Raw genomic sequence first — 144,179 nt, 5'->3', positions numbered from 1 at the left:
AGCTCACACTATATTCTATATACTATATACATTGACCAAGAAACTGGTTATCCGGATTGAGTCTTTATATTTTATATTTAATAATAATAAAAAAAAAAATGTCAAACTATGTTCACAAAGACCAAAGAAACATTTAGCTAAAATAATATTGTTTGTTTAGTGTTTCCAGAGAAAAGTCTTGAGGTAATGCTATACCATAATCTTACTAGTATTCATAGTCTATGTTTCAGTTGCATCAGTTCTTTCTAATGTTAAAAGAAATTTCACAAGAACTTGTTACGAAAGTCATGTACAGTCTACAAATTCTGGGTTGTGTCATAGTTGCATAAAATACAGTTAATTTAAACCAACTGTTGGGTTTGTCCATATTTTCTCCAACTGTGGGTTGAACGAACAAGCCTTTTACAGTGTACGACAACAAAGAACGTTCTCATGTGTTAAATTCACAACATTTTATACCTGTGGCCTCAAAGACATCAAAAATAAGTAACGTGACATTATTTAAAGCTTGTTAGAGATTCTGATCAATTCTGATATGAAAAAAATCATGCAGTATCAACCTTCTAAAGTTTGGAAACAGAATATAGAGGGTAAAGATGAAAAAGAGAGCTGCTCTTACCTTCACATGCTTACAGACTTCATTAGAAATGATGGAGTTTGAAGCATCACTGTGGTTTTCAGCTTTTGAACCGTTGTGGTTTACACATTTTGTCAATGGTGCTCAAATGGTCTACAGTAAATGATCCTGAACCAGCTGAGACCTGCAAACCATCTTAGACACGCAACCCATCTTTCTTTCTCCTGGTGGGTAATGTTAAAAAACATATTAATATGTTTAACTCTAAAATACTTCTTTGTTATTCTACACAGTAAAATGTAGGTCATTGGAGGGGGGTAGACATGGAGACCACTTCCTCTCTTCCTCTCTAAAGCTTTTCAGCAAACCTTCTCTTCCTCTGTCAGTCACTTTAAATATTTCATGTGTTTTATCTCTAAACTACTATCTCTTATTTGTATTTACACTAGAGAGAGAGAGAGATGACTTGATAAAGTTGACTTCCTGTTGACATGTTTTTGTGTGACGCTCGTGAGAAAGAGCAAATTAGCCTCTTAAAACTGATCTATTACTTTGCCTCAGCAGATGACTTGCATGTATCAACATCCTTATATCTGAGATCTCAACTTCACTGGGTTTGGCGTGAGATGTCGAAAGTATGTCAAGGTAGTTAATAAAGAGTTAAGAACTTAAAATAATTCCTCATTCTTTAAACGATGCCTACAAACATTTTCGTGGATGTTATTAATATGACCTGTGCTAGCTGTATGTTTAAACATGTTGACATCATATCAAACATGATATCAATGTGCTTCCATCTGCTAGGTTTGTGTGACAACATATTAACGTTTTTTAACATTCAGGCTAAAACTTGATATGCTGTGTCAAATCATTTTAGCTTCATGATAAAGTGTGTTAGCATGCTAAACGTCTTACTTATTTTAAACTTTCTAGGCCAGACATAGTCAGGCCAACAACGTTTGTCCTTCAATTTTAAGTATTATTTGTCTGTCTCATGTTGGCACACTTTATCAGATCAAACACTAAATATAGATCCTGGATCAAGTCATGTAGCATTAGGCTACTTAAACACATACCGTCAAACTTATGTTAGACAGGTCAACCTTGTTGCTTAACATAGAATCCAAAACATAATGCACAAAAGCAAAAAAAAGATCAGACTTCAGGTGTTGATACTTTCAATACTGATGATTTTATTGAGAGGATTAAACCCTTGATTCTATAAAAAAGTATTATCTAGCACAAAAAAATTTAAATATTAAAAAAGTGTCTAAAAAGCATTTCTTGAAGCACCAAAATAGTAAATAACAAATGTGAACAAGAACAGAAATAAAAAGTGTCAAACATTACAGACATTATCTTAAATTATAATCTGCAGTTATCATACACAGAGCAAATGTGACACTATAACCTCTTTTGAAAAGCTTCCAGTAAACTAAACTAAGCCAAAAACAAAACCATCAAGTTTTTTTTTCCTGGGTCCATAGATCCAGATCATTTGCATTTGACTGTACTGTAAATCACAGACTGATCCTCCATTGTTTGGACATCAGATCTGTCAAATAAAATACATGAGACATATGAGATAAACAAACACAACACTACAATTCAAGCAACAATGGAGTTGATAATACATTTGTAAGGATGCATAGATGCTTGTTAAACTCTTTCTGTTTTATTATTTTCTGAATGTGAAAGATCATTCACCTCTCAGACGCATCGAGCTGTTGAATTGCAGAATTCTCATAGACGTCTTCAGTCTCTTCTGATGTCTTCATGTCTTTGAATCTTAGATGCCGGACAGTTGCGTACTGGATCTCTTCAGGATCTCTTGATTCAGACCCTGAGACTCTCGCTGTTACAGTGGAATGTATAATATCCTACAATGAGAGAAAACAAAATACTGAACTACAACTTTACATAATTATTTATTACACGGCTCATTGGAATGCTTGATTCTGATTGGCCAGTCACGAAATTATAGATAACAACCTCACAAAACTCATAACTGACAGTTACATGGATGCACCAAATGAAATATAAATATGTCTTTTAATAACATATATAACATTATATTTACAAACGACTAAGCCAAATTGCCTGTTTGTGACATTTGAACGTCGTTTCTTACCTAAAAACCAAAAGTGAACGGCCTTTCCTCACGGTAGGTCAGCAATCGGTAAAAACATTTCGTATGTCATATCCAGTTTTATCTCCTGTGCCAAGTAACTATTTATGTGACATAGGCTGACCACATTAAGAGGCCACTCTGTGCAGTTTCATCACACAGCACAATGCCACAGATGTCGTAAGTTTTGAGGGAGCGTGCAATTGGCATGCTGACTTCAGGAATGTCCACCAAAGCTGTTGCCCTTGAATTGAATGTTCATTTATCTCCCATAAACCGTCTCCAAAGGCTTTTCAGAGAATTTGGAAGTACATCCAACCAGCCTCACAACCGTAGACCAAGTGTAACCACGCCAGCCCAGGACCTCCACATCCAGCATCTACACCTCCAAGATCGTCTGAAACCATCCACCGGAACAGCTGCTGCAAGAATCGGTTTGCATAACCAAAGAATTTCTGCACAAACTATCAGAAACCGTCTCAGGGAAGCTCATCTGCATGCTCATCGTCCTCGTCGGGGTCTCGACCTGACTGCCGTCGTTGTTGTCACTGACTTGAGTGGGCAAATACTCACATTGGATGGCGTCTGGCACTTTGGAGAGGTGTTCTCTTCATGGCTGAATCTAGGATTTCACTGTACTGGGCTGATGGCAGACAGCGTGTATGGCATCGTGTGGGTGAGCGCTTGCTGATTTCAACGTGGTGGATCGAGTGGCCCATGGTTGCGGTGGGACCCCCGGACCCCTCCAATACAGTAAAACTGCACATTTTAGAGTGGTCTCTTATCTAGTCAAGCCTAAGGCACACCTGTGCAATAATCATGATGTCTAATCAGCATCTTGATACGCCACACCTGTGAGGTGGATAGATTATCTCGGCAAAAGAGAAGTGCTCACTAAAACAGATGTACACAGATTTGTGAAGAATATTTGAGAGAAATAGGCCTTTTGTGTAAATAGAAAAAGTCTAAGATCTTTGAGCTCAGCTCATGAAAAAAGGGGGCAAAAACAAAAATGATGCGTTTATAATTTTTCTCAGTGTATAAAAAACGAATTAATCATAATTTTCCAACTTCAGAACAAAAATAGAATAAAGAGCCTAAAAATCAGTTTGACTAGTGATATGTAAACATCAAATATATTGTTCACCTGCTTTTGTCTGATGTCATCAGGCCTGTGTTTGCACTTCCTGTAACTAAACAAAATGAAATAAACGTTGAATTAAATTCAGCCTGGTATAAGCAATATTGATACATGTAGATTTAAGTATATCTGCATACAAAACATATTTTAAACATATTAACATGTATATGTTCACATTTTGTAAAATCATTATTTCTGCTGCTGTTGAGAGAAACGAATACCGAAGCGAACCTCAGTAATCTGTTTGTTTCAGCAAAGCTCAATAGATCCAGTTTGTTCTGTTGTGATAGTTTTGTGAATAAACTCACCACACAAACACAACGATGAGAATGAAGATTAAACCTCCACAACCAGTCGCAACGCCAGCAACCACATACAGAACTCTGTCATTTCCTCCTACAACATGAAAAATGGTCAAATGTTATAAAGTTAAAGTAATGCTGATGTATATTTAACCATATATTTATTACACCACATAATTCCCTCTACCAAAAAACTGAACACGCAGCTCTAAAGCTGAATACATAAGTTGTGTCTAGAATGCTCCGTGATAATCACTGTAAATGCGGCACATTTCCCCATAATAAAAGATTTCAAAGGGGAAAATGGTTACAGATGACTTACAAATCGAAAAACATTGATTCACCGATTCTCACCTTTAACAGTGAGTGAAACATCATCTGATCTCTGAGATCCAACTTCATTCTGAGCCACACAGTAAAACCATCCACTGAGACTTGAATTAAAGTTACTGATGCTGAACGTCTGACCAGATCCAACAGATGATGTTTGATTCTCTTTAAACCAGCTGTAGATGTGAACAGGTGGATTTGATTCACTGCTGCAGGTCAGATTCACTGAATCACCCTCCACTATTACACCAGAAGAACTGATGGAGATCACAGGTTTATCTGGAGGATCTATTGAGAGATTATATTCAGTATATCAGTGATAAATCGTCTTAAGTGAATAATGAAAGAATTGAGAGTGAACTTACAGATGACATTGAGACGTTGAGGAGGTGATGTGAGATTGTGTCCCTGTACAGCACAGCTATAGTCACCTGCATTCTCTCTTCTAACTGACGGCAGGATGAGTTTCTTGTTTGTGTCATTTAATGTCTGTGTGTTTCTAAACCAGATGAATGTTGATGTGTCAGTCAGACTGCATCTGCTTTTACATGTCAGATTCACTGAATGTCCCTCGTTCACTCTCTCACCTTCAGACTCCACCTGAAGATCTGAACACAACACAACACTGATCCTCCTCATGTCATTCAACACATCACATTATTATCATCAAACACTCATTCACTCTCACCTGTGACATCAAGAGTCACTCCAGGTGCACCAGTCCATTTATCTTTATCAGTGATGAATCTGAAATAGTACTCGTGTGAATCTGTGTGTCTCACATCAGTCAGTCTGACGCTGCAGTCGTGCTGTTTATCTCCCAGATACTGAATCCTCTCACTGTATTCAGAGTCCTTAAACAAATTTGGAGGATCAGAACTGTCAGTGTTGGTCCAGAACACTTCTGTGATCTTATATCCAGTAGGGTATTTGTAAGTGCAGTTTATTGTCACTGTTGAGTCCTTTAGTGCACAGATGTGTGAAGAGCTGTAAGTCACACTCCAACTATCAGCACTATAAACTCCTGAAAGAGACAAAAGCAGCAGTTTCTGTGAATACAACACCAGTTCTGATAAAAGTGTGAAGATATTTTTCTCACAGTTGTGGTTGAAGAAAAGCAGAACTGAACAACTGTTGCGCGACAGACAGAAAACACAAACTCAATGATGACTACTGAACAAATACTAAAGAGATGATAAAGATGTGTTGATCACACGACTGAAGTGATGATGTGGCATCAGTTACTCACCTTGAATCATGAGAAGAAGAATCAGTGGAAGAGGAGGAGCCATTCTGACTGACATCACCATAGCAAAGACACAACCAGTCAACACTCACTCACTGTCACATTAAAAAAGATGATTTGAAAACTTTAAATACGTTCATTATTATATAAAACATTATAAAGCAAACAGCTGTTCTGATCTGGGTTCCAAATCATCAAATCCAAGATACATAAAGTGACACATTTTATCCATAAGTAGTTCATTGGTAATACAGGAACATTTCATGGTCAAGTTTTCAAAAGTATTCAACATACAGTGTTAGTCAGTGTTTGTGTTCTTGTAGTTCAATTGGTAGAGTACCACACAAGCAACACAAAGATCATGTGTTCAATCACAGGTAAAGCACGGGTAGCTCCAGTCAGTTTGATTACATTTAAAATTAACTGACAAAATAATCGTCATTTTCACCTGTTTGATCTAAAATTACACTGTAAACATCAATAAAATCTTTGACTTGGCAAATAATCATGGTATAAGCGGGATAATCCACGGCTAGCAATCCATTCAAGGATTTTAATGCATGACATGAGGCGAAGAACCACCCGCGAGAAGCAGAGAAACAAACCTGAGTGATTATTATCTTGTATTTCATTTTGATGATAAATTGACTGATTCAAGAAAAATTTGACAGCTAAGTGTTTATAGGAATATACAACACAAAAGAGTGCAGTTAGAGCAAAGTGCAAGAAAGAGCTTTAGGAAAAAGCTCTTTGCACTTCATGGACTTTTAAAAAGCTTCATGTACTTTTGCTGTAAAGTACATGAAGATGATCTTACAAGACAAGAAATGTTCAAAAACCAAAGAACAATATAAACTGTCTTTAACACAATGCAGTACACAACTGCACAAATGACATTTACATTCAGGCATTTAGCAGATGCTTTTATCCAAAGCGATTTACAGAGAAGAAAAAGGAAACAATGCAGTTACAGTAAGCGATTTGTCAATAGGAGGCAATTAAAAAAAAAATAGGGCATCCTCTGCACCTTTGGCCCGATTTTGAATTCCATATTTTCCGCTAAAATACAGAACAGTGTGTACACGTGCTACAGTTTACTGGATACAGAATAGTGAAATTTATAGTTGTCAGAAAAATGTTGAATTGTTTCATGAATTGTGTGTTTGCAATCGATAAAACTGTAATTAGATTTGACCTAATGTGGCACCAAGACTACAGTGAAATATTTTGTTTTTAAACATTTGAATGCTGTAGACAGGTTCTTCGAAAGATTACAGATAATATATTCAGATTAGACATCGGATTACACATAATATATTTTGCCTAAGAATTTAAAAATACTTAAAAATGTTGCTCTTACCTATTTCACAACCGCTCAATGCCAGTGCAAACTCTATATGAGTAAAACATGAAAATGAATGTCCACAAGATCTGCCTCTCATCACGTGATTAACACATATTTCCAACCAAAGTATTATTTCTGCTTTTTTAAAGAAAGTTATGATGTTTTCACAGGCAACAATTGTCTCTGTGGCCATCTGAAGAAGAAAACTGTTGTTTCTGATAGTCAATCAGTGTCTTGAAAAACCGCAGCACTCTTGATCTCCCACCATCACAGACGATAGTGGAGGTTAACGTGATGGCCGAATGTTTACAACAAAATACAAGAGCTGCTTTGGCAAGATCCAACACACTTCCTCAAAGAAGTTCACATCATCGAACGCAAAAGCACATGCACATAGAACGTAAGATGCAGAAGAGGTTGTGCAAGACTTCAATGATCTTTGCAATTAAAGTTAACCATCATGTTTTACCAATAAGCATCTCTGCTGACATAATATGAAAGACAATCTTCGGTGTCAAATAGGATCAGAATATGTCTGATTATAAGCATTCTTCAAAATATCTTTCTCCATATTCATTAGAACAAAGACATTTATACAGATTAGGAATGACTCGAAGGTGAGTCAATGATGACAGAATTGTCATTTTTGGGTGAAGGATCCCTTTAATCTGGAAAAACAATGAGCAATTAACAAGGCTTGACAACAAACGTGCAACAGTTAATTTCCAGTTAAAACAGTTAGGCCTAGAATTAATAATCGTCCCATACTCAATAAATCAACATAAGCTTTTCCATTCTTGCTAAAGTTTCGTTAAACGAATAAAGTAAGAACTAGTTTTACAGCTTTAGAATCTTATATTGTGGCTATAATGCATTCAAGACAATTAACCAATTCACGATCAACTCACTTCGGCTACATTAATCTTCTGATAAAAAAACACAATTGTTTTTAATGTTAAACAAAAAAAAAAGATTTACATTTGATACTCACTCCCCTGCAAGCATAATCCTGAGCTGGCACTTTACAGGCCCACTTAGTGCTAGCCTAAGGACCCGTGCAGAATTTGCTCACTGGCTAAACTTGACCCCTTAGTATTGACCCCACACCATACCAGCATATGGTGCGTTTAGCGCCACCAGCAGAAAGGGAATGCAGAGGCTGTACAGTATGGCTAATATTATTAAATATGACTTTAATTTTTACTATAAACTTTTGTAAAGATTTTGATCAACAAAAGACCAACAAGGTTTTTCTGAGGTCCAAAACTCCAGATCCCTTGTATTGGACGATACTATAAATCACAGACTGATCCTCCACCATCAGATCTGTAAAATAGACACATGACAACAAAAAGCAACACTGAACCTGAATTTTTTTTTGTACTTTATTAGAAATGGTTTAATTCTAATTGTTGTAATATTTTATGAATGTGTGAATATTATTGTCACGAACTGCTTTGAGGCTTGACAGGTTGAGGATCTAAATGCAGCTTTGTTCAAAGGAGAACAGGCACAAACAGGCAATGAGTTCAGGGCAGGCAGCAAACAATCAGAAACGGGGTCACAGGCACACATACAGAAATCTGACATTTCCTCCTTCAACAAGAAAATATATTTAGTGTGCAATAGTGTCACCATAAATTAAGCCAGACCAGTCCGTCTGCGTTTAATAAATGAACATGATGCTGAAAGAAACTGTTTTCAATTGATTAAAATGACACGATGGATCAAGAGAGATGAGGTGACCATTCTGAGTCGATAAAACTCTCTGAATAAAGCCGTATGGTTCGCTGTCTTTTTACAAGTATTTTTGTTTGTACTTGCAGTGAAATAGAAAAACATGCCATTGTCAATCACAGTTGATCCAAGATGGTAGAATTGACGTCCACTGTATGACAGCTATGTTGTTGCTATTCTTTCGTGACACAATAAAACTAACTATTTTGAACTTATAAAAGGTAAGTGGAATTGTTAGTGTGATGAAATATGGGCAACACTTTACGTTAAGGTACCCTTGATGAAGCATTTATAAACACGTTCATTAATGATTAATAAGTCATTTACAAATGCATTATAAAGCGGTTATGACTGCATGAACAAAAAAAGGGGGTTCTAACGGGATTCCTGCCAAATAGTGAGCAGCTATTAGAAAAACAAAATAACACCCTACAATGTCCAGTCCTACGGCCTGCAAACAACATCAAGATAATGAATCTGCTTTCGAATCAAATAAATAACGGCCCGGTGATCACGTCCAAGTCACACCGCAGAACACGTAGAGGCACAATATAAAACAGGAATCTTTATAAATCGAGCGCAAAAATCTTCGATATCAAACCACAACAATGAAAAGGGTGGCTTGCCCACTTCAGGTGGGTGGAGAGTTCCTGCCTCAAGCGGAGGAGTTCAAGTATCTGGTGGTCTTGTTCACGAGTGAGGGAAGGATGGAACGGGAGATTGACAGACGGATCGGTGCAGCTTCTGCAGTAATGCGGTCGATGTAGCGGCCTGTCGTTGTGAAGAAGGAGCTGAGCCGCAAGGCGAAGCTCTCTGTCAATCTACGTTTCCACTCTCACCTACGGTCATGAGCTGTGGGTCATAACCGAAAGGTCAAGATCCCGGATACAGACGGCCGAAATGAGCTTTCTCCGCAGGGTGGCTGGGCGATCCCTTAGAGATAGGGCGTGAGGCTCGGTCACTCGTGAGATCCAACTGCATTCTGAGCCACACAGTAAAACCATCCACTGAGACTTGAATTAAAGTTACTGATGCTGAACGTCTGTCCAGATCCAACAGATGATGTTTGATTCTCTTTAAACCAGCTGTAGATGTGAACAGGTGGATTTGATTCACTGCTGCAGGTCAGATTCACTGAATCACCCTCCACTATTACACCAGAAGAACTGATGGAGATCACAGGTTTATCTGGAGGATCTATTGAGGGATCATATTCAGTATATCAGTGTGAATTTACAGATGATATTGAGACGTCGAGGAGGTGATGTGAGTTTGTGTCACTTTACACTGATCCTCCTCATGTCATTCAACACATCACATTATTATCATCAAACACTCATTCACTCTCACCTGTGACATCAAGAGTCACTCCAGGTTTACCAGTCCATTTATCTTTATCAGTGATGAATCTGAAATAGTACTTGCGTGAATCTGTGTGTCTCACATCAGTCAGTCTGACGCTGCAGTCGTGCTGTTTATCTCCCAGATACTGAATCCTTTCACTGTATTCAGAGTCATTAAACAGATTTGGAGGATCAGAACTGTCAGTGTTGGTCCAGAACACTTCTGTGATCTGATGTCCAGTAGGGTATTTATAAGTGCAGTTTATTGTCACTGTTGAGTCCTTTAGTGCACAGATGTGTGAAGAGCTGTAAGTCACACCCCAACCATCATCAGCACTATAAACTCCTGAAACACACAAATCACAATAGATACAATAAATACAGTTTCTGCAAATAAAAAGTACAACACTACAGTAAATTCAATTTTTGACTGAAAACAAAATGAAAGTTTTGTTCATAATAATGAATATGAAACATCAGTGAGTCAGAGGGGGAGGAGCCAATATGTTAATATATTAAAAAATAAGCAAATTTTCACTAAAACTCTTGTTTGTTTTCGTGTTTCCAGAGAAAAGTCTCAAGTAAATGCAAGTATTCATAATCTATGTTTCAGTTGCATCAGTTCCTTTAATGTTAAAAGAAATTGCACAAGAACTTGTTACGACATGATGTACAGTCTACAAAATGATGGGTTGTGTCATAGTTGCATAGTTAATTTAAACCAACTGTTGGGTTTGTCCATATTTTCTCCAACTATGGGTTGAATGACCCAGCATTTTCAGTGTATGACAACCTCTCATGTGTGAAATTCACAATGTTTTGTACTTGTGGCCTCAGAGACATCCAAAACAAGTAATGTGACATTATTTAAAGTCATTTAAAGCTTGTAACAGATTCTGATCAGTTCTGATATGATACAAAGTCATCCAGTGTTAACATTTGAAAGTTTGGAAACAGAACATGCAGGATAAAGATGAAAAAGAGAGCTGCTCTTACCTTCACATGCTTACAGACTTCATTAGAAATGATGGAGTTTGAAGCATCACTGTGGTTTTCAGCTTTTGAACCGTTGTGGTTTACACATTGTGTCAATGGTGCTCAAATGGTCTACAGTAAATGATCCTGAACCAGCTGAGACCTGCAAACCATCTTAGACACGCAACCCATCTTTCTTTCTCCTGGTAGGGTAATATTAAAAAATAGGCTATATGAATACGTTTGACTTTATTATTGTATGTACATTGAAAAATTTGAAGGAAGGTAGACACATAGGGTAGAACACTTCCTCTCTTCATCTCTAAAGTTTTTCACCAAACTTCCTCTTCCTCTGTCAGTCACTCTAAATGTGTCATGTGTCTTATCTCTATACTACCTCTTACTTATATTTACACTAGAGAGAGAGAGATGACTTGATAAACTTGATCTCTTGTTGACATGTTGTTGTGTGACGCCCTTGAGAAATTAGCCTTTAAAAACGGATCTATTACTTTGCCTCTACAGATGACTTGCACGTATCTACCTCCTGATATCTGAGGTTTCAACCTCACTGGGTTTGGCGTAAGAAAATTATGCCGATTGTGTGACATCACAGCCAGAATCTCATTATTGTCATTTCAGCCACCAGAGGGCTCAGAGGACATTAAATGCAGTTTTTACTTACATTTATTCACTTTTTATTATGTTGTAAAATCCTATTCTAAAATCCTATTTAAGCGTATTTAGAAACCACAATTTCTACACCAAACTATGTCAAATATTCAATAAAGATTTATAGATCGGGTCTCATGCTATGTCATGCATTCTGACTTTTTTACAATGTTAAACGTAATGGCTTCTCACGCTTAACGCGGTCAACTTGTTAAAAAATTTGTTGGAAGAATGACGTAGTATTTCAGAACTTGACAAACTCCCCCAGCGCTCCAACTTGTTTGGGAAGTTTTTATAATTCTGGATCATCAAAGGGATCCGATTCCTTTCATCGGCGATTCTCATGAGGCAACCGTTGAAAGAAACCCGCATACTATCAAGTTTATCTGTGCTGCGTCATTACTCTTGCGATAGTGAAGTTTAGATGTGTCTGTTTGTTCACGCCATTTCAGTGATGGATGTATAACGCTGAATTTGAAGATCGTTTAAAACAAATAGATGGCGTGGTCCCATGCTAAGAGATGCGGGATATGAACTGCTCGCGGTAAGTCAAAGTAAGTCAAACGTCTGTTTGTTGGCAATGGGCATGTTCGTGCAAAATGTACAAAAGATGATAATGACAAAATGTGTTAGCATGCTATTCTTACATGTTAGACGGTAAACGAAAGCATTTCAAACTGTTTAAAACTTTCCAGGCCAGACATAGTTAGGTGGTTTGTGAATTGTTTTATGTCATATTGCTACACTTTATCAAGCTGACCGCTGAGATCACACACTAAATACAACAGCTGCTCAATAAGATCCTGGCTGTATTCATGTATGCTCTGCTCTTGGCCTAAAAGACCACCACTGGTTGGGCACCCCATATCTTCACTCACTAATACAGACTTGTGTATCCGCCTGATCCAAACACCCTGTTAATGACCGATGTCTTGTAGTGCCATCCCAAAAAGGGAAAACATTATACTCAGGTACTTTCTCTGGATCGGACCTTCTCTAGATTGGCTCCACCTTTGTGGAATGATCTACCCGCTGCTACAAGATCAGCAGATTCTGCAGCCATCTTTAAGAATCGTCTGAAAACACATCTCTTCCATCAGCACCTGACCGATTAGTTCTGACTTCTGTTTCTTTTCAAACACTTTTATATCCTTAAAAAAAAACTTAGCTCTGTATACTGTTGTAGGCTATATGAGACCAGTTTTAGTGCGCTTATGCTTTTTGTTTTCCTTATGTTGTTCCAATTGCTTCTACTGTTTACCGCATTTTATTTCCGTATTATTGTTAATTTATTTTGATTTAAGTGGTTTAAATGTTCGCCAGTTCACGCCTCCTTCCTTCCTTTTATTGAACTGTGTTACAGTAGCATTACAGTTCCGTCAAACTTATATGTTTAATAGGTCGACCTTGTTGCTTCACACAGGACAAAATTGAGTTTTCTCAAAGGGGCCATGATCACAACATGCTGACACATCTAAATCATAATTCATAAAAGCAATGATAACATCAGACTTCAAGTGTTGATACTTTCAATACTGATGATTTTATTGAGAGGATTAAAACCTTAATTCTATAAAAAAGCATTATAAAGCACTTAAAAAATCTAAAATTTAAAAAGTATCAAAAATGCGTTTCTAAAAGCACCAAAATAGTAAATAACAAATTTGAACAAGAACGGAATAAAAAGTGTCAAACATTACAGACATTATCATAAGTTATATGCAGAAGTTATCGTATACTGTGCAAATGTGACACTATAACCTCTTTTGAAAAGCTTCCAGTAAACTAAACTAAGCCAAAAACAAAACCATCAAGTTTTTTTTTCCTGGGTCCATAGATCCAGATCATTTGCATTTGACTGTACTGTAAATCACAGACTGATCCTCCATTGTTTGAGCATCAGATCTGTCAAATAAAATACATGAGACATATGAGATAAACAAACACAACACTACAACTCAAGCAACAATGGAGTTGATAATACATTTGTAAGGATGCATAGATGCTTGTTAAACTCTTTCTGTTTTATTATTTTCTGAATGTGTGAAAGATTAATCACCTCTCAGACGCATCGAGCTGTTGAACTGCAGAATTCTCATAGACGTCTTCAGTCTCTTCTGATGTCTTCATGTCTTTGAATCTTAGATGCCGGACAGTTGCGTACTGGATCTCTTCAGGATCTCTGGATTCAGACCCTGAGACTCTCGCTGTTACAGTGGAATATATAATATCCTACAATGAGAGAAAGCAAAATACTGAATTACAACTTGTTATAATTATGTATTACACGGCTCATTGGAATGCTTGATTCTGATTGGCCAGTCACGATTTTTGCAGGTTAATTATTCCCAGATAACAACCTCACAAAACTCATAACACAAGCTAACTCGGATGCAGCAAATCATTTTAACAAAATATTCTTGACAAATTAAATATATTCAATAGTCTATTATAAACATATATGACATTATCTTTACAAAATATTAAATCAAATTGCCTGTTTGTGACGTTTGAACGTCGTTTCTTACCTAAAAACCAAAAGTACTGGATTTTCCTCACGGAAGGAAATATTTCATATTTCATGTCCATTTGTTTCCCCTGTATCAGGTAGCCGTGTAAACAGTTAGATAATGAACAAGCAGCCGGCTATTATTGCGAAATAATAGCGAAATAATATTAGTTCTGCGATACCGGCTGCCTGTAGATTATCCCTTACTTAATGTATGCACTCAAAAAATATATTTCTTGATGCGGTTCACTATACTTGAACAAATTACTTTCATTTAACACAATTGTAAAGGTTTCCAGCTCAAACTTGCACTAAAAAAATAAGCTCTTTGGTTTAACATGATTCAATCATGCACAGTAAACTCAACATGAATTTAACATGTAGAAAGAACATGAATGAAACATGTAAGCTCAAAATGAAATTAACATGTTAAGTGAACATGACTGAATCAAGTAAACTTAATAAGATACTCTGCTGCACAATTCCTAAAACAGACATCACAAAAACTTTTTAAAATGCCAACACAACAGAATACTAAACTGTAATACCCTGTTAGTAAGCAACCATTTAATCAATGTTCAAAAATGTTAATGGCTTGAATAACCTTTGCACCAGCAATTCATGTAGAAAAAATGTAGTTTCATCAAGTCATTATTGTGATCAGTATTTGATTTAGTAGGGACCTTGATGAAGTCAGCTCCTCAATTTCTCTTTCAATGCTTGTGAATGTTTTTCATGTAATCATATGTAAAGCATAAAGAAAGTGATCTATCACAACAGGACCGGTATAGTTGTTTGGTTTATTTTGTGGATTATATACGGTGGCCGCTAGGTGTCATAAGAAAACACATGTAAACCCAAAAAAACACAAGCAAATTCAGAAAGCATCTCCATTAGTTTGGCGACACATGCCCCGCAAATACTCGCAACACAAACAAACACAGAATCGCGTTGCAAGCTGCACAGACAACCACGGAAGTGTTTCCGGGGGACGGCAAAAACTGATGTTCCTGATTGGGACGCGCTTCATTTTGACTGTTCAAATTCATAAGTGGGGTTTTCAGCAACATTGAAGGTAATTTCTTTATAACTTTATTTTAACTTTCTTAACTTACGTCCGCAGGATATTATTAGCCTGTCGATTTGAACAGTTTAACAAAAACTATGAGATGTAGTAGCTGCTCGACTTACTTAAACAAGTGTCACTATAAAAAAAATTGAAGGTTTAAAAAAATGATTAAAAACTTGTCAACTCATTCTAGTCGACATAGTCAATGTGGCTGACAACTCCACTAACGAATTTGAAAAGTCAAAATGAAGCGCATCCCAATCAGGTACATCAGTTTTTGGGGTCCCCCGGGAACACTTCCGTTGTCGTCCGTGCAGCTTGCAACACGTTTCTGTTTTTGTTTGTGTTGCGAGTATTTGCATCACGTTTCTGTGTTTGTTTGTGTTGCGAGAATGTGCAGCACGTTTCTGTGTCTGTTTGTCTTGCGAGTATTTGCATCACGTTTCTGTTTTTGTTTGTGTTGCGAGTATTTGCAGCACGTTTCTGTGTTTGTTTGTGTTTCGAGTATTTGCATCACGTTTCTGTTTTTGTTTGTGTTGCGAGAATTTGCAGCACGTTTCTGTTTTTGTTTGTGTTGCGAGTATTTGCAGCACGTTTCTGGGTTTGTTTGTGTTGCGATAATTTGCAGCACGTTTCTGGGTTTGTTTGTGTTGCGAGTATTTGCATCACGTTTCTGTGTTTGTTTGTGTTTCGAGTATTTGCAGCACGTTTCTGGGTTTGTTTTTGTCGCGAGAATTTGCAGCCCTTTTCTATGTTAATTTGTGTTGCGACTATTTGCAGCGCGTTTCTGTGTTTGTTTGTCTTTCGAGTATTTGCATCACGTTTCTGTTTGTATTTGTGTTGCGAGTATTTGCAGAATGTTTCTGTGTTTGTTTGTGTTGCGAGAATTTGCAGCACGTTTCTGTGTTTGTTTGTGTTTCGAGACTTTGCAGCACGTTTCTGGGTTTGTTTGTGTTGCGAGAATTTTGCAGCACGTTTCTGGGTTTGTTTGTGTTTCGAGTCTTTGCAGCACGTTTCTGGGTTTGTTTTTGTTGCGAGAATTTTCAGCACGTTTCTGGGTTTGTTTTTGTTGCGAGTATTTGCAGCACGTTTCTGTGTTTGTTTGTGTTGTGAGTATTTGCAGCACGTTTCTGTGTTTGTTTGTGTTGCGAGTATTTGCAGCCCTTTTCTATGTTTGTTTGTGTTGCGACTATTTGCAGCGCGTTTCTGTGTTTGTTTGTCTTTCGAGTATTTGCATCACGTTTCTGTTTGTGTTTGTGTTGCGAGTATTTGCAGAATGTTTCTGTGTTTGTTTGTGTTGCGAGAATTTGCAGCACGTTTCTGTGTTTGTTTGTGTTTCGAGTCTTTGCAGCACGTTTCTGGGTTTGTTTTTGTTGCGAGAATTTTCAGCACGTTTCTGGGTTTGTTTTTGTTGCGAGTATTTGCAGCACGTTTCTGTGTTTGTTTGTGTTGTGAGTATTTGCAGCACGTTTCTGTGTTTGTTTGTGTTGCGAGTATTTGCAGCCCTTTTCTATGTTTGTTTGTGTTGCGAGAATTTGCAGCACGTTTCTGTGTTTGTTTGTGTTTCGAGACTTTGCAGCACGTTTCTGGGTTTGTTTGTGTTGCGAGAATTTTGCAGCACGTTTCTGGGTTTGTTTGTGTTGCGAGTATTTGCAGCCCTTTTCTATGTTTGTTTGTGTTGCGACTATTTGCAGCGCGTTTCTGTGTTTGTTTGTCTTTCGAGTATTTGCATCACGTTTCTGTTTGTGTTTGTGTTGCGAGTATTTGCAGAATGTTTCTGTGTTTGTTTGTGTTGCGAGAATTTGCAGCACGTTTCTGTGTTTGTTTGTGTTTCGAGTCTTTGCAGCACGTTTCTGGGTTTGTTTTTGTTGCGAGAATTTTCAGCACGTTTCTGGGTTTGTTTTTGTTGCGAGTATTTGCAGCACGTTTCTGTGTTTGTTTGTGTTGTGAGTATTTGCAGCACGTTTCTGTGTTTGTTTGTGTTGCGAGTATTTGCAGCCCTTTTCTATGTTTGTTTGTGTTGCGAGTATTTGCAGCCCTTTTCTATGTTTGTTTGTGTTGCGACTATTTGCAGCGCGTTTCTGTGTTTGTTTGTGTTTCGAGTATTTGCATCACGTTTCTGTTTGTGTTTGTGTTGCGAGTATTTGCAGCACGTTTCTGTGTTTGTTTGTGTTTGGAGTCTTTGCAGCACGTTTCTGGGTTTGTTTGTGTTGCGAGAATTTGCAGCACGTTTCTGGGTTTGTTTGTGTTGCGAGTATTTGCAGCGCGTTTCTGTGTTTGTTTGTCTTTCGAGTATTTGCATCACGTTTCTGTTTGTGTTTGTGTTGCGAGTATTTGCAGAATGTTTCTGTGTTTGTTTGTGTTGCGAGAATTTGCAGCATGTTTCGGTGTTTGTTTGTGTTTCAAGTCTTTGCAGCACGTTTCGGTGTTTGTTTGTGTTTCGAGTCTTTGCAGCACGTTTCTGGGTTTGTTTTTGTTGCGAGTATATGCAGCACGTTTCTGTGTTTGTTTGTGTTGCGAGTATTTGCAGTCCTTTTCTATGTTTGTTTGTGTTGCGAGTATTTGCAGTCCTTTTCTATGTTTGTTTTTGTTGCGAGTCTTTGCAGCACGTTTCTGTGTTTGTTTGTGTTGCGAGAATTTGCAGCACGTTTCTGTGTTTGTTTGTGTTTCGAGTCTTTGCAGCACGTTTCTGGGTTTGTTTGTGTTGCGAGTATTTGCAGCCCTTTTCTATGTTTGTGTATGTATTGCGACTATTTGCAGCGCGTTTCTGTGTTTGTTTGTGTTTCGAGTATTTGCATCACGTTTCTGTTTGTTTGTGTTGCGAGTATTTGCAGAATGTTTCTGTGTTTGTTTGTGTTGCGAGAATTTGCAGCACGTTTCTGTGTTTGTTTGTGTTTCGAGTCTTTGCAGCACGTTTCTGGGTTTGTTTTTGTTGCGAGAATTTTCAGCACGTTTCTGGGTTTGTTTTTGTTGCGAGTATTTGCAGCACGTTTCTGTGTTTGTTTGTGTTGTGAGTATTTGCAGAATGTTTCTGTTTGTGTTTGTGTTGCGAGTATTTGCAGAATGTTTCTGTGTTTGTTTGTGTTGCGAGAATTTGCAGCATGTTTCGGTGTTTGTTTGTGTTTCGAGTCTTTGCAGCACGTTTCGGTGTTTGTTTGTGTTTCGAGTCTTTGCAGCACGTTTCTGGGTTTGTTTTTGTTGCGAGTATATGCAGCACGTTTCTGTGTTTGTTTGTGTTGCGAGTATTTGCAGTCCTTTTCTATGTTTGTTTGTGTTGCGAGTATTTGCAGTCCTTTTCTATGTTTGTTTTTGTTGCGAGTCTTTGCAGCACGTTTCTGTGTTTGTTTGTGTTGCGAGAATTTGCAGCACGTTTCTGTGTTTGTTTGTGTTTCGAGTCTTTGCAGCACGTTTCTGGGTTTGTTTGTGTTGCGAGTATTTGCAGCCCTTTTCTATGTTTGTGTATGTATTGCGACTATTTGCAGCGCGTTTCTGTGTTTGTTTGTGTTTCGAGTATTTGCATCACGTTTCTGTTTGTTTGTGTTGCGAGTATTTGCAGAATGTTTCTGTGTTTGTTTGTGTTGCGAGAATTTGCAGCACGTTTCTGTGTTTGTTTGTGTTTCGAGTCTTTGCAGCACGTTTCTGGGTTTGTTTGTGTTGCGAGTATTTGCAGCCCTTTTCTATGTTTGTTTGCTTTTCTATTCTTCTTGTCTAACTGATTCAGAAATGTAACAGTGTTGTGAAGATCATTTATTCTGTTAATTGTTAATAACGCTGCTTTTATCTCTTCAAACTGTATCAAAACTCTGCATTCAAATATCTATAACAGAACATACTCAAAATTACTTTAAAGGACAGCATAGTGATTAAATGACTCTTACTTTCTGACCGTGGGGGTTCTAAATTCTCTTCGCTACAGCAAATGTGTATTATTTCACATCGACAGCTGAAGTAAACTTAATTATAAAACTAAAGAGTCAAGAGCCCAACTGAAGCAAACACTGTTCACAATAATGGTGATGTGTTCTTCTTCATGTTCATTTCATGTTGAGGTTACTTGATTCATTCATGTTCTTGCTACATGTTCATTTCATGTTTAGAAAACATCACTCAAACATGTGGAATAGAGATGCGCGGATAAGCTAAAATGTCACTTGCATCCGCTGCTTCAAATAAATTTTCCACCCGCCTGCATGTATAATTTTCTCTGATATAGATATTCGCACCCGACCTGGACCCGGTCGTCACTTTAATTACTCAGTAAATTTTCTAGTACTGTCTTTGTTCTTAAATGCTTAAATCTAATATTTCGATTAAGCACATATATGATGTACCATATTAGAGGTACCAGTCTTATGGCTTTAATATACATACAGTGCCTCACAGTCGTTGCATATTACATACCCAGATCACATATTTCACTAAAACGCTCCCACACGGTACTTTTCTTTCCTACCTTTTGTTTTGTTTTTAATTCTCCCTTTTTAAATTTCTCTCGGATCTGTTTTGCCTCCATTTCTGCTTTAAGAAATAGACCGTCCTCTACCGCTGCCACGCGCGCATTTCTTTTAAATTACTGCAAATTAGCGCCTGATGAAAATGCATTTAAAACTTATTGATATTTTTGAGAAATGTTGTTAATATTGTATATAATATCATCCACCCGCTACCCACCCGCAATTAATCAGAATGTCTTTTTTTATTACCCGACCCACGGATCATCCGCAGCACCTGCTGATTTAACCGCCATGCACGAATTGCTAAAATGGAATCACTGAACATGATTGAATCATGTTAAACCAAAGTGCCATTTTTTTGAGTGTGCATGAGATATACTGTGTGTCCTGTACAAGGTGCAGCTCAAGGGAGACTTTTTTTAACTTAAAGATTGTACAAATGACACAGATATAAACTATATAGAAAAAACAAATAAATTATAATTTCCCAACTTCAAAAGAAAATAGAATAAAGGGCCTATAAATCAGTTTGACTAGTGATATGTAAACATCAAAACAAAATAAAATTGAAGTGGCAACAGATAAGCTGCTTCTGCTGCTATGGTCATTTTTTAATATATTGTTCACCTGCTTTTGTCTGATGTCATCAGGCCTGTGTTTGCGCTTCCTGTAACTAAACAGATTTATTAAAGTTGAATTAAATTCAGTCTGGTATAAAGCATATTGATACATGTAGATTTAAGTATATCTGCATACAAAACTTATTTTAAACATATTAACATGTATATGTTCACATTTTGTAAAATCATTATTTCTGCTGCTGTTGAGAGAAACGAATACCGAAGCGAACCTCAGTAATCTGTTTGTTTTCAGCAAAGCTCAATAGATCCAGTTTGTTCTGTTGTGATAGTTTTGTGAATAAACTCACCACACAAACACAACGATGAGAATGAAGATTAAACCTCCACATCCAGTCGCAACGCCAGCAACCACATTTCCTTCTACAACATGAAAAATGGTCAGATGTTATGAAGTTAAAGTGATGCTGATGTATATTTAAGCATATATTTATTACACCACATAATTCCCTCTACCAAAAAACTGAACATGCAGCTCTTAAGCCAAATATATAAATTGTGTCTAGAATGCTCTGTGATAATCACTGTAAATGCGGCACATTTCCCCATAATAAAAGATTTCAAGGGGGAAAATGGTTACAGATGACTTACAAATCGAAAAACATTGATTCACCGATTCTCACCTTTAACAGTGAGTGAAACAGCATCTGATCTCTGACATCCAACTTCATTCTGAGCCACACAATAAAACCATCCACTGAGACTTGAATTAAAGTTACTGATGCTGAACGTCTGTCCAGATCCAACAGATGATGTTTGATTCTCTTTAAACCAGCTGTAGTTGTGAACAGGTGGATTTGATTCACTGCTGCAGGTCAGATTCACTGAATCACCCTCCACTATTACACAAGAAGAACTGATGGAGATCACAGGTTTATCTGGAGGATCTATTGAGAGATTATATTCAGTATATCAGTGATAAATCATCTTAAGTGAATAATGAAATAATTGAGAGTGAACTTACAGATGACATTGAGACGTCGAGGAGGTGATGTGAGATTGTGTCCCTGTACAGCACATCTATAGTCTCCTGCATTCTCTCTTCTAACTGACGGCAGGATGAGTTTCTTGTTTGTGTCATTTAATGTCTGTGTGTTTCTAAACCAGATGAATGTTGATGTGTCAGTCAGACTGCATCTGCTTTTACATGTCAGATTCACTGAATGTCCCTCGTTCACTCTCTCACCTTCAGACTCCACCTGAAGATCTGAACACAACACAACACTGATCCTCCTCATGTCATTCAACACATCACATTATTATCATCAAACACTCATTCACTCTCACCTGTGACATTAAGAGTCACTCCAGGTTTACCGATCCATTTATTTTTATCAGTGATGAATCTGAAATAGTACTTGTGTGAATCTGTGTGTCTCACATCAGTCAGTCTGACGCTGCAGTCGTGCTGTTTATCTCCCAGATACTGAATCCTCTCACTGTATTTAGAGTCATTAAACAGATTTGGAGGATCAGGACTGTCAATGTTGGTCCAGAACACTTCTGTGATGATATGGTCAGTAGGGTATTTATAAGTGCAGTTTATTGTCACTGTTGAGTCCTTTAGTGCACAGATGTGTGAAGAGCTGTAAGTCACACCCCAATCATCAGCACTATAAACTCCTGAAAGAGACAAAAGCAGCAGTTTCTGAGAATACTACACAGTTCTGATAAAAGTGTGAAGATATTTTTCTAACAGTTGTGGTTTGAGAGTGTTGAAGAAAAGTAAAACTGAACAACTGTTGCACGACAGACAGAAAACACAAACTCAATGATGACTACTGAACAAATACTAAAGAGATGATAAAGATGTGTTGATCACACGACTGAAGTGATGATGTGACATCAGTTACTCACCTTGAATCATGAGCAGAAGAATCAGAGGAAGAGGAGGAGCCATTCTGACTGACATCACCATAGCAGCAACACAACCAGTCAACACTCAGTCACTGTTACATTAAAAATGATGATTTGACAAACTTTATATAGGATCATTTGTATATAAAACATTATGATGCAAACAGCTGTTCTGATCTGGGTTACAAAACATCAAATCCATGATACATCACGTCAGGCACTATATTCATGAGTAGTTCACACATAACACAAGAACATTTTATGGTCAAGTTTTCAAAAGTATTCAACATACAGTGTTATTCAGTGTTTGTGTTCTTGTAGTTCAATTGATAAAGGATTGTGCTAGCGACACAAAGATTATGTGTTCAATCCCAGGTAAAGCACATACTGATAAAAATCAATTATGGACTGAATGCGCTATTCATAAAACTAAGAGTCTGCCAATTCTCTAAATGTATATAAACAGTTGTCACATGCGACATTGATAATTATGTTGTATTTGGTTTTGATCATAAAATGACTGAATGTAACTGATGGCTGTCGCACTGACTGTTCACTTTTTTATCTTTACAGATACTGTTTAAAAACCAGAGGTCTGACAGACTTTAGTTACATGTGACATAATGCAGGACCAAGAATATAGTAAAATATTTTATATCTAAACATTTGAGTGCTGTAACTATTTAAAGACAGGTTCTTCAAAAGATTACAGATAATATATCTAGATTAAGACATCGGATGACAAAAAATATATTTGGCATATACAATTGAAAATACTTGAAAATGTTGCTCTTACCTATTTCACAAGCGCTCAATGCCAGTGCAAACTCTATATGAGTAAAATAAGAAAATGTCCACAAGTTCAGCCTCACATCACGTGATTAACACATATTTCCAACCGAAGTGTTATTTCTGCTTTTTTCAAGAAAGTTATGATGTTTGCACAGGCAACAATTGTCTCTGTGGCCATCTGAGACAGAAAACTGCTGTTTCTTGCCAGCACCACGCGATCCTGTAGATTCATCCTCTTCTACAATATTAGGAAAATTTGACCTTTCCTATCAGAGCATCCTATGCAAGTCCTTTTCCAGGCTCTTGTTATGTCCAGACTGGACTATTGCAATGCAGTACTGGCTGGACTTCCAACTTGCACAACGAAACCTCTACAGGTAATCCAGAATGCAGTTATCTTCAATGAACCGAAGAGAGCACACGTCACTCCACTCTTCAGTGAGTTACATTGACTCCCTTTAGACGCTCGCATCAAATTCAAGACTCTGCTCTTGGCCTACAAGACCACCACTGGCTGGACACCCACTTATCTTCACCAGCAAATGCAGATTTATGTATCCGCCAGATCCCTACGCTCTGCAAACTAATGATGCATTGTAGTGCCATCCCAAAAAGGTAAAAAAATCACTCTCACATACCTCACATGGATCGGTTCCACATCTTTAAGAATAGGCTGATAACACATCTCTTACGTCAACACATCTCTTCCGTCAACACCTGATCGATCAGTTCTGATGTACTCTTTCTATCAAAAACAATCCTTGGCTCTGTATACTGGGGTGGGCTATATGAGACCAGTTCTATTGCACTGTTGTCCTCATGTTGTTCCAATTACTTCAATTGTTTACCTAATTTGTATATTGTGTTTTGGAATAAAGCGTCTGCTAAATGACAAGTGTAAGTGTAATTTACTTTAGCAATAATGTTTTTCCAACAAGCATCTCTGCTGACATAATATGAAAATCTTTTTTCTTTACAACTCTCAGTGTCAATAGGGGGCAAAATCTGTCTGGGTATAAGCATTTTTCTAAATATTGTTTTCTGTATTCATCTGAATAAAGAAATGTATACAGATTTGGAACAACTCGAAGGTGAGTAAAAAATGAGATGATACTATTTGGGTGAAGTATCCCTTTAAATGGAAAAACAATGAGTAAATATAGCTGCAGGCAGCAATTACAGGGTCAAGCCCAACCACGGCCCAAACCTTGAACCTTTAGCCAAAAAAGCGTGAACGGCAAATTTTGCGGAGTTTGTTTGATTATGCATTAAATTCTGCGATCACAAAATCCTGCAGGGTCAGATTAATGTGAATTGAATACCATTATATTGATTGGCGTAGGATGGCGGTGCGTGAACATCGCGAGGCTCAGCGTCTCTCCAGTTTTAGCAATTATATAGTGTTTTTCTTGCTCATCTCGGGCCTGTTCGTTCAGAACAGTTGTGCATTCACATCGTACACCCGGCATGAGCTTTTGGATATCGGTTTGCGCATTCCCGGAAGTTATATCAGCAACATTCAACTCGTTCCTGAGATCGCCCAAACACCCGATGCTACGCACCCCACACGGCCGGGCGGAAGTGCTCGCCGGCGGCGTCGAGATTGTAAACAAAGGCGGGTGAAGTGTGGAGGGCTAAGAGCTAGGCTAAAGCTAACACCACACTGGCTCTCTTTACCCAGCATTTTCCTTGCTAATGTACGATCATTAGTGAACAAAATGGATGAGATTCGACTTCGCATCATCAACAACAAAAGACTTTTGAACTGCAATGTCATAATCTTCACGGAAACATGGCTACACAGCGGTTTATCGGACAACGCTATTGAGTTAGCGGGCTACAACACACACCGCGCGGATAGAATGGCAGAGGAATCCGGTAAGACAAGAGGAGGTGGATTGTGCATTTATGTCAATAAAGCTTGGTGCACGAACTCTGTTATTGTCGGGAGACACTGCTCGGCTAACCTTGAGTTTCTCATGGTTAAATGTAGACCGTTTTATCTGCCACGGGAATTCACTTCCACCATTATGATGGTAGCTTATATTCCACCAGATGCTGATGCCAAGCTTGCTATGAAAGAACTTCATGCAGCCATCAGTAAACAACAGACTGCTCACCCGGAGGCTGCATTTATTGTTGCGGGAGATTTTAATCACTCCACCAGCATGTTTCCTGCCACACAAGAGGAAACAAAACTTTGGATCATGTCTATACAAACACGGCTGACGCTTACACCGCGACCCCCCTCCCCCACCTGGGTCAATCTGATCACCTTTCTTTGTTCCTCACCCCCAAGTATTCACCTCTCATTAATCGTGTGAAGCCATCAGTGAAGACCATCAAGGTGTGGCCTGCGGGGGCAGACTTAACACTCCAGGAAAGGTTTCTACACACAGACTGGAGTATGTTTTCTTCTCAGGCCACCAGTGGCTCTCACACGGACATAGACACCTACACCTCCTCTGTATTGGACTACATCAATACCACCATTGATAGTGTCACAGATCAAAAGCAGATCACCATATACCCGAATCAGAAGCCATGGATGAACAAGGAAGTGCGCCTCCTGTTGAAAGCACGCAACACCGCCTTCAGATCAGGTGATGCACAGGCCTATAGTACTTCCAGGGCAAATCTGAAGAGCGGCATCAAAAAGGCCAAGCACTGCTACAAGTTGAAGCTAGAGGAGCATTTTACCAATTCTGACGCTCGACGCATGTGGCAGGGCATCCAGGCCATTAGTGACTATAAACCCAACCACTCCATCCCCATAGCCACAGATGCTGCCTTTCTGAACGAGCTTAATGACTTTTATGCACGCTTTGAGAGAGACAATAAGGAACCCGCCACCAGGCTCACACCTTCTATTGACCACCCAATCATCACACTAAGCTCCACAGATGTTTACACTGCACTAAGCCTCCATTGTGCCCATTCCAAAAAATTCCAGCCTGACATGCCTGAATGACTACCGCCCTGTAGCACTCACACCCATTGTTATGAAGTGCTTTGAGCGGCTGGTCCTGTCACAAGACTCTTTACCATCCACACTGGACGCATACCAATTTGCCTACCATAGCAACAGGAGCACAGATTATGCGGTGTCCATGGCGCTGCACTCGGTGCTCACACATCTGGATAATAAGGACACTTATGCACGCATGCTGTTTGTAGACTTCAGCTCTGCATTCAATACCGTCATCCCTTCCAAGCTAATCATCAAACTTGGAAACCTAGGCATTAACAATTCAACCTGCAACTGGATTATGGACTTCCTGACGAACAGGCCTCAGATTGTTAGGTTAGGCCACATCTGCTCCACCACCATCACCCTCAACACTGGTGTACCACAGGGATGCGTACTGAGCCCCTTTCTCTACTCCCTTTTCACACTCGACTGCAGGCCTGTGAATGGAACTAACTCCTTCATCAAGTTCGCAGACGATACAACAGTGATTGGTCTCATCAGCAACAACGATGAGACTGCTTACAGGGAGGAGGTACAGCACCTGGCCACATGGTGCTCAAACAACAACCTGCTCCTTAACACCTCCAAGACAAAGGATATCATTGTGGACTTCAGGAAGGCGAAAGGAGGCACACTCGACCCCATCCACATTAACGGGATGGCTGTTGAATGTGTTTCCAGTTTTAAGTTCCTTGGGACCCATATTTCGGAGGACCTGTCCTGGACCACCAACACCTCATGCCTGGTCAAGAAGGCTCACCAGCGTCTCTTCTTTCTGAGGACACTGAAGAAGAACCAACTGTCTTCAACTATCCTGGAGAACTTCTATCGCTGCACGATAGAGAGCATCCTGACCAACTGTGCCACAGTCTGGTACGGTTCTGTTGCTGAGCGCAAGGCACTGCAGCAGGTGGTGAAAACAGCCCAGCGCATCACAGGGACTACACTCTCTTCCATTGAGGACATCCAAAAGAAACGCTGTCTGCGTCAAGCTCGCAGCATTCTCAAGGACTCCTCTCACCCCGCTCACAGACTGTTTACTCTCCTGCCTTCCGGTAGGCGCTTCAGGTGCCTCCGGACAAGAACCAGCAGACTAGGAAACAGCTTTTTTACCAGAGCTGTTTCATTATTGAACTCTGCTCCCCACTGATTCCACTACCCCTCATAACTTTAACTGTAATGCTGCTATTACATTGTTTACATTGCACTACATGGCTAACATGCATGACTTAACTGTACACACCAGTACTTCATGTTATCTGCTCTACCGGACTGTTTACACACACATAGCATCATTTGCACTCTATACTGCTCACTTGCACACCAGGAATATTACACTGAATGCTCATTTGCACTAATGGACTACTCTCATAACTGCATTACCTCACCTACTGCACTGTAACTTTCATAACTGCATTAGCTCATCTACTGCACTGTAACTTCAATAACTGCACTAACTCATCTACTGCACTGTAACTTCAATAACTGCACTAACTCATGTATTGCACTATAACTTCAATAACTGCATTAACTCATGTACTGCACCGTACTTGTAATAACCGCATTAACTCATCTACAGCACTGTAACTTTATTGCTAATGTCTGTAACTAATGCACACTCAAGTCACTTGCACTATTGTATAGTCTATATTGTTATCTGTTCATAACCACCTGTACATTGATGCTCACAGTATATAGCCTTCTGTTTATATTGTTCATAGTACATACCGCTGTCATATTATCATAGTACATGGCCATTGTATAGTATTTTCCTAATATTGTATTCTGTATTTATTCACACTGTATATCCTGCACTTGCTAATTGCACTTCTGGGTAGACCTAAACTACATTTCGTTACACTGTACTTGTATATGTGTAATGACAATAAAGTTGAATCTAATTTAATCTAATTTCTTCATATGTTATAAGCATTTTAATAAATTTCAATATATTTATTGGCCTATTACTTTACAAGTCATCTCAGAACTTGACCTTGATGAAACTTGCCTTGCAAGTTTCGTAGTGATACATTATTGCGTTCTTAAAAAAAATATTTTATTGCAAAATTCAAAATGGGCGCCGTCCACAATGGACGACTGAGGAAAATTGGGTATAGTTTGACTCCCCATACCTAAAGGAATCAACTCTTATGGAGTGAAGTTTGAGGAGGTTTTTTCGAAAAAAAATTAAATGGTGGGGGATTTTGACAGAAATCGACGTCATACATAGTGCATTCTGATCACAAAAGTGACATACGAATCATACGGTTCAATAGTTATAGGCAAAACATATGTGGAAGTTTGTACTGTTGGTGACGCATTGGAGTTTGGGTTAGAGGCTCCAAATTTGCCATGGAAACATTTCAGAGTCAGACTCAGAGCCTTGAGGGACCTCTCATAAGCTCTAAAGTAGTGAACTTGGAGGGTCCCCTGATTTTTCATTAAAACTAGACAACTAAAAGCACAAAGTTATTTGTTTTGGCAAATTATCATTATCACCATAAAGGTAAAATGTAATTTTTAATCTGAAAAATCCATGCATGATCAAGCGCTCCACACAGTGTGCAATGAAGACATGTACACAGATTTCTCTGCAAGACACTGGCTACGTGCGGATCCTCTCATATTGAAAGTGTTTATCAAAAAAAATTCAGTTAGCCTTGGATAATTTTGATATTCAAGTCTTTCTTTATGTATGATGTTATCTTACATTGTCAAAGCAGATCTTACATGCAACTGAGCCACTTAAGGGACATAAAGGTGGTGGAAAATAGGAAATGGAGTGAAAATATTTTAAATATTTTGCTCTCCCCAACATTGCGTTCATTTGCAAAACTTTTGCGTTTCCCAAAGAATATTTTTTATTCCCTCAGAAAACGCATTCATCAGAGTAGGTCTGTGCACGATTAACCGAAATATATATATCACATGATTTATGCACAGCTTGTGAGTGAAGTACGGTACAATAATGCTGCACCCGAAAGCCAGAGGACACTCTCGTGCAGAAACTCCAAATACGCACTGCAGAAGAAGACCATAACACACGTAGTTCTAGGAAATGCCTAAGGACCTGTGTATATCACTGTTCCTCAAGCCGCCTCAGGTGTTTTCATGATAATAAATTATATTTATAACGATCATGTTTGACGTGTGTTTCTTTTTTAAATGCATGTTATAGACAACTCAAACTTGCGCAGCATTTCCTACTGATCCCAGTACCGTGCTTCACGGACAAGCTACGAAAAAAATATTATCGATGCCTTGCATAATCGCAGCCAGCTTGATTTCAGCATGATTTACTGGCAATCTCGATGAATCGTGCACAGTCCTACATCAGAGATTATTTGCACTCCCTTCTGCAAATATGAGCTTTGACTTTGACGAGAAGGCAACCCTTCTGCTTTTGTCCAAAGTAATCACATTTGCTTTTCTTTTTCTGCATTGGTTCATATGGATTATTTTCGTATAGGCTGCTTGATCTACATTATCAGGAGATGAATAACGTTTAAAACGCTCATACTCTTCTGCATGAGGTGAAACATCCTCTCCCTCACTGGCTCCAATGATAACATTTCCAAAAAAGGGAACAGCGCCGCATTACAATAATATAAAGAACAAGAATCAAAGGACAAGAAAATTAAAATAAAAGGACAGGAAACTCTCAATTAGTAAGAAAAATGTTATCATACATTTTGAAAAACTTGTTATTCTTATTTCTATAAAAACATTTTTAAAAAAGATTTTACAATGAGTGAAATCTCAGCAAGAAATACACCAATCCTGGGCAAAATCTTAAATAAAAAATCTAGGCTACAATGAAAATATAACAATTAACAGTAAGATCGATTGCATGGTCGCTGTAAAAAACAAAGAAATATGTATTTTAATCCCTCCCTCATGTGGATCTCTTTTAATGGATTATCAACATGTTAAGGACTTGTATGCGTGTGATGTGGTCAAATAACAACAATGATCCAAACTATCATGTGATTGATGCTTGTACTGGCAGCTCTGTCGTATTTGTTTTTTGAGGACTGTTAGGGGACCCCCAAGAGCCTTGATACAATTCAAACACTGGACTGTCCTCTATATGTGTGCCAAATTGCACAACTTTCCCATGTAAGTTTCTATAGGCTGCCAAGACTTCCATGGCAGAAGAAGCAGAATAATAAGAAGACTAAAGGAAGCAATATGTGCGTACTCCACTTTGTGTCTTAACCCCTAATAAACAAGGTTTCACTACGAACGTGCAACAGTTTATTGTGCTGGTTAGGCCTAGGATTAATAATCATCCCATAGTCCATAAATCAACATAAACTTGCCATTCGTGCTGCGGTTTCGGTAAACAAATATTAATATTAGGTTAGAATCGTATATTGTTGCTATAATGCATATTTTGCAACTGGCGATCAACTCACTTCGACTAAATCAACTTTCCACATAAAATTTCCACGATTGTTTTTAATTTTAAACAAAAGTAAAATGATTCACATTTGAGAATCACACTCTTAATGTCAGCCATAATCCAGAAAGGTTTTCTTTATGGTATACATTTAATTATGAAAACACATGGAAACACAACATTTTTGAATATTTTATTGAACTGTATTTAAAAATGTGACACATAAAAGACAATATTGTTTCCCATATGGAACAAAGATAAGAAATATGTGCCTTATTTTTTTTTCCAGAATTTGTCAGCTCCAATGACTGCAGTTTTTTGTATTGTTTTTGGAACTTAAGTTACTTCATTATTGATCCCCCTAGTAAACTTATTCTCCTCATTCAAAGTAGCCTAAATGGTATTATATATTTCTATGTAATGTAATAAATACTGTTAATATTTTAAAAGTTGATTATCCAAAATGTAATGTTCAGTTGACTTCTGTTGAAACATATCACGTCATTAAAGCCCAAGTTGAACTTTGTACAAAGGAAATAATTTAAGAAAAAACAAATGATGTGTGTTGGCGTCTAAGCTCCGCCCCCCAGCATAAATTTTAGTTCAGAGGTTCTTTCTATTTCAGACTCATCTTACACATCATCAGTCACCTGTGGACAGGTAAGACTTCATTTTGTATAAACATCATGACTCTTGGTTAAATATTTGATATTTTTTGGGTTACGTAATAATAATATTTTACCAACAAAGACACAGGTTTTCAGAAGAGAGACATATTGTCCTTTTATTTACAGGAATGATAGGATTATTTTTAACATCAAATTAACTTAATTCAGTACTGTTTTTATTGGCAGGTTTAAACATTTTTCATAAGATTATTTTAAAAGAGACATTCGCTATTTCTTGTTCCAGTGGTTGACTGTTTGCCAGTTAGAGATTAGCTGAGTTTTAAGACAACTTCTTTGTGTATTCTTCAAATTTTCAAACGCCATCAAAGCGTTGATTCAAATGTTTAACATCTTCTGTGTTGCAATTCAAAGTCTTGAAATCATTCAATGTTTATGGGATGATGACGTACAGTTATTACCAAGCATTCTACTAGTTTACTTCCTTACAAATCAGTGACGTTATCCTTCAGAGAAGATGATGATAAATCACAAATGGACTTTACCCTGGGCGGTCTATGATAAGAGTTCACAGCTTCTGTAGAAATAAATAAATCAATAGTGTGTTTATGTATTAATTTGCCTCCGTGCGTCATTGTGATGGCACGTGACACTCATTTATGACTGAAAATGAGGATGGCCATAAAACTGATAAAGGCTGCTGGTCCAGTTACATAAACTTACATAACAGCATCTTAACATCTCGTCTCACTCACTAGCAGTCAGTTAAGTCTAATCAGTCTTAATTTTTATATTTTAATTACATCAATCAACTTTTTATGTGACTGATTTAGAGAAGGTGTGACCGGTCTTAAAGAAAAAAAATGAGATGACTAACTTCTTGTACTTGTCTAATGCAAGCGGCCCCTGGTCTTTATCTGTTTCAGACAGTTTTGATAAACAAAAGATGGCAAACATTAAACTGAAGACACAGATCTTTTATTATATAAGAATAAAGATGATTTTAAATGATGGAATACAAAATGAGTCAGTGTGACATTTTTTGAGCAAATCAAACTGGCATTTGTAACTTTTGTCTCGCTGTCGCCATCTGTGTTTAAAACATGAAACTGCATCTTATTTAGCTTTATAAGAATTAAAAAGTTTCTTGTGTCATATTGGTCAGCTCAAATTGTAAATCATTATTACAAGATTACTGTTGTGAATTGGGGGAAGGAGACAGTTTTGAGCACTGTTTTTGGGTTGTTGGATCAAAACTGATTTTTCACTAATGAAAAATTGCAGCTTCAAGTTTCGTGAGAATATTTTAAACGATTATGTTTTCTATTTAAATCAACATCCATTTTAATGATTTTAACATGTATAAACAAAAAGTTTTTTTTTTTCAGGAATCGACCAAAATGGGTTGCAATGGGTTTCTTAAAGTCATGATGTTTGTCTTCAATGGCCTCATCTTTGTAAGGAAGAAGGCTTCTGCTTTTAGACACACATCTGCAATTGACATATTAAAAGAAATATTATTAACAGTTTTATAATATAACTTTCTTATATATATATTATCATATATTATTATCTTCTCTGTCTCCTTGCAGTTGGCAGGTGCCGCGATACTTGCGTTGGGAATCTGGGTGAAGGTGGATAAGATCTCTCTTCTGGGTTTTTTGGATCACATTGATGATGCTCCACCTGAGCTCGCACAGCTGACCAATGTGGGATACCTGCTGATCGCAGTGGGTGTGTTCCTCGCTCTCGTGGGTTTCCTTGGATGCTGTGGGGCGATGCAGGAGAACAGGTGTATGCTTCTCTCTGTGAGTGCTGCCCGTCATTGAACATATTTAGATTTCAGTCTCATAGAGAAATGGAAACACAAGACTGTATTTGTTTGTTTTCAGTTCTTCATCATTGTTCTCATCATCTTCATCGTGGAGGTGGCAGCGGCTGTGGTGCTCTTTATCTTTGAGCCTTTGGTACAATTGTTTGTCATCACTTGATATGGATTCAGTCATCATTTAATAGAGAACCTTCACTAAGCGACAACCACACACATCTTGTTACATGTTCGATATATTGTTCCAGGCTGCGAAATTACTGGAGGACGTTGGACAGAAAGTTTCTAGAAGCCTCAGGGATAAATATGGAGAGGAAGAGAGTTTCACCGCTGTCTGGAATAACACTATGAATGAGGTACAACACCACCGGCTTTTGATTCATAGTCTACATGTGAAGGATTGCTGATAACCGTCGTGTTTGTGTGTGTCTCTAGCTGAACTGCTGTGGATATTACAACTACTCTGACTTCACCGCATCTCAGTTTGTTAATAAAACCTCTTTATATCCTGAGACATGTTGCTTGACAAATGTGACAACCTGTGATGAGAATTCAGTCCAGAACTTGGTAAGAGGTTATTTCTCATCCTCAGTTTCCTCAGAGACTTTTATTTTCTGGAGACCAGATAATACATTAATCATATTACCAATACAGATAAAGTTCACCCCAAAACAAACATTTTCATCATGTATTCTCCCTAATGTGGTTATAAACCTGTACATGAGTCTTTCTTCAGTGGAACACAAAAGAAGTATTCTTTCTTTGAGAGCCGCTTTGGATAAAATGATTAAATGTGAATACTAATAAATATATATATACATTTACATACCTATCATTTCATAGAGTATTGTGTGATGTTTGCTGTCTGCTGTTCTTGTAGCCCAGGCTGGGCTGTTTCCAGGCGTTTGTCAATCTGATTGAGGAAAATGCAGTTTTGCTGGCGGGTGTCGCTATAGGCATCGCTGCTTTAGAGGTAAATATTCTCATTTTCAGTTTGAGAAATTGTGTGATGTACATCAGATATTATAAATGGTCAGGATGTAATGTAACCAGCATGTAAATGTTAAATATAACTATTGTGTTGTATTGTAAATAAGAGTTTTATTTCCTGACAGATTGCAGCCATGACCGTCTCCATGATTCTCTACAGGAATGTAGGAAAATGAGCAAAACAAGTTAAGCAGATATCTGTATCAAAATCTCAGCACCTCTTTAATGATATTAATATTAAATCTACTAGACAAATGGAAACAGTGGGTTATAATGAAAAAAGAGACACGGGTGAGGAAGTCTACATAATAAAAGTCACCCAAACTAAACAAATCTTGTGTGGAACATTGCAACATCAACAGAACAGAAGAGCAACGTGTCTTTAATAATAAACATTCCAAATGCTTATTATTACTCTCAATGAATGTTATAAACTGTCTCTTTAAAAAACTGTGATACATAAAGTTTTCTTAAACTCTTTTAATTGTGTGTTTCTTTCTATCAATGATAAAAATGTATATGACATCAGTAACCAATCAGTCTTTTGATTCTATGTACAAATCATGGCCGTGAAATGTGGTTAACATTATTTTTAATAGTTCAAAATTGTATAACTTACATTTTTTTTGTATGTATATCGTGGTCATCTGAATCTTACCTATAGAGTTGTATTGTTCACTTCGTATCTTCGAAGAGGATTTAGTTTGACCACATTTATAAAAGACACCAATGGCCTGTATCATGAAGCGAGGTGAACAAACACTGATTTGCAGAGTAAGTTTTGAGTTTATGAAACCAGACATACACAACCTGGTCTTGCTAAGGGTCAGCTAGCAATTCACTTTTTAGTTAAAGATGAACAGATCATTATGAAAAATGTCATGTATAAAAGTCACCCAAACTAAACAACCAAAAGGTTAATCTTTAAATTTTATTAAGTTTTCTTGAATACATTTTTTGTATCTGTATTGTGGTCCTCTAATGCAATATAACACATGTACATTCAAAGATTCAAAGACATATCTGTATGTCTACATGACTGAACATGACACTTCTGAACCCAGAAGAGAAACGCTGGTTTTTGGACCGAGTGTTATTCCAGTTCCCAGGATCTTTGCCTCGAATCCATCTGCACCAACAGATACCCCCGTATCCACTCCGAGCCCCACCTTCACACCAAGCGGACCGGCGTTGGCGGATGCGCTTGCAAGCTCAGCTCGAGCCATCGCTCCGACTCCAACTACATTTGCTTCAGCACCGGCTGAGGCGTTTGGACCTTTAGCTTCTGCATCAAATACACTGAATTCAGCACGAGCTCGACCCACTCCTGCTTCACAATGAGCTCCAGCTTTGGGGAGTCTCTTTCCTGGCTCATCCTCGAAAGCTACTGCATGTGTTCCACATCGAGCATATGTTTCTTCTGTGTATGCGTCTCCTGGTCTGTCAAATGTGTCGATGACGCCAATGACATTCAGAGCGTTAATATTAGCTGATGCTAGTTGCATCCTTGGTCCATCTGCAGATCACAGCAAGTACTTAATTTAAACTTAATGTCATCGCTGTTAAACCATCCATTACTCTTAGGGCTGGTTTAAACCTATAGTCCTAGACTAGATTAAATGTTCGAGGTGTCTTAATCGAAAACAACTTGCACTGACATATCTCAAAATATATCAGGGTCAATGTTTTGCCTCAAGATGTCACCAGTTATGGGTTTTTTTTGTATGTTTTTTAAAACGATTTAAATATCCTAATTTAACCAGAGCCTAGTCCAGGTTAAATATAATCCCTGTCCGGTAAACTGGCCCTTAGTTTATATATCTATAGCTTATCAATCACTTTCTATACATCCTTTTTATCTAAATTGAAGCCTGTACATCATTTAAGACTTTGGGCCCTATTTTAACGATCTGAAACGCAAGTGTCAAAGCGCAAGTAACTTTGTGGGCGGGTCTCGGCGCTGTTGCTATTTTCCCGGCGGGATAAATGGCTCTTGCGCCCGGCGCAAATCTAAAATGGGTTGGTCTGAAGTGGCTTCATTATTCATAGGTGTGGTTTGGGCGTAACGTGAAATAAACCAATCAGAGCGTCATCCAACATTCCCTTTAAAAGCAGGTGCGCAAGTTCCATTATGGATTGCTATTATTATGGCGTATTTACCAGGCGCAAAAATATGAGCACGCTCAATTTAACTGGTCAGTTGAAGACTAAGGTTTTTAATGTACTTACATTATGGTAAAGGTGATTTCACAGTCTTTTTTTTTCAGTCTTTCAGTTTTTTCAGTTTTTCAGTCGATTTTTTTTCCTGGTTCTTGACGGACAAACCAATTTGTCAGATGTCCTTATATATATATATGTCTTATTGCCACTATTGGGCAAACAGGTCTGATCCTTAATTACTACAATTAGCCTGAATAATTTGTAAGCTAGATTTATGCCTATTTTTTCACATCTTCGTGGCACACCACAATGAATTCCGTCATCTCATGTGTTAATATTTTTTTAGTTTAACAATTTATGATTTGCAAAAATAACTGTTGTATCTGTGCAGATTACATGAGCAAAGTGTATGCGCGTTGTGCACGCTATACATTATGGTCGAGCATGCGCCCTTAAAATAGCATAATGAACAACGCGCAACGCGCCACTGACTTTAGACTAGGTTTTTTCTGGTCAGTGGCGCAATTGTTTAATGGAACAGCAAAATAGCACCAGGGATTGTTTGCGCCGGAACACGCATCCTTTTTTGCGCTGAACCGCCCAGGGAGCGCAAGTTCATTCACTAGTTTAGCGACGTGCTTCTGTGGAGGGAAAAGCACGCTTTGCGCGGGTGCAAAATAGGAATGAAACATGCGTCGGTGTACAAAGTCAATTGCGCTGGGTGCAAGATAGGACCCTTTGTGTTTTCAGATCAACTTCTCTTGACTAAATTTCTCTAAAGATCTCACTGCCACACATGAAAGACATTTCATGTCAGTTGTTATTCCACTTTGTTCCCCATACTGAGCGATAAATTATTATTAGTCAAACTAATACAGGCACTTAAATGTAGCACTTTAACAAATGTAAAAGGATTAATATAAATTATTTAAAGGATTAAATAATTATACTCACTTTCTTGCCTCCTTGCAGCCATTTAACCTGGATAGTATATGAAATATCTCTGTGTTGGCAAAATCTGGACTGAAGTCGAGTTACACTCCTACAGTGTCTGTTTTCTTTTAAGAGTGTTTATCAATGAGTATGGGTTTTTGTAACATCAAGACTAAACCGAAACTAGGAATGGGGGGTTTCCCGGGGCATGGTTTTATGGTTTACAAGAAATCCCATCCTTTACTGTAACTATTAATTTGTGTTTATGTCTTAGCTGAATGGGGAAGTTACACAATACGACCATAAAGTGTAATACTGACATGTTTATGTTTTGCCCATACACGTTCAAAAGAGATTTAGTTTCGCTTGAGCTCTCTCGTCTTTATTCTAGCAGAATAGTTTCCTTTCATTTCTGCCGCGTCTACAACATCAACCAACAGCACTGCAGGGTTTTAAACGAAGCTTATTGAATTAAGGAAGCGATGGTGGTCCGCGTATCATCTGATCATTTGATTATTCCAATACAACAAACGGGAAAAGAAAAAAACTGTCGATATTTCGTTTTTCCGTTTTTCTGTATGCACAACTTTTTTTAAAAACGATGGTTTTCTTCTTATTTCATCTTAAAACGGGAAATCCAATAAATGCATAAACCAAAACTGTTTTTTCAGTTTGGGGTAATTTCGCACGGACTTCTGGTCGTGCACGCTTTGCGCATGCGCGTTATGTTAGCGCGGCATCACGCTCTTCACGAATGAGATCGACCAGTTATAATTAACATGTCTTTAGCTGTACATGGTTCATATTCATGAAGTGTTTATAAATAATGTGACATATCACGAGATGTCGGAAAAAGAGGCCATATGCTCTCTGGGGAACACTGCAACATTATATGGGCCTGTAGAGGCTCTGGCATGTTACCTAAAAACAGTAGCCTAATGCAAGCAAAATCTGCATAAATTATTCACTAGATAGGCATATGACTGCAATCATTTGTCAGTTCATAGGTTAATTTAGCTAAAGTTGATGTAATGTAATGCAAATGACTACACAAAAACCTCACAGTTTCAACACAAACTGAACAATTTTGTGAATTACTCTATAGCAGAACTGTAGTTTTTGCTGGAGGAACCTAATGAATTCGGTTGAATGACGTTACGGGGGGAGAGAGGGGCTGTTCGCGTCACATTACTTCTAAATTACAACCGTAATGTATGGATTTACGCCTTTGGTGCTAGAAAGCTGTGACTAACTGTTCACTTAAATGTAACATATTAAAATCAATAATACTGACAAACTTCGACTGTATAAGCTCTGGAATGTATTGTATGTGAACGTCAGGCATTGTCCAATATTATATTTTTGAGATATATTTCACCGTCATGTCCAGTGTGACTCTTTTAACTGGAGTGAAAAGTACAAACGAAGCAAATGTAAATGCATCCATTTCGAGTTACGCAAGATCGCATTGCACTTGTCCCTGTTACTTCACCCTAACCCACATACTAACCCTAACCTAACTCATATAAACTACATATGATTGTTAAACTTGCTAAAAAACAGAGTTGCGTGCTGACGTCAGACTGGAAACACCAAGGATTTAATGAGAGCCGATCCCGGTAAACGTCTGTGCATTGCGCAAATCGTGTGCGCGCAGAAGTCCGTGCGAAATTACCCCAAAATGAAAAAACAGTATTTCGGGTCGTTATTTCGTTTTGGTTTATGTATTTATTGGATTTCCCGTTTCAAGATGAAATAAGAAGAAAAACATAGTTTTCCCCAAAAGTTGTGCATACAGAAAAACGAAAAAACGAAATATCGACAGTTTTTTTCTTTTCCCGTTTGTTGTATTGAATGGAATAATCAAATGATCAGATGATACACGGACCGATGGTCTAATACCCGCAGTAGTGGAGACTGGGGACGGTTGCAAAACCTTTTGTGTTTCCTTCAGTTTCTCTGAGACTGTTTTTAGTAGAAAGCCAAGATTTTCATATTCAGCTACCCACCTACACTGTAATATATATGATAATATACGCAAAATTGATACTGTAACAGACAAAGTCAAGTGTTGCGACTGACCACATAAAAGGAGACATTTGCAACACTCCACAGAGTCAGTTGCAACATTCATTAAAGGTCCGTGTGAACGCATAGTTTCTGCCAATCTCATAGTAATCTTAAGTACCTAGAGCAGTATTGATACTTCGTATCTTCTAAGAGTATTTAGTTTGATCACATTTATAAAAGACAGCATTCAGCCGGGGTGTTTCATGGTTTTGGAAACTAGAGACCCCCATTGGACTTTATTCTGATTTTGATTTCTCCTTTGCGCATTATCATTTGCACCTGTGCCGTTTCTTTTGTGTGTATTTAAACCCTCAGTTTTCCTTTGCTCATCGCTCTGTATTTGAACGTTAAAACCCAGCCTTAACAGAGCGTTAAGGCTGTGTCACACCAGTTGGACTCTCGGCTTAGTTAAGCTTATCTTGTGTGGGACATATGTGTGAGGCTTTCGACGTAATTCACTTTTCTGTTGAAGATCAACAGATCATTATGAAAAAAATTCATGAATTGAAACTCATTTGAAGGAATAAACACGGCTGCACTTAAGGTTTAAGAAGGCAGAATATCAATACATAATAAATTGAATTTAAATTATTTTACCCCCAAAATACCCCACTCCCTGTGTCATTTTCAGTCTAGATTAGATGTTTTAATTTTTTTTTTACCGAACGTTTCCCCTATTATCTAGTATTGAGGGTGCTGATAGATTCTCATACACAGAAGAGTTCACAATGGGAGTTGAGCGTGTGTCTTCAGGACGGACTGTCTGTGTGAAAAACATAAAGAGTGACATTATCTAATCTAGATAGATCGACTGACTCAATGTGGATTGTTTTACTGTGAGAGTGTTGTACAGGTCAGATGATCTGGTGTTGGGATCGAAGGCTGTATATGTGTCATTACTGACACCATCATTCTATAAAGAAAAGAGAGAAGTTACTCTAGAGACAGATTTGCTTTTCCACCATACAAGAGTTCTGAAAGTTCATTGTTCAATGAAAGAGCTGCTTCACAAGACTCCATCTGGATCCTCTGGACTATCTCACCTCACATTCGTGAGCAATAGATCTCGTTCTACTCTTCTGCAGAGGTGGACAATCCTGGTGCCATAAAGTAAAAGTTCTGCCATATTTTTGTTTCACCCATGAACTCAGCAGCTGATTTCACCAGCGGAGGAACCAAAACATTTCTTTCAAGTCACAAGCAAGTCTCAAGTCCTCAAAGAGTTAAAGTTAATGAGATGATTAAGTGAGTAATTAAATGATGATTGAGCATTAGTGATGAACACCTGCTGTTATTGAGATGTTGATGTTTTATTGGTTATATGATGTCACCATCATGGAGATCAGTGTTTGCTTTAGTTGGACTCTTGACCCTTGACTTTATTGTTAGATTTTGCACTGTATCAATTCATGCACTTTTGTAGAGCAGAGAGATCAGTTCTGTGAAGTGTTTAACTCTTCACTGTTTATTATGATGAGTTGATCCAACATTGAAAAGTTCACAGGCAAGATATTTCTTTTTGATCATGTTTATGTATAACATAATGAATCCTGTACACTCAGTGTTTAAAAACATTCACGTTTATCTAACATTATCAGTGAGTAACTTTTAAAGCAGCTAAACAAATGCTAACTTAAAATCTTCAAGTCATAGATCAAGAACCAACATATGAAGCTCAACAATGGTGACGCTCCACAAAATATTTTAAGCTGCAATGCTTGAAAAACTCCCATCATGCAATGCAGTATGACTAATTATTGTCACCACTGTTGAGGTTCATATGATAAATGTTCATGTGTAAAAGGAGGTTTTTATATCCAAATGCAGATCATAAATTTAGAGAGATTTAATCCAGAAACACAAACTATTCAATATTTGATTTAGCATTGAACAAATGTTTGCTATAAAAAAATATTGTAATTATTTAAGCAATTATCTTTGTAGGAATAAGACATTTATATAGCTCTCAATTGTATATTCCTGTACACCTAAAGTGCTTAATAATCATATGTGGGGAGTCTATGAGACCTCCAGTGCGCTCAAGACATACCAGCTATAGGTGTAGAGGAGAGACAGAAACAGATCCACTTCCTGAAAGGCTCAAGAGCACAACTAAAGCAAACACTGATCACAATTATGGTGGAAATGTTTTTTTTTTCAGCTGATGTCATCCAAGGCTGTGACTGAAGTCAGTTGTAGTTCTTGTGTTTCTCTTTTCTTTAGTGATGTTGATTGTTAACAGCAGGTGTTCATCACTCAATCATCATTTAATTACTCACTTAATCATCTCATTAACTTTAACTCTTTGAGGACTTGAGATTTGTTTTGAGACTTGCTTGTGACTTGAAAGAAATGTTTTGGTTCCTCCGCTGGTGAAATCAGCTGCTGAGTTCATGTATGAAACAAAAATATGGCAGGACTTTTACTTTATGGCCCAGGATTGTCCACCTCTGCTCTTCTGCATCCTTTTACTGTTAAATCAAGGAAAATATACATAGTTATTTTTTATGAATACAAACATTGTCACTTTCCTCAGTTAAAGACCTGACGCACATTATAAATAGGATGATGATGATGAACAATCCTCCACACGCAGCTGGGATTCCAACCGGAAGACGCAGGTAAGAATTATGATGCACTGAAAGGGAAAATATCAAGATTTACCACACTGAGAAAAAGCTCCAATGTTCTTCACTCTTTTATAATAAACTTACACAAAACATTTAAAGTCATAGAATCAGTCCATTTTCAGCCTTGCACTGTGATCCGATCTGATGTTTGAGATGATGTAGATGTCTCCAGATCCTACAAATGTTTCTTCTTTAAACCAGCTGATATTTGCAGGTGGATTTGATTCACTGCTGCTGGTCAGATTCACTGAATCACCCTCCACTATTACACCAGAAGAACTGATGGAGATCACAGGTTTATCTAGAGGACATAAAGAAAAAAAAGGTTATAGGTCCAACACACAAAGTCTGCCGTTCTCAAAGGACACTTATTTTTCTAGATTTGAAGTCACTGAACGTCCCTCCATCACTCGCTCACCTTCAGACTCCACCTGAAGATCTGAACACAACACAACACTGATCCTCCTCATTTCATTCAACCCCTACTTGCTCCCTGAGTGCCGCAGTGACAACTGCCCACTGCTCCGGGTGTGTTCACTACTCACTGGATAAGGTCACATTTTTGGCATATGGGTCAACATATCTGACAAAGAGGTCACTTTACACTTATTCAAAATATACATATACATACACAAAATATTACATATATTCAAAATAAGGTAAATCTTATGTTACTCATTTCTTTAGATGGCTGTAAAAAGCATGAAATCGGCGCGTTTATTTAATCTAACCCAACTAAAAAGTGTGCAGTCACATTACGATTTAATTGCTGAAAACTGCTGTTAAAGTCCCAGTGAAATTAATTTACTTTTAAAATTTTAAGTGCCCTCATAATCTCACATCAAAATCTGAAAATGCACTGATGATGTAACGCAGATGATTTGGGCGGAGCATCCATTAACTCCTCCAACTCTCAGTCTGCTGCCAGTTTCATTTTAAAATACAACATATGTTTTGTTACATCAATTCAATTTGGAGTGGATCAATATTCACACCCACTGTTTTTTCTCATTCGAAATTCTGTTCCACTCAGAAATACATCAGAATACGGAAGTAAAGACTATCGCAACTTCCAGTTCACCAGAGCTGCGTTTGAATTCTCTCACTCATTCACTATCCCCAATGCTAAATAGTGCACTAAATGGGGAAGAGGAGAATGAAAATAAGTGAATGATTTCAGACACTGACGTGATGTATCCTGTGCCTGTCAGTACTCTTGTGGACATCCGTCATAACGCTTACATTAAAATTGTGGTGTTATGGTTTGCTTTGTAAAATTGTAAAGTAATTTTTACATTATTTGTCATGTTTATTGTATACGTATCATGGATGGTGAACACACGATATGAGCACTGTTGGAGAAAGGGGGCGAATTCAGACAAACCTACACTGTAAAAAAAAAAACGTTAATAAAGGCAAATCTCTGGCAGCAAAGTTTCCAGACGGATTCCGTCAAATTACAGAAAAAAACTGTTTCTCAAAATTACATGCAAAAACCGTAAAAATACAGAGAATATTTTAGTCACAATTCATTAAATTACAGTATACTGCTGTTAATAATTGTTCTTTAACTGTATAAAAACGTAATTAGTATGTGAAAATACATTAAAAACAAGTACATTTCAGGTTAATCTCTGTAAATGTATGGCTTTTATTAGTTACTTTATTAAGTTGCTCTGTATTTATACAGTAATGTTCTTTTAAAATACAGTTTATCTTTGTAAAATAACTAAGAAAAAATGTATAAAAACGTATTTAGTATGTGAAAACACATTAAAAACAACTACATTTCAGGTTAATCTCTGTAAATGTATGGCTTTTATTTACTTTTAAAATAGTTTACCTTTTCAAAATAACTAAGAAAAATTTATAAAATCCCAATAAGTACATAAAATCAACAACAAAATGTAATGGGTACCTCCAATAAAACAGAAGTCATTTTAGTGAATTGCAAACAATGTTTAATGTTAATTGGACAGTAATACAAGCAGAGCATGGACAAATAGCTACATGAAGAGGCAATATAATAATCTATACATTTGTCAAATAAAGTGTTTTACTGGAAAAATAAAAACAAGGACATTTAAAGGAATTAACAATATTTTGAACTCTGCATGGGTCTAAATAATGTGTTTTCATTATCCGTATTATTAGAAACTAAGTTCCTAGCTCCCTACTTTGTATGGTAACACAGGGAAGCCCCACACCTGCACTAGCTGTTAAACGATGATGAACGCTTTTCATGCTATAATCATAATCACAACGAGCGAGAGAGAGAAAAATCAATAGTTGTGTGCTATTTAATGGTAACATTTTTTAAGACATATCTGCTAAATTTATTTTACACATTTACTGACACTGGTATGATTTAACTGTGAGCACCACATTACAAAGCTACTTTTACCATGGTTCTCAAAGATGTGCATACCCATAAAGTAGGAAAGGGCTTCCTGCATTACCAGACAGATGGAGCAAGGAGTATGTTTTTAAAGCAATTACAGAAACATTTTCTTGTTCCAGAGTTCAAAATAACTTTTAAAGGGTTAGCTAAAGTGAACAGGTGCATTTATCCATCATAAAAAACAATCACATGGCTCTGGGGGGTTAAAGGATTAGTTCATCTCAAAATGAAAAAAAAAATCCTGATAATTTACTCACCCCATGCTATCCAAGATGTTCATGTCTTTCTTTCTTAAGTGAAAATTTCAGGATTTTTCTCCACACAATGGACTTCAACTGCAACCAAAATGTTAAAAGTCCACATCAATGCGGTTTAAAAGGACTTTAAAGTGCTTCAAATGTCTCTCCTCGATCCCAGCTGAGGAATAGGGCCTTATCTAGCGAAACAATCTGGTTATAAAAAATAAAATAAAAACATTTATATACTTTTTAACCACAATTGTTAGTCATGTGCTGGTCTGCAACGCGCCGGGCATGACATCATCACGTTGGAAACGTCACAAAACATTTTTTTAATAATAAAATGAAAAAACAAAAGATGTCTTACGATTTTGAAGTTGAAAATGAGATGGAATTTTTCACCCTTCCTCGCCTTGTCTGAGTACACAGACAAATAACTTCGATAGATGACATGACAATTCCAACGTGACGACGTAATGCACAGACCAGCACATGACTAACAATTGTGGTTAAAAAGTATATAAATGTTTTTTTTATAACCAGATTGTTTCGCTAGATAAGGCCCTATTCCTCAGCTGGGATCCAGGAGAGACATTTGAAGCACTTTAAAGTCCTTTTAAACCGCATTGATTTGGACTTCATCATTTTGGTTGCAATTGAAGTCCATTGTGTGGAGAAAAATCCTGAAATGTTTTCCTAAATCTTAATTTTCACTGAAGAAAGAAAGACATGACCATCTTGGATAGCATGGGGTGAGTAAATTATCAGGTAATTTTCATTTTGAGATGAACTAATCCTTTAATAAAGGCCTTCTGAAGCGAAGAGATGCGTTTGTGTAAGAAAAATATCCATACTTATAACTTTATAATCTAAATTACCTAGCTTCTGCCAGACGACCGTATGCATTCATATGGTGTCAGAAGAATCGTCCATTTTAGACAACACAAATTTAAAAGTAAAAACAGTCTCCTATTTCCACACCTGGGTTGCCATGGTCATCTGATGTAGATCCACAAGCACAGGTTTTTCTAATCTGAAATCACAAAAGAAAGAAATATTTTAAAATACTATTTAAATTTAGGGTTAGGACTACCCCTAACCATGAATAACTATTGCATAGTGCACCTTCAAAGTGCAATGGATTAGTTTAAGCATTCTTTTAAATTTCCAAACTCTTTATGGAGGTAACATTGAAACGGATTTGTGATCTCGTTTTCAAATGGAATATAAAAATAAAACATTAGTGAATTGATTGGATGATTTTTTTTCTTAAATAATTGTTTTCTGTACTCTTGTCATAGGAAATAATGTAATAATCTGACCTTGAGTAATTCAGTTTGCCCAGTAGAAAATTACTAAAACAGTCCCCTCTTGGGACCTGGGATGCTGTGGTCATCTGCTTTACATCTCCATCAAGCACAGGCTTTTCCACATAACCTGAAATGAAAATTAAATAAATATTTTAAAATATTCTTTACATTTAGGGTCAGTATGCATATCTTTCACATCTACTGCAGTCAGATTCACAGTGTTCACTCAAAAAAAACACTTCACATTGCTGGGCACTTGTAGCCTAATAACCTTTTGAGGGTGTTAAGAGGCTAAAAGCACGTTTACAACAGGCCTCGTTTTAGTCAACTGGGTGCAAATTTTTAAAGGAGGATAACACTGTGTAGGCAACGATTGTTCTTCAATGCACTCCAATAGTCTATAATACATTAGAAGTAACGTTATATTACAATATTGTATATACTAGATTACATTCAAGTATTAATTCAAATTCAAATGATGTAAAATACTAATGAAACAAACAATTACAATGCCATTAGTAGCATCCAAATGAAACATTCACTACACATTTAGCACCACACCACGTGCAGGCCTCACCAAGTCTCGCACATCGCGAATTATTCAAATGTATTCTTAAAACACTATGTAGCCCACAATACATTAAATAACAGCCAAACCGATATTTTCTTTCATAAAACATAACTAATCAAACAACATACCTGTAAACAGATCATCAGTGGATCAACGGGGCAATGGCTTCTCTCACTCTCTCGTGTAGACACTGAGCCATGAGTAAGCACATTATGAATTTCATAACAATCTTATTACAATTAAACACACTTCATCACAACCAACGCGATCAAAGGCTGCGATCACTTAAATCACACTTATTGAGCAAAAAATGTGCATTTAGACGATACACAGCATCAGGGCTCTCAAGTGTCACGCATTGAGCGTGACAGTCACTCATTTCGGTCTTTTGTCACGCACTCCCGCCACACATTGTATTTCTCACGCAGAAAAACTATTTATTATACATTTAATATGCCGCAGCGCCCAAAAGTGATCTGGTCGCGCCGCTCTCACTATGGAAACCGGCAGGAACCAAGCGCGTCTCACCTGGAGCTTTTAATCGAGCCTGCCACTTATCAGCCAATCAAAAAAAGAAATAGGCTACACAATAGCCAATCAGAAAATAGCACTATTGTATCTGGGTAAGATTTAACGCAACAACCAATGAAAAAAAAGCATCCTGGAATTGTTCACCATCTTCCTCGTTCACCCACAGAGGAAACCACTGGAGCTCCGAGCATCACTTTGAGCACAAAGTAAGTAATCATCTCCTGTTACAACAAATTCACAACTTGTTTGACACAAACAATGACAACTTGACTGCTGTTAGAGAATGTTTCCCAGATAATTAGCATCAGTTTTTCATGAGTGTCTGTTGGTAAGGCAACAAACACTTACAACAAACAACACCAGTCATAATCTCTCTCTCTCTCACTCTCTCACAAACACTCACACTCAAACACACACACACAAATCTTATAAATGGAAATTGAATAAACACTTTGTATTTGATTAAATTGTCAGTGTCATGTGTCAGATATTTTCTTCTGGGGGGGTGTCACTCTTGCCTGTCTTCAAAACTTGAGAGCCCTGCAGCATACCAGAGAAACGTCCACGAGAGAAGGAACGTGCAGCTGCAATCGCAGGAGAAACCCCAGAGAACGTTCCACCGATGACGCTCCCACCTTAAACGAAGACCCGGAGAAAAGTTCCTCTAATTTAACGTTATATTCTCTTACTTGTGAACAATAATATGAACAAAATTGTGTGAGCTTCATTAAACCATTTTAATTATAACTGTTGTAACCGTTTGTCCTTTTTCAAACTTCTAAAACATGTGGCCAATCAGACACATTCGCCGTTGTGGGCGGGAATTGGCGGCAAATTTGAATTTGTGTCGCACACACAAACAAGAAGACGCATCTGAATAAAGTGTGCTGTTGAATAAAAGTGTGAATGTTAAATAGTTTTATGGATTTGAAATGAGTGAATTCAGTGGAAATATTTTGATCTTCGTCAAAATACAGAAATCTGAATAGGCAACAAAAGTTACAATCACACACATTTATGCACATACATATGTAGTAGCAATATGTTATAGCAATATGTCTTTCCTGCCAGGGCATGGTAAAACCCTAAATAAACCTAAATAACTTTTTAATTTGTAATGATAATTTATAAAAATAATAAATAGTTCCAAGCAGTGCAACAGCCATTGAATTTTGCTATAATGTGCTTTAATCACTGGTCGAATATAAAAAGAAATCGCACCCCAGAGAAAGTAATTCCTGGGAGGGAACATTGTGAAGGGGGAGAAATTTAAAACACTTTAAATTGACTGATTTATGTCATTTTACTTTCATTTCTGTCATGAACAGGAAAATAATATCTAAAACATTTACAGTAATTTTATGTAAAAATAGTATGAATTGCTTTTAAAAAACATAAAACATTTACAGTAATTTTATGTAAAAATACATTTTTTAATCTGTAAAAATAGTATGAATTGCCTTTAAAAAACATAATTTTGATGTAATTGCTAATTACAATGAAATACTGTCATTTTAATGGTAAAACGTTAAATTACAGCAAATATCTGTAAAACAACAGCACTTTACTTTTTAATGAAAAAAAGGTGAAATTCTGTGAAAAAATACAGAATATTACCTGTAAAATAACGCTTTTTTTACAGTGTAGGGATGAAAACTGATGATGAAAATACTAATCAGACAACATACAGTACCATCAAAAATAACAAAAGCAAGCTTTGTGTGTTGTATTTCAAGTCTCAAATCCCATGTATTCTTATTGAATATGAAGTTTCTTATATCAGCCCTTAAGAACATTAACCAAAGTAAAAAGAATAAAAAATATCAACACTTTTACCACGAAAAAATAACAAGGGAGGTGACACTGGTTCTTATGTCTCTTGCAACCAACTGCAACATGATGTTTTGATCACGCACGATACACAATAAGGTTTAAGAGCTGCATTTTCGAGGAAAAAAAGTCTACATTTCACTTTCCTATTTAGTGTCACGAATTATGGGCAGAAGGATCAGATGATCTTCCGCTAACATAAAACATCAACGCCTCTGACAAACAGCCAACAAATAGAAATAAAAAAAAGTATTAAGACTCAAATACTTAAAATAAAGATGATGATTGCTATAAATGTACCTTTAGATAACTCTCCATCTGAAGGCAAAATTATATGCCTGTCAAACTTTTGAGAAGAACCTCTTGACTAAGAACATATGCTCACTTTAACCACAGATAGGAAAGTTCTGACCTCCCTTAAAGAAACACTTCATCCAAAAATGAAAATCCTCATAATTTAATCAATGTTATCTCATTTTAGATTTCTGTCATTTTTAAAAGTGGGGTGAGTTAAAGGCAGAAAGTTTAATACACTGGCAAACAGTGTGCGCAATTGCGACCCAGGAAAACTATCACGAGGAATGGGGACCCCCGTATAGCATCGCATGAGCCTCGTCAAGCGTCAGTAGCTTAGGGGGCAGGCTTAAGATAACACTGATAGTGTAAATGCTGCCTTTCATGATCTCCTTTGGTTTCATATCTCCCGGTTGCACCGAAGGTCAGTGCATCGCACTTTTCTGACACAAAGCGATGTTGTTACGTAACCTTGCGTGTTATTTTTTACACAAATTGATGCAGGTTGCTCGTGAATTGTTTTAAAATGTTTTTTCATTAAATAATTGAAGTGAGAGCTGCCATGACTTCTAGAAAAGGTTTTGTCAGGTATTTCCACATCATTTCAAGATTAAATTTGACATTTGTATTACACTCAGTCATCTTTCCACACAGAAACTGACCACAACATTTAAACAATTAATATAACTGTACTATGTACTAAAATGTACTATTAATGTTTATTCAATAACAAAAAATCGAATTACAAACGTAAAACTTGAAATAAAGACTTCAATAATACCATGTATTTAAATTCGTCTTTATTTTAATTATTATGATATCTGTCAGGTTTTGTAAGGCAGAACCCAGGCGCAGGTTGACGAAGGGTTGACAAAAAAATACTTTTATTAAATAAAATAAAAACCCACGATGGGGAAAACACGAATAACTAAAGAAGAAATCTTCCCACAAGGGGAACAAAACAAACAATGTTCAAGAATCTAAATAATAAGTCTGAAACGCAACTAGGGAATGGTAAACAGGTACAATGTGAACAGGAACAGAGTAATACAAAAGGTGACATGATTCAGGTAGGCGAGAAAAGCATAATGAACGGGAAACTAACGGGAAGATTACACAGGGGAGGTGAGGTGAATGAAACACTAATGGGACGTTAATGGAGAAACAACGGGGAGGGGCCAAAAGAATTCATGACAAGTCAAAACAGAACAATGCCATGCTCCTCTCCACATTAAACATGTGGGTCGATCATGATCCTGCCACAAGACTTGAAAATCATGACAAGAAGAGACAGGACCGTGACATATATCTCTTTACAACAGTAACTAAGTAAACTGCGTTAAAACAATGTAAAATTGAGAAGAACATATGAAAATACACATTTACATAAAATTTTGAAATAATAAAAAGGAAGTTGCCTAAAACATTTTTTCACAATATGCATCTGCCAGTGGAGTAACAGGTTCAGTAAACCGTAAATGTGTGCAAACAGCCATGTGAACAGCAAATAATTGACAAACTTTACTCAGCAAAGCTACAATGTAAATTTTACAAAAACATAAGATTATTTGAAATATCTATACTGAAGCTCCTCCCCTAAACCTAGACAAGCAATCTGAGTTCACTGGAATGCATAACTATTTTCTGAGCGGACTAAATCATACGATTATAAAAAGAAGCAATACTGAAGCCCCTAACCCCACTCCTAAACTGCAACTGGCATGACACAGAAACATGCTAACACATAAAAATAACATTGTACCAATTCAAACGAATTAGCCACCTGGTAAAAGATTGTGTTGAACCGTCTCTGGTCTGAAGGCAAATCGTACTACAGGTATGAATGAGATTATACAAATAAAGCCACCTTGTATTAGTTACGTATTGAGAATTGGTCGTTACTGGTGAATTATTTCTATAATTTTCACTAATCCAAAGTGACGTCTGAACAACCTTTATTTCACACTGCTGTAGATCACTGAGGTGTCCTCTACATTTGACCTAAAATCAAATAGAAACACAACATTACACATTTAACTGTTTGAAGAGAAGAGTCATTTGTTCTTCAACAACAAGACAACTTGACATGATTATCTTTTGATCTTTTTTACTTCTACAGAAGAAATACAATCTCATTGGCTGAACTAATGAAATATTAATATTTTCACTTCAAAGTAAGTTATTTCTTTAGGTCAATTCTTATCACCTCACAGAAGCATCAGGTTTGTAATTTGTAATGTTGCCGTAGTGGTTTTCATTCTCTTCTGATCTTCTCATCTGTGCGTTGCTATGATGGTGGACCGTAGCGTATTGGAGCTCCTCTGGATCTCTGGATTCAGGAGCTTCTCCTGCAGTTGTCTGTTCTCCTCTGACTCTCTGAGGTTTAACACATTCATACTGTACATCATCACAACCGGCCGATTCCGAAGCAAGATCAACATGTTTCACGGCAGAGTACAGGTCATCCTGGAATGAAAAAAATTATTTAGACAAACTACGTCACTCTTAACAAGAGCTTTGTCCGCGGATTTGATTCTGCTATTTTCTGAACAACTGATTGTAGCCAGTTGTATCGTCATTTTCATAAGGCAAAGGGTCTATCGATTGTGCTATCACTTTACATTCAGTACATTAACAGCTAGCTTTAAGTTAGTATGGGAAGTATTCACCAAGAACAGTTAGTGTTCCTCTAGCTCAGTGGTTAGAGTATGGCGCTAGCAACGCCAAGGCCATGGTCTCTAAGACATCTGCTGTCAGATGTCACATTGACTTCTCAAAGATGTCTGTAAGATGCTTATGATTTAGAATGGTTGTAAAACTGCCTATTCTAAGGGTACGTTTATATTTGGTATTAACATGCAATCTAGGTGATCCGAACAAGCAGATCGGCTTTTCAAAAGCTTTTCATTCTCATCTATTTCCAGGAGCAAGAGAAGACTTTCCTCTGTATTTGTCATCTGCTCCTTAGTCATCTGATCGGATAATATTCCGCTCAGTAGCGCGTTTACACTTGTCTTTCCAATGTGTATGTGGACAACATCCAGATACAGGTCGCATGTTAATGCCAAAAAGAAACGCACCCTAAAGGGCTAGAATGATGTAAGTATTCTTCAACAAAGCCAAGATGTTTTAACATGCTCTAATATGATGTTAACCTGTCGCATGTTTAAACATGGGTTTTAAGATGAGGCGCATATAAGCACAAGCTGCGCAGAGACACATCTTCTTTGTATTATACAGCGAGAGCTGGTCAGTTATCAATCCAGGCATGTCAGCTGTCCAAGCTTCATAAAGTGAGGCTTGACTTTATTGTTATTTTGATATTATATTCAATACAACACTTGTAAAGTGAGGCATGTCTTCTTTATAAAATGTGAGCTGTGCAGACACGTCTTTATGCAACTTTATGGATGATGGCATCGTCTATCGGCCCAACACTATTTCAACGTAATATGTGATAACATTGTGCTAATATTGCCGTTTTCTACCGTTCTCTATGTATGCAGGAGTTAAGATGCTTCCTGCGAGAACGAGCTACAGTTACACGGCAAAATCAAATCATTCCAAACAATCATTCAAACCTGTTGATTCACTTGATTCAAAGCAGCATCTTCAGTTTTTGCAACTCCTCGTTTCCTCCTGTTAAATAATGAACATGATCTGAGTACTCATTGTATTTAATAAACATACACACATGAGATGAAGTCTGATCTGAAAGTGAATTGAATTGACTTACATCATAAACCAAATGAGTACAATAATGATGGCGATGACCAACAATCCTCCACATGCTAATGTGATTCCAAACAGCAGATTCCTATAAGAACTATGATCCACTGAAAGATGAAGAATATCAAGAGTTAATCTCCACACTGAAGTTACACAGATGAAGCATTAATCAAACTTTCACCTGTTACTGATACAGCATCTGATCTCTGAGATCCGACTTCATTCTGAGCCTCACAGTAAAACCATCCACTGAGTCTTGAATTAAAGTTACTGATGCTGAACGTCTGTCCAGATCCAACAGATGATGTTTGAGTCTCTTTAAACCAGCTGATATTTGCAGGTGGATTTGATTCACTGCTGCAGGTCAGATTCACTGAATCACCCTCCACTATTACACCAGAAGAACTGATGGATGCTGAGACGTTCCTTGGAGGATCTGAAACACATTTTTATTGTCAGTGTTCAACATTCACGTCACTCATTCTGGGGTGTTCAACACTGTTTCATAATGAACTCACATAAAACATTTAAAGTCACTGCTGAATATTTCTGTCCAAGTCCATTTTCAGCTTTGCACTTGTATTGTCCACTGTGATCAGATCTGATTTTTGAGATGATGTAGATGTTTACAGATCCTACAAATGTTTCTTCTTTAAACCAGCTGTAGATGTGAACAGGTGGATTTGATTCACTGCTGCAGGTCAGATTCACTGAATCACCCTCCACTATTACACCAGAAGAACTGATGGATGCTGAGACGTTCTTGGGAGGATCTGAAATTTATTTTTGCCAATGTTAATTATTTGTGGGTTTCAGGCTGGGATGTTCTACGCTGTTTAATAATAAACTCACACAAAACATTTAGTGTCACAGAATCAGAATATTTCTCTCCACATGTATGTCGGGTCTTGCACTTGTATTGTCCACTGTGATCAGATCTGATGTTTGAGATGATGTAGATGTTTCCAGATCCTACAAATGTTTCTTCTTTAAACCAGCTGTAGTTGTGAACAGGTGGATTTGATTCACTGCTGCAGGTCAGATTCACTGAATCACCCTCCACTATTACACCAGAAGAATTTATGGAGATTACAGGATTATCTAGAGGACATAAAGAAAAAAGGTTATAGGCCAACACGCAAAGTCTGCCGTTCTCAAAGGATTTTGGAGTCACTGAAAGATTTGGAGTCACTGAATGTCCCTCCATCACTCTCTCACCTTCAGACTCCACCTGAAGATCTGAACACAACACAACACTGATCCTCCTCATGTCATTCAACACATCACATTATTATCATCAAACACTCATTCACTCTCACCTGTGACATCAAGAGTCACTCCAGGTGCACCGAGCCATTTCCCAGTATCTACGTGAGTGATGAATCTGAAATAGTACTTGTGTGAATCTGTGTGTCTCACATCAGTCAGTCTGACGCTGCAGTCGTGCTGTTTATCTCCCAGATACTGAATCCTCCCACTGTATTTAGAGTCCTTAGAGAGATCTGGAAACACATTATAAGGTGGTTTTTCTATGTTTGTCCAGAGCACTTCTGTGATCTTATATCCAGTAGGGTATGTATAAGTGCAGTGTATTGTCACTGTTGATCCCTTCAGTGCACAGATGTGTGAAGAGCTGTAAGTCACACCCCAACCATTCTGACAACAAACTCCTGAAACACAAATAAATGAAGGAAATGTCAGTTTGTGGACAATGTAAAACACTTTAAACTCACTCTAAAGTTTGGAGGTCTTTTGAGAATGATGAATGACCTTTGAGAAAACTTGCCAAGAGCATCATGTACAGTGAAGATGTTGTGCATTTGGAGATGTTGTGTATGTTTTAATGCAAATCCAAGTGATAAGGTTTTTAGACTATTTAAAATTTGTATTGAGTGATAAAAAATGTATTATTATTGAGAATATTCAGAGCTCAATATGATTAATTGTTAACAGACAGATATCTTGATTTTACAATCTATGTGCTGTATCCAAGGTTACACTTTAACTGTCAGCACCACATCAGTTTTATCATAAGAAACATCAGTAGCATGAATGCAAGTGACCGATACTAAAAAAGATTATGTGTTAATATAGTAAATGTTTCACAATGGCTTTCAGTGCCTGAGGCTTTCTTTCTTCCGCAAAACACAAAAGAGGATATTTTGAAGGATGGGGGTAACCAAAAACCGTTGACCCCATTTACTTGTGTTGTACGGAGACAAAACTAAAGCAAGTCAAGTGTGACCAACGGTTTACTGTTAGCAACATTTTTCAAAATATCTTCTATTGGTGTTCTGCAGGTTTAAAATGACAAGAGGGTTAGTAAATGATGACAGAATGTTTTTGGGTGAACTGTCCCTTTAAGACAACCAAGATGTCTGAGGAACAGACGCTGAAGTGATGATGTAACTCACCAGGAATCATGAGCAGAACGATGAGAGGAAGAAGACGAGCCATTCTAAACAGAAAATATAAAACACACAACAATAAAACACCAAATATACTACAGACTCTACAGTCTTTCAGATTAAACTTTAATCTCTCTTGCAGTCGACTTTACACATTTACACTTTTACACATATTGATGTCAAACATGTGATTAAACTTCATCATCAGCAGTAATCAAACAATATTTTATTCATTAAAAAGTGTGACTCTTACCGAGCTCTGATGAGTCTGATCTCCAGCGCTCAGATGACAGACGATGAGAACACGCTCAACTTTTAGAACAAAATGCAAACGCAAGCTGAACGTCTCTTCCTCTTTCTGCAATTTTGTAATCTGTCCCCATCAGCACATTAACAACGGATGTGCTTAAAATAAGCAAAAATTCTCTGATCACAAAGAATGTTAAAAAAGTGATTAAAAATGTAAAGTTCATTAAATAACAAAAATTCTGTCATTATCTACTCGCCCTCATGCTATGTAGGATTTTCTTCTTTACAACATACATTATATTCAGCACTACATTTCCATTTTGCAGTATGAAAGCTTTAAACGTCCCTAAAAAACTTCCCTTGTTTCTGTTCAAAGCATAATTTAAACACAGAGAAACACACAGAAAGAGAACATCACAGAAAGTTCAATAGCTCATGTGACACCTCGTCTACACAAAGAGTAAAATGAATTTAAGATTAGTAGTGATAAAACCAGCAAACAGGTTTCATGTATTGGATAATCCACGAGGGTGCCTCCGCAAAATTCTTTAAAATCTTTGAATGCACGGGTAGCCGTGGATTATCCCGCTTATACTATGGTTATTTGCCAAGTTAAAGCTTTTATTGATGTAATTTTAGATCAAACATGTGAAAATTACGATTATTTTATCCATTCATTTTAAATGTAATCAAACTGACTGGAGCTACTTGTGAGTTAAAGACTTTTAATGCTCAGCTTCCAGCCAATCAGAATCAAGTATTCAAACAGACCATGACATAAGTGATTTTATAAGTATTAAACTGTGATCAGAATGCACGTTTTAAACTCATGGATTACCTGAATGACATATAAAATGTGCCACACATCAGAAAGTACAGAAATTCTGTATCCACAGCATGATGAACATTCAAGTCAGTTTTAACCCAACAGATCATAAGGACATATGCACATGGCCTATAGGCCCTAGACAGACACGATACACATCTACAGTAAACTTCACAACAGAAAGATCAAGAATCAAATTCTTCTTTTTTTTAAATACACAAAGAATATAATGATTAAATAGGAGAAAGACAAATATAAACACAGAAATCACATTTACATTTACATTTAGTCATTTAGCAGAAAAGCGACTTTGAAGTGGGGTAGGCAATGGAAGCAATTGGGACAGCATAAGTACAACAAAAGCATAAGTGCAATAAAAAAAGAAGACTGTCTCATATAACCTAACACAGTATACAAAACCATGTTTTTTTTTTCTTTTAAGAGTAGAGAAGAAAATAGAGTCAAAACTGATCAGTCAGATGTTAAAGGAAGAGATGTGTTTTCAGACGTTTCTTAAAGATGGTTACAGAATCTGCAGATCTTGTAGCAGCGGGCAGATCATTCCACTTAGGTGGAACCGGTCCGGAGAAGGTGCGCGAGAGAGATTTTTTACCTTTTTGGGATGGCACCACAAGACGCCGTTCATTTGCAGAGTGTAGAGATCTGGCGGGTACATATGTCTGTATTAGCTATAGTGAAGATAAGGGGGTGCAGAACCACTGGTGTTCTTGTAGGCCAGGAGCAGAGTCTTGAATTTGATACGAGCGACTATAGAGAGCCAATGTAGCTTAATGAGTAGAGGAGTGATGTGTGCTCTCTTCGGTTCATTAAAGATAACTTGCTGTGGCATTCTGGATCATCTGTAGAGGTTTGGTTGTGCAAGCTGGAACTCCACCAGATAGCGCATTACAGTAGTCCAGTCTGGACAGGACCAGAGCCTGCACTAGGACTTGCGTAGCATGCTCTGATAGGAAGGGTCTAATTTTCCTAATATTGTAGAGGATGAATCTACAGGACCGGGCGATGCTGGCAACTTGATCTGTGAAGTTGAGCTGATCATCGATCACCACTCCCAGATTTCTTGCCTTTCTGGAAGATGTGATGGTTGATGAGCCCAGTTGAATGGAGAGTCTGTGATGAGTCTTTGTATCGGCCGGGATTACAAGCAGTTCTGTTTTTCAAAGGTTCAGCTGCAGGTGATGGCCATTCATCCAGAGCGAGATGTCGGCTAGGCAAACTGAGATTCGTGCAGAAACAGTCGGATCGTCTGGGCGAAAAGAAAGGTAGAGTTGTGTATCATCCGCATAGCAGTGATAGGAAAAGCCATGTTTCCGTATGACAGAGCCTAGGGATGTCATGTATATAGAGAATAGCAACGGACCCAGCACTGAGAAATGATAAGTTAAAGGAGAGTAAAGGTTAAAAGTGAGTGAGGTTCATAAGGAAATGCTTGGAGTCCGGCGTGGAGGGACGTAAATGCAAAAAACCCACATGTGAATTCAACTGAACACAAACATGAAACCACAAAAGAGGAAACAGTCAATGGAGAACATGCTTCATATACTAGAGCAGAGAAACCTAACATTTCACACTTTACTGTTTGCAAGCAGAATAACATCATTATAAAGGTCATTTAAAATGTTATATTTGCATATGATTGGGTCACTGTTTTAATAGAATTTCAAAAACCTGGAAACAACTTCTCATGGTGTTTTTATTTTGATAAACAATAAATATGAAGAGATTACAGTGTTTGAATCGTCTGGATGAATCGTTTGATTTTATTCTCAACAGCAATAGTCTTTAAGCACATTCACTTCTGATGTGACGTCTAAAACATTGAATTTATGAAGCCAGATCATACAGCATGAATCAGACCGAGTTTGACACTTCACAACATATCAAGCAATAATGAAATGTGAAGTAGAGTATTATCATACAGAGCAAAGAGTGGTACTGGAGACTCACTCAGTGAAGTCTTTAACTCATATAACATTACAGATCAAGTCTACAGAAGTGTACAGACACAATCTCGGAACTGGGCTAGAAGAACTTATTTATTGGAAATAAATATATATTTGTTGGCATTTAAATATCATGCCTTGTGTTACAGTAATGTGCATGAAAGCAACATCGAAGTGTTGTTGTGTGAACCAGTAACAGGACGCAGTCTTCGAGGTTGACATGTCAGAGTCTGTGTATTTTTAATACATTTATTCCCAATACTGAATATCAAACTCAGAGCAACTGCACCATGTTCCTCTAGGGGGCAGTGTAGTGAACACTCTTTGGAAAACTTCCCAAACTTTTTCCTCAGTTGTTACGTTCAATAGTTGTTTTGTCTTACAGACACTTATGTTTATAATAACAGCATTTAAATGTTCTTCAATGAGCAAGTTTTAAGACATCCTCTGAAATTGAGATACAAGAGTGTATTTATAGAAAATGAATTGATGTATTTGTTTGAATGGTAGATCATGTGTTGTGTTATAGTTGCGTGAACTAAACATTGAAATGTTCATCTAAGAACCAGTGACAATACACACCCTTCAAATTTGACATTGAAGACTCTATGTTTTATAAAAAAGACTTAACAGAATTCAATTTAATTGAATTAAACACACTGAGATCTCGGACGTTGTCAGGCTATAATCCAGGTTTCAGTGGCACCAGCACAAGGTATGCAGCCTGTACTCCGGGGCATAAACTGAGCGATGATCCACAAGACCACACCGTTGTCAGCTCTTGCTATGAATCAGGAGTTCTCCTAACCAACAAAGAAGACCCTCACTGACTAGCTCTATTCAATCCCCCACTAACTAGCTACCTCTCCTCTTTACCTCTCTAACTAACTACCACTCTTTTTAAGCACCGTGGGCCTCATCTATCAATCTAACATAGAAACGAGCGCATATCCGGGCGCAGAAATCGTTTTACGAAAGTGTTCAGATTTGATTCATCAAACATTCATATGCCGCCAAACTCTGTACATTCAGGTTGCAGACCCTTCATCCCTAATTTTTTTATTGGATATTTGTGTTTTGTAAATATGAGAATAATATAAAATATTTTATTTTATTACAAGTGTATACCAGTTATTTTTACACTGAAAGTTTTGTTTATAGATTTGTTGTATAACGCATTTAAATTTAACAAAATTTATCTGATTCAGTCTTGAAATACTTTGTTAAAGTTACAATAATGTGTTAATGTAAAAACTAGTGTAGATATACATTTTATAACGCAATTAGAGAATAATGTTCATATATTAATGTTTTCTCCAGTTTTCTTCAGAAAAATGTACTGTGGTGGAGGAGACAGATGTATTTTTCAAAACAGGATAAATGTTTAAAATCTAATGCTGCTAATCTTGAATTTCATGATGCTCAAATAAAGCACACACTGTTCTATGTTTATTTCATTTACTTTTTCTCTTTCAGATCTCTCAGAGGCAGGACCATCCTGCCACACAAAACCACACAACCTCAAGCTGTGACCCAGTGATCGTCCTCGACCCCACCCAACATTAAATTGTTTTTAAATGTTTTACTTTTAATTGTTTGTTTAAATTGTGGTGATACTTTTTAAGAAATAGCCTAAAAACTCATGGAAGTTTTTTTTTAAACTTGTTATTTCAAACAATTAAATGATCATGTATTTATAAGCTACAAATGAAAATATAAAATGAATGTAATGAAAATAAGATATCGAAATCTTTTATTTGGTGCCCCTAAAGTCTTGGTGCCCTCCGTGGGCACTCGCCCAATTGCACATATGGTTAATCTGTCACTGCGTTATTTACTCAAAATCATATCACTTTAGATTTCTTACACAAACAAATAATTCTACTTAAAAATGTCGACTCAAAATTACAAAGCTTCATAAAGTTGCAGCCAAACAATAATTTGTGAAAAATGTGTCAATCCGCCAGAACAAAGACCATGATATCTATAGAAGGTCATTTTCAGGTATTTCCACTTCATTTCAGTGTTTAACTTTCCCAGAAACTGACCACAACCATTAAACGATTTATATAACAGTCATAGTGCTACTGATATTTATTCAATAACAAAAAAATGGTAATAATTGTATTCTACATAGTCTTTATTTTTATTATAATGATATCTCTCTAGGGGGGCACGGTGGCTTAGTGGTTAGCACGTTCGCCTCACACCTCCAGGGTTGGGGGTTCGATTCCCGCTTCCGACTTGTGTGTGTGGAGTTTGTATTTTCTCCCCGTGCCTCGGGGCTCCGGGTACTCCGGTTTCCTCCCCTGGTCCAAAAACATGCATGGTAGGTTGATTGGCATCTCTGGAAAAATTGTCCGTAGGGTGTGAGTGAATGAGTGAGTGTGTGTGTGTGTGTGTGTGTGTGTGTGTGCGTGTGTGTGCGTGTGTGCGTGTGTGTGTGTGCCCTGCGATGGGTTGGCACTCCATCCAGGGTGTATCCTGCCTTGATGCCCGATGACTCCTGAGATAGGCGCAGGCTCCCCGTGACCCGAAGTAGTTCGGATAAGCGGTAGAAAATGGAATGGAATGGATATCTCTCTACAACAGTAACTAGCAAATAAAGCTGCTTTGCAACATTGCAAAATTGAGGAGATACATATATATATCATTAAATAATTTAGAAATAATAAAAAGGATCGTCATTCCTAACAAGTTGCCTAAAACATTTTTCTCACAATAACCATCAGCCAGTTGATTAACAGGTTCAGTAAACTGTAAATGTGTGTTATGTGCCACAAATCATTGACAAACTTTACTCAGCAAAGCTTTACATTATACTTGTTTGAGACTTTTAACCAAACAATAGGTTTGGTTTTGATTAGCAATGTTAGTGCAATAGTTTCTGAGATTCACTTGTGGGCATACCCGAAGGTTCAGATGAGAATACGTGAATCAGTACTAACAGAATATCCATACTGAAGCTCCTCCCCTAAACCTAACCGACCAATCTGAGTTCACTGGAATGCATAGATATTTTCTGAGGTGACTAATTCCTGCAATTATTACAAAAAAGCAAGACTGAAAACCCTCCCCTAACCCCACCCCTAACCCCACCCCTAAACATGGTAATAGATTGTGTTGAACCGTATCTGGTAGGAATGCAAATCGTAGTACAGGTATGAATGAGATTATTCAAATATAGCCACCTTGTATAATAGATACGTATTGAGAATCGGTTGTTTCTGTTGAATTATTTCTATAACTTTCAGCAATCCAAAGTGACGTCTGAACCACCTTTATTTCACACTGCTGTAGATCACTGAGGTGTCCTCTACATTTGACCTAAAATCAAATAGAAACACAACATTACACATTAAACTGTTTGAAGAGAAGAGTCATTTGTTCTTCAACAACAAGACAACTTGACATGATTATCTTTTGATCTTTTTTACTTCTACAGAAGAAATACAATCTGATTGGCTGAACTAATGAAATATTAATATTTTCACTTCAAAGTGAGTTATTTCTTTAGGTCAATTCTTATCACCTCACAGAAGCATCAGGTTTGTAATTTGTAATGTTGCCATAGTGGTTTTCATTCTCTTCTGATCTTCTCATCTGTGCGTTGGTATGATGGTGGACCGTAGCGTATTGGAGCTCCTCTGGATCTCTGGATTCAGGAGCTTCTCCTGCAGTTGTCTGTTCTCCTCTGACTCTCTGAGGTTTAACACATTCATACTGTACATCATCACATGTAATGTAAATGTAAGAACCCTTCCCAGCCAGCAGAAGTTTGTTATAAGAACGTTCCTTAGAGGTTTTCATGTTTTTGAAAACGTTTTAAAAACATTCAAAATGTCTAGTTTTTGTTATGTTTTAAGAATGTTCCCAGCTTACAAAAGTCACCATAATGGTGATCAGTGTTTCTTTTAGTAGGTGTCTTGTCCCTTACCTATCGGGTGGGAGATTCATTGGCAACTTAAGATCATCATATCTACTGTAGTTTGCGCCACAGTATAGATATTAATTGTAAAATGTGCTCTTAACCTTGAAAGAAAATTTTACTGGCCAGGAGTTAAATGTGTTTTATTGTCTAGAAGATTTGTGATAACGGGGTGCAAAAAAGACTTCAACAATATTTTGACAAAGACAGACTTTAAGAATCAGGATATGAATCTCAACAAACTAATTTTGATGAACAGATCTACTGCAATGCATGCTGGGTATCATGAACGAGTTTTGTACTAAAAAATAAGATGTTACTCAGCATGCATTGCGACATGAAGTTTTGTTTAGTTGGTTCTCACCATTGAGATTCATACCCTGACTTTAGATGACTTTGTTTGTCATAGTAATTATGTAGATTAAGTTTATATTTATATCAATATCTCACAAACAGTTGTGGACATCAAATTGCAAACAAAACACACATTCTTTCATTTTCTTTTGAGATTGACAGCACAGTACTCACATTAGATTAGATCCATCAATCTAACCATCAACAAACGATGGTTGTAATGTTCACCAACAAAAACGCCATTGGATCAGATTCTCATTGCATTGCCATAACAATAATACATAACATGCATACAGTTACAACTCGCTAACTAGTCTCGCACATGAGAGGTAAAGGACAAGACACCTACTCAAAGAAACCCTGATCACCATGATGGTGACTTTTGTTAGCTGGGAACATTCTTAAAACATAACAAAAACAGACATAGACATTTTAAATGTTTTTAAAACGTTTACAAAAACATGAAAAACCTCTAAGTAACGTTCTCATAACAAACTTCTGCTACCTGTGATATCGCTAACACCTTAACATGTTTAGCATTATCTCGTATGAGGTTTGTATTCTTTAACATAAGCTGTTTTAGAATGCTTTAATTTGAAGTTAATACACTTCAACAGTATGGTAATATTGTTGCGTTGCGCGTTTTCTACCGTTCTCTATGTATGCAGGAGTTTAGATGCTTCTTGCGAGAACAAGCAACAATTTCACAGCCCAATCAAATCATTCCAAACAATCATTCAAACCTGTTGATTCACTTGATTCAAAGCAGCAACTTCAGTTTTTGCAACTCTTCGTTTCCTCCTGTTAAATAATGATGATGATCTGATTACTCATTGTATTTAATAAACATACACACATGAGATGAATGTTCCGAGTCCGATCTGAAAGTGAAATGAATTGACTTACATTATAAACCAACTGAGTACAATGATGATAGCAATGACCAACAATCCTCCACATGCTGATGCGATTCCAAACAGTAGATGCCTATAAGAACTATGATCCACTGAAAGAGGAAGAATATCAAGAGTTAATCTCCACACTGAAGATACACAGATGAAGCATTAATAAAACTTTCACCTGTTACTGATACAGCATCTGATCTCTGAGATCCAACTTCATTCTGAGCCACACAGTAAAACCATCCACTGAGACTTGAATTAAAGTTACTGATGCTGAACGTCTGTCCAGATCCAACAGATGATGTTTGATTCTCTTTAAACCAGCTGATATTTGCAGGTGGATTTGATTCACTGCTGCAGGTCAGATTCACTGAATCACCCTCCACTATTACACCAGAAGAACTGATGGAGATCACAGGTTTATCTGGAGGATCTATTGAGAGATTATATTCAGTATATCAGTGATAAATCATCTTAAGTGAATAATGAAAGAATTGAGAGTGAACTTACAGATGACATTGAGACGTTGAGGAGGTGATGTGAGATTGTGTCCCTGTACAGTACAGCTATAGTCACCTGCATTCTCTCTTCTAACTGACGGCAGGATGAGTTTCTTGTTTGTGTCATTTAATGTCTGTGTGTTTCTAAACCAGATGAATGTTGATGTGTCAGTCAGACTGCATCTGCTTTTACATGTCAGATTCACTGAATGTCCCTCCATCACTCTCTCACCTTCAGACTCCACCTGAAGATCTGAACACAACACAACACTGATCCTCCTCATGTCATTCAACACATCACATTATTATCATCAAACACTCATTCACTCTCACCTGTGACAGCAAGAGTCACTCCAGGTGCACCGAGCCATTTATCTTTATCAGTGATGAATCTGAAATAGTACTCGTGTGAATCTGTGTGTCTCACATCAGTCAGTCTGACGCTGCAGTTGTGCTGTTTATCTCCCAGATACTGAATCCTCTCACTGTATTTAGAGTCCTTAGACAGATCTGGAAACACATTATAAGGTGGTTTTTCTATGTTGGTCCAGAACACTTCTGTGATCTTATGTCCAGTAGGGTATGTATAAGTGCACTTTATTGTCACTGTTGATCCCTTCAGTGCACAGATGTGTGAAGAGCTGTAAGTCACACCCCAACCATCATCAGCACTATAAACTCCTGAAACACAAATAAATGAAGGAAATGTCAGTTTGTGAACAATGTAAAACACTTTTAACTGACTCAAGTATGGAGGTCTTTAGAGGACTATGAAAGACTTTAAGAAAATTTGCCAAGATCATCATGTACAGTGAAGATGTTGTGCATTTGGAGATGTTTTGTATGTTTTGGTCCACATCCAAGTGTAAACGTGTTTAGACTATTTCACATTTGTATTGAGTGATACAATTTTAATTATTATTGAGAATATTCAGAGCTCAATATGATTAATAGTTAACAGCTAGATATCTTGATTTCAATCTATGTGCTGTATCCAAAGTTACACTTTAACTGTCAGCACCGCATCAGTTTTATCCAGAGGTGGACAATCCTGGGGCCATAAAGTAAAAGTCCTGCCATATTTTTGTTTCACCCATGAACTCAGCAGCTGATTTCACCAGCGGAGGAACCAAAACATTCCTTTCAAGTCACAAGCAAGTCTCAAGTCAAATCTCAAGTCCTCAAAGAGTTAAAGTTAATGAGATGATTAAGTGAGTAATTAAATGATGATTGAGCATTAGTGATGAACACCTGCTGAAATTGAGATGTTGATGTTTTATTGGTTATATGATGTCACCATCATGGAGATCAGTGTTTGCTTTAGTTTAGTTTAGATTTTGCACTGTATCAATTCATGCACTTTTGTAGATCAGAGAGATCATATCTGTGAAGTGTTTATCTCTTCACTGTTTATTATGATGAGTTGATCTAACATTTAAAAGTTCACAGGCAAGATGTTTCTTTTTGATCATGTTTATGTATAACATGATGAATTCTGTACACTCAGTGTTTAAAAACATTCACGTTTATCTAACATTATCAGTGAGAAACTTTTAAAGCAGCGAAACAACTGCTAACTTAAAATCATCAAGTCATACATCAAGAACCAACATATGAAGCTCAACAATGGTGACGCTCAACAAAATACTTCAAGCTGCAATGCTTGAAAAACTCCCATCATGCAATGCAGTATGACTAATTATTGTCACCACTGTTGAGGTTCATATGATAAATGTTTATGTGTAAAAGGAGGTTATTACATCCAAATGCAGATCATAAACCTAGAGAGATTTAAAACAGAAACACAAACTATTCAATATTTGATTTAGCATTGAACAAAGTTTTGCTATGAAAAAATTGTAATTATTTAAGCAATTATCTTTGAAGGAATAAGACATTTATATAGCGCTCAATTGTGTATTCCTGTACACCTAAAGTGCTTAATAATCATATGTGGGGAGTCTATGAGACCTCAAGTGCGCTCAAGACATACCAGCTATAGGTGTAGAGGAGAGACAGAAACAGAGCCACTTCCTAAAAGGCTCAAGAGCACAACTAAAGCAAACACTGATCACAATTATGGTGGAAATGTTTTTTTTTCCAGCTGATGTCATCCAAGGCTGTGACTGAAGTCAGTTGTAGTTCTTGTGTTTCTCTTTTCTTCAGTGATGTTGATTGATAACAGCAGGTGTTCATCACTAATGCTCAATCATCATTTAATTACTCACTTAATCATCTCATTAACTTTAACTCTTTGAGGACTTGAGATTTGACTTGAGACTTGCTTGTGACTTGAAAGAAATGTTTTGGTTCCTCCGCTGGTGAAATCAGCTGCTGAGTTCATGGGTGAAACAAAAATATGGCAGGACTTTTACTTTATGGCCCAGGATTGTCCACCTCTGGTTTTATCATAAGAAACATCAGTAGCATGAATGCAAGTGACCGATACTAAAAAAGATTATGTGTTAATATAGTAAATGTTTCACAATGGCTTTCAGTGCCTGAGGCTTTCTTTCTTCGGCAAAACACAAAAGAGGATATTTTGAGAAATGTGGGTAACCAAAAACCATTGACCCCTTTGACTTGTGTTGTGTGGACACAAAACTAATAGAAAGTCAAGTGTGACCAACAGCTTTCTGTTACAAACATTTTTCAGAATATCATCTTTTGGTGTTCTGCAGGTTTGAAATGACAAGAGGCTGAGTAAATGATGACAGAATGTTTTTGGGTGAACTATCCCTTTAAGACAACCAAGATGTCTGAGGAACAGACGCTGAAGTGATGATGTAACTCACCCGGAATCATGAGCAGAACGATCAGAGGAAGAAGACGAGCCATTCTAAACAGAAAATATAAAACACACAACAATAAAACACCAAATATACTACAGACTCTACAGTCTTTCAGATTAAACTTTAATCTCTCTTGCAGTCGACTTTACACATTTACACTTTTACACATGTTTATGTCAAACGTGTGATTAAACTTCATCATCAGCAGTAATCTAATAATATTTTATTCTTTAAAAAGTGTGACTCTTACCGAGCTCTGATGAGTCTGATCTCCAGCGCTCAGATGACAGACGATGAGAACACGCTAAACTTTTAGAACAAAATGCGCAAGGTGAACGTCTCTTCCTCTTTCTGTAATTTTGTTATCTGTCCCCATCAGCACATCAACAACGGATGTGCTTAAAATAAGCAAAAATGCTCTGATCAAAAAGAACTGTTTAAAAAATGCTATATAGGACTTTCTTCTTTACAAAACACATTATATTCAGCACTACATTTCCATTTTGCAGTATGAAAGCTTTAGACTTCCCTAAAAGAAAACTTCCCTTGTGTCTGTTTAAAGCATAATTTAAACACAGAGAAACACACAGAAAGAGAACATCACAGAAAGTTCAATAGCTCCTGTGACACCTCGGCTGTAAATAGAGTAAAATTAATTTAGGATTTTAGTGAAAAAACAGGTTTCATGTGATCTTATAAGCATTAAACTGTGAGCAGTATGCATGTTTTAAACGCATGGATTACCTCAATGAGATAAAATATGCCATTGCCATGTGCCAGGTCAGTTTTCACACAGTTTTAACCCATCAGACCAGAAGGATATATGCACATTGCCTATAGGCCCTAGACGTGATACACATCTAGTAACCGTAAACTTCACAACAGAAAGATGAAAAATCAAATATAATTCAAGCTATAAACTTATAAAAACTTATAAACACGCATGTGTACAAATAATCTGAGAATAAAAATATCCAAAGAATATAATGATTAAATAGGAGAAAGAAGGACTATAAACACAGAAGTTATAAGTTAAATGAGAGTAAAGGGAGTGAGGTAAATGCTTGGAGTCTGGCGTGGAGGAACATGACTGCACAAAACCCACAAGTGAATCCCACTGAACACAAAAGAGAAACCACAAAAGAGGAAACAGTCAATGAAAGACATGCTTAATAAGCAGAGAAAATTAATATTTCACACTTTACTGTATGTAAGCAGAATAACAATAGGCACGTCTATAAAGGTCATTTAAAATGTTATCTTTGCATATTATTGGGTCACTGTTTTATTTAAATCCCAATAACCTGGAAACAACTTCTATTGGGGTTTTTATTTTGATAAATAATAAACATGAAGAGATTGAGTTTAAATCGTCGGATAAATCATTTGATTTTATTCTCAACAGCAATAGACTTTATGCACATTCACTTCTGATGTGACGTCTAAAACATTGAATTTATGACGAATCAGACCGAGTTTGACACTTCACACTGTATCAAGTAATAACAAAATATGTAGTAGAGTATTATCATACAGAGCAATGAGATTTTCAAATCAATTTCAAAGAATCTGATTTATTACAATAACAAGAAAATGTGGTACTGGAGACTCACTCAGTGAAGTCTTTCACTCATATAACATTACAGATCAAGTCTACAAAATGGCAGTGAATTGATCTGCTTTACACTCCATTTGAAATTACAATTACAAGGCATCTCTCCACCACTGGTTATCTCTCTCTACATTGAGTCTTCATTCTTTGGATATTCAATAAGCTTACCCATTACACACATTTGAGTCTCCGCCTCCTCTGTGTGAAAATCAGGATTTGTAGAGTGCACTTACTACACAGTGACCGTATCTTGGTGTTTGAACCTGTTATTCTGACATGAAAGATATAAAAGCACAATGCAATGTTAAAAGAAATTGGACCGTGACGACTGTTTAGAGTGCATCAAGGTTAAAGTGATTGTAAAATAATGTAAAACATAAGCATTGACAAATCCTGAATTAATAATTTTTAACGATTTTAATAAAAACACTAAGAAACACAAAAATATTTTAAGTGATAATAACGCTGTGTCACAAAATACACGTGAGCCTGGAGTGGTATGAACATCCAGACTATAAAATCTGACAAATGTGTGCGGAGAGGACCAGCCCGCCGCATCACACACTTGTTGCAAGGAGACACCTATTGCTAAGGCCATAGAGGATGAAACGCCCCTTCTCTGAGCTCTGATTCCTAGAGGTGAAGCTTGACCGCTCGCCTCATAGGCCAGAGAAATAGGATCCCTCACCCAATGTGATATTGTTTGGTTGGTGGCAGCAGCCCACTTGTTGCGGGGCCCATAGCATATAAAAAATTGCTCTGATTTACACCACTGGCTAATGCGGTGGACATAAGTCTGAAGAGCACGTACTGGACACAGTAAGTGTTATTGTTCCTGCTCTTACGTTGTGAACGGCGGAGGGCAGAAGGCCTCAACAACAACCAGAGGCACGGTGGAGAACGGAACTTAAGGCAGATTAGGTGGGTGAGGATGCAGAATAGCTTTGAACCATCCAAGGGACAAAATTTGAACAGGACGGCAAGATCGAGAGTGCCTGCAGATCTCTGACTCTCTTAAGAGAGGGGATTGCCATTAGAAAAAACATTTTAAAGGTCAGAAGCCTGACGGGCCTGACGGACCCATGGTGAGTCGTCGAGGAGGGATACTAGGTCCAAGAACCAGATTCTGGTTGGCCAACGGGGAGCTATCAGTAAGAGTTGCGAACCCTGTTGATGGACCTTCCCGGGAGCAGGGCTCGGTCTCATTTAAAAAAGGCGAGCCGAGCACGCAGAACACTCTCCCTCAAGTCCCTGGGTGGCATGGTCAGCCCCCAAGCATTCAAAGCAAAACTCATGCTTGTCGAAGTCGGAAAGGATCCTCTCAATGGGAGAAATACATATCCGATCCGAGTCAGCCATGGTTTTGTTCTTGATTTCTTCACACTAGGCTAAGTTACTTTTAGAAAAATTAGTCTGGTGTAATTAGTCATACCTGCCGAGGATATTTAAAGCCAAAATAATGTTTGCGTGTTTGACACACGTGCTACACAACCGGTCGAATAAAGACTGTTCTCCCATAGCGTTTGAAACGCAGCATCGAGTGTAGCTTTTGATAGGGAACGAATGTATCATCAGTGTTAGCAGCGCCAGAGAGGAGTTCATCCTGATAGTGACCGAAAGAGTGAGATTTTGACTCCCCTACTTCTGATTGGTTCATTCTCTTAATATGCTGCTTTTGTGATTGGCCCCTATCTCTACAGCCAGCCCCCACACCTAATCCTAACCCTCATTGAGGAAAACTGGGGAATCATAATCTCAAGGGGAGTCAGATTTGGATAGGACACCACCATATTAGTGAGGGAAACACTGATCAAAATAATGGTGGATTAATAAATTTCAATATTAATTTCAGGTGCAATAGTGATATCAGTCCAATACAATTATAGAGATCACCTGGACAACAATAGCACACGTTCAGAAGACCTCATTAAAAGACGTTGTAAAAACTTTCGTTCTGGCTCCTCAGGGGACGTCTATGCAATGTCATCGACAATGTTGAAAAGACGTCTTTTGGACTTGCCTTTGTTTGCAGGGTAGATAACATGTGTTATTTTAATTAAACGTTACAGCAGTGAAACATGATGTATGTGATATAGTAAAACAAATAACACTGCCGTGCATTATAAGTATGAAATTTAATAATATAGTCATATGGTTAAGACATTGTTTTGATTTTTCTCAGGATTTTAAAATGAACGAGCTGTGATCTGATCATGTGCAGTGAATCTACTTGTAATTATTTCACAGTAGCAATGTGTACACAATTGTTAAGCCTAAATGATTGCTTGACAAGCCTGAGTTTTAATAATTCCGTATGACAATAAATACATTTTCAAGTCTATAAACAACTTTAACTGGAGCCAAAACGTTTCTGTACTTCACGTTAATAGAAAAGTATTGAAATTAGTTGAGAAGTGAAAACGATGTTGGGAAAATAGAAACTTCTGAAAATGATAGATTAAATGATGAAGGGAAGCGGAGGAATGTTCTATGGACATGAGATGTATGAATCCTCCGGAGGAGGATTGGTCAGATGGTAAAACGCAACAAGATAAAATCAGAAAGTCAATGGACTCAATAGATCTCCCTTTTTTAATAGTTAATAATGCGAGGAGCAGAAATATTTAAGACAGGAAGACCCACATGTAAAAGGACAATGATCAGTCAGCCCATGATCATAGATTGACAACTGAGACACAAATGAACCGTTCATTCAGAATCACAAGGTCTAAAATGTGCCCTTTGTTGTGAGTTTGTGAATGAGTGCATACATAACATTATATAAGACATTAGTGAAACTTAATTTAACATTTATTTAGCATAAGATTCATGCAATATTCTCCTAATTGTTCAATATTTAATGAGGTAACACTTCAATATTGACAATTAGAGCAGCTTTTTTTAACAGTTTTACTGCTTCTTTAATCCAACAGAAGATTCTAGATAATGTTTAAATGTGATAACGAAAACAGAATGTAATTCATTAATATTAATATACAGTTTCTGTTTGTTTTGATCATATTTGTGTCCCCAGTTGTAGTAACCGCTGGGCTATGACACCTAAGGCCGTGTTCAGACTTGACTTTCTTTTTAAAACTGCTAGCGTCGGTTTTACATTATAATACTATGGGGTAAAGAGTGTTTTTAAAAAAACGTCCTGAGCGCTTATATAAACGCCAGCACCGGCGTCTTTTTCTGCAAGAACGTCTATTGAGGTTGAAGAAAACTTTTCTTGCGTCAAACTCATTTTTCACAGCTAACCAATGATAGAGACCTGTGGTTTTCCATAATAACATGTGAGGAACGTGATTGGATGAGAAGGTTCAAGCTCGAAAAAATTAAATGGCTGTCAAAACACCCGTTGGAGCGTTTAATTTTCCCTTTCAACAACTTCTGATTGCATTTTTAGCGAGAAATTGGTATTGTAGCTATTGTAGTTACAGTAGTATAAAATATGCCATTGCCATGTGCCAGGTCAGTTTTCACACAGTTTTAACCCATCAGACCAGAAGGATATATGCACATGGCCTATAGACCCTAGAAGTGATACACATCTAGTAACCGTAAACTTCACAACAGAAAGATGAAAAATCAAATATAATTCAAGCAATAAACTTATAAAAACGTATAAACACGGATGTGTGCAAATACTCATTTGAAAAAATCAACATTATGATTAAATAGGAGAAAGAAGGACTATAAACACAGAAGTTATAAGTTAAATGAGAGTAAAGGGAGTGAGGTAAATGCTTGGAGGCTGGCGTGGAGGAACATGACTGCACAACAAAAAAGTGAATTCAAGTGAACACAAAAGAGAAACATGAAACCACAAAAGAGGAAACAGTCAATGAAAGACATGCTTTATAAGCAGAGAAAATTAATATTTCACACTTTACTGTATGTAAGCAGAATATCAATAGGCACATCTATAAAGGTCATTTAAAATGTTATAGTTTCATGTTAATGGGTCGCTGTTTTATTTAAATCCCAATATCCTGGAAATAATAAACATGAAGAGATTGAGTTTAAACCGTCTGGATGAATCGTTTGATTTTATTCTCATCAGCAATAGACTTTATGCACATGATGATTCTGATGTGACGTCTAAAACATTGAAATTATGAAGCCAGATCATACAGCATGAATCAGACAGAGTTTGACACTTCACACTGTATCAAGTAATAACAAAATATGTAGTAGAGTATTATCATACAGAGCAATGAGTTTTCAAATCAATTTCAAAGAATCTGTTTTATTACAATAACAAGAAAATGTGGTACTGGAGACTCACTCAGTGAAGTGTTTCACTCATATAACATTACAGATCAAGTCTACAGAACGGCAGTGAATTGATCTGCTTTACACTCCATTTGAAATTATAAAACCAAGATTTTTCAAAACACTAAACACATTTCTGCTCATCAGGCACATGATTCAAAGCTAAAAGCTACTATGTGTTATTGGAAAATTCTGACATGTAAAATGGTGTTCATTTGTGGAAACATCAGGATTTCTGTGTCATTATAGTCAATAATTGTTTTTCTTAATTGTCTTTTTAGAGGGCGATGAAGCTGAATGTCATCATCTTAAAATCTTTATCTTGGATGCATGCAACCAGGGATGGGCATGTATTTCAAATACAAAATACAAAACCCTTAACATGTACGGGCCCCATGACCGGGTTAACAATTCATATTTGTTTAATTTAGTTTAAACTCACCATCATGGTGATCATTGTTTCCTTGAGTTAGTCTCTTTACTTTAGACGTTTTACTGTAACTGGATGCTTTTGATGTATATTTGCTTTGCCAATGCAAATAAAAATCTGATCCAATGCTGTTGGGTGGTGAAGTAGTCCACATTTCATTCAATTTGTAAATGATATTAGAGTTGTCTGCTGTCTTTAAAGAACATATATAGTGGAATTATTTTTAAAATGCAAATACAATCTAAAGCTCCAGGAACGTTCTGACTCAAACTGACTTGAAGAATGGGTGTATGAATCTCAACAATGGTGACAAACAATAACAACAAAACTTCATGCTTCAATGCATGCTGGGTAACATCCTAGTTCAAAACTCATTTATGACTCCCAGTATGCATTGTAACATGACGTTTTTTGTTGTTGTTTTTCACCATTGTTGAGATTCATACATTGATTCTTCATGTCTGTGTGATTCCAAGTTTCTCTGGCATAATTTTAAATTTGCATGAAACTATTTCTCTACATCAAAATAATTCCACTATATGTCCTTTCAAGATAAGCAAATGATTCTGATGTTAAATGTAAATTAAATGAGATGATGATCTCTTCACAAACCAACACAATTCAAATGAATTTTAATTTGCATTGTCCAATCAAATATAATTTGAATCCATAGAGTTACAGATTGGCTAATTATACTTGACATGTTAACATGAAGAGTCAAGAGCCTAACTCAAGGAAACACTGATCATCATGATGGTAAGTTTCGACTGAATTAATACAAATATTAAGTGATAACCCGCCGATCGGCCCTCTGCATGTTAAGGGTTAAGTATTTTGTATTTGAAATACATGCCCATCCCTGCATGCAACAACATTACAGCAGTCCAGTTTTAGATCTGCATTCACAATGTTAGAAGTTTCTGATCTCCAAGATATTTAGATAATAAAAATATTCAGTGTGGTGTTGTCAGGAACATGTAGTGTCAGGGTTCCTGTTCCTCTGTGATCTTGATGTTGTGATTCTTTTGTGCATGTGGTGTGGTTTACACCCTGTGGTTTACATGTGTTTTCTTGTATTGTGACTCCACCCCCTTGTTTATCTCCTCCTTATTGGTTCATTCTTTTCAGCTGTCTTCTCTCTCTCTATCCTCCTGTTTCTCGTTTGGGTTCGATTTCCTTCCCTTTATGTTCCCTTTTGTTCTACTGTCCTGTGTCAGATCATGTGTTTCTTATCCCGTGTGGTCTTGCACCCGTACTGACTGCCTTAGCCGCAGTAGCCCCTCAGCCGTGTTTACCCACCTTGCCTCTGTTTTTACTTTTGCTCGGTTTCACTGTTGTTGTTTATCTACGCCAGTGTCTCAGTCCCCCTTAGTTTTCCCTGGCGAGCTATCTCCTGTTGTTGTACTGGACCCCCCAGCTCTCTCACCACCCACGCATCTCTCCACCACTGGTTATCTCTCTCTATGTTGAGTCTTAATATTTTGGACATTCAATAAGCTTACCCATTACACACATTTGAGTCTCCTCCTCCTCTGTGTGAAAATCATGATATGCACAGTGCACTTACTACACAGTGACCGTATCTTGGTGTTTTAACCCTTTATTCTGACATGAAAGATATAAAAGCACAATGCAATGTTAAAAAAGTTGGACCGTGACGACTGTTTTGAGTTTTGTATTAGTTTTACAAAATTGCATCAAGGTTAAAATGATTATAGAATTCCGTGAAACATAAGCATTGACAAAACCTGAACTGAATAATTTTTAACGATTTAAATAAAAACACTAAGAAACACACAAATATGTTAAGAGGTTGAAATGTCACAAAAATATTTGTAGACATTCACAGTTAAAATTTGGTGTCATGTAAAAGTAATATTTGGCTTATGAGTAATGTAGACAAAACTCTCATTACAGTGTGTAGTATACTGTTCCTTTTGTAGTTGTTTTGAATTTTTTTAATCAGATATTTAGATAAATTAATTCTTAAAAGCACACAGTCTGACTTCAAAGTGTGTCTTTTTACCGTTTCACAGAACAACATTTAGATGCTTTTATGCACAGAACTGTAACTGACAGACAATGACAGACACTGAAGTCACCAGACTTCTCTCCTTGGACAACTGCGTTCCTCCATCTACACGACATCCTTGGGACCCATCATACGGGCACATGGTTTCTCGTATCACTGTTATGCTGACCAGGGATGGGCATGTATTTCAAATACAAAATACTTAACCCTTAACATGCAGAGGGCCGATGGGCAGGTTATCACTTAATATTTGTATTAATTCAGTCGAAACTTACCATCATGATGATCAGTGTTTCCTTGAGTAAGTCTCTTGACTCTTGATGTTTACATGTCAAGCATATTTAGCCAATCTGTAACTCTATGGATTCAAAGTATATTTGATTGGACAATGCAAATTAAAATTCAAGCGAATTGTGTTGGTTTGTGAAGAGATCATCATCTCATTTAATTTACATTTAAGGTCAGAATCGTTTGCTTATCTTGAAATGACATAGTGTTATTATTTTGATGTAGAGAAATAGTTTCATGCAAATTTAAAATTATGCCACTGAAACTTGGAATGACACAGACATGAAGAATCAATGTATGAATCTCAACAATGGTGAAAACAACAACAAAAAACGTCATGTTACAATGCATACTGGGAGTCAAAAATGAGTTTTGAACTAAGATGTTACCCAGCATGCATTGAAGCATGAAGTTTTGTTGTTATTGTTTGTCACCATTGTTGAGATTCATACACTCATTTTTCAAGTCAGTTTGAGTCGGTACTCTCCAGGAGCTTTTGATTGTAATTGTATTTTAAAAATAATTCCACTTTATATGTTCTTTAAAGATAACAGACAACTCTAATGTTATTTACAAATTAAATGAAATGTGGACTACTTCACCAACCAACAGCATCGGATTAGATTTTTATTTGCATTGGCAAAGCAAATATACATCAAAAGCATCCGATTACAGAATGGCAAAAGATCTTCAACATTAATACGTCTAAAGTCAAGAGACTAACTCAAGGAAACACTGATCACCATGATGGTGAGTTTCAACTAATTTAAACAAATATGAATTGTTAACCCGGCCATGGGGCCCGTACATGTTAAGGGTTAAGTATTTTGTATTTGAAATACATGCCCATCCCTGATGCTGACGACACCCAGATCTACATCTCGTTTCACCCAGACAATACCACTGTAGCAGCTTGCAGAGGTGGACAATCCTGGGCCATAAAGTAAAAGTCCTGCCATATTTTTGTTTCACCCATGAACTCAGCAGCTGATTTCACCAGCGGAGGAACCAAAACATTTCTTTCAAGTCACAAGCAAGTCTCAAGTCAAATCTCAAGTCCTCAAAGAGTTAAAGTTAATGAGATGATTAAGTGAGTAATTAAATGATGATTGAGTGATGAACACCTGCTGTTAACAATCAACATCACTGAAGAAAAGAGAAACACAAGAACTACAACTGACTTCAGTCACAGCCTTAGATGACATCAGCTGAAAAAAAAACATTTCCACCATAATTGTGATCAGTGTTTGCTTTAGTTGTGCTCTTGAGCCTTTCAGGAAGTGGCTCTGTTTCTGTCTCTCCTATACACCTATAGCTGGTATGTCTTGAGCGCACTGGAGGTCTCATAGACTCCCCACATATGATTATTAAGCACTTTAGGTGTACAGGAATACACAACTGAGCGCTATATAAATGTCTTATTCCTTCAAAGATAATTGCTTAAATAATTACAATATTTTTTTACAGCAAAACTTTGTTCAATGCTAAATTAAATATTGAATAGTTTGTGTTTCTGGTTTGAATCTCTCTAGGTTTATGATCTGCATTTGGATATAAAAACCTCCTTTTACACATGAACATTTATCATATGAACCTCAACAGTGGTGACAATAATCAGTCATACTGCATTGCATGATGGGAGTTTTTCAAGCATTGCAGCTTGAAGTATTTTGTTGAGCTTCATATGTTGGTTCTTGATGTATGACTTGAAGATTTTAAGTTAGCAGTTGTTTCGCTGCTTTAAAAGTTTCTCACTGATAATGTTAGATAAACGTGAATGTTTTTAAACACTAAGTGTACAGAAGTCATTATGTTATACATAAACATGATCAAAAAGAAATATCTTGCCTGTGAACTTTTAAATGTTAGATCAACTCATCATAATAAACAGTGAAGAGTTAAACACTTCACAGAACTGATCTCTCTGCTCTACAAAAGTGCATGAATTGATACAGTGCAAAATCTAACAATAGAGTCAAGGGTCAAGAGTCCAACTAAAGCAAACACTGATCTCCATGATGGTGACATCATATAACCAATAAAACATCAACATCTCAATAACAGCAGGTGTTCATCACTAATGCTCAATCATCATTTAATTACTCACTTAATCATCTCATTAACTTTAACTCTTTGAGGACTTGAGATTTGACTTGAGACTTGCTTGTGACTTGAAAGGAATGTTTTGGTTCCTCCGCTGGTGAAATCAGCTGCTGAGTTCATGGGTGAAACAAAAATATGGCAGGACTTTTACTTTATGGCCCCAGGATTGTCCACCTCTGGCAGCTTGCATTACACCGTGCCTCTAGGACATCTCAGCCTGGATAAAAGGGCATCAGCTCCAGCTGAACCCTGCCAAGACAGAACTACTCGTGTTTCCGCCACATCCCATGGTGCTACATGATCTTAGCATTCATTTTTGGCAACACAACAATCACTCCTTCCAAAACAGCCAGGTACCTTGTAGTCATATTTGATGAACAGCTGTCTTACAATGATCACATTGCAAAGACAACACGGTCATGCCGATGTGCCTTATTCAACATTAGAAAGGTTAGACTGAGCATTTCACTGAGCATGCAACACAACTCCTTGTCCAGACCCTGGTGATCTCAAGGCTGGTCTACTGCAGTGCTCTCCTTGCTGGTCTTCCTGCAAAGGCTATCAAACCACTTCAGCTGGTTCAGAACGCAGCAGCACGCCTCGTCTTCCAACAGCCCATAAGGGCTCATATGACTCCACTTTTCATCTCACTCCCGTGGCTACCGGTTGAAGCCTGAATCAGATTCAAGTCACTAATGCTTGCCTACAGGACTATCACTGGATCTGCACCGGCTTACTTTCACACCCTCCTGCACTCCTACACCCCATCAAGATCCCTGCGTTCAGCAAACCAGCGGCATCTTGTGTTGAATTCTCATAAGGACAGTAGATCGATTTCCCACTCATTCTGCTTCACAACTTCTTTCTGGTGGAATATTCATCCTAACTCTGTCCGGTCAACCACATCTCTCACAACATTCAAAAAACTACTTAAAACCCATCTCTTCTGTGAATACCTGACAGACAAATAATAAATAAATAAAAAAATCCCTCTAACCATATTCTCAACAGGTAGTGGTCTAGCTTTAGTTGAAACCAGTAACTATGTAGTGGCACCTATTGTATTATGGCTCGTGTAAGACAAATCGGTTGTTGCTCCCTAACTCTTTGTAAGTCGCTTTGGATAAAAGCGTCTGCTAAATGACTAAATGTGAAGGGAAACGGAAACGGAGGGATGTACTATAGACATGAGATGTATGAAGAAGCCCGGAGGAGGATTTGTCAGATGATAAAATGCAACTAGATAAAATCAGAAAGTCAGTTGACTCAATTGATCTCCATTCTCAATAGTTATTAATGCGAGGAGCAGAAATATTTAAGACAGGAAGTTTCAAATGAAAAAGGACAATGATCAGTCAGCCCATGATCAGAGATTGACAACTGAGACACAAATGAACTGTTCATTCAGAATCACAAGGTGTGTGAATGAGCACATACATAGTATCATATAAGACATTAGTGAAACTAAATAAACATTTATTTAGCGTATTCATATTCATGCAATATTCTCTTAATTGTACAACATTTAATAAGATAACACTTCAATATTGACAATTAGAGCAGCTTTTTTACTGCTTCTTTAATCCCACACAAGATTCTAGATAATGTTTAAACGTAATAACGAAAACAGAATGTAATTCATTAATATTAATATACAGTTTCTGTTTGTTTTGATCATATTTGTGTCCCCAGTTGTAGTTAGAAAAAACGTCCTGAGCACTTATCTAAACGCCAGCGCCAGCGTCTTTTTCTGCAGATCACAGCGTCTATTGAGGTTGAAATGAAGTTAAACTTTTCTGAATAAAAAACACATTACGTTTAGCTTATTTTTCACAAATTAAATGGCGGTCAAAACACCCGTCGGAGCGTAGTTTTGTATAAATGTTAGTTTAATTTTCCCTTTCAACAACTTCTGATTGCATTTTTAGCAAGAAATTAGTATTGTAGTTATGTGATTAGTTACTGCAAAGACTCTCTCTGTTTATAATTCAAAAAGACTTTTGTTACGCTGCCTATCTGTGTCTCTGAGCTGCCTTCGTGCACTGACGCTTGTGGCGTTCGGCTGCTTTTTGGAACCAAACATTGTCATTGTTTTTTACTAAAAAAGCGCCTTTGTCAACTTCTTCTTGTTAAAAAAGGGGTCAAGTCTGAACACAGCCTGACGGAACTGTTTGAATAAGACTTTGCTGCATACCGGAGTGATAACTGTTACACACAACACAACGTCATGTTGAAAAGGGAATGATGGTGATTTCACTGTCTGTAAGACGCTGGCTTTGAGTGCATATGAAGCATAAAGCATATGAAGCAGTCTTCTCTGAGGTTGTTCTTGCGGTTAATTGGTGTCACGAAACAGCCGGTCTGTGCTGAGCCGTGTAAGGTCGCATGTAGCCATCTTCCTAAAGAAAAAATGCTAATGTATTAACGTGACCAAACAGGTGAATCTATCGACTTAACGGAAAGATTAATCGGCCGATGCAGATAATAAAAAAAAACTCGGACGTATATCGGTCGACCACTACTTTAAAAATCTTTCTGGATTACACGAAAAGACAAACTTTTTAGGATTTCTCTCTCTTGATTTGAGAAACTTGAATTGTCATTGTAATACACTAGTATTGAGTTTAATCAAGTAGAACTGGTAGAATGAAGGAGAGATGGTCTAATATCTACAGTATTATTTACTATTGAGGGCAGGTGCTGATAGATTTTCATACACAGAAGAGTTCACAATGGGAGTTGAGCGTGTGTCTTCAGGACGGACTGTCTGTGTGAAAAACATAAAGAGTGACATTATCTAATCTAGATAGATCGACTGACTCGTTGTGGATTGTAATGTTTGAGATCTGTCTTACTGCCAGCGTGTTGTACAGGTCAGATGATCTGGTGTTGAGTTCAGGGGCTGTATATGTGTCATTACTGACACCATCATTCTATAAAGAACAGAGAGAAGTTACAGTTTTGCAAACAGCTCGTGCACAATACACGACTAACCCAGCTAGCAGAAGTGTGTTATAAGAACGTTCCTTAGAGGTTTTTCATGTTTTTGAAAACGTTTTAATAACATTCAAAATGTCTAGTTTTTGTTATGTTTTAAGAATGTTCCCAGCTAACAAAAGTCACCATCATTGTGATCAATGTTTCCTTGAGTTGGTATCTTGTCCCTTTACCCTCATGTGTGAGATGTATTGGTAAGATATAACTGTACATGTAATGTACTGTTGTAATAGCAATCCAATCAGAATCTGATCTAAAGGAGATTGTAAATGGGCATTAAAATTGCTGTTATTTGGTGGTTAGATTAATTGATCTAATCTGATTGATATGCTGTTGATTTTAGAAGAAAAGGTTAGATTGTTTTGTTTGCAATTTGTTGTCTACAACTATCTGCCGGATGTGTATACAAATATAAACTTATTCTACATAATGACTTTGACAAACACAGACATCAAGAGTCAGGGTATGAATCTCAACAATGGTGACAACCAACTAAACAAAACTTCATGGTGCAATGCATGCTGGGTAAATTCCTAGTACAAAACTTGTTCATGAAACCCAGCATGCATTTCACTAGATCTTTTATCAGAATTGGTTTGTTGATTGTCACCATTGATGAGATTCATATCCTAATTCTTTAAGTTTGTCTTTGTCAAGGCATTGCTGCGGTTGTTAAAACCGCTTTTACACAAATCTAATAGACTTTGAAACACAGATACTTCCCTAAGATTAAAATATTCTTTCAGGATCAAGAATACCATTTACAATTGATGTCTATACTGTAGAACGAACTGCAGGAAGTAAATGCTATATTTGATAAGCTTCTCATTGATTTGCTTAAACTACAGTACATCATCTGCACAGAGTTACAAACAATCAAATGCTCTCATATACGAGAGATGAAGGGACAAGAGACCAACTCAAAGAAACACTGATCACCATGATGGTGACTTTTGTTAGCTGGGAACATTCTTAAAACATAACAAAAACTAGACATTTTGAATGTTTTTAAAACGTTTTCAAAAACATGAAAAACCTCTAAGGAACGTTCTTATAACAAACGTCTGCTAGCTGGGAATGCACTTATTGCGTCTTATAAACAGATGAAAATTTAGGTCAATCTTCAAATAAAACTCCTGGATCCTCTGGACTTTCTCACCTCATACTCATGAGCAATAGATCTTTTTCTACTTTTCATCTGCATCCTTTTACTGTTTCATAAAGGGAAATATACATCATATATTTTCATGCATACAAATACTGTTTAAATAGTATCATGTTCCTCAGTAAAAGACTTTGACATACATGATAACTATTATAATGATGATGATGATGAACAATCCTCCACATGCCACTGTGATTCCAACCGGTAGATGCCAGTAAACATTATGATGCACTGAATGAGAAAATATCAAGATTTACTCTCCACACTGAGAAAAGATGTAAAGAACTCACGCTGCAATGTTCTTCACTGTTTTATAATAAACTTACACAAGACATTTAAAGTCACAGAATCAGAATATTTCTCTCCAAGTTCATTTTCAGATTTGCACTTGTATTGTCCACTGTGATCAGATCTGATGTTTGAGATGATGTAGATGTTTCCAGATCCTACAGATGTTTCTCCTTTAAACCAGCTGATATTCGCAGGTGGATTTGATTCACTGCTGCAGGTCAGATTCACTGAATCACCCTCCACTATTACACCAGCAGAACTGATGGATGCTGAGACGTTCCTTGGAGGATCTGAAAAAAACATTTGATAATGTTGAACATTTTTTTCAGGCTTGGGATGTTCTACATGGGTAATAATAAACTCACACAAAACATTTAAAGTCAGAGGATCAGATTCTCTCTCTCCACATGTTTGTCTGGTCTTGCACTTGTATTGTCCACTGTGATCAGATGTGATGTTTGAGATGATGTAGATGTTTCCAGATCCAACAGATGATGTTTGATTCTCTTTAAACCAGCTGTAGTTGTGAACAGGTGGATTTGATTCACTGCTGCAGGTCAGATTCACTGAATCACCCTCCACTATTACACCAGAAGAACTGATGGAGATCACAGGTTTATCTGGAAGACATAAAGAAAAATAAATATAAAGGTTATAGTTTCAACTTGTAAAGTCTGCAGTTTCTTTAAAGAACATTTATCATGCACTCTAGATTTTATATGGTCAACATTTGGAGTCACTGAATGTCCCTCCATCACTCTCTCACCTTCAGACTCCACCTGAACATCTGAACACAACACAACACTGATCCTCCTCATGTCATTCAACACATCACATTATTATCATCAAACACTCATTCACTCTCACCTGTGACATTAAGAGTCACTCCAGGTGCACCAGTCCATTTATCTTTATCAGTGATGAATCTGAAATAGTACTTGTGTGAATCTGCGTGTCTCACATCAGTCAGTCTGACGCTGCAGTCGTGCTGTTTATCTCCCAGATACTGAATCCTCTCACTGTATTTAGAGTCATTAAACAGATTTGGAGGATCAGAACTGTTAGTGTTGATCCAGAACACTTCTGTGATCATATGGTGAGTAGGGTATGTATAAGTGCAGTTTATTGTCACTGTTGATCCCTTCAGTGCACAGATGTGTAAAGAGCTGTAAATCACACCCCAAACACTCTGACAACAAACTCCTGAAACACAAATTAATGAAGGAAATCTCAGTTTATGGACAATGTAAAACACTTTAAACTGACTTTTAAGTTTGGAGGTCTTAGAGGACGATGAAAGACCTTTGAGAAAACTTGCCAAGAGCATCATGTACAGTGAAGATGTTGTGCATTTAGATATGTTGTGTAGGTTTTGGTGCACATCCAAGTGTTAAGGTGTTTAGACTATTACAAATTTGTATTGAGTGTCACAATTTAAATTATTATTGAGAATATTCAGAACTCTATATGATTAATAGTTAACAGACAGATATCTTGATTTTACAATCTATGTGTCATGGTTCCACTATCATGTCATGTTTTTTCTTGTTTTGCTGTGGAGTCATGGCATAGCCTTTAGTTATGTGGTGGGAGAGAGACTGTTGTAGCACCTATGTGTCAGCATACTCTCTCTCTCTCTCTCTCTCTCTCTCCGGTCTGCGTCATTGTTCCCGCCATCTCGTTCCCCGTCAGCCTTTCCTTAGTGCTTAATCCCCAGCACCTGTTCCTCGTTAATGATCCTGTGTTTGTCACCCTTTAAAACATCCCCATGTTTATTTTCCCTCTCGTTCATTGTAATCTGTATGATGTGCTTCGTCTCTACGTGTAGCTGTTCCTGTGCTTGTAAGCTGTATCTTGTCCAAGTTGTGTGGTGGTTCCTGTAAGTGTAGTTTAGTGTTTGTATCAGTGTTTATTTCTTAGTCTAGTAAGTCAGTGTCCTTGTCTTCATTTATATATATTATCCTGTCTTGTTTTCCCCCTTGTGGGTTTTGTTTTGCTTGTTTATTGTATAAAAAATACCCGGTAACACTTTATAATAACTGCACGCTATGAATCATTAGTTAAGCATCAGTACATAGTTAATTAATCATTTATGAAGCATTGGCCCCACATTAATAGACATTAGTAAGCAGTTTATAAATACAGCTATACATGCTTTGTTCTTGATTTATAAGCATGTATATAATATGCTTAATAATCAAATTTTCATACTTTATTAAGGATGAATTCATCATTTCTAAACTAAGGATTACATTACTTACAAACCAGTTAGTTAGGAGTTGTCAGGGGTTCATGAGATCATTTAGAAAGTGTAAGTAAATGATTAATAAACTCTTTGAATGCACATTTATACATCTTATTATTCTGACATATAGTAACAGTTACTTAATTTGTTAATAAATGCTTTTTTAACACATATTTCTGCTGTAATTCATGATTAATTAAGGTAGTTATAAGACATTTACTAGTTGTTAGAGAACTATTTTTTGTGAGCTCATCTAAAGTGAGGACTATGTATGCCTTGTAAATCATTTACAAATGAGAGTTGCATATCACTTCACGGTTATATTTTTTCTGGAGGTGTGCAGGAATTAAAAAAAATTCAGAAGTTTATTTTTCATCTTATATCAATTCATTTAATGTTAACTTATATGTTCGGTTGTACAATTTTAATTTTGCAGAGGTTTATTTTTTATTTTATATTAAATCGTTTTACATTCATTAATATGTACAGTTGTACAGTTTAATTTCTTTTGCATCTTGAAATAAATATTTCTATGTTCTGAATCCCTCTGTGTTTTGTTTTTCCTATTTCTGTTTAGAAGATAACTGAGCCTTTAACTCTCATTTGTAAATGCTTTACAAATGCATACATGGTCCTTACTTTAGATGAGCTCACAAAAATAGTTAACTGACAACTAGTAAATGTTTTATAACTACCTTAATTAATCATGAATTACAGCAGGAATGTGTGTTAAAAAAGCATTTATTAACAAATTAAGTAACTGTTACTATATGTCAGAATAATAAGATGTATAAATGTGCATTCAAAGAGTTTATTAATCATTTACTTACACTTTCTAAATGATCTCATGAACCACTGACAACTCCTAACTAACTGGTTTGTAAGTAATGTAATCCTTAATTTAGAAATGATGAATTCATCCTTAATAAAGTATGAAAATTTGATTATTAAGCATATTATATACATGCTTATAAATCAAGAACAAAGCATTTATAGCTGTATTTATAAACTGCTTACTAATGTCTATTAATGTGGGGCCAATGCTTCATAAATGATTAATTAACTATGTACTGATGCTTAACTAATGATTCATAGCGTGCAGTTATTATAAAGTGTTACCAAATACCCTTGTCTACCCCTGTTGTCTGTCTCTGCCTGCAATTGGGTTCTCCTGCCATGTCTTCCCAAGTAAACCATGACAGAATGAATGAGCCAAACAGAACCCAGCAGGCAGCCAAGGTGAACTGCTTGTGAACCCGCCAGGCATGCCACCTCTGCGGAATCCGCCAAGGAAACGATGACCTGGGGACCTACGTAGATAGGTTCCTGGATGCCGCAGAGGAGGTGGTCTTTGGGGAGGTGGAGTTGGCGCTGTTGTTCAGCCGCGGCCTCAGGGATCCTCTGTCGCCAGCGGAGATGAGGATGCTGAGACCGCTGGACTTCGATGTCGTGTGGCGGTATGCCACAAACAGGTCGGAGTCCAGGGTCCCAGTACAATCCTGTTATCCATCTCTGCTGGTCGATATCCCGGAGGGTCGTACCCTGCAGGTCGGGGTTGTCGGCATCACCGTTCCCTCCGCCTCATCCACAGCAGCTTCACCACCACCGACTGGTCTCCGTGGCAAGCGGGGGAGGAGAACGTCTTCGGGGTCCTCCTCGGAGGCTTCCAACGCCGAACCAGCTGTGCCCTTCACCTCCATCCTTCAGCCGACGGAGGACAGCCAGGAGTCCGGTGGTCCCGAGTCCGGTGGTCCCAGTTCCAGCGGTTTCAAGCCCCAAATATTTTTTGGGGTGGCGCCGTGGGGGTGGGACAGCCCGAGCGGCCTGCTCGGCCGTAGGGTCCCCAGAGGAGCCGGTACCCAGGCCGGTTCAACAACCGACACCAAGCCCGGTCCAGCAACCGGCACCAAGCCCGGTCCAGCAACCTTCAGAGAGTGCTGCCCAGCCGCCGTCAGAGAGCACTGCCCAGCCGCCGTCAGAGGGCGCTGCCCAGCCGCCATCAGAGAGCGCTGCCAGCCGGTGTCAAGTCCGGCCATGCAGTACATGTTCTGGCCGGCCTCACAGCCGTGGTCTTTTCCGGCCTCACAGCCGGGGTCCAGCCCAGCAGTCCTGCAGGGAACTAGGACAGTTCCCCACAGGACTTCCCCTGTCAAGCCCCCTGGGGCTCCGTGCTCTGGTGCGTCCCCAAGGGCTAGGACTTCCCCACCCAGCCCTTCCCCTTCTGGACTTCCTCCCATGTTTTCTTGTTTGCCCCACCCCCCTCCCTTGTTTTGTTATTTTTATTGTCTCACCCCAACCCATCAATTATTATGTCTAGTATGCCCCTTGTCATGTTTGCCTTGTCTGTCTGGTTTATGTCATTGTCCCAGTCAGTCTTGTCTAGTTAGTCTACCCCTTTATGAACACCTAGGGGTTTATTTCTTAGTCTAGTAAGTCAGTGTCCTTGTCTTCATTCATATATATTATCCTGTCTTGTTTTCCCCTCGTGGGTTTTGTTTTGCTTGTTTATTGTATAATAAATACCCTTGTCTACCCCTGCTGTCTGTCTCTGCCTGCAATTGGGTTCTCCTGCCATGTCTTCCCAAGTAAACCATGACACTATGTGCTGTATCCAAAGTTACACTTTAACTGTCAGCACCGCATCAGTGACCGATACTAAAAAAGATTATGTGTTAATATTGTAGGATCTTGGCCGGATCAAAGGTGACCATTTGTCGTCGTAAAATACTACGACCTCTCTGTAGGGGTCTAACCGGTGCCAGCAAGTCTGATCCAATGCTCTCTCTTAAGCATCCATCATTTGGTCAGGATAGTTTCTAACACCTGCCTTGGACTTCAAAGAAGTCCCAACGGGGAGGATGGGGTGCTTCTCCAACGATGGACCATTTGCTCTAAAAGGAATTTGGCTTAGGTTTCTTCTCCTCTGGAAATTGTCTGTCTTTTCTCCTTATCCACAAAAGAATGTTCTAAATGGATATACCTCTATATCTCCACATTGTATGTTTGACCCCATGTTATTCGGCCTCGCCTATAACCTCAAAAGCATGTGTGTTTAGTTGTATTCTGTTTATATGTTCATTCTGGTACAAACTTCAGGTTAATGTACTTATAACACTGGCATGTTTTATATCTAAATGTTTCTCTTTTCATTCCTTGAAAGATGATGTATAGCACAGTAAGGTGTTTCCTACCATACTCATTTTATGTAATTCTAAGAGTTTTACCGCACCAAACTCCTAAGTGGTCCTAAATGTAAATGAGCTAATAAGCGGAACAAAGAAACTTGATCTCGTCCCAAAAATCAGCTCATCACATTGGAACACTCACTTAAGAGGGGCGTGAAGCCCAAGCTTAAAACATCCGTAAACTGAGCAAACGATGCTCAGCTCTTCCGTGTGTTCGCGCGTTCCAGTTCAAGAACAACTCCCGAGACCTGTCTCTCTCTTCGGACACAGTTTTTCCTTTCGGCAGAATTACTTCGGCTAACTTCGTCAGCCAATCCCGGCTCTAAGAAAGAAGTAGACGGCCTCACCCGCTTGCTTTGAAACCATCAGGACTTTGAGAACACTTTTCTGTGTTCTCAAATTGTTGCTGTATTTCTTTATCACGTGTTTACGTCACTTAAACTGCTTGATTTCGTTATAATTTCTGGAGCGGTACTGTACTACATAGAGTAAGAGTGTTATGTTTCCAAGGCCAGGAAAGTAATATTTCTTAGATTTGATATACGATCACTGCGGAGTGAAATTAGTTTGTCGCTACAATCAGGTCTGCCAAATCCGATAAGGTGTATAAAACAGGTATAGTTAATCATCTTTAATTATATGTCTTTTACTGTGATCAAACTCATAGTTTCCCCCGAAATACACTACAATATTGTAAATGTTTCTCCACGGCTTTCAGTGCCTGATGCTTTCTTTCTTCTGCAAAACACAAAAGAAGATGTTTTGAAGAATGTGTGTAAACAAAAACTGTTGACCCCTTTGACTTGTGTTGTATGGACACAAAACTAATGCAAATCAAGTGGGAACAACATTACCAACATTCTTTAAAATATCTTCATTTGGTGTTCTGCAGGTTCGAAATAACAAGAGGTTGAGTAAATGATGACAGAATGTTTTTGGGTGAACTGTCCCTTTAAGAAAACTAAGATGTCTGAGGAACAGACGCTGAAGTGATGATGTAACTCACCAGGAATCATGAGCAGAACGATCAGAGGAAGAAGACGAGCCATTCTAAACAGAAAATATAAAACACACAACAATAAGACACCAAATATACTACAGACTCTACAGTCTTTCAGATTAAACTTTAATCTCTTTTGCAGTCGACTTTACACATTTACACTTTTACACATGTTGATGTCAAACGTGTGATTAAACTTCATCATCAGCAGTAATCAAACAATATTTTATTCATTAAAAAGTGTGACTCTTACCGAGCTCTGATGAGTCTGATCTCAGCGCTCAGATGACAGACGATGAGAACACGCTCAACTTTTAGAACAAAATGTAAATGCAAGCTGAACATCTCTTCCTCTTTCTGTAATTTTGTTATCTGTCGCCATCAGCACATGAACAACGGATGTGCTTAAAATAAGCAAAAATGCTCTGATCACAAAGAAGTGTTTAAAAAGTGATTAAAGAAAGCCCTCATTCTATGTAGGACTTTCTTCTTTACAAAATACATTATATTCAGCACTACATTTCAATTTGCAGTATGATAGCTTTAGACTTCCCTAAAAAACTTCCCTTGTGTCTGTTTAAAGCATAATTTAAAAACAGAGCAACACACAGACAGAGAACATCACAGAAAGTTCAATAGCTCATGTGACACCTCGGCAACACAAAGAGTAAAATTCATTTTAAGATTTGTAGTGAAAAAACAGGTTTCATGTGATCTTATAAGCATTAAACTGTGAGCAGCATGTATGTTTTAAACGCATGGATTACTTGAATGACATACAGTAGTATAAAATATGAGATTGCCATGTGCCAGGTCAGTTTTCACACAGTTTTAACCCATCAGACCATAAGGATATATGCACATTGCCTATAGGCCCTAGACGTGATACACATCTAGTAACCGTAAACTTCACAACAGAAAGATGAAAAATCAAATATAATTCAAGCAATAAACTTATAAAAACTTATAAACACGCGTGTGTACAAATAATCTGAGAATAAAAATATCCAAAGAATATAATGATTAAATAGGAGAAAGAAGGACTATAAACACAGAAGTTATAAGTTAAATGAGAGTAAAGGGAGTGAGGTAAATGCTTGGAGTCTGGCGTGGAGGAACATGACTGCACAACAAAAAAGTGAATTCAAGTGAACACAAAAGAGAAACATGAAACCACAAAAGAGGAAACAGTCAATGAAAGACATGCTTTATAAGCAGAGAAAATTAATATTTCACACTTTACTGTATGTAAGCAGAATAACAATAGGCACATATATAAAGGTCATTTAAAATGTTGGATGTAAATGGGTCGCTGTTTTATTTAAATCCCAATGTCCTAGAAATATTAAACATGAAGAGATTGAGTTTAAATCGTCTGGATGAATCGTTTGATTTTATTCTCAACAGCAATAGTCTTTAAGCACATTCACTTCTGATGTGATGTCTAAAACATTGAATTTATGAAGCCAGATCATACAGCATAAATCAGACAGAGTTTGACACTTCACACTGTATCAAGTAATAATGAAATGTGAAGTATAGTATTATCATACAGAGCAAAGAGTGGTACTGGAGACTCACTCAGTGAAGTGTTTCACTCATATAACATTACAGATCAAGTCTACAGAACTGCAGTGAATTCATCTGCTTTACACCAAGATTTTTCAAAACACTAATTACATTTCTGCTCATCAGGCACATGATTCAAAGCTAAAAGCTACTATGTGTTATTGAAAAATTCTGACATGTAAAATGGTGTTCATTTGTGGAAACATCAGGATTTCTGTGTCATTATAGTCAATAATTGTTTTTCTTAATTGTCTTTTTAGAGGGCGATGAAGCTGAATGTCATCATCTTAAATTCTTAATCTTGGATGCGTGCAACAACATTACAGCAGTCCAGTTTTGGATCTGCATTCACAATGTCAGAAGTTTTTGATCCCCAAGATATTTCGATATGAAAACATCAATTGTGGTGTTGTCAGGAACCATGTGGACTGCACTAACTACACAATATCTTGGTATTTGAACCTGTTATTCTGACATGAAAAGTGATGACTGGACAGTGATGACTGTTTGGAGTTTTGTATTTAGAGTTTACAAAATTGCTTCAAGGTTTAAGTGATTGTAAAATACTGTAAAGCACATGCATTGACAAACCCTGAACTGAATCTTTTTGAGTGATGTTGATATAACATTAAAAAAAACAAATTATGGTAAGTGATTGAAAATGACACAAAAATATTGGTTAAAAATACACAGACATTTGGTGTCTTGCACTGATTTCATTATTGAGCTCAAACATCATAACTCCACTTGTAGAGCATTGCATTAGCAACACAAATGTTGTGGCTTTGATCCCAGAGAATGCACACACTGATAAAAGACATGTGTCTGTTAAACAACATTTAGATGCTGGTTTAATTCACAACAGTGTTACACAGCAAAAAATATTATTAAAATGTGAAAACTGACAAAGAGCTCGGAAAGTATGTAGTAATGTAATGTAAATGAAAGCTTTGCAAATATTGTGCACTACACTGCCCTCTAGAGGAACACTGTGCAGTTGCTCTGACTGAGATTGATATCAGAATTGTGAATAAATTAATTAAACATAAACAGACTGTGACATGTCTACTTCAAAGAGTGTTCTTCTTATAGTTCAGAAAAATGTTCCTCTAGGGGGCGTTGACGTGCGCCTGTGAAAGACTGTTTGAGCTTAAAAGAGTATATTTATTAAAAAGATAGCATTCAATTGTTAAAATGTCAATATGATGGGTTTTGTAATAGTTGTGCAAAGAAAACCAACATCAAAATGTTGTTATGTGAACGAGTAATAAGACACACCCTTTTAGGTTGACATGTAAGGGTTTGTGCATTTTTAATACATTTATTCGCAATGCTGAATTTCAAACTCAGAGCAACTGCACCATGTTCCTCTAGGGGGCAGTGTAGTGAACACTCTTTGGAAAACTTCCCAAACTTTTTCCTTAGTTGTTACATTCAATAGTTGTTTTGTCTTACAGACTGTTATGTTTATAATAACAGCATTTAAATGTTCTTCACAGAGTAAATATTATAAGACATCCTCTGAAATTGAGATATAAGAGTGTATTTGTAGAAAATGAATTGTTGTTATAGTTGCGTGAATAAAACATTGAAATGTTCATCTGTGAACCAGTGAACATTCACACCCTTCAAAATTGACATTGAAGTCTCTATGTTTTATAAAAAAGACTTAACAGAATTCAATTTAATTCAATAGTGTGTATCCTTATTTAAATATGATGTAAAAGACGCCTGGACATGTTGTTCTTTGAACAAGTAACAAGATACACCCCTTGAAGTAGAAATATCAAACTGTGTGCATTTAAAGTGAATTTATTCAAACTTCTGATTTTCAAACTAGTCAAAATATCTGCAATATTTTCCTCTAGGGGGCGATAAACTACAAAATCTTTGTGAGCTTTTTCTTATCTCTTTCATTTCAATAACTTTTGTTGTGCTATAAGTTTGTAAATAAAACCAACATTAAAATATTCTTCTTTGAACCAGCAACAACACACATCCAATAGATTTGACTTGTATCTAAAAAGAAAGCATTCAGATGAAATAACTGTGATTTCTGCTGTTTAGCTTTGCAGACGGTCCCTATCCTATACATTACGTTATAAGGTCTTTCAGTTACAATACCTTAAGACAGAATAAATCAAATTAAAAGCAAAATAACCCTTCAAATGTCCATAGTCAGTTTTTGTGAAGACACTGCAGGTAACTTCAGATGATTTCCTCATCAGCTTAGTAATATAAAAATGTAAATGGCTTTATAAATACACTTCACAGCCCCCTCATTTACAGACAAGCCCCTCAAAAACAAAATTCAGGCCACGCCACTGATTTAGGGGCACCAAATAAACCAGCATTACAAAATAAACGTTATTTATAATATCTGTACATAAGCACTTGTTTTTTAAGACTTAGCATATATATATATATATAGATATAGTTATACTGCACAACTACATATATATATATATATATATATGTAGTTGTGCAGTATGTATGAATGAATGAACAATGTACAGATTTTCAGGACATTGGGACTTTAATTCACCAAAGTGGCATTCACTACAATGTATAGCAAGGTTAGTTATAAAAATAACATGAAACGTCATTATTACTGTTTTAACTGCTAGGGACGCACTAAACAGACGGGTTTTCATTACACTTACTATTCTAACACTCTTTTTAATCACCGTGGGCCTCATTTATCAATCTAAGTAGAAACGAGCGCAGATTCGGGCGCAGAAATCGTTTTACGAAAGTGTTTATATGAGATTCATCAAACATTCATATGCCGCCAAACTCATGGAATGATCTGATTGATCAATGCGCCGGTTCAAATCGATTGTTTACATATCAGTCCCCCTTAAATTCAGGTTGCAGACCCTTCATCACTAGTTTTTACAACATGGAGAAACGTAATCGGACTAAAAAAAATAACTTTTACGATTAAGAAATAAATGTTTAACCTTGAAAAGCGGAATCAAATGAAGTAAAAAAACGGGTTCAACTGAACTCCAGTTGAGGTTTGATTTTTTTAATTTGACATTTATGCTTTAAATATGAGCGCCAATATTTTATTTTATTATAAGTGTTTACCAGTTATTTTTACACTGAAAGTGTTGTTTGTAGATTTGTTGTATAATGCATTTAAATTTTAACAAAATTAATCTGATTCAGTCTTGAAAAACTTTGTTTAAGTTACATTAATGTGTTAATGTGAAAACGAATGTAGATATACATTTTATAACGCAATTAGAGAAGAATGTGTATATGTTAATGTTTTCTCTCAGTTTTCTTCAGAAAAATGTACTGTGGTGGAGGAGACAGATGTATGTTTCTAAACAGGATAAATGTTTAAAATCTAATGCTGCTAATCTTGAATTTCATGATGCTCAAATAAAGCACACACTGTTTTATGTTTATTTCATTTACTTTTTCTCTTTCAGATCTCTCAGAGGCAGGACCATCCTGCCACACAAAGCCATGAAACCTCAAGCTATGACTCGCCCAATTGCACATATGGTTAATCTGCCACTGCATAATTTAATCACAATTATATCACTTACGTTGAACACAAACAAATAATTCTACTTAAAAATTCCGACTCAAAATTACAAAGCTTCATAAAGCTTCAGCCAAACAATAATTTGTGAAAAATGTGAAATTTGTGAAAAGCAAAGACCATGATATCTATAGAAGGTAATTTTCAGCTATTTGCACTTCATTTCAGGGTTAAACTTTCCCAAAAACTGACCACAACCATTAAACTGTAATTAATATTACAGTCATAGTCAAAATGGAAATCCAATTACAAACTTAAAACTTGAAATAATACCGAAATTCTGCATCAATACGATGTATTCTACGTAGTCTTTATTTTTATTATAATGACATCTCTTTACAACAGTAACTAAGAAACTAGCAAATAAAGCTGCTTTGCAACATTGCAAAATTGAGGAGATACATATATATATCATTAAATAATTTAGAAATAATAAAAAGGCTCGTCATTCCTTACAAGTTGCCTAAATTTTTTTTCTCACAATAACCATTTGCCAGTTGAGTTACAGGTTCAGTAAACTGTAAATGTGTGTAAACAGCCATGTGAACCACAAATAATTGTCTAACTTTACTCAGCAAAGCTTTAAATTATACTTGTTTGAGACCTTTAACCAAACAATTGGTTTAGTTTTAATTTGCAATGTTAGTGGAATAGTTACTAAATTCACTGGTGGGCATATCCGAAGGTTCAGATGAGAATAAGTGAATCAGTACTAACAGAATAGCCTGATCTCATGGGAATTCATAACTAGTTTGTATTTAATGCAAATCATAATGTAAATCTCACAAGAACATAAAATTAATAGAAAAATCAATACTGAAGTTCCTCCCCTAAACCTAACCGACCAATCTGAGTTAACCGAGATATTTTCTGAGCGGACTAATTCTTCGATTATAACAAAATAGCAAGACTGAAGCACCTAACTCCACCCCTAAACCATTACTAGCCTGACACAGAAACATGCTAAAACATATAAATAACATTGTATAAATTCAAGCGAATTAGCCACCTGCACTGTAACGAATTGCTGTAAAAACTACAGCGTTATTTTACAGAAGCTGACTGTATTTTAAATAATACAGAATATTGCTGTAAAGTGCAATGCATTCTGGGGTCACGTGACGGATTAACTCAATGTACAGAATATTGCTGTAAATTTCAAATCTACAATGGCGGGATGATCTTCAACAGTCGAGATTGGGGTAGTGCGCAAAATGAATGATTCACACCTGTGGTAAGTAACTTATTACGTATTTTTTTTTCCATATTTGGTAACTATCATACTGGTAACTTTATATAGAGGTATCTAAATTCGCGGTTCATATTGCTAACCCCGGATTCAACCTCCATCCGCGGGGACCGAAGGAGTCTTGCGGGGTTTCAGCAGCGCCGTCGCGGTAAGATTTCAAACGTTCTCCGTCGCTATAGCACCTGAGGACAGAAGTTGTTCATGTTATTTAGAGTTTTTGTTCACACCAGGAGTGAAGGCGGTATGTGACGAGCTACAGTTCATTGTATTAGTAAGTTGACGGTTGTTTTTTTAATGTTGAACATCGCGCCCGCCGTAGACTCGGTAAAAGTTACATGCTTCGACAGTTGGGATACCACACTCGCTCGTGATTATTTTGTGTTGTAATTCAAATTTGCAAATGCAGTCATCCGTTAAATCGAGCGCCCAAATTAAAATGAGTCACCATAGCTTGAGGTAAGTCGATGTTCACGGAGGATAGCCCGGTAAAGTGATTAATGTACGTAACCATCTAGATATACAGTTTATGTATCGGAGGCCAGCTGAGAGCTTGAGCAAAAGACGTTAGCGACACCCTCATTGTATAGCAGGCCTGTCTCCCAAATAGGACCGTTGGAGGGTGGGAGTGAGACCCGTTACAAAATACTAGTGTGACAATTTCTTGACCGTGACATCCCTAACGTTAGTTGGATTACATTTCTGTATAAGTACGGTTTTAAGTGTAAGTTACTCTGTTTAATTTGCTTAGAGTTTGTTTGTAGAGTCACTTATACTAAAATGTAGTTTAAATGTAAAATGCTTAAAGATAATTGTATAGTCACTATTAACTATTACTATTGTCACATGTGGTATTGTTTGTTTTAGAACACACTTGCAGGCCACTGGATGCTGACTACTGAAGGTTAGGTTGTGTGTGACGGTGCTCAGCACAGCTTCATGTCTGGCCTTACCACTCTGTTCATAGCATGTTACATATTCAGGCTTGAGTACCAGGATGGGGCAGCATGTACTTGGAGTCCAATGAAAGGTATTAATTGAACAACTTCCTTACCTGCATTTTATAGATATGTTAATGTTATATACCTGTTAAGACCTTTAAAACAATATTTCTCAACGAGAGATGCAATTTTTTTGGGCAAATTATTTAGAAGTCTCCCCTATTTAACACTAGCAAGCTGATGATTTAATTCATGTGTTTTAATATAATATATTTTGTACATTTAATATATAACATTTAGTTTTTCCTGACTCTTTGTAGATATTAATCCAGAGAGTGGAACAAGCAGCGTCATCTAAAATGCCAGGATACAGAAGAAACAGGTTGCAGTGAACCCACATGTCGCCGCTCTTCTAAACACAATGATGAATATTCAGTGTAATCGATGAAAAGTAAGAAGCACACACACACACACACACAGAGACACACACACACACACACACACACACACACACACACACACACACACAGATCTCATCATTGAATTACATCATTTTATTATTCTCTGACTGTAGATGTTGTCCTCTGTTTTTCTCTGACTATAAATTGAATATCTAACATTATTCTCTTGTTTCGTTTCCATAGTTCCAGCTACTTGTTGTGCTCTGATGGATCAAGATGTGGACCGTTTTACAGACTCACTTGGGCCTTGTTTTGCAATGTTGTTTCATGATGGTAATGTTGGTTAACGTGTTGTTTAAACATGAGTGTTTAAAGAGCCATGTTGGATACTATGAAGTTCTTACTGAATAAAATTATTTCATGTACAACAACGTACACAATTTGTCTGTAATGTATTTTTGTATCAATTAAAAAAAAAAAACACTGTATATCCAGTATGCAAAACATACTGGATATACAGTGATTTATGTATTTCTTCTAAATAAAGTAAATTAAAATCAAGCAATTTGCTGTAAAAAATACAGCATTATACTGTTGCTATTCAAAATTACAGTTTTTCCTGTATTCTGCAATTACAGTAAATGGCTGTAAATTAAATTACAGTACTGTGGCTGTACAATTTACAGTAACTGGCTGGCAACCCTGCTGCCAGTAGTTTACTGTAAATTTTACAGGATTTTTTTTACAGTGTGGTAATAGATTATGTTGAACCGTCTCTGGTCTGAATGCAAATCGTACTACAGGTATGAATGAGATTATACAGATAAAGCCACCTTGTATTAGTTACGTATTGAGAATCGGTTGTTTCTGATGAATTATTTCTATAATTTTCACTAATCCAAAGTGACGTCTGAACAACCTTTATTTCACACTGCTGTAGATCACTGAGGTGTCCTCTACATTTGACCTAAAATCAAATAGAAACACAACATTACACAATAAACTGTTTGAAGAGAAGAGTCATTTGTTCTTCAACAACAAGACAACTTGACATGATTATCTTTTGATCTTTTTTACTTCTACAGAAGAAATACAATCTCATTGGCTGAACTAATGAAATATTAATATTTTCACTTCAAAGTAAGTTATTTCTTTAGGTCAATTCTTATCACCTCACAGAAGCATCAGGTTTGTATTTTGTAATGTTGCCATAGTGGTTTTCATTCTCTTCTGATCTTCTCATCTGTGCGTTGGTATGATGGTGGACCGTAGCGTATTGGAGCTCCTCTGGATCTCTGGATTCAGGAGCTTCTCCTGCAGTTGTCTGTTCTCCTCTGACTCTCTGAGGTTTAACACATTCATACTGTACATCATCACAACCGGCCGATTCCGAAGCAAGATCAACATGTTTCACGGCAGAGTACAGGTCATCCTGGAATGAAAAAATAATTAAGACAAACTACGTCACTCTTAACAAGAGCTTTGTCCGCGGATTTGATTCTGCTATTTTCTGAACAACTGATTGTAGCCAGTTGTATCGTCATTTTCATAAGGCAAAGGGTCTATTATTGTGCTATCACTTTACATTCAGTACATTAACAGCTGCCTTTAAGTTAGTATGGAAACTATTCACCAAAAACAGCTAGTGTTCCTCTAGCTCAGTGGTTAAGAGTATGGGGCTAGCAGCGATTGTGCATATTTAGATACAAATGTGTAATATAATGCAATATAAGTCGCTTTGGATAAAACCATCTGCCAAATGCATAAATGTTAATGTAAATGAATGAACCCTGATAGCACACATACATCTGTGGGACTTATTTTTTTTATGGCATAAATTGATTTCTCATCAGCAATACGTCTCGGAGACATCTGCTGACAGATGTAATATACACATCTAAAAGATGTCAGTAAGATTTGTTTTTATTTAGAATGGATGTACACGGACCTTTCTATCAGATTTTTAGACATAAGATGTTTTCTTGAAGTACCTGTGCTATCTGGGAAAGATAGTAACGTTCACAGAAAAACTTTGTTGGCTTGACAGGGCCTGGACTAAAATATATATATTTTTTCCAAAGGGACATATCAAGTTCAATATGTTTTAGCAGATCGCTTACACCTAAACATGTTTAGCATTATCTAGTATGAGGTTTGTATTCTTTAACATAAGCTGTTTTAGATTGCTTTAATTTGAAGTTAATACACTTAAACATTACGGTAATATTGTTACGTTACACGTTTTCTACCGTTCTCTATGCATGCATGAGTTTAGATGCTTCCTGCGAGAACGAGCTACAGTTACACGGCAAAATCAAATCATTCCAAACAATCATTCAAACCTGTTGATTCACTTGATTTAAAGCAGCATCTTTAGTTTTTGCACACCATAATATTTTATTCATTAAAAAGTGTGACTCTTACCGAGCTCTGATGAGTCTGATCTCCAGCGCTCAGATGACAGACGATGAGAACACGCTCAACTTTTAGAAAAAAATGCAAACGCAAGCTGAACGCCTCTTCCTCTTTCTGTAATTTGCCTAAACTAAGATTTACAAAACAAAAATGCTCTGATCACAAAGAATGTTAAAAAAGTGATTAAAAAGGTAAAGTTCATTAAATAACAGAAATTCTGTCATTATCTACTCGCCCTCATGCTATGTAGGACTTTCTTCTTTACAAAACACATTATATTCAGCACTACATTTCCATTTTGCAGTATGAAAGCTTAAAACGTCCCAAAAAACTTCCCTTGTGTCTGTTTAAAGCATAATTTAAACACAGAGAAACACACAGAAAGAGAACATCACAGAAAGTTCAATAGCTCCTGTGACACCTCGACAACACACAGAGTAAAATGAATTTAAGATTTTTAGTGAAAAAAAAGCGAACAGGATTCATGTGATCTTATATGCATAAAACTGTGAGCAGTATGCACGTTTCAAACACATGGATTACCTGAATGACATAAAATGTGCGACACATCAGAAAGTTTTCACACAGTTTTAACCCAACAGATCATAAGGACATATGCACATGGCCTATAGGCCCTAGACAGACACGATACACATCTACTGTAAACTTCACAACAGAAAGATGAAGAATCAAATATAAGCCACATTCAAGCAATAAAAAGATTTTTTAAATACAAAAAGAACATAATGATTAAATAGGTGAAAGAAAGACAAATATAAACACAGAAATGATAAGTTAAAGGAGAGTAAATGTTAAAAGTGAGTGAGGTTCATAAGGAAATGCTTGGAGTCTGGCGTGGAGGAACGTGAATGCACAAAACCCACATGTGAATTCAACTGAACACAAATATGATACCACATGAAACCACAAAAGAGGAAACAGTCAATGAATGACATGTTTCATATACTAGAGCAGAGAAACCTAATATTCACACTTAAACTATAGGCACGTCAAAAAAGGTCATTTAAAATGTTTTCTTTGCGAGTTAATGGGTCACTGTTTTATTTGAAGTCCACAAACCTGGAAACAACTTCTCATGGTGTTTTTTTTTTGATAAACAATAAATATGAAGAGATTACAGTGTTTGAATCGTCTGGATAAATCGTTTGATTTTATTCTCAACAGCAATAGTCTTTAAGCACATTCACTTCTGATGTGATGTCTAAAACATTGAATTTATGAAGCCAGATCAGACAGCATAAATCAGACCGAGTTTGACACTTCACAACATATCAAGCAATAATGAAATGTGAAGTATAGTATTATCATACAGAGCAAAGAGTGGTACTGGAGACTCACTCAGTGAAGTGTTTCACTCATATAACATTACAGATCAAGTCTACAGAACTGCAGTGAATTCATCTTCTTGAACTCCATTTGAAATAATAAAACCAAGATTATAATTTCTTAACACAATTCACCTTATAAGGCACATGATTCAAAGCTCATATGCTTTATTAAAAAAAATCTGACATGTTAAATGTTGTTCATTTGTGGAAACATCAGGATTTCAGTGTCAGTGAAGTCAATAATTGTTTTTCTTAATTGTCTTTTTAGAGGGCGATGAAGCTGAATGTATTGTGTAATTTCTGAGTGATTTTGGCCGAACAAGACATATTTAGATATATTTTACATACACCGAGCACTTGTCTTCACCACAGTTATTATATACTTGAGAAATACCTAAACTGTAATAAGAAGACATGTTCCGGCCACAGTCATACCTGAGGATTAAATTTGGCCATGTTCCACCTCGTTACTATGACAACTATCGACTTTTGCATAGGGAAGCAGGTCATGATGACCATTATGTAATTGAGGTGGACAAGAAATAACTAAACAGTATCAAGAAGTCTTGTTCTGGTCCCAATCTTACATGTGGACCAAAATTGGTTATGTTCTGCCCTGTTGCTATGACTACAATCTACAAACAGGTCATGATAACCTTGTGCTGAGCACATGCTGAGTAAAGATTATATAAAAATCCACAAAGATTTCTTTTTATTCATTTATTTATTCCTAAAAAGTATTCAGAAGTATTCATAGGAACAGTAGGAATGTAAGTTGACATATGTGTATCAGTGGAAACATCTTAGAACACATTTAACTAAACATAATTGCATAAGAATTAGTTTGTGATGATGGTTTAATGATTTGATGTTATAATCGGTATATATTTTCAATGACTATTCACATAAATGATCTTTATGTCATCTTAAGGAGCACAATTAGAGCACACTTTGAGCACTTCCAGTGATGTTTCTGAGGCCTAAAAACCAGAGGCGTGAAAGTTCGTGACATGTTTTCTCTCGTACTTGGGTACTTTTCCACTGATTATTGGGCATGATCCAGCCTACGAAATAGGCTTTATGTCTACGAAATAAACGTGGCAGATCAAAAGCATTGGATCTCGAAAATAAGAGACAACGTGAATATACCTGATTGGTTTTTGAGGAGAACTCCTTTCAGAAGTTTTGCTATAACAGAGACTGGAAGGCACTGGATTTTCAGATGCTCCGGGAAACATGTCACTTTGTTTGATTCGAAGAAATAAAGTTAACTCTTTGACACCTGGACCTTATTTGTCTGAGATTTTTTGAAAAATCAACTTTTGCCACATCAAATGCTATCATCATAAATTCTTAATCTTGGATGCGTGCAACAACATTACAGCAGATCAGTTTTAGATCTGCATTCACAATGCCAGAAGTTTCTGATTTCAAAGATATTTCGGTGACAATATCAAGTGTGGTGTTGACAGGAACCATGTAGTGTCAGGGTTCCTGTTGAGTGTGTCTTTGTTTCCTCTGTGATGTTGTGTTGTGTTTCTTTTGAGGATGTGGTGTGGTTTACAGACTGCCATGGGTGACTCTGCCCCCTCATATCTCCTTGTTATTGTTCCATTCATTTCACCTGCTCTACTAGTTGTCTTCTCTCTCTCTCTCTCTCTCTCTCTCTCATACGTCCTGTTTCTCGTAAGGGTTCTGATTTCCTTCCCTTTATGTTCCCTTCTGTTCTAATGTCCCGTGTCAGATCGTTGTGTTTGTTATCCCGTGTGGTCTTGCACCTGTACTGACGGCCTCAGCCAGGGGTGGATTTAGTGATATAGGGCCCCAAATATGAGCCATTTTACTGCACAGCAACTCTTATTTTTCTTCCTCCTCAAAGGACACAACTTTTCACCCCCAGTCAAAGTGACAGGGAAAATCTAGCTTAATAAACACAGATACTCACTAATTAAAAAAAAAAAAAAATGAAAACACAAATGAATAACATGGGTTGCAGGGCTTTCCTGGCTCAAAATGAGGCGGAAGTGGTGCAAAGCACACAGCTATTTCATCCCTTTAAGTATCTTAACAAAACACTTATATTAAAGTTCTTAAAAAAAAGATGAAATGACAACTGTTTAGGTTATATAAAGCATAATATTTCTTCAATCAAACAGAAAAGTTGAGTTTTAATATTTAATATTTTTATAAGACCCATAAGTAACCAGTCTAACTAAATGAGCAAAGCTCATTCACACCTAGTCTCACTGATCTCTTGTAGTTCACTGAGCTTTGAACGATTCACTGATCTCTTCCATTCTGTGTAAACAAATTTGTTCAGCGTCTCAGTGTGCTGGTGATGAAAAAGCGCCTCCATTGTGACGTAACTGCATTTACAAATGACAATCTGTTTAATGCACCCAGTGTTTAATATGAAGATTCTATTTGTAATTTTTTGAAGTAATTTGGACGAGAGTCTGAGTTTGATTGAGGCGTCCGCCTCCAGTTTATTAATGCAGGAAAACCCTGATCTGGGATTACTTTATACAAAGTGTCCTCTCTCCGTGTTATTTGTGGTTCACGACCTTTCATGCATTTAAATTAGTGGTGGGCATAGATTTTTTTTTTATATCTAGATTAAAATGGCTCTTTGAATTCTGCCGAAGGCATTCAGAATATGTGTGCTACCCAAATAATGACTAAAAGTAAGTCTTTGAGAACGGGTTTCTCAAGCCAGGTGGCGCATTAGACCAGGGGCTCATCTCCTGTTTCCAAAATGCATCACAAACTGCTTGAGAAACTGTTCTACTATGATAATTGGTGATGAAAACAAATTATGTTCAATAAGATGAACTTGTGTTTTTTCTTCCGCATTAGCCAAGGGATGCTCTGCGTTTAGGTGGTACTTGAGACTGGAAGAGCTCCTAGAGTACATTTACATTTAGTCATTTAGCAGACGCTTTTATCCAAAGTGACTTACAAATAGTTATGGAGCAACAAGTGATATGTTATACAGGACCAGTGATACATTAGGTGCCAATACAAAGTTACTGGTTTCAACTAAAGCTAGACCACTACCTGTTGAGATAAAGTTTAACCAACTGTATGTAAACCAATTCTGTACAGTAAACCAATTCTGCATTGCACAAGGTGCAAACAACCTCAGTCTTGTCGATATTTCCATTGGGAAGCTTCTTAAAAATAAATTTTCCCTGAAGCAACCCGGCGGCTTCAAAGCTGCATCCATGTTAGAACGTCAAGTTTGATGTGGTTATTTCACAGTAACGTTATGTTGTGGTGCAGACTTTTTGATTATTATTATTTGTAGTTTACTGTTCCTTATTGTAGTTGTTTTGAAAGTTGTAATCAGATATTTAGATAAATTCATCCTATAAAGCACACAGTTTGACATCAAAGAGTGTGTCTTGTTTCCGTTTCACAGAACTACATTTAGATGATGGTTTATGCACCGTAACACAATGAACGATTTGTCTTGTTTCTGGCTCCTAGATGAACATTTAGATGTTATTTAATTCACAACAGTGTAACACAACAAAGAGCCCTGAAAGCTCTGCAAATAGTGTGCACAACACTGCCCTTTAGAGGAACACTGTGCAGTTGCTCTGACTGAGATTGATATTCAGAATTGTGAATAAATTAATTAAACATAAACAGACTGTGACATGTCTACTTCAAAGAGTGTTCTTCTTATAGTTCAGAAAAATGTTACTCTAGGGGGCGTTGTAGTGACCTGTGAAAGGCTTTGTGAGTTTTTATGAAATCGTTACATTTTAATTGTTTTTGTTGTGTTTTAGTTTTCTGATAGGAACCAGTAGCAAGACACACTTTGAGGTTGACATGTCAGAGTTTGTGTATTTTTAATAAATGTTTTCACAATGCTGAATGCTCAGTCAGAGCAATAGGTTTCTAAGGGAGCTCTAATGTACACTTTTCAAAAAGCTTCCAGAGTGCTTTATCAGTCTTCACATTTCGATGGCTTTTGTTCTTTTAAACGTTTGTGAAATAAACCAACATCTACATGTTCGTCTAGGAACCGGTAACAAATTCAATCTTCGGAACTGGGCTAGAAGAGCTTATTTATTGGGAATAAAAATATATATTTGTTGGCATTTAAATATCATGCCTTGTGTTATAATAATGTGCATGTAACAATACACACCCTTCAAATTTGAGATAGAATATTGTATTTTTAATAAAAAACGTCTAAACAGATTTAAATTAATTCATGGTTAGTATCCTTAATTGAAATATGATGTAAAAGACGCCTGGACATTTTGTTTTTTGAGCTGAAGTTTGCATAAAGTTTAATATCCTACCTTATATATGTAAGTAAAATTTAACTGATTTTCATGGGTAATATTTACTAACACTCATTTTTTACTAACACTTTTTTTCAGTGTATGAAGAACACAGGCCTGACGTTTAAACTTCTCATCTTGTGTCATATGTTAAATGAAGAGCCTGACATCTATCTTATATGCGTGAAAGTGGGAGACTTAACAGCCTTAACAACCTTTAGCGCCTCAGAACGTTTCCTTGTTTGATTCATTTGGTGATGTGACTGTCACACATTAAATAAAATATTTGTTCAAAAATGCTAGACCAAAGTGAAACTGAAACGTTTTAAATAATTAAATCTTTAGTTCTATTTTTACTATTTATTAATTTTATTTAAAAAAATAATTTCCTGTGCACTGCATATACAGCATACCCCATTTTTCCGCCACTGGTGAAGGTACCACATGATTTATGTGTTAATAGTGTTTGTGGGGTCGAAAAAACTATTTCACACTTAATGTGGTAGAGAATTTTACAGTGTTTTTCCATATTTTTTATGCATACAAAATTTCAGGTTCATTCATGCAGTAACAAAACACTGAAAACCAAGATCAAGACACAGAGCTGCTAAACATGACAGAAAGCGAGGTGAAGAAGAATGGAGGAGCCGCTATACAAAACATTTGGATGACTGAACTGTAAACGGAGAGTATTAAAATCATCACTGGAGTATCAGAATATAATATATTTTCAATTAGTGTTGTCTGGACTTTATGAGTATGGTGATAATGTGCACAGATTTTACTATGTGAACTGTATTATCCTACTGCTTCATTGGCTAAGACGTCCGAAAGACGTCTTTTATGAAAGTTTTTTATAGCATCATTTTATGACATCTTCTGAATGTCTAATATTGAAGTCCAGGGGACCTCTGTACAAAGTTGAGATTTCAAATTTCTGGTATTTTTCATGAAAATAAATGAATTCAGTGAGACTGTTCGAGGACTGATCACGATCACATGGCATCAATAAAGTTACAACTTTCATCAGGGGACGTCTTTTTAACGTCGACAAATTCTTCGAAAATATTCCTCATGACAAATTAACAATTAACAGAGTGTTCTTTTCTTTTTACTGCAGGATCAAGCTGGACTAAATGGAAAATACAATGTCAAGAAGTATTAAATGTTCTTTTATTTTATTTCCAAAATCCTCAAAACAGTAAAATGATCATAACTTTTCAATGATAAAACACTCCCAGACAGCAAATTGTCTGAGTCACACTTTACCCCCCATATGCCTCATCTGGCCCACATACCACATGGAATGATGAGCGGTTCACTCCTGTTTTCCACAAGTAATCCAAAGGAAAGTCAAAAACAGCCAAGACAAAATGGACTCAAATATAAGCGAGAGTTCATTTTAATTCATTTTAAAACCAACACCTTTCTATTCCTCTTTAAATAATTGAAATATTTATTAAATTTTATTATAACTTTTAATAAGTCATTACTGTTTACAAACACAATCACTGAAGAAAATTCGAACAGCAACAGACAAAAATACAAATGAGTCACAGAATAAATTCATCAACGAAATGAAAAAGCTCATCATTCATGTTTGAATAAATAATTTATAGCTCAAGATAACTTGAATTGAATTGCCTGTGACAAAATTACAATTTTCTTTAATTTATACAGAAATTAAAACTATATACTGGAAACAAGTCTTAGATTATTACTTTGTGAACCAAAGCAGATACAAAATCTACTTCATATTAGAATTCTTTTTAAATTGGTAACATTTTTATTCTTTTTCCAGTGTGAAAACCTACACAACCATCTTCCATTTTATTTTTAATCAAGATAAACAATGTTGTTTACATGAATGTGTATTTGTGTTCTATTCTGTAAGTGAAATGACAAAACAAACAATATCTAATCTAAATCTATAATAATTTTTCTGCTTGGATGTTTTTTTGTTGTTTTTTATTGAATTATAGAGACACTTGCTTAATTGTTGTCTGTAAAATGAACATTCTTTCATCTTTCTTATACAGATCTGAGGATTGTTTTGGTGGGTAAAACTGGATCAGGAAAGAGTTCATCAGGAAACACTATACTGGGTAGAAATGAGTTTAAAGAATGTAATTCCATGGATTCAGTCACTAAATCGTGCGAGAAACAAACGGCTGACGTGTGTGAAAGGACCATCTCAGTCATTGACACTCCAGGACTGTTTGATACATCATTGACTGAAGAAAAGTTAAAGTCTGAAATACAGAAGTGTATAGAGATGTCTGTGCCTGGTCCTCACACGTTTCTGCTGGTCATCAGACTGGATGTGAGATTCACAGAAGAGGAGAAGAACACAGTGAAATGGATTCAGGAGAACTTTGGAGAAGATGCTGCACGTTACACCATCATTCTGTTCACTCACGCTGATGTGCTGGGGGATAAAACAGTAAAGGAACATATCGGACATTGCAACAATTTACAAGCACTGATTAACAGTTGTAGTGATAGATCTCACCAATTTAACAATAACAACAGAAAAAATAAAGTTCAGGTCACACAACTGCTGGATTTGATAGATAAAATGGTGAAGAAGAATGGAGGTCAACACTACACGAATGACATATATAATAAGGTCCAAAAAAAGATTCAATTGGAAAATTTCAAAAATACAAGCGTAGAGTTCGGGAAAAAAGCAGTAGTATTTACAGGAGGAGCAGTAGCAGGAGTAGCAGGAGTAGCAGGGGCAGGGGCAAGATTTGCAGCATCAGTACCAGCACCAGCACCACTCATATGGGGAGGAATAGGAACAGCAGTAGGAGCAGTTATATTTGGAGCAGCAGCAATATTAGCAATAGGGTTTCAATGTTTATGAGACATTGTTCTGTATAATCTTTTTGTTTGCAATGCTATAATTGAAAATGTATCCTCTATTTCTCTAGCAGTCTGTTTTTTTACTTGTCTTGTAATCAAAACAAAACATGCTCTTCTTTTCATGATATCGTTGTTGATATCTTTAGAATTTATAAGTTAGACATAATTAATAGTGCATAAGGATTTATAATCCGTTTAATATTTGACCTGTGGTTCTCTCTCCTTTATCTCAAATGTGTGCTTTCACTGTGCGTGTGTGTGAGTGTGTTTGCGTGTGTGTGTGGAGCATTTGTATGTCTGTCTTTTGTGGTTTTCACCTTTTTCTTGTTTTTACAGGTATATGCCTTTAGTGGTTTTTCTTGTATTCAATGTGTCTCATTAAAGCTGCTTTGTAACAATGAAAATTGTAAAAAGCACTATATAAATAAAGTTGAGTTGAGTTGAGTTGTTGCACTCTGTTCCATGAATATTGAGTTTAAAATGACCCTTAAAACATATGTGTACCTGTCCTCCATCTCATAGGACAAGAAAAGGCATTTGTCACTTTACTCAAATACGATGCACTGGATGGTTCACTGAACTATTAGTTTGGAATGATGGCATGTTTTGGAGCTTTTTCAATTTAAACTGTCAGGATGTTTAATCTTCACATTTAATCATTTAATCTTTTTGCCTTTAACAGGCAATCAAAGATTTAACTGCGCGAAACTGTTGAAGCTATTAGATCGTAAGTGTTCTTATTTGAAGTCAGTGTTTATGTGTCCTATGATTTATGATCCTGCCTCTTCTTGTCTTGCTTTTCTTGTCTTGTGAGAGGGTCATGCCAGCTGCTCGTGTTTTGTGTGGAAGCGCATGGTCATTGTTTGTTATAATGGCCATGTGCTCTGAGCAGGGTTCGAATCGATGATCAGTCTGACTTTAACACAAAAGTCTGACACACAAACAAGTGACCTATAGCACAGAGCACTGATGGGGACTGGGAACATGAGATTTTTTTATTATTTATGTTGTTTCATTTATTCATTCATTCATATACTGATTCATTTGTTTGTTTATTGGTTCAGTTATCTATTTATAAGTCATTTTCAGCACATCAGAAAATCCACTGTGTGCCGAGCAGAAAGTGTGCCTCTCTCTCAAGCGCTGTCTGCCGTCATGTTGCTTTTTTGGGTGCCATTGCTATGGTCAAGGATCGTATTTCTCCTGTTTTGGAGTCTTACAACTGGTTCCATGTCAGATACCATATTCATTTTAAAATCCTTATTGTAACATTTAAGGATTTGCATCCTCAGTACCTGTTTGATCTGTTATTGCTTTACACACCATGTTGAAATTTGCGCTCTTCTCCGTGTCTTGTTTCGCCCAAATATTGATCTACTGCAAATTAAATATAGCATAGCAACAAAATATGATTGTGTTTCCTATCAGAATATTTCTATGTTGTTCAACTAATCTTAACTGCACAGGTTTCAAACAGCAGATTGATCACTGTGGACAAACGAGTCATTATGGTAATGTCAGGCCCTTTGCACTCATTGCCGTATGTACAGAAATGTCTCCAAAAGCAGAGAAACGTTTTTCATTAAGTTGCCCAGCAAGTGTTAAGGTAGACCAAATAGCACAACAACATGTCACGTTTTTAGATAACTGGTCATTTTTAGGTGAGTATAAATATGTGTGGGGTGGGATGTTGTCTTTACAAAATTTTAAAACCATTTTTTGATTTAACAAGGTTATCTGCAAAAGTCTAACATCATAATAAATCTTTCTTTCTGAGGACAATTTTGCTTGTGACTAATGCACATTGCTGTATCAATATTATATAAATGCCCAAGTAACCTACATTATAACCAGTGGTGTAGTCGGGCACATTCTTATTCATACTGCTATGGGTGAGAATCCACTAGATGGCACAATGTTCAGTGATGTGTTATAAACAAGACAAACAACAGAATAAATAACCAGGGTACAGTTGTCGAGAATAAAACGGAGACATGTACAGATTGTTTTTTTGAATCGTCAAGGTATAGTTTAATTTACGTATGTAAGATTATTACTTTTTGTCTATGTAGAAGGTTAAAGAGTCTAGTCGATGGAACACACAAAGTTTCAGGCCTGGGGACCAAGAATGACACAGACACAGAAGTGCAGTTCAATCTGAGTTCAAAGTTTATTGAATATAGTTCCAATACTTATTTTCATTAAAGAGGAAGTAATATGTCATGGAAAGATACCAGAAGTTTATTCATGTTATTCACATGATTTATTTCCTTGTTCTTAGAAATTCTCAGAAGTATATCTATTAATATTGTTAGCAAAAGGCAGCAGGATGATCTGAACATTCTGTTAGCTTGGTCAGCACTTAAACTCAAGTAAGGTTAGAATGATTCGTGAACAATAATCATTGCAATACATTGCACATAATATGTGGGACACAAGCAAAACCCAAATTCTCACAACGTATTATATAAAGCTAATGTTTTGCAATGTGGAAATGGCTTTTTTAGCAACTTCAAGTGCTGCACAATACCAGTAAACAGAGAGTGATTTATAAAAATCAAAACAACAGGGGCCCATTTCAGAAAGCAGGGTAAGTGCAAACTCAGAGTAAGTCAACCCCAGAAAATGGAATACTCAGGGTTTTTGGTTTCAGAACGCAAGGTATGTCAAACCCGCGACCGCGGGGTAAGTCAAGCCCATTTCAGAAATCGAGGTATCTTATACTCCGAGTGAATAACCAGAGTAACATACTCCGTGAACCTAACCTGGTCGGGAGCAGGTTTTATTCCGCAAACCCAGGGTTTGTTACAATCTCCGCCCCCTTTTCGAAGCATGAGCGGTGTTGAAATTACATACGTCATTTGTTTATTGATTCGTGCTCCTAATCGCGCTCAATTTAATCACACAGAACTTAAAATGGCATGTCTGTTTATTCAGAAACCCGAAGATGAGGAAGCTGCATTAATTCGCAGAGAATTACATTTATGTCGGGAGAGAATTGTGAGGCACGGTTTGGACGTTTTATCTTAACTTTTAAGGCCAGTTTAAGTAGTATATTTAACATTTCCCAATCAGGCATCCTACTAGAAAGAGAATTTTATTTCTTTAAACTTTCCTGAATGAATGATGTTAGTGTATTTCATATTCAGCTGCTGCCAAGATCTTTTTATTGCAGAAGGATTGCACCTAGATGAGAGCGAGAGAGAGAGAGATAGAGGAAGAGACAGATAGAGAGATAGAGAGAGAGACAGAGAGAGACAGAGAGAGAGAGAGAGAGAGACAGAGAGAGAGAGAGAGAGACAGAGAGACAGAGAGACAGAGAGAGTTAAATGTAATTCCCATTTTCACAGTTTCAACAAAATAAATATAAAAGTGATTGACATATAAACTTGCGCATTAACACGTGAAGCACTTTTCTCCCACGTCAACTCTCTTTCTTTTGCTGTTGAGGCTGTGATGCTCTTTTTTCTAAATATGTGCTCATATTCACCGTACGCTTGTAACAGTACATCCAATTCGATTGGTGAGAAATAAACAGAGTGCTTTTTGTCACGTGCCGTTGCCATGGTGAATCGTGCTATCTTCACTCAATTGATGAGGGCTTTTTACTGCCATGGTGCACGCGCGTGACCTAGGGTGAATTTACTCAGAGTGGATTGAACTAACTCAAATCAGCTGGACTGAAACTGAAAACTCAGATTAGCGATTTTCTGAGGAAATCAACTCAGAGTTCAGATTTAAACTCGGGGTTGGTTGAACTTCCTTATTGAAACGGGCCCCAGGACATAAGGATTCAAAACACAACTGAAACAGACTAGCAGGTACAGGATCAGCAATTGAGGTGGTTGCTTTCGTTTTTAAAACAACAACACAGAGAAACTGAGAATCTAGAGTGGAGAAATTAGAGAGAGACACACCAGAAAATTCAGAGATGTTAAATGTTGATGCGACCAATGTATGAGTAGTGGTAATGTGATCATGTATATCTGCAGCCTTAGTGCTGAAGAACTCAAGAAACCTGTTACATAGGTGAGCTGAAGCACCAGCTCACCTGGTCATTGGAGATGGTATTTTTGTTAAGCGGTGTGTTGAGTCAAACAGTTGTTTAGGGTTTCTCTGATTACTGATTTGTGAAAAATAGGCAGACCTAGCTAACACAATTTTAGTTTTACATTCAAGCAAGCTATCTTTCCAAGCCTGGTTATACACAGTTAAACCTGTCAAACACAATCTAGGATCCATTTTGCGACACAAAGCCTTCATAGCTCACAGATCATCAATATACCAAGGTGCAGAGCGAGAAAAAGAAACAGATCGTGATTTAACAGAAGCAAGAGTGTCCAGGCCAGACAAGAGAACCGAATTCAGCTTAGATATTTAGTTGTTTAGTGCGTCAGATGGTAGAACACTAGATAAAATCAGAAACTTAATGGACTCAATAGATCTATATTTTCGATAGTTAATAATGCGAGGAGCAGAAATATTTAAGACAGGAAGTTCCACATGTAAAAGGACATCCCAATGATCAGTCAGCCCTAGATCAGAGATTGACAACTGAGACACAAATGAACCGTTCATTCAGAATCACAAGATCTAAAATGTGCCCTTTGTTGTGAGTGGGACAGTCAAGAGTTGGTTTAAATCAAAGCATTATGATAATGATGCCAAATATCTTGTTGTTGTAGAGTATTTTATGTCTCTGTGGATGTTAAAGTCTCCCAAAAGAAGAATTCTCTCGAATTTGAGGACCAACACAGACAGCATTTCTGCGAAATTAGATAAGAAGCCATTTTTCCCTTTGGAGGCCTGTAGACAGTTGTAGATCTTATTAGTTTGTTGCTAACTTGAGCCATATTATGTGGTTTCTTTATAATGAACTTCTTTTATCTTTCATGGTTTGATCGATCAAAAACGACGCACAGCAAAGGTATTTTGAGTTTGTGATAGTGAAGGGAACATGACTTGCTGCAAGACGCAAAATATGGGGGGAATCGAGTACCAGATTAAGAGCTGCTAGGATATGTTGATGTTTGCTAAAACGGTGAAATGAGCTGTATAAAACAGGTGTATCATTTTAGTACTTATAAATATCTACATGTATAAAAACCTATTCATTTACATAAAGGCCGTCTCATTTACAGACAGGCCCCCTCCAAAAAAAAATTCTGGCTACGTTACTGTGACACACTAAAAATTAGTGGTCGACCGATATGGGTTTTTTAATGGCTGAAGCCGATATTAAGAAATCACTGTGGCCGATATAAGAAGTGCAATTATAGTAGAAAAGAAACATACAAGAAATTAATGACATTTAATAAACTGCCATCCATCCATTTTCTACCGCTTATCCGAACTACCTCGGGTCACGGGGAGCCTACACCTATCTCAGGAGTCATCGGGCATCAAGGCAGGATACACCCTGGATGGAGTGCCAACCCATCGCAAGGGCACACACACTCACTCATTCATTCACTCACGCACTCACACCCTACGGACAATTTTTTCCAGAGATGCCAATCAACCTACCATGCATGTCTCTGGACCAGGGGAGGAAACCGGAGTACCCGCAGGAAACCACCGAGGCACGGGGAGAACATGCAAACTCCACACACACAAGTCGGAAGCGGGAATCAAACCCCCAACCCTGGAGGTGTGAGGCGAACGTGCTAACCACTAAGCCACCGTGCCCCCCCCATTTAATAAACTTATTTTGCAAAATATTTATGCACAATTCTCTTTATTGTAGAACATTTAATGAGGTAACACTTCAATATTGACAATTAGTGCAGCTTTTTTGTTTACATGTTTTACTGCTTCTTTAATCCAGAAGATTCTAGATAACGTTTACATTTAATGACAAAAACAGAATGTAATTCATTAATATTAATATACAGTTTCTGTTTGTTTTAATCGTATCCCAGGGTGGAGCATAGTTTTCTATAAATGTAAGTTGAATTTTCACTTTCAACAACTTCTGATTGCATTTCTCGCGCTGGTAGAATGATGGAGAGATGGTCTAATACCTGCAGTATTATCTAATACTGATAGATTCTCATACACAGAAGAGTTCACAATGGGAGTTGAGCGTGTGTCTTCAGGACGGACTGTCTGTGTGAAAAACATAAAGAGTGACATTATCTAATCTAGATAGATGGACTGACTCGTTGTGGATTGTAATGTTTGAGATCTGTCTTACTGCCAGCGTGTCATACAGGTCAGATGATCTGGTGTTGAGTTCAAGGGCTGTATATGTGTCATTACTGACACCATCATTCTATAAAGAACAGAGAGAAGTTACTCTAAAGACAGATTTGCAAACGACTCGTGCACCAAACAAGACTTCTGAACTCATGGCGTCTGATAAACAGATGAAAATTATGGTCAATCTTCAACGTAAAACTTCTGGATCTTCTGGACTTTCTCACCTCATACTCATGAGCAATAGATCTTTTTCTACTTTTCATCTGCATCCTTTTACTGTTTCATAAAGGGAAATATATATCATATATTTTCATGCATACAAATACTGTTTAAATAGTATCATGTTCCTCAGTAAAAGACTTTGACATACATGATAACTATTATAATGATGATGATGATGAACAATCCTCCACATGCCACTGTGATTCCAACCGGTAGATGCCAGTAAACATTATGATGCACTGAATGAGAAAATATCAAGATTTACTCTCCACACTGAGAAAAGATGTAAAGAACTCACGCTGCAATGTTCTTCACTGTTTTATAATAAACTTACACAAGACATTTAAAGTCACAGAATCAGAATATTTCTCTCCACACAGTATGTCGGGTCTTGCACTTGTATTCTCCACTGTGATCAGATCTGATGTTTGAGATGATGTAGATGTTTCCAGATCCTAAAGATGTTTCTTCTTTAAACCAAAAAGAACGACTCAATCTACTTACATGACACACCTTTAACAATGAGTGAAACAACATCTGATCTCTGAGATCCAGGTTCATTCTGAGCCACACAGTAAAACCATCCACTGAGACTTGAATTAATGTTACTGATGCTGAACGTCTGTCCAGATCCAACAGATGATGTTTGATTCTCTTTAAACCAGCTGTAGTTGTGAACAGGTGGATTTGATTCACTGCTGCAGGTCAGATTCACTGAATCACCCTCCACTATTACACCAGAAGAACTGATGGATGTTGAGACGTTCCTTGGAGGATCTGAAAATAACATTTGCCAATGTTAAATATTTGTGGGTTTCAGGCTGGGATGTTCTACATTGTTTAAAAATAAACTCACACAAAACATTCAAAGTCACAGAATCAGAATATTTCTCTCCACATGTATGTCGGGTCTTGCACTTGTAATGTCCACTGTGATCAGATCTGATGTTTTAGATGATGAAGATGTTTCCAGATCCTACAAATGTTTCTTCTTTAAAACAGCTGTAGATGTGAACAGGTGGATTTGATTCACTGCTGCAGGTCAGATTCACTGAATCACCCTCCACTATTACACCAGAAGAACTGATGGAGATCACAGGTTTATCTGGAAGACATAAAGAAAAAAAGGTTATAGGCCAACACACAAAGTCTGCCGTTCTCAAAGGACATTTATTTTGTACTCTAGATTTGGAGTCACTGAATGTCCCTCCATCACTCTCTCACCTTCAGACTCCACCTGAAGATCTGACCACAACACAACACTGATCCTCCACATGTCATTCAACACATCACATTATTATCATCAAACACTCATTCACTCTCACCTGTGACATCAAGAGTCACTCCAGGTGCACCGATCCATTTCCCACCAGGTTTGTGAGTGATGAATGTGAAATAGTACTCGTTTGAATCTGTGTGTCTCACATCAGTCAGTCTGACGCTGCAGTCGTGCTGTTTATCTCCCAGATACTGAATCCTCTCACTGTATTTAGAGTCATTAAACAGATTTGGAGGATCAGAACTGTCAGTGTTGGTCCAGAACACTTCTGTGATCTTATGTCCAGTAGGGTATTTATAAGTGCACTTTATTGTCACTGTTGATCCCTTCAGTGCACAGATGTGTAAAGAGCTGTAAGTCACACCCCAACCACTCTGACAACAAACTCCTGAAACACAAATAAATGAAGGAAATGTCAGTTTGTGAACAATGTAAAACAGTTTTAACTGACTCAAGTATGAAGGTCTTTAGAGGATGCTGAAAGACCTTTGAGAAAATTTGCCAAGATCATCATGTACAGTGAAGATGTTGTGCATTTGGAGATGTTGTGTAGGTTTTGGTGCACATCCAAGTGTTAAAATGTTTAGATTATTTCAAATTTGTATTGAGTGATACAATTTAAATTATTACTGAGATTATTCAGAGCTCAATATGATTAATAGTTAACAGCTAGATATCTTGATTTCAATCTATGTGCTGCATCCAAAGTTACACTTTAACTGTCAGCACCGCATCAGTTTTATCATAAGAAACATCAGTAGCATGAATGCAAGTGACCGATACTAAAAAAGATTATGTGTTAATATAGTAAATGTTTCACCACGGCTTTCAGTGCCTGAGGCTTTCTTTCTTCTGCAAAACACAAAAGAGGATATTTTGAAGAATTTTGGTTGTCGTAAATTCGAATGTGGAAGCAAAGACTTCATTAATAAAAACTCAAATTAAAACACCCACGATGGGTAAAAACATGATAACAAAGACTTCCAAAATATTAACATAAACCAGAACCTCCCACGATGGGGACAAAACAGAAGAACAGGGCAACTTTCTAAAACTACGTAAATCTTTAACAGGACTAAGACTAAACTAAATAACAACAAGACCAGGCAAGAGCAAAACAGACGGCAGGATACTAACAGCAGGATAGACGTAGAAACACAAAACGGACAGCAAACATGAGGGCATTAAATAGGAGACTTACAAAGGATAATGAACAACAGACAGGTGTCAAGAAGGAAACACTGATGGGAGCTAAATGAGATAATGAGAGGGGCGTGGCTAAAGACAAGACCGGAGAGAGCGCATGTTACGTCAGAACCAACAATAACATGTCTCTCTCCACAAAAAGCATGACGCTCTGTCATGATCCTGCAACTAGACCATGAAAGACATGACATGATGAGGCAGAATCATGACAGTTGGTAATTAAAAACCGTTGTCCCCTTTTACTTTCATTGTATGGACACAAAACAAAGACCAACGGTTTTCTGATACTGACATTCTTCAAAATATCTTCATTTGGTGTTCTGCAAGTTTGAAATGATAATAGGGTGAGTACATGATGACAGAATGTTTTGGGTGAACTATCCCTTTAAGACAACCAAGATGTCTGAGGAACAGACGCTGAAGTGATGATGTAACTCACCCGGAATCATGAGCAGAACGATCAGAGGAAGAAGACGAGCCATTCTAAACAGAAAATATAAAACACACTCGGTGTCCCTGGTGTCAAATGTACACCTGCTGGTCTATATATGAGTCCGTAGCTACGGGTTTACAAATTTACTCTGGTGTGAAATTTTAATTTATTCATGCATTTAATGAATCAATTGAGTTCACTTTACAAGTGATGACAGAAAAAAAGGACCGTGGCCACAAAGATTCATGTCATATAAACACACAATCAAATATGCTAATAAAACACATATTCACATGTAACTCATTTAAACGCTTGAACTTTTGAATATCATTAGTAGAGATTTAGTTGTATTTATTGAACCAGTTATTTATATTCAACATTATGGTGATCAGTGTTTTATTTGGTTGGGCACTTGGACAAAAGTCCTGCTTGTGAATAGCAGTGTTCTGAACATACATCATGATGAAGCAAGCAGAACATGCAATGCACAGTCCTGTCTTTTTATTAATCTCTCTAGCTGAATTTTATTATAACAAATAACACTGCTTTTCATTTGTCTCATACACTATGCCTTACTTAATAAAAAGACAGGACTGTGCATTGCATGTTCTGCTTGCTTCATCATGATGTATGTTCAGAACACTGCCTAAAATTTTTCTTAGACATGCTAAGACTTCAACACTAATCCTACAATACTCTACAGTGGTGGTAAATACAAAGAAATGCATGCTGGGTGACATTGTTAAGTTTAATGCTTCTCTATTACTTAGCATTCACTGCAGCATTTATGTTTTATTGATTGTAGCCATTATTGAGATTTGTATGCTGAGTTTTGATGTCTGTGTCCAACAGCTTAAATCGTCTTATTTACAATTGTTGACAAAGGCAGTATAAGTTTATCTTATACACTGTTATTGACAAACATCTGCATCTCTAGCTTGACCAAAACATACAAACATTTAATAACACCATCATCATTTTCTGATGTTTTCAAGCAAAGTCTACATACAACAAATATTTCAAACTGGCAGTGAGTCTTTTTAACTAATTTTGACAAAGCAAAAGAAACGGGTTAGAAATAAAAGGAAAGTTCAAGTACCCCACTAAAGAGAATCTTCCCCACCCGAATGGTGACGTCACATTACTCAAACTGCAGCTAAACCTCTAACTCTACATGAACATCTTTTACCCTCAAACTTCTTTTAATAAGTTATTATGGCAACACTGTTTAAAGTTATTTGAAGAATCTTGATATTTTGTGATATCAATAGACCACATTAGTTCTGCACATAGATCTGTTGTGTTTGCTTTACATCAGATGGGTATCTAAACACTTCATGAACAGCAGGTGTCATCACTAAAGATCGTCATCAATTGTAAAATGAGCTCAATTGATTAATAAACTGCATGAATAAATCAACATTTCACACCAGAAAGACTCTGATTCAGTGTACATCTGTACACCCATAGGTAAGGATTCACATAAACACCAGCGGGTGTACATTTTACACCAAGAACTTTGATGTGAAAACACCATCTGTCAAATGTACTACAGACTCTACAGTCTTTCAGATTAAACTTTAATCTCTCAATGCAGTCTCTTGCAATATTTTATTCATTAAAAAGTGTGACTCTTACCGAGCTCTGATGAGTCTGATCTCCAGCGCTCAGATGACAGACGATGAGAACACGCTCAACTTTAAGAACAAAATGCAAACGCAAGCTGAACGTCTCTTCCTCTTTCTGTAATTTTGTTATCTGTCCCCATCAGCACATGAACAACGGATGTGCTAAAAATAAGTCTTGCAAAACAAAAATGCTGTGATCATAAAGAGTTTTAAATGTGGTTATAAAGGTATAGTTCATTTAATAACTCTATTAAAATTCTGTCATTATCTACTCGCCCTCATGCTATGTAGGACTTTCTTCTTTACAAAACACATTATATTCAGCACTAAATTTCCATTTTGCAGAATGAAAGCTTTAAACGTCCCTAAAAAACATCACTTATGCCCGTTTAAAGCATAATTTAAACACAGTGCCTTAAACACAGAGAAACTCATAGAAACAGAACGTCACAGAAAGTTAAAAAACGTCACAGAGAACAACAAAGAGAAACCTGATATTTCACACTTTACTGTTTGCAAGCAGAATAACATCATTATAAAGGTCATTTAAAATGTTATATTTGCATATTATTGGGTCACTGTTTTATTTGAATTCCAAAAACCTGCAAACAACTTCTCATGGTGTTTTTATTTTGATAAACAATAAATATGAATAGTTTGCAGTGTTTGAATCGTCTGGATAAATCGTTTGATTTTATTCTCAACAGCAATAGACTTTAAGCACATTCACTTCTGATGTGACGTCTAAAACATTGAATTTATGAAGCCAGATCATACAGCATAAATCAGACCGAGTTTGACACTTCACAACATATCAAGCAATAATGAAATGTGAAGTAGAGTATGATCATACACAGCAATGAGTGGTACTGGAGACTCACTCAGTGAAGTCTTTCACTCATATAACATTACAGATCAAGTCTACAGAACTGCAGTGAATTCATCTTCTTGAACTCCATTTGAAATTATAAAACCAAGATTATAATTTCTTAACACAATTCACCTTATAAGGCACATGATTCAAAGCTCCTATGTTTTAAAAAAAATCTAATATGTAAATGGTGTTAATTTGTGGAAACATCAGGATCTGTGTCAGTGAAGTCAATAATTGTTTTTCTTAATTGTCTTTTTAGAGGGCGATGAAGCTGAATGTATTGTGTAATTTCTGAGTGATTTTGGCCAAACAAGATACAGCTGGGAAAATAAGTATTTGACACATCAGCATTTTTATCAGTAAGGGGATTTCGAAGTGGACTATTAACACAAAATTTCCACCAGATGTAGCCATCAAGACAAATATTGAATTCATACAAGAGAAATCAGAACATTTAAGTATACAAGTTCAGTCATAATAAATAAAGTGCATTTACATCACACAAATGCACTTTACGTCATTTTAAGCACGTTTAGAGCACATTTTGTGTCCAGTGATGTTTCAATTCAATTCAATTCAAGTTTATTTATATAGCGCTTTTCACAATGTGTATTGTTTCAAAGCAGCTTTACAGGGGTAAACAGGAAAAACAGAAAAGTTTAAACACAGCACAGTGCATGGTATTTATACAACGAGTAAGATCATTCTAATAAATAATATCTAATTTCTAAATAAATAAATAAATAAATGAATGAATGCAGTCTCCCAGTGAGCAGGCCAACACTGCCCTGCTGTGGCGAGGAACCCAAACTCCAATGATTGATTAATGGAGAAAAAAACCTCGGGAGAAACCAGGCTCAACCGGGAGGGCCAGATCCCCTCTGACGTGTCATAGCTGCACTCAAACTGGTGACATGTGATTTTAGTTTAGCATTTAATACCAGATATTGTAACTTCAGCATTAATAAGACAAATAGTCCGTCTTTACTCTTGGTTGGGGATGTAGTGGTCTGAGCTGGGATGGTCTGATGGTCATATTTCTCTTGGCTGGTGGTGGAATTGCCTTAGATGGAGCTGGGATGGTCAGTCAGTCTGCAGCTGTATCTGGTGTAATCTCAAATTGGGGATGGGCATTTGTCGGTCGCCTGGACATGGTGGAACTTCTTCCTACCTCGGGATGGGCATCCCGAGGCAGAGGCGGAAAGAGAATAAAGAGAATAATTAGCGTAGCTGCTGTTCATTAACTATGCATTATGTGAAGGCTTGGCTGAAAAGATGTGTCTCTAATCTAGATTTAAATTGGGAGAGTGTGTCTGACCCTCAAATAGTATCAGGAAGGCTATTCCAGAGTTTAGGTGCTACATATGAGAAAGCTCGACCCCCTTTGCTGGATTTTGTTATTCTAGGTGTTGTCAAAAGTCCTAAGTTTTGAGATCTTAGAGAGCGTGATGGGTTGTAACGTGATAAAAGCTCTGTTAAGTAAGTAGGTGCTAAACCGTTCAGGGCTTTGTAAGTAATTAAAATAATTTTAAAATCAATACGATACTTAATGGGTAGCCAGTGAAGCGGTGATAAAACTGGGGTTATGTGATCGTATTTTCTTGACTTAGTAAGAACTCTGGCAGCAGCATTCTGAACTAACTGTAGTTTGTTTATCGATGATACAGAACAACCACTAAGTAGAGCATCACAATAGTCAAGTCGTGAGGTCACAAATGCATGAATAAGCTTTTCTGCGTCAACAACACATCAAAAAAATCGTAATTTGACAACATTTCTAAGGTGGAAGAAGGCTGTTTTTGTGATATTTGAGATGTGATTTTTAAATGACAGGTTGCCGTCTAATATAACGCCTAGGTCTTTAACTGTATTTGTTGGAGTAACAGTGCAGCTTTCAATTTGCAGGCTGTAATCGGAGATATTCTGTTTACTTGATTTTGGTGCTATAAGTAATATTTCTGAGGCCTAAAAACCAGAGGCGTGAAAGTTCGTGACATGTTTTCTCTCGTACTTGGGTACTTTTCCATTGTTTATTGGGCATGATCCAGCAGTTTTTGATGACTTCATAAGTATTTAAATTTTGGCCACTGAATTAAAATATGTTTTAAAAATAAGACAATAACGAGCGAACCACCGTTAGATACATAACTTGTTGTCTACTAAATAAAAGTTGCAGATCAAAAGCATTGGATGAAGAAAGTAAGAGATAACATGAATTTACCTGATTGGTTTTTGAGGAGATCTCCTCTCAGAAGTTTCTTTAAAGCATGTGGTGTGGTTTACACCCTGCCATGGGTTTTCTTGTATTGTGGTGTGACCCCGCCCCCTCGTTTCTCTCCTTGTTATTGTTTCATTTCAATGTGCCTTCATACTTGTGAACTCGCTCTGTACAGAATCAGAGCCAACTTCACAGCAAAATGTTTTTATAATGATATAGAGTAAGTTAATTTAGGAAACCTTTTCAAGAAATTGAACGTAAAGCATCTGAACAGCTGAGAAACACAGCTAATACAGCTCCTTCTGTGGCTCTTTTACTGAACTCTTCAGTGTCTCACTGTGCTGGAAACAGTGTCTCTCCATGTTTTTTGTGGTTAACGACCATATGTGACCAAATTTCTGTACTAGTATGTCCATTACGATTGGTTAGCACTGCACTTTTTGGTTATTATTATTTGTAGTTTACTGTTCCTTATTTTCTGGCTGTTTTTAATTTTCTAATCAGACATTTTGATAAATTCATTCTATAAAGCACACAGTTAGACATCAGAGAGTGTGTCTTGTTACCGTTTCACAGAACTACATTTAGATGATAGTTTTATTGATGATGGAAATCTAAATATAGAATTTATTTATAATAAGTAGGCTCTTCTAGCCCACCTCCAAAGGTTGTGTCTTGTTACTGGCTCCTAGATGAACATTTAGATGTTATTTAATTCACAAAAGTGTAACAACAAAAATGCGCTCTGGAAGCTTTGCAAAGAGTGTGCACTATACTGCCCTCTAGAGGAACACTCTGCAGTTGCTCTGACTGAGATTGAAATCAGAATTGTGAATAAATTATTTAAACATACACAGACTATGATATGTCTACTTCAAAGAGTGTTCTTCTTATAGTTCAGAAAAATGTAACTGTGAGCTTTTATGAAAGCATTACTTTTTAATCGTTTTTGTTGTGTTATAGTTCTCTGATAGGAACAAGTAATAAGACACACACTTTGAGGTTGACATATCAGAGTTTGTTTATTTTTAATAAATGTTTTCACAATGCTGAATGTCAATCTCATTCAGAGCAACTGTTTTCTAGGGGCGTTGTACTGCACACTTTTTAAAAAGCTTCCGGAGCACTTTCTCACTTTTCACATTTCACTGACTTTTGTTGTTTTGCAATTTTGTGAAATAAACTAACATCTACATGTTCGTCAAGGAACTGGTTACACGACATAATCTTTGGAACTGCGCTAGAAGAGCCTATTTATTGGAAATCAAAAATGTTTTGCCATTTAGATTCAGCAGATCAAACAACGACATGTACAAGGGTCAAGATCCCAACTCAAGGAAACTCTGATCACCATGATGGTAACATTCTTGCAACGAACTTTTGTTAACTGGGTTGCATTTCAGGTTGAAGTTGTTTTGTTTCTTTTGGTAAATTAAATGGTTTCCGCTTTTTTTAACTTTTTTGCAGTGATTCTGTACAACTGTTGTTTATATTTGGTTCAGCTCTGCTTTATTTGTTTTGATTATTGACATGTGGCATAACTTTGGCATGCCTGTGGCCCAAATCTGGCAAACAGGAGCGGACCGCATAAGTGCCATCATTCCATGTGGTATCTGGGCCAGATGAGGTGGTATGGGGAGTAAGGTGTGGGCCGGATTTGGGCCGCAAAAATTTGCTGGTTTGGTTGCTATCTGGGACAGAACCAAACATTCATATTTTCCTTATGTTCAAACATGCTTCACAAAATAGTTAAATGATCATTATTTTTGAATCAGAAGATTTAAAACCTCTGTTAGCGGCCATACATCACTGTTCTAATACAAACATATTTATTTACGAATCTATTTCTCATTGTATTTTGTACTCGACTATCTTAAGTTGTAACTAATAAGGACAACTTGAGACATGCCAACGTTTGGGTTTATTATATTTTGACAATGTTTGGGACAAATCATTTTTAGTGATGTGCCTCTATACACCACAGTCCTACTTGTGTAAATTTGTGTCAAGTTTGAAAGAAAAGAAATTATATGCACCAGTCAAATAAAAAAAGTTGGTTGTGTGATTTTGGACCGATCAAACTGTTTGACTGTTTATGTTTTTACACATTTCTCCTTTATTCTCTTTTCTTCTTCCTCTTGAAATTATTTAATCTCAGAACACAAACATAGACTGGATCACCCCATCGGTATGCAAGTCTTTATATTCAAACTTAATAATCAAATTCACTATTTGCTTCGGAAAGGGTGTCATGAAGAGAGATATTTTGCACTGAAACCAGGGATGGGCATGTATTTCAAATACAAAATACTTAACCCTTAGCATGCAGAGGGCGGATCGGGGGGTTATCACTTAATATTTGTTTTAATTCAGTCTAAACTTACCATCATGATGATCAGTGTTTCCTTGAGTTAGGCTCTTGACTCTTGATGGTTACATGTCAAGTATATTTAGCCAATCTGTAACTCTAAAGAGTCAGAGTATATTTGATTGGACAATGCAAATTAAAATTCAAGCGAATTGTGTTGTTTTGTGAAGAGATCATCATCTCATTTAATTTACATTTATTATCAGAATCGTTTGCTTATCTTGAAAGCACATAGTGGTATTATTTTGATGTAGAGAAATAGTTTCATGCAAATTTAAAATTATGCCACTGAAACTTAGAATCACACAGACATGAAGAATCAATATATGAATCTCAACAATGGTGAAAAACAACAACAAAAAACGTCATGTTACAATGCATTCTGGGAATCATAAATGAGTTTTGAACTAGGATGTTACCCAGCATGCATTGAAGCATGAAGTTTTGTTGTTATTGTTTGTCACCATGGTTTAGATTCATACACTCACTCTTCAAGTCTGTTTGAGTCGTAATGCTTCTGGTGCTTTATATTGTATTTGCATTTATAAATAATTCCACTTTATATGTTCTTTAAAGAGAGCAGACAACTCTGATATTATTTACAAATTAAATTAAATGTGGACTACTTCACCACCCAACAGCATAGGATTAGATTTTTATTTGCATTGGCAAAGCAAATATACATCAAAGCATCCAGTTACAGAATGGCAAAAGAACTTCATCATTAAAATGTTTAAAGTCAAGATACTAACTCAAGGAAACGCTGATCACCATGATGGTGAGTTTCAACTAAATTAAACAAATATCAATTGTTAACCCGGCCATGGTGCCCCTACATGTTAAGGGTTAAGTATTTTGTATTTGAAATACATGCCCATCCCTGACTGAAACTACACCCTGGACTGCTTTGTCAATGGAAACATTAAAACTAGATATAGTGAAAGTAAAAGTGAAGGAAACTTTCAAACACACGCATGAATCAGCCCTGGTGAATTTTTAAAGTCTGACCTCTGAAATGAGTATAGGGCATAGTGATGCAATCTTTGGACTGCAATAAATCAGAACAATGTGCCGTACACTGAATATATAATGTACACCGCCACACAGTCGTAGAGAAATTTTCCAAACACAGGTAATACAAATAAACACTGGAACACCATGAACTTAAACAACATGAGAACAGACAACAAAGGAGAAAACAGAGCCGATATTGAACTTTCGCATGAAAGTCAAATTGTATCATGACAGTAGGACGTTTAAGTAGAAGCATGCAATGGCAATTTCTTCATCTCAAACAATTTATTAAAAACAAAAGCTAATAACAGGGGTGGGTATACTACAACAAAATGTCAAGGTCTTCATAACTTGTTGTGTGACCTTGAGAATCAATTAAAGCTTGACAACAACATCTCATGCGACTCACAAGTCGACTTCTTGTCTGTTGAGGCATTCCACTCTTCTTGAAGGGCTGTCCTCAGGTCATTGAGGTTCTGGGTATTAATATTTGCTTTCATTCAGTTGAAACTCACCATCATGTTGATCAGTGTTTCATTGAGATTGTGTCTCGACTCTAAATGTTAAACTTGTGTAAGAAATCTGTAATTGTATGCTTTTAAAGTAAGTTTGTTTTAAGAATATTTCAAATATCAAGAGTCAGCTCATGAAACTCAACTGTGACACTGAACAAATGAAAGCTTCGAGCTGCAATGCTTTGTGCATAACAGCATAGAACAGAACTCATCCATGACTCCCAGCATGCATGGTGGGAGGAAGAAAAGAAACGATTCAACTTAACTTTTGCCACCATTGTTGAGATTAATAGGCCAACCCTTGATGTCTGGAAGTTTCTTTAACAAAATGTGTCACTTTGTTTGACATTTGCTGCTTCTTTAATATGTTGTTATTGGGTTTATAAGTCTAAGAATTAACACAACACACTTACACTCAATCAAAATTTGTTAAAGTATTCACAAATCACACAACATGGCTTTTATAAATATGCGTTAGGAACACATTATTACAGGTAACAAAATACTAAGACAATAAATCAAGGGTAAGAGCACAACTAAAAGAAACACTAAACAATATTATGGTGACTTCTTATTGATCGTGTTTTCTTAAGCGATTCTGTAGATGATTCTCATGAATGACTCACTTTCTGAATTTGAATGAAATCACATGATTTATTTGATGTGTTCCACTAAATACAGGGTGACAACCACCAATCAGTATATGACATGACAGTATCTCAGGAGTGAATAAGCGTGAGCATCAAAATAGTGTGTAAAAATGTTCCACTAATATTGCATTGCAGTTTACTGTATGACCCTGTATGTCATTAATACAGCAGAATACTGTAGAAGTTCACAGTAAATTTTCATCAAAGTTTTACAGTGTAGGCAAGGCAAGGCAAGGCAAGTTTATTTATATAACACATTTCATACACAAGTGCAATTCAAAGTGCTTTACATAAAATGATTGACAGAAAGAAATAAAATGTATCTTAAAATGCAAATGATTTAAGATCACAAAAACTTTAGATTTTTAAGAAACAATAAAACAGCAATACAATTGATTAAAAAATGTTAGTGTATATATGAAAAGAATAAGAGCAAAATAAAAATAAATTGGAAATAGAAGTGCAGTTGATGTTAACCAGCACAGTGCTCAGGTTGTGAATGCACAGCTAAACAAGTTTGTTTTTAATCTGGATTTAAAAGAAGCTTCTGTTGGTGAACGTCTGATGTCTTCTGGAAGCAGATTCCAGCTACGGGTGGCATAATGGCTAAACGCTGACTCGCCCTGTTTTGAGTGAACCCTTGTTATCTCTAACTGACTTGATCCTGATGATCTGAGAAGTCTGTTTGGTTTATATTCAATGAGCATATCTGAGATGTATTTAAGTCCTAGACCATTGAGGGATTTATAGACCATTAATAATACTTTGAAGTTGATTCTAAAAGTAACTGGTAACCAGTGTAAGGACCTGAGGATTGGAGTGATATGCTCAGATTTTTTGGTTCTGGTCAGAATCCTGGCAGCAGCGTTCTGTATGAGCTGCAGCTGTCTGATGGTATTTTTGGGAAGACCTGGTAAGGAGTAAGGAGTCCATTACAGTAATCCACCCTGCTGGTGATGAGAGCATGAACTAGTTTCTCTAAATCTTGGCTTGAGACAAAACATCCGATTCTGGCTATGTTTCTGAGATGGTAGTACGCTGATTTGCTTATTGCTTTGACATGACTGCTGAAACTAAGGTCAGACTCCAAAATGACCCCAAGATTTTGTACCTTACTTTGTGTCTTTAGACCTCTTAAGTCAAGGTTTGCGTTTACCTTGTTAGTTTCATCCTTGTTGCCAAAAACAATGACTTCAGTTTTGTTTTTATTTAACTGAAGGAAGTTTTGACACATCCAGCTGTTAATTTCATCAATGCATTGGCAAAGAGAGTCAAAAGGCCTGTAGTCATTGGGTGAGAGGGCTAGATAGATCTGAGTGTCGTCTGCATAGCTGTGGTAGGCAATTTGGTACTTTTTCATTATTTGGCCAAGTGGGAGCATATACAAATTGAAGAGGAGAGGAGCAAGAATTGAGCCCTGTGGAACAGTGTAGCCTATTTCTTCACTTTTATTCCCTCTCCTTATTCTTCACAGTGACTTCCTTTAGTCTTTCTATCTCACTGATGTTTCCATTCTCAACAGTTTCATGTTAAGCTCTTCTCTTCTCATTATGACAATGTTAAACATCCATCAGTGTTTACTATTTTATAACTTACTTGCTTATTTTCCACTCTCTCTTAATACTCATAATACCTATAGGAGCAAAATCAAAATCATGTTGATTTGTGTTTCTTTAACTTTGTTTTTGTTTCTACTGACATTATAATAATGACATTATTTTATACAGTTGACTGTTGCTTTCTCAAACTCACCCATCGAGGAGACTTGTTAGCGGATGTTGTGTACATTTACATTCAGACTACTTACTTGCAGAGGTGGACAATCCTGGTGCCATAAAGTAAAAGTCCTGCCATATTTTTGTTTCACCCATGAACTCAGCAGCTGATTTCACCAGCGGAGGAACCAAAACATTTCTTTCAAGTCACAAGCAAGTCTCAAGTCAAATCTCAAGTCCTCAAAGAGTTAAAGTTAATGAGATGATTAAGTGAGTAATTAAATGATGATTGAGTGATGAACACCTGCTGTTAACAATCAACAACACTGAAGAAAAGAGAAACACAAGAACTACAACTGACTTCAGCCACAGCCTTGGATGACATCAGCTGAAAAAAAAAACATTTCTACCATAATTGTGATCAGTGTTTGCTTTAGTTGTGATCTTCAGCCTTTCAGGAAGTGGATCTGTTTCTGTCTCTCCTCTACACCTATAGCTGGTATGTCTTGAGCGCACTGGAGGTCTCATAGACTCCCCACTTATGATTATTAAGCACTTTAGGTGGACTGGAATACTCAATTGAGTGCTATATAAATGTCTTATTCCTTCAAATATAATTGCTTAAAGAATTACAATATTTTTTTTATAGGAAATATTTGTTCAATGCTAAATCAAATATTGAATAGTTTGTGTTTCTGGATTAAATCTCTCTAGATTTATGATCTGCATTTGGATATAAAAAACCTCCTTTTACACATGAACATTTATCATATGAACCTCAACAGTGGTGACAATAATTAGTCATACTGCATTGCATGATGGGAGTTTTTCAAGCATTGCAGCTTGAAGTATTTTGTTGAGCGTCACCATTGTTGAGCTTCATATGTTGGTTCTTGATGTATGACTTGAAGATTTTAAGTTAGCATTTGTTTCGCTGCTTTAAAAGTTTCTCACTGATAATGTTAGATAAATGTGAATGTTTTTAAACACTGAGTGTACAGGATTCATTATGTTATACATAAACATGATCTAAAAGAAATATCTTGACTGTGAACTTTTCAATGTTGGATCAACTCATCATAATAAACAGTGAAGAGTTAAACACTTCACAGAGCTGATCTCTCTGCTCTACAAAAGTGCATGAATTGATACAGTGCAAAATCTAACAATAGAGTCAAGGGTCAAGAGTCCAACTAAAGCAAACACTGATCTCCATGATGGTGACATCATATAACCAATAAAACATCAACATCTCAATAACAGCAGGTGTTCATCACTAATGCTCAATCATCATTTAATTACTTACTTAATCATCTCATTAACTTTAACTCTTTGAGGACTTGAGATTTGACTTGAGACTTGCTTGTGACTTGAAAGAAATGTTTTGGTTCCTCCGCTGGTGAAATCAGCTGCTGAGTTCATGCAAGAAACAAAAATATGGCAGGACTTTTACTTTATGGCACCAGGATTGTCCACCTCTGCCTGGGTGTAAGTTATGAAAAATGGAGTATCGGTAGCTCCGCCTTCGTTGGTTCTGTGAATGTCTGGATCTGCACTGTGCTGCAGGACAGGTCCATGTGCGCTCGCAATTGCACTTCCCAGCAACCTGCTCAAAACCTAAAAGTTTGGCGTTTTAGCTTTCAAATTTGACATTGAAAATTTATATTTACTAATTTAAAATGAAAAACAAGAATAAATAAAATACCATTGTATTTTAAGTGTACTTTAAAGCAATATAAATATTGTATTATCCCACTATATTATTTTGTTTATTGTTCATTAAAAAGCAAGTACTTTTTTACTTTTATTTTTAATAGGTAAACCAAACCGAATCTCCACGTGCTCTCTTGAGAACCAGATAGAAAAACGTATGTGCACCCCTGACTATATTGCAAGCATATACTTAAATGTGGATTCCATGCCTGTAAAACTAGCATTGTAATTGAAGTACTAATAACTAATCGATATTGAATTGAATCGAATGTAATCGAAAATCTAATCAAAACCATAAAAACAAAATCGAATCGAATTGAATCGCCAATTTGGTCGCAGAACCCAGGCCTAGCTTTCAATGTGCTTGTATGCGAGTGTGTTTGCGTCTATGTCAATGTGTGTAAGCATTAGAGGTCGACCGATATGCGTTTTTCAGACCGATACAGATACCAATTATTTCCATGCGAATTAGACCGATAACCGATATTTTGAACCGATATATAAATGGTGTAAAAACTTAAATTTATATAGAAATTAAGAACGCAGGCTCTGAAACATTTTTAATTCTGACTGAGAAATCTTAATCATAACACTCATATCCCAGATAGCAAATTTTTGCGGCCCACATCTGGCCCACACCTCACTCCCCATACTTTACTCATCTGGCCCACATACGGCGTGGAATGATGGCACTTGTATGGGGAGTAAGGTGTGGGCCAGATGTGGGCCGCAAAAATTTGCTATCTGGGATAGTTCATGGAGTTTTATTTCAATGATTGTTTCTCAAGAAAAGCCAGTGATGTTCATCTTTTGCCTGCAATAAGATATATATATATATATATATATATATATATATATATATATATATATATACTTATCCAAGGGCAGGCATAGTGCTCTGTGTGAAAAATAGTGTTTAAGCACTTACTCTGAAGTTTCTTTTAAAGCAACTCAATCTCTAGTGCCAGTTTTTTCTTCTTTAAGGTGTCAAGTTCAATTTCTCCCCTTAATTTTTGTTTTTTTTAAGAGCAAAATACTCAATTTTATGTTGAAGATTCCGTTTATATAGGGTACGGAGATCCCCCTGTGCCATTAAAAAAAAAAAACTCAAGCCTCATGCAACAGAAAAAGGAAAAGTAGACTGTCGACCTCTGTATATCTTTGTGCTGTAGGCCTGTCTGTACGCGTTTCCTCCTGCATGTGTCCACACCTATAAATTACATAAAGTTATTTGTGCACTTACAAGTGATTCCTCCAAACGACAGTCATCTGAGAGGGTTTCTTCACTGTCCTCTGCAAAAGAAAAATGGGTATTACAAAGTGTTGCACTTTCTTTCCTTTTGATGTAAAGTTAGAAATGTCCACTTACTGCACATATTTCAGACACCACTTTCTTGGGAACAGGTAAAAAGGTTGGTGTATTATGTAAAACTACACAAAAGAGGAGAACTCAATGGCATAACAATACACTAGGAGAAAATATGATCAATATCAAATTGCAAAAAAATTACATTAGTTATACAGCTTTCACCTTCACAAGTCAAAGCACTGACTCAATATTTATTTGTTGAAATGACTGTAAAAGCCATTTGGATTATAGACATAATTTAACGCAGCAACAAATTATTTACGAAAATTGAAATATATATGAAATATGAAATTATTAAAATAAGACTATATACTGTAATAATAAGTGATATAACCATAACATGGAGCATTTAATTTGTCTGCTACTTTTTGCCAGTCCTCTCCCCTGGCGTTTAAATTATTTTTTCAAATTATTACTGGAAGCATAACCTTCCAGTAATAATTCTTGCTCTGCTGCGTTGAAAAACTGAGCGCGCTCTTTTGCCATGATGAGCGGCCAATAGCAGGGTTGCTGATCATTGTTTCTACTATCGATACATATCCCCTTTTAAACAAGCGCACGAACGCGCAATAATCTCAGATAACTCAATTCAGCGATACTAATCATATCCGGCAGGTGTGTTCGAAGAACCCAATTAGCCGGATCATGATTAGCACGATGATATCATCTTGGATGTGTCATTTGATCTCGGATGTAATAAGCGACGTACGGAGAACGGGCCCCTGTGCTGTAAAGAAACACAACATCATAGAGGAAACACACTAAACATGAACCCTGACACTACATGGTTCCTGACAACACAACACTTGATATTGTCACCGAAATATCTTTGAAATCAGAAACTTCTGGTATTATGAATGCAGATCTAAAACTGATCTGCTGTAATGTTGTTGCACGCATCCAAGATTAAGAGTTTATGATGGTAGCGTTTGATGTGGCAAAAGTTGATTTTGCCCTTTCAAGGAATCTCTTAGACAAAGAAAGTCCAGGTGTCAAAGATTTATTTTTTCAAATCAAACAAAGTGAGATGTTCCCCAGAGCATCTGAAAATCCAGTTTCTTCCAGCCTCTGTTATAGCAAAACATCTGAGAGGAGTTCTCCTCAAAAACCAATCAGGTAAATTCACGTTATCTCTTATTTTCTTCATCCAATGCTTTTGATCTGCCATGTTTATTTCGTAGGCAACGAGTTACGTATCTAACAGTGGTTTGCTCGTTATTGTCTTATTTTCAAAACTTATTTAAATTCAGTGGGCAAAATTAAAATACTTATGAAGTCATCAAAAACTGCTGGATCATGCCCAATAAACAGTGGAAAAGTACCCAAGGTTACGAGAGAAAACATGTCATGAACTTTCATGCCTCTGGTTTTTAGGCCTGAGAAACATCACTGGATTTTACATTGTTACAAGTGCTCAAATGTGCTCTTATTACCCTCATGGTGACTTTTGTTATCTTGAAACGTTCTCGATACATTATACATAAAATCTTTGAATATTTGTAATACACTGTAAAAAATGTTCCGTAATTTTTCCGGAAAAATACCGGCAGCTGTGGTTACCAGAAAAATTCCGTAAAAAATACAGGAAAAGAATGTAAACAGCTTTGCAGTTTAAAACTTCAGGACACAAACTTCAAACTGTGAATGAACTTAATACATTTGAGCTTTTTATATTAACAACATTTCTTTATAGAAAATGAAAACTTGGTCCAAATGCATAAAAGTGATAACATTACATTTACTTACATTTATTTCTTTGTAATTCATTATTAAAGTCACTTTTAAACAAAGCAATATGCAGCATGACATCAGAATATCTTTGCCTGACCGTGAGTTGAACACAGACTCCACTCTTCAGCTTAGTGGTGACCCACAAAACATTTAATATCAGAAAAGAAAAGAGAAAATACAAATTCCGTAGTTTTTACGGAAAAATACCGGCAGCTGTGGTTACCAGCAAACTACCGTAAAATTACGGGAACATCCTGTTTTTATTCATCCAATCAATTCACAGTGGAAATCATGAGCCACACCCACTATTCATTTTGTGAATACTGAAGACGATCATCACTTCTGCTTCACAGGGACTGCAGCATAACAGTCATGACTTGATGCTTTATTGGTTTATTTAAAGTCACCGTTTTTGTGATCAGTGTTTGCTTTAGTTGGTCTCTTTCAGCCGTCATAAATATGTTTACATTTATCATTGTGCTGCTATGACATTGTTTTATATAAAACACAGTCTTGTAGCAAATCACATCAAATGAAAGTGTGATTAGGTATTTACTCTTTATCTGGGACACTGTTTAGATACTAATTGTATTTTTGTTAAAAACAATGGAATTTTTGCTGTTTATTTTACAGACAATTTTACAGTGTTTCTCCGTATTTTTTACAGACACTTTCTGATAACAGGTTTTTTGTTTGAAAACAACAGAATTTTACTGTTAATTTCCCAGGCATTTTTTACAGTGTACTTTTTCTAAAACACAAATAACCTCTAAGGGACATTCTTATACCATTTGCTAGCTGTGATGGAATATTTTTTCCCTCTGAGTATCTGTCAAACAACAAAAATATCCTGCTTCAATATATAAGTGACATAACATTTATATTAAAATTATCTAAATGTAATAATAATGTGATACTGAGTAAAGGTTTGATTCAGTTATATTCAGCATTATAAAGTTCTCGCTTTCTTACTGAAGAGAAAATGGTATTCAGTTAGTAAAGTGGTGTGGGTATGGTGTGGGGTAGATGAGTAAAGTATGGGGTGTATGGTGTGGGCCAGATGAGTAAAGTATGGGGAGTATGGTGTGGGCCAGATGAGTAAAATATGGGGAGTATGGTGTGGGCCAGATGAGTAAAATATGGGGAGTATGGTGTGGGCCAGATGAGTAAAGTATGGGGAGTGTGGTGTTGGCCAGATGAGTAAAGTATGGGGAGTATGGTGTGGGCCAGATGAGTAAAGTATGGGGAGTATGGTATGGGCCAGATGAGTAAAGTATGGGCATTATGGTGTGGGCCAGATGAGTAAAGTATGGGGTGTATGGTGTGGGCCAGATGAGTAAAGTATAGGGAGTAAGGTGTGGGGTAGATGAGTAAAGTATGGGGAGTGTGGTGTAGGCCAGATGAGTAAAGTATGGGGAGTATGGTGTGGGCCAGATGAGTAAAGTATGGGAAGTTTGGTGTAGGCCAGATGAGTAAAGTATGGGGAGTATGGTGTGGGCCAGATGAGTAAAGTATGGGGAGTATGGTGTGGGGTAGATGAGTAAAGTATGGGGAGTATGGTGTGGGCCAGATGAGTAAAGTATGGAGAGTGTGGTGTAGGCCAGATGAGTAAAGTATGGGGAGTATGGTGTGGGCCAGATGAGTGAAGTATGGGGAGTGTGGTGTTGGCCAGATGAGTAAAGTATGGGGAGTATGGTGTGGGGTAGATGAGTAAAGTATGGGGAGTATGGTGTGGGCCAGATGAGTAAAGTATGGGGAGTGTGGTGTAGGCCAGATGAGTAAAGTATGGGGAGTATGGTGTGGGCCAGATGAGTAAAGTATGGGGAGTATGGTGTGGGCCAGATGAGTAAAGTATGGGGAGTGTGGTGTAGGCCAGATGAGTAAAGTATGGGGAGTATGGTTTGGGGTAGATGAGTAAAGTATGGGGAGTATGGTGTGGGCCAGATGAGTAAAGTATGGGGAGTATGGTGTGGGGTAGATGAGTAAAGTATGGGGAGTATGGTGTGGGCCAGATGAGTAAAGTATGGGGAGTATGGTGTGGGCCAGATGAGTAAAGTATGGGGAGTGTGGTGAGGGGTAGATGAGTAAAGTATGGGGAGTATGGTGTGGGCCAGATGAGTAAAGTATGGGGAGTATGGTGTGGGGTAGATGAGTAAAGTATGGGGAGTATGGTGTGGGCCAGATGAGTAAAGTATGGGGAGTATGGTGGGGGCCAGATGAGTAAAGTATGGGGAGTGTGGTGTGGGCAGAGGTGGACAATCCTGGGCCAAAGAGTAAAAGTCCTGCCATATTTTTGTTACACCCATGAACTCAGCAGCTGATTTCATCAGCGGAGGAACCAAAACATTCCTTTCAAGTCACAAGCAAGTCTCAAAACAAATCTCAAGTCCTCAAAGAGTTAAAGTTAATGAGATGATTAAGTGAGTAATTAAATGATGATTGAGTGATGAACACCTGCTGTTAACAATCAACATCACTGAAGAAAAGAGAAACACAAGAACTACAACTGACTTCAGTCACAGCCTTGGATGACATCAACTGAAAAAAAAACATTTCCACCATAATTGTGATGAGTGTTTGCTTTAGTTGTGCTCTTGAGCCTTTCAGGAAGTGGATCTGTTTCTGTCTCTCCTCTACACCTATAGCTGGTATGTCTTGAGCGCACTGGAGGTCTCATAGACTCCCCACATATGATTATTAAGCACTTTAGGTGTACAGGAATACACAATTGAGCGCTATATAAATTTCTTATTACTTCAAAGATAATTGCTTAAATAATTACAATATTTTTTTTATAGCAAACATTTGTTCAATGCTAAATCAAATATTGTATAGTTTGTGTTTTCTGGTTTAAATCTCTCTAGGTTTATGATCTGCATTTGGATATAAAAACCTCCTTTTACACATGAACATTTATCATATGAACCTCAACAGTGGTGACAATAATTAGTCATACTGCATTGCATGATGGGAGTTTTTCAAGCATTGCAGCTTGAAGTATTTTGTTGAGCGTCACCATTGTTGAGCTTCATATGTTGGTTCGTGATGTATGACTTGAAGATTTTAAGTTAGCATTTGTTTCGCTGCTCTAAAAGTTTCTCACTGATAATGTTAGATAAACGTGAATGTTTTTAAACACTGAGTGTACAGGATTCATTATGTTGTACATAAACATGATCAAAAAGAAATATCTTGCCTGTGAACTTTTCAATGTTGGATCAACTCATCATAATAAACAGTGAAGAGTTAAACACTTCACAGAGCTGATCTCTCTGCTCTACAAAAGTGCATGAATTGATACAGTGCAAAATCTAACAATAGAGTCAAGGGTCAAGAGTCCAACTAAAGCAAACACTGATCTCCATGATGGTGACATCATATAACCAATAAAACATCAACATCTCAATAACAGCAGGTGTTCATCACTAATGCTCAATCATCATTTAATTACTCACTTAATCATCTCATTTACTTTAACTCTTTGAGGACTTGAGATTTGACTTGAGACTTGCTTGTGACTTGAAAGGAATGTTTTGGTTCCTCCGCTGGTGAAATCAGCTGCTGAGTTCATGCGTGAAACAAAAATATGGCAGGACTTTTACTTTATGGCCCAGGATTGTCCGCCTCTGGTCAAGAGTGCAACTAAAGCAAACACTGATCTCCATGATGGTGACATCATATAACCAATAAAACATCAACATCTCAATAACAGCAGGTGTTCATCACTAATGCTCAATCATCATTTAATTACTCACTTAATCATCTCATTAACTTTAACTCTTTGAGGACTTGAGATTTGTTTTGAGACTTGCTTGTGACTTGAAAGAAATGTTGGCTGGACTTTTACTTTATGGCCCAGGATTGTCCACCTCTGGTTACACTTCACCGAAATATTGTATCATACAGTTGGCCTACATTTTAAAATGTATAAGAACTTTGTATTACTTTAATGCCTACAACATTCCCTAATGCATCTGTGTTGTGTCAGTGCTTTAAGTAAATGGGGAACAGTACGAAACTCAATTTCAAACGTCAATACAATCTTCTCTTCTTTGTTTTGTTTCATAGCCTTTTGATGGGAGACAGGCTTCCTATGTCTTGCCTGACTTATGTTTCTTTCTTTCTATGTTAATCTCTCTTGAAACTGTTAAAATGCAGAGCATTATGAAAGCATGGATCGCCCTATCAGTAAGTAGGCACACTTAATCATCAGATCCATTGTTTATAGAGAAACTGTAGAGGTTGCATTAAAGGTAAAAAAACATCAAATCATTTCTGAAATATAAAAGAAATGAAGCACCTGCAAACACTTCATCTTCAAAATACAGTAAAACCAAAAACGATTCAAACTAAAGAAAGAGTTAAATATCTTTACTCACTTGGTAAAACTGGAATAGGTATAATTTAAACTAGTAACAACAACATTTGTCTCTTCTTAGATCTGAGGATTTTGTTAATAGGCAAAACTGGATCAGGAAAGAGTGCAACTGGTAACACTTTACTGGGCAGAGATGAGTTTAAAGAAGGATTCTTTCTAAAGGGTGTTTCTAAAACTTGTCAGAAATGTAAAGCGGTTGTGTCTTGAAGACACATTTCAGTGATTGACACTCCAGAAATCACAGATTCAACAATGACTAAAGAGGAGCAACAAGCTGAACTACTGAAGTGCTTACTTGTCTGCTCCTGTTCCTCATGTGTTTCTGCTAGTCATCAGACTGGAGGATTTCACAGAGTTATATGTCAATGGATTCAGATAAACTTTGGAAAAGATGCTGCATGTTACATCATCATTCTGTTCACTCATGTTGATCAGCTTAGATAAATACATCTCAGAGAGACCAGATTTGCAGGACCTGATTCACACTAACTATAACACAATAAACAACAGAGGCAATACAGATCAGGTCACAGAGCTGCTCAAAATGATAGACGACACGGTGAAGGAGAATCGAGGAGAGTACACCAATGACATGTATGAAGAAGCGGAAAGATGGATAAAAATTATGTTTTTTATGGAGGTACGAACAATTGAAGATTTATCAGTAAACCAAAGAGAGAGTCCAGATGAAGCAGGATCAAGATTGGATACAGGAGCAGCAGATAAAGTGAGAGAAGATGAAGGACAATAGGAGGAGTATTGGGACGTTTGTGATTTTGATGAAATACTATGATGGCACATGAAGTCAAAAATGCGTTCAATGAATAATAAACACTGCATAAAGGTATGCGTATGTTTTATTGCTACAAATTATCAGTCTTTTTGTAAACAATGTTTACTTGCAATTTACCTGCTGTTTTGTAGTGTTGTTTGAGGTGTGAGTGGTAACACTGAAAATCAGAATTACACTTTGATCATAACTTTTTCATGTTCTGTGCAGTTATAATTTACATTTAAGCATTAAGAAGAATTTGAAGTATTACAGAAGAACAATGATGTCTTAATTTTAAATCAATTTCATTCAGTGCTATTGTCATGTTTTTCAGCCGATTTGAAATAGTTTTTGCGGCTGTTTAATATATGAGAAAATAAATGAATTTTAATTTCATCAGTAAGTTTGGATCAGCATATGTGTGCATATTAGAGTGTTTGTGTAATTGTATTGGCAATTATTGATAAAGGTTTATGACAACCCATTTTATGCATGGATGATAAAGAAGGATTCTGAACTTTGAACAATAAATTGTATTACAAACGTTAAGGACCTTTGAGCCCTGCGGCATTAATTCCGTTTGGATTACATTCACAAGCAATGTGGTGATTTTATACTTGTAGAGTTTCTCTCAACGTCTCAGCAGAGATTTCTTCAGAGCATCTAAATGTTTGGTAGGATCACATTTATTTTTTGAGCGTGATATGAGCGTTTTTGTTATTCATATTTCTCACAACAACTTCCACAACAAATCCCATTCTTGCATGTCATATCAATTATTTTTCTTTAAATATCTCATAAAGATTTAATCTCACATATGAAGTTTGACTATTAGATCTTCTGAAGTGTGCATGTTTAACATTAAATACTAGATTTCAGTGTGCTTTTTATGTTGAATGAATGTTACCTGATCTGTTAGAGAATTACCATGTGCATTACTACAGCATTTTATATCAATTGTATATCCTTCATCGATGCAGAATGAAACTGGATCAGGACTGCAGGCTCGAAGGATTCCACCATGTCAAAAAGTAAAATTGTATTATTTTTTTGTTCATTTTAAATCAAAACACTTAAAGGATCAGATTTAACATACTGTGGAGGAAACAGTTTTGTTTGGTTTCACAGACAAGGCGTAAGGATATTTCCAGACTTAAATGAATGTTTGAGCTTTCTAAACCGAAAATAACTGTGCCCTGACATGTTAAAAAATATGTCAGTGCTATTGTTTTGTCTCAGAAAGCACACCAGTAATGTTTCGTCTAAGTCATCTTTATAAGAGCTTTAGTCTTAGTCATAGTCTTATTTTAAGCTGTGAAACTGGGCCTTTGTACATTTGGTATATCAGATCGAACTGTTTGTGCTCACACATTTCTCTCTCTTTATCTCTTTCAATTGAAATGTCTCTTGAATTTGTTCAATCTCAGAGCGCAGACGAAGCATGGACGACCCCCTTGGTACGTAAATCTTTAAAAATAAAGATGTGCTTGCGACCCTTAAATTTACTGCTTTGTTAAGAGATCTCAGCGAGTGGAGTGGAGAATAAGATACTTGTGTTTCAATCACACAAAATGGCCAGCTCACTTCTGAACTTTGATGTGGGTAGGGCACATGCACGCTTTGTCTTACCTTTGAAAAATAACTCAGCCAATGAGAGTAATTGTGGGCGGAACCACAAGATTTAGAAACACTGCAAAATTAAGGTTTGCACTTTATAGGCTAATGAAGATAAATACTTATAGCTAAATATCTTTAAATTAAGATAAATGTATGGTGGTCCATATAAATACATGTACATTTTTAGTTATTATAAATATGAAATATTTAAAGTCAATGATATTCTCTACTTGTAGATCTGAGGATTGTGTTACTGGGTAAAACTGGATCAGGAAAGAGTGCAACTGGAAACACAATATTGGGCAGAAATGTGTTTGAGACAGATGATTCCATGGATTCAGTCACGAAATCGTGTCAGAAACAAAATGCAGATGTGGGTGGAAGAATCATCTCAGTGATCGACACTCCAGGACTCTTTGATATATCAGTGACTCAAGACGATCTGAAGTCTGAGATCGAGAGGTGCGTTGACATGTCTGATCCTGGTCCTCATGTGTTTCTGCTGGTCATCAGGCTGGATGTGAGAATGACAGAGGAGGACATGAACACAGTGAAATGGATTCAGAAGAACTTTGGAGAAGATGCTGTAAAATACACCATGATTCTGTTCACTCATGCTGACGCGCTGAAAGGTAGAACGTTAGAGAAGTATGTCGAAAAAAGCCAAGCTTTGAAGAAACTCATTCCACAGTACGGCGGTAGATATCACGCATTCAATAATAGCAAGAGAATGAATCGAGTTCAGGTATCGAAACTACTCAACGTGATAGATGAAATGGTGAAGGAGAATGGAGGACAACACTACACTAATGAGATGTATAAAAATGTGCAGAAGAAGATTAAAAAGGAAAATGATAAACAAACAGCACTAGAGTATGGAACGACTGCATTAACAGTATTAGGAGGAGCAGTAGCAGCAGGAGCAGCAGCAGGAGCAACAGCAGGAGCAGCAGCGTTAGCAGCAGGAGCAACAGCAGCAGGAAGTGCAGAAGCAGCGGCGATTGCGGCGGCAGCAGTAGCAACAGCAGCAGCGCTAGCAAAAGCAACACATTACTAAATCTTTGTTTGTATTGATCTTGCGGACTCAATTTTTTATTTTCTGCTTTGTTCTCACTTTTGAGGGTTGTTTCAGATGCATTAAGAATGTAAAATGTAAATAACATTTTTTTATTGTGTTTTTGTTATGGTCAAAACACTGTGTACTCGTCTTTTTACATTTGCATTCATGCATTTGGCAGATGCTTTTATCCAAAGCAAATTACATTTCATTATCCTATAGATTTTTACATAGGTATATGCAATCACCTGGGATCAAACCCACAACCTTGCGTTGTTTACACATTGCTCTTGCCACTGAGCTACAGGAAAGTCTTTTGTATGCGCCATTGTTTTTAATGTACAAAGAAAAATGCCTTTATTCTCTTTAATAAATAAGAAAAAAACTTTTAAAAAAACATAGTCAAAAAGTTATGTTACTGTCGTGTTTCCATTTAAGCTTTTTTTTGTTCTGCAATAGACTAGCAAAGTGGTGAAACATGTTAAAATTCTGTAACCATACATTGAATAAACAGTTTTTAAGCCATTACAGACATTTTACCATCATCTTTGGGTCTATTTTTACTCGAGCAGGATAAAGTCCAGATAGCAGTAAGCTCTTATCAAATTGAGTTTTTTATGGTATCTCCTCTGTGTTCCATAAAAACATCAGTTTGAAAAGACCTGAGGTAACAGATGTTTATGTAACTATGTAACTATACTACAAAATTTTCTTTTATCCATCCATCCATCCATCCATTTTCTACCGCTTATCCGAACTACCTCGGGTCACGGGGAGCCTGCGCCTATCTCAGGAGTCATCGGGCATCGAGGCAGGATACACCCTGGATGGAGTGCCAACCCATCGCAGGGCATTTTCTTTTATTTTGTTGTAAAAATAAAACTTTGCACAGCAGGTGATCTCTTAGATGACCACCAGGTTTGTGTTACTCTGTTTAATGGTTAAGATTATATAGTATGTCTCAATACAGGTTTTAAGAGAAAGTGCGACCATCATGGGTATATACCAGTGGTGGACAATCCTGGGCCATAAAGTAAAAGTCCTGCCATATTATTGTTTCACCCATGAACTCAGCAGCTGATTTCACCAGCGGAGGAACCAAAACATTTCTTTCAAGTCACAAGCAAGTCTCAAGTCAAATCTCAAGTCCTCAAAGAGTTAAAGTTAATGAGATGATTAAGTGAGTAATTAAATGATGATTGAGTGATGAACACCTGCTGTTAACAATCAACATCACTGAAGAAAAGAGAAACACAAGAACTACAACTGACTTCAGTCACAGCCTTGGATGACATCAGCTGAAGAAAAAAAACATTTCCACCATAATTGTGATCAGTGTTTGCTTTAGTTGTGCTCTTGAGCCTTTCAGGAAGTGGATCTGTTTCTGTCTCTCCTCTACACCTATAGCTGGTATGTCTTGAGCGCACTGGAGGTCTCATAGACTCCCCACATATGATTATTAAGCACTTTAGGTGTACAGGAATACACAATTGAGTGCTATATAAAGGTCTTATTACTTCAAAGATAATTGCTTAAATAATTACAATTTTTTTTTTATAGCAAAAATTTGTTCAATGCTAAATCAAATATTGAATAGTTTGTGTTTCTGGTTTAAATCTCTCTAAATTTATGATCTGCATTTGAATATTAAAACCTCCTTTTACACATGAACATTTATCATATGAACCTCAACAGTGGTGACAATAATTAGTCATACTGCATTGCATGATGGGAGTTTGTCAAGCATTGCAGCTTGAAGTATTTTGTTGACCGTCACCATTGTTGAGCTTCATATGTTGGTTCTTGATGTATGACTTGAAGATTTTAAGTTAGCATTTGTTTCGCTGCTTTAAAAGTTTCTCACTGATAATGTTAGATAAACGTGAATGTTTTTAAACACTGAGTGTACAGGATTCATTATGTTATATATAAACATGATCAAAAAGAAATCTCTTGCCTGTGAACTGTTCAATGTTGGATCAACTCATCATAATAAACAGTGAAGAGTTAAACACTTCACAGAGCTGATCTCTCTGCTCTACAAAAGTGTATGAATTGATACAGTGCAAAATCTAACAATAGAGTCAAGGGTCAAGAGTCCAACTAAAGCAAACACTGATCTCCATGATGGTGACATCATATAACCAATAAAACATCAACATCTCAATAACAGCAGGTGTTCATCACTAATGCTCAATCATCATTTAATTACTCACTTAATCATCTCATTAACTTTAACTCTTTGAGGACTTGAGATTGACTTGAGACTTGCTTGTGACTTGAAAGTAATGTTTTGGTTCCTCCGCTGGTGAAATCAGCTGCTGAGTTCATGGGTGAAACAAAAATATGGCAGGACTTTTACTTTATGGCCCAGGATTGTCCACCGCTGATAAATACAGATTTATTTCCCCTGAACAAGGAAGTGAGAGTAAAGGTGAGAGACAAACATCTTTACACTTAACAATCCAACAGAATTTCCAAATCCTTCAGAATGTGGATGCGAGTTTATTTCAGCATATTTACAGGTGAGTTCAGATTTATAACAGTCAGCAGATGCTTATTATCACTGCACAATACTAGACTTGATTCATCATAATTATGGTTATAATAGCTGTGCATTAGAAAATTCACAATTGCAAATGTACAAATGCGTCTCCTCTATTTCAGTCTGCTTACTGGATGTTGGCTGTGCTGTCACTGAATTTATTGGATATGAAGGAACAAACATTTCATTTCAACTCACATATCCAGCAATTTATGAGAAACACAACAAATATATTGAAAGTTCAAACGGCTTCTTCTTCAAGAAACTGGTTCAGACTTCTCAAGCAAACCGGTGGTTCAGAAACGGACGAGTCTTTGTGTTTGACAACACAGCTGCTCACAGGTTTATTGTCTTTATTTCTGCATTGATGATAGAAGACTCGGGATTGTACTTATGTGGTGTGGATGTTAAACTGCAGGTTGATCCTGTTTCTGAAATACAAATAACAGTCAGGATAGGTGAGAATCGTTGAAATCTGTTTATAAATGCCCATTTTAACAGCCAGTTTTAAGTGCAAACGTTGATATGATTGAACGCAAACATTTTTAAAGCATCTTTTGTCTTCCCTTGCACAGGTGAAAGCAAGAGACCCACAACAAAACAGAAAGGTATCGGTTCTGCCAATCATATTGATTTTGTTTTCTAAATAATGTCTATAAATATTTCCTCTATTCTCACTGTTTGTTTCAATGTTTCTGTTTCTAGTGGTTGTCAGCAGCTTGCAGAGTCCTGCAAATATCAGTGTAGAGAATCAGGCTACTAACAGAAATCAGGGTACATTTTTATATATGTATCTATCAAAGCTTTCCATTGCTTGTTTAAACTATTTGTTATAGCTCATCTTTAATAAGCAACAATTTCTGTCTGAGAATGTCTTGTTTAATGATTATTATTAGTTCTGATGTCATCACCAGTCATGTGACTATAAACACTGTTGTGTGGTACTGTTGTGTAAGACACTAGTTGTTTGCTGTTTAAACATAATAATGGGATTTGCAGACTTCTTTTATCGTTCACTCTTCTTCTCTCTCTCTCTCTTTCTGTCTGTCACGCAGATGAATTCTTTTTGTTTGCAGGTGTGTCAGGTTTTGTTTCTCTTTTCCACAGAATGTCACCTCAGATTTGTGGCGGTTCTGTGTCTGGTGTGTGTGTGCGCACTTGTGTGTGTGTGTCCACTTCTCGTGTCTAAGGTTTTAAAACGAGTCGCCGCTGGTAAGCTGTCAGGTGAGGCACAACTCCTCTCTCTAATGAAACACGAGAAAAACACCTGCATTTGAAATATTAAGGTGTCATTCTCAGTTTCAGTGTCTTATTACACAAGAAAGATCTCAGGGGAGGTCATGGTAAGTCTAGGTTGTAGTTTTACACACATTAATATTGGTACATATAATAATAGTTTTCTGACTAAGATGTGTACTTTACAGGACGAATATGTGACGATGAGTCCAGTTTTTCTTTCAAAAACCTTACAAACATCTCACAGTGATGAACGTTCTGCTGTAAATGATGTGAACAGATCCTCACAGAACACAGTCGCTGACGTAGATCTACACCACACAGATGCTCTTCCTGCATTAACTGAATGTCTGGATCTAGATCAGATCTACACAGAAACTGATGTGGACCCTTTTCAAGAGTCAATCTATCAGATTGTTGATCAGATGTCTGACTGACTACAGGATCTTCATTACTGTCCAATGCAAATTCTTATTTCATTTTCATTTACGTGTATTTATTTAGAAGACGCTTTTATCCAAAGCATTTTCATTTGAGAGCCAAAATTTAGCACACAGAGTGAGAGGACTAAGAAAGGGAGTTGAAAAAAGAAAGGATATGTTGAATAATGTTA

The 144,179-nt window shown here is 36.9% G+C and overlaps 7 protein-coding genes, 3 long non-coding RNA genes and 1 pseudogene across 11 annotated transcripts; 4 read left to right on the top strand and 7 right to left on the bottom strand.

Moving 5' to 3' along the window:
• Window positions 1-1,884: 1,884 nt before the first annotated feature.
• Window positions 1,885-7,354, bottom strand: LOC130437669 (B-cell receptor CD22-like). The gene is made up of 9 exons (XM_056769118.1): window positions 7,085-7,354; window positions 5,728-5,819; window positions 5,167-5,502; window positions 4,844-5,086; window positions 4,503-4,766; window positions 4,155-4,242; window positions 3,853-3,898; window positions 2,285-2,457; window positions 1,885-2,132 (listed from the first exon to the last, which is right to left on the bottom strand). The coding sequence occupies exons 2-9, from the start codon at window positions 5,786-5,788 to the stop codon at window positions 2,072-2,074; spliced, it is 1,272 nt and encodes a 423-aa protein (XP_056625096.1). The 5' UTR covers window positions 5,789-5,819; window positions 7,085-7,354; the 3' UTR covers window positions 1,885-2,071.
• A 6,575-nt stretch (window positions 7,355-13,929) lies between these two features.
• LOC130438430 (uncharacterized) lies at window positions 13,930-20,836 on the bottom strand. The gene is made up of 3 exons (XR_008909333.1): window positions 20,757-20,836; window positions 20,456-20,501; window positions 13,930-14,028 (listed from the first exon to the last, which is right to left on the bottom strand). It is a non-coding gene; the product is annotated as an uncharacterized LOC130438430 (long non-coding RNA).
• Window positions 20,837-21,075: 239 nt separating this feature from the next.
• LOC130435854 (B-cell receptor CD22-like) lies at window positions 21,076-22,384 on the bottom strand. The gene is made up of 4 exons (XM_056766710.1): window positions 22,324-22,384; window positions 21,754-22,086; window positions 21,431-21,673; window positions 21,076-21,353 (listed from the first exon to the last, which is right to left on the bottom strand). The coding sequence occupies exons 1-4, from the start codon at window positions 22,382-22,384 to the stop codon at window positions 21,076-21,078; spliced, it is 915 nt and encodes a 304-aa protein (XP_056622688.1).
• Window positions 22,385-31,089: 8,705 nt separating this feature from the next.
• tspan34a (tetraspanin 34a) lies at window positions 31,090-34,377 on the top strand. Its single transcript, XM_056769794.1, has 8 exons — window positions 31,090-31,148; window positions 32,503-32,571; window positions 32,707-32,922; window positions 33,007-33,081; window positions 33,191-33,298; window positions 33,378-33,509; window positions 33,823-33,915; window positions 34,058-34,377. The coding sequence occupies exons 2-8, from the start codon at window positions 32,515-32,517 to the stop codon at window positions 34,106-34,108; spliced, it is 732 nt and encodes a 243-aa protein (XP_056625772.1). The 5' UTR covers window positions 31,090-31,148; window positions 32,503-32,514; the 3' UTR covers window positions 34,109-34,377.
• Window positions 34,378-45,043: 10,666 nt separating this feature from the next.
• Window positions 45,044-46,720, bottom strand: LOC130438402 (uncharacterized). The gene is made up of 3 exons (XR_008909327.1): window positions 46,375-46,720; window positions 45,688-45,802; window positions 45,044-45,398 (listed from the first exon to the last, which is right to left on the bottom strand). It is a non-coding gene; the product is annotated as an uncharacterized LOC130438402 (long non-coding RNA).
• Window positions 46,721-49,684: 2,964 nt separating this feature from the next.
• Window positions 49,685-66,909, bottom strand: LOC130435846 (B-cell receptor CD22-like). The gene is made up of 17 exons (XM_056766699.1): window positions 66,804-66,909; window positions 66,557-66,600; window positions 64,095-64,442; window positions 63,772-64,014; window positions 63,440-63,694; window positions 63,266-63,365; window positions 63,103-63,160; window positions 61,610-61,779; window positions 55,045-55,088; window positions 53,950-54,300; window positions 53,483-53,731; window positions 53,149-53,403; window positions 52,812-53,066; window positions 52,638-52,737; window positions 52,483-52,540; window positions 51,108-51,367; window positions 49,685-50,902 (listed from the first exon to the last, which is right to left on the bottom strand). Exons 2-17 carry the CDS (start codon window positions 66,597-66,599, stop codon window positions 50,857-50,859), a joined length of 2,835 nt encoding a protein of 944 aa, XP_056622677.1. The 5' UTR covers window position 66,600; window positions 66,804-66,909; the 3' UTR covers window positions 49,685-50,856.
• A 14,596-nt stretch (window positions 66,910-81,505) lies between these two features.
• Window positions 81,506-88,558, bottom strand: LOC130437846 (B-cell receptor CD22-like). The gene is made up of 5 exons (XM_056769488.1): window positions 88,433-88,558; window positions 88,186-88,229; window positions 82,617-82,952; window positions 82,115-82,369; window positions 81,506-82,039 (listed from the first exon to the last, which is right to left on the bottom strand). The coding sequence occupies exons 1-5, from the start codon at window positions 88,522-88,524 to the stop codon at window positions 81,762-81,764; spliced, it is 1,005 nt and encodes a 334-aa protein (XP_056625466.1). The 5' UTR covers window positions 88,525-88,558; the 3' UTR covers window positions 81,506-81,761.
• A 5,750-nt stretch (window positions 88,559-94,308) lies between these two features.
• Window positions 94,309-96,379, top strand: LOC130438383 (uncharacterized). Of its 2 annotated transcripts, XR_008909321.1 has the most exons (4): window positions 94,309-94,541; window positions 95,421-95,583; window positions 95,815-95,945; window positions 96,139-96,379. It is a non-coding gene; the product is annotated as an uncharacterized LOC130438383 (long non-coding RNA). The 2 variants fall into 2 exon arrangements; XR_008909320.1 differs by having other exon boundaries at window positions 94,312-95,583; window positions 96,139-96,372.
• Window positions 96,380-105,233: 8,854 nt separating this feature from the next.
• LOC130435835 (GTPase IMAP family member 9-like) lies at window positions 105,234-110,081 on the top strand (the record flags this gene model as incomplete). The annotated part of the gene is made up of 3 exons (XM_056766688.1): window positions 105,234-105,294; window positions 105,997-106,766; window positions 110,034-110,081. Coding segments are annotated over exons 1-3 (879 nt in total), but the record flags the coding sequence as incomplete, so codon positions are not given.
• A 2,538-nt stretch (window positions 110,082-112,619) lies between these two features.
• LOC130437683 (B-cell receptor CD22-like) lies at window positions 112,620-117,900 on the bottom strand (annotated as a pseudogene).
• Window positions 117,901-138,312: 20,412 nt separating this feature from the next.
• On the top strand, window positions 138,313-139,785 carry LOC130435823 (GTPase IMAP family member 9-like). Its single transcript, XM_056766678.1, has 2 exons — window positions 138,313-138,338; window positions 138,972-139,785. The coding sequence occupies exons 1-2, from the start codon at window positions 138,313-138,315 to the stop codon at window positions 139,783-139,785; spliced, it is 840 nt and encodes a 279-aa protein (XP_056622656.1).
• Window positions 139,786-144,179: the final 4,394 nt, after the last annotated feature.

Source organism: Triplophysa dalaica, chromosome 2 (genome assembly GCF_015846415.1).
Source record: "Triplophysa dalaica isolate WHDGS20190420 chromosome 2, ASM1584641v1, whole genome shotgun sequence".
In the NCBI taxonomy this organism is placed as follows: Eukaryota; Metazoa; Chordata; class Actinopteri; order Cypriniformes; family Nemacheilidae; genus Triplophysa; species Triplophysa dalaica.
This window is presented reverse-complemented; position numbering and strand designations above follow the sequence as displayed.

Excerpts from the sequence above, each read along its gene's own strand:
- LOC130437669 (XM_056769118.1), bottom strand. The coding sequence starts at position 5,788 with ATGGTGATGTCAGTCAGAATGGCTCCTCCTCTTCCACTGATTCTTCTT. Across the intron at positions 4,767-4,843 it reads TCAACGTCTCAATGTCATCT|ATCCTCCAGATAAACCTGTG; the intron begins GTAAGTTCACTC and ends ATCTCTCAATAG. Across the intron at positions 2,458-3,852 it reads ATGACATCAGACAAAAGCAG|GATATTATACATTCCACTGT; the intron begins GTGAACAATATA and ends CTCTCATTGTAG.
- LOC130435854 (XM_056766710.1), bottom strand. The coding sequence starts at position 22,384 with ATGGTGATGTCAGTCAGAATGGCTCCTCCTCTTCCTCTGATTCTTCTG. Across the intron at positions 22,087-22,323 it reads TCTTCTGCTCATGATTCAAG|TTTATAGTGCTGATGATTGG; the intron begins GTGAGTAACTGA and ends CTCTTTCAGGAG. Across the intron at positions 21,354-21,430 it reads TCGACGTCTCAATGTCATCT|ATCCTCCAGATAAACCTGTG; the intron begins GTAAGTTCACTC and ends ATCTCTCAATAG.
- tspan34a (XM_056769794.1), top strand. The coding sequence starts at position 32,515 with ATGGGTTGCAATGGGTTTCTTAAAGTCATGATGTTTGTCTTCAATGGC. Across the intron at positions 33,082-33,190 it reads TCTTTATCTTTGAGCCTTTG|GCTGCGAAATTACTGGAGGA; the intron begins GTACAATTGTTT and ends ATATTGTTCCAG. Across the intron at positions 33,510-33,822 it reads AGAATTCAGTCCAGAACTTG|CCCAGGCTGGGCTGTTTCCA; the intron begins GTAAGAGGTTAT and ends CTGTTCTTGTAG.
- LOC130435846 (XM_056766699.1), bottom strand. The coding sequence starts at position 66,599 with ATGGCTCGTCTTCTTCCTCTGATCGTTCTGCTCATGATTCCGG. Across the intron at positions 51,368-52,482 it reads TGAATCAAGTGAATCAACAG|GATGACCTGTACTCTGCCGT; the intron begins GTTTGAATGATT and ends TTTTCATTCCAG. Across the intron at positions 50,903-51,107 it reads AAACCTGATGCTTCTGTGAG|GTCAAATGTAGAGGACACCT; the intron begins GTGATAAGAATT and ends ATTTGATTTTAG.
- LOC130437846 (XM_056769488.1), bottom strand. The coding sequence starts at position 88,524 with ATGTTCAGCTTGCATTTACATTTTGTTCTAAAAGTTGAGCGTGTTCTC. Across the intron at positions 88,230-88,432 it reads ATCAGACTCATCAGAGCTCG|AATGGCTCGTCTTCTTCCTC; the intron begins GTAAGAGTCACA and ends TTTTCTGTTTAG. Across the intron at positions 82,953-88,185 it reads CGTTCTGCTCATGATTCCTG|GAGTTTGTTGTCAGAGTGTT; the intron begins GTGAGTTACATC and ends TTTGTGTTTCAG.
- LOC130435823 (XM_056766678.1), top strand. The coding sequence starts at position 138,313 with ATGTTAAAAAATATGTCAGTGCTATT. Across the intron at positions 138,339-138,971 it reads AAAAATATGTCAGTGCTATT|GATTGTGTTACTGGGTAAAA; the intron begins GTTTTGTCTCAG and ends TGTAGATCTGAG.